At 37.9% G+C, this 115,783-nt stretch overlaps 3 protein-coding genes across 3 annotated transcripts; 1 reads left to right on the top strand and 2 right to left on the bottom strand.

Moving 5' to 3' along the window:
- Window positions 1-6,270: 6,270 nt before the first annotated feature.
- On the bottom strand, window positions 6,271-53,690 carry LOC139721462 (ATP-dependent RNA helicase DDX1-like). The gene is made up of 31 exons (XM_071632779.1): window positions 53,598-53,690; window positions 44,274-44,325; window positions 43,148-43,211; window positions 42,554-42,583; window positions 41,480-41,573; window positions 40,051-40,098; window positions 38,347-38,433; window positions 37,359-37,442; window positions 36,605-36,681; window positions 36,054-36,126; window positions 35,297-35,373; window positions 34,067-34,120; window positions 33,534-33,594; window positions 33,107-33,168; window positions 32,407-32,430; window positions 31,689-31,741; window positions 29,562-29,622; window positions 27,213-27,284; window positions 23,764-23,790; window positions 23,399-23,488; window positions 22,138-22,188; window positions 21,540-21,614; window positions 19,560-19,619; window positions 18,373-18,424; window positions 16,989-17,135; window positions 15,043-15,137; window positions 12,854-12,926; window positions 12,062-12,134; window positions 10,051-10,093; window positions 8,833-9,049; window positions 6,271-6,672 (listed from the first exon to the last, which is right to left on the bottom strand). The coding sequence occupies exons 1-31, from the start codon at window positions 53,611-53,613 to the stop codon at window positions 6,545-6,547; spliced, it is 2,220 nt and encodes a 739-aa protein (XP_071488880.1). The 5' UTR covers window positions 53,614-53,690; the 3' UTR covers window positions 6,271-6,544.
- A 6,817-nt stretch (window positions 53,691-60,507) lies between these two features.
- LOC139721461 (cytochrome b-245 light chain-like) lies at window positions 60,508-69,500 on the top strand. The gene is made up of 5 exons (XM_071632777.1): window positions 60,508-60,833; window positions 63,219-63,285; window positions 66,360-66,434; window positions 67,163-67,246; window positions 68,090-69,500. Exons 1-5 carry the CDS (start codon window positions 60,737-60,739, stop codon window positions 68,334-68,336), a joined length of 570 nt encoding a protein of 189 aa, XP_071488878.1. The 5' UTR covers window positions 60,508-60,736; the 3' UTR covers window positions 68,337-69,500.
- Window positions 69,501-76,519: 7,019 nt separating this feature from the next.
- Window positions 76,520-109,207, bottom strand: LOC139721460 (copine-8-like). Its single transcript, XM_071632776.1, has 18 exons — window positions 109,099-109,207; window positions 106,907-107,152; window positions 103,236-103,276; window positions 95,762-95,808; window positions 94,794-94,897; window positions 93,950-93,989; window positions 92,163-92,236; window positions 91,451-91,517; window positions 90,886-90,989; window positions 90,051-90,197; window positions 87,428-87,503; window positions 86,133-86,286; window positions 84,883-85,064; window positions 83,860-83,987; window positions 81,414-81,516; window positions 80,773-80,830; window positions 78,970-79,043; window positions 76,520-76,843 (listed from the first exon to the last, which is right to left on the bottom strand). The coding sequence occupies exons 2-18, from the start codon at window positions 106,993-106,995 to the stop codon at window positions 76,616-76,618; spliced, it is 1,716 nt and encodes a 571-aa protein (XP_071488877.1). The 5' UTR covers window positions 106,996-107,152; window positions 109,099-109,207; the 3' UTR covers window positions 76,520-76,615.
- Between the last annotated feature and the right edge of the window lie 6,576 nt (window positions 109,208-115,783).

Raw genomic sequence — 115,783 nt, 5'->3', positions numbered from 1 at the left:
AGCGTCATATCTACCTGTAATGGAGTCTCACCATGCCAAGCTGTAATGAGCTACTGCGCTACTTTTTGGAGTAGGGCAATGGTATGGGGCTCACTGATTAATTACAGAAGAAAAAAACAAGTGAAGCCAATGAAGATGTTGCAAGGTTTTGGTACATGTGAATATTATATATTCTTTTTATCGATAATATTTACCTCCCTCCAAGTCTTTAAAGAAGGAAAAAAAGAGAAAGAATTTCCACTTTTGTATGCATATTCGGTGTAAATTCATGAACCTAATTAACTTATTATTCGCAGTCTGTCCTGTAGCTGGATAGACTTGGTCGTTGATGTGAATTGAATGTCTATTTATGTTCTGTGTAGGACAAAAAAAAAACTAATTAAACAGGACAATTTGTACTATATTATGTGTGCTGTGTATATGTGATCAACCCGATGTGAAAAATTGTACAAAAGATGACCAGATGTTAATGATGAAGATGAGCAATTTATCGTTTGAAAACTTGTACCATTCATGTCACTAGCAAGTCATATTGTATTGAGATGCCATATGGAGTAAACGTGACGGCCCAAAAAAGAGAAATAATAATGAATTGAATCATTGAAAAAAAAAAAATTCCTCTTTTGTTCAAGGTGTTTTTGTCTGTTGTGAAAAGAGCGGTCATTGTGCTGCTTTATTTTCGGATAGTTGCTTACATACTCGTTACGCCAAATGTCATAGGATGTGTTTCTAAAGTTGATGTGTGTGTGCGTGTGTGTGTGTGTGTGTGTGTTTCCATAAACGGCTTCAATAGGGAATATTGTAGTGTTTCACTCCAGACAACCAGAGATACATTTCCCACCAGGCATATGCCCATTTGTACATAGTAAATTAAAAAGTGCCCTCCTAAGGCCCAGGGGATATCCTAGGAGTATGTTATGCCCGTTCTGCATATTTAGCACCTGCATGTAGGGGAATACTGTATAAGCTGTTATTTTCGCGTACAGATATTTTCGCGAATGCGGAGGTCACAGCCATTTTTGCTCGATGTTGTTTTCGCGTATTGATACCGATGCTATCATTAATGCATTATTAACCTAGCGCATGGCAACATTTTCGCGTGTTGCTAAATTTGTGATCAAACTGTGATTCGCGAAATTCGCGCAAATTAAACCCTCGCAAAAATACTGTAAAACAAGGAATGTTCGCGTGCACTTTAATTTCGCGAATTTCGCGAGCGCCAAGATTCGCGAAATTAAAATGCGCGCGAAAGTTCTTGTTTACACTGTATGCATTGAATGCCAGTGGCAGTTCGCGAAAATTTCATGCCGCAAAAAAGGCCATCGGCTCCAATTCGCGAAAAATTCATGCCGCGAATGTATCATGTTTTACAGTAACAGCTTATACAGTAGTTTTCACACTATTCAAATGGGGAAATTTGAACATGTTTTACATGTGTCGATTGTTATGTTTGCACCTACACACTACATGAGGCCTGATCATTTTTAATACTCTTTTTTTTTTTTTCAATACTCTTTTTTTTTTTTTCAATTTCAATAATTCAATTTTTCGGAAAGAAGAAAAATCCATTTTTCAGAAACAAAACATGCCCAGTTACCTTCAGCAAATTATCATATCCCCAGTTGAAGCATCTTATGAGAATGTGTGTGTGTGTATATACATACACAGGAGGGTCACTTTGGAGTGATTAAGTGTTCTCAGAATTAAATGCTACTCAAAATGACAATAGTTAATGAAAGTCATAATACTGGAAATTCTGTGGAAAGAATGAAAGTGGAAATAAGAGAAGAGGAGAGATTTTACATTGTACGTTGTGAGTTTTGGATATTCTTAAAGTGAAAAAGTGCTCCGGGAAAATTTCTAGTGCATGACCAAAGGAATGGAAAAATACAACACACTGTGTGGGAAGTGAAATACAAAACTTATATAAGAAGAATTAGGAGAGAACTGTCTTCCAATAGTTCTCAACTTGATGATATGATAGCCAATAAGTTGAAGATAGAAATAGATATGTAAAATATTCCCTTGGAAAGTTTGAAAGCAACATCTTATGCTGCATGGTATGAAGAGAGGGAGCAAAATAGAGAATATTTTGAGCAGTGGCTACAGATTGATTAAAAGAGGATAATAATCAGGAAATGAAGAGATGGAATAGGTTAAATACAGATTAGTATGAAGGAAATACACGTGTATTGCAAATAATTTCATTATGAAAAACTATGTAGGTGTTTCGAGGAGTGGGATAAGTGCACATATTTTCGATTAATGTTGCTATATGATCTATATGGAAATTGTAGGAATTTTGATAATGGGGAAATATTTGTTTCTTTCAACAACAAACCTTACTTGATTTTCAATAAAGAGTTATATAAGCACTATACATATCATGCAAGCAGACCTTCAGATTGAGCTCATTTCCCACTTTTGAGAGATTAATTTTTGTTGTAATGATAGAGAAGATATTTGGGAGATAAGTGAGATGATATCAAAAAGTAGGAAATATAAGAGAATTGGGATATATTGGTCCCCACAAACATATGTCTTTATATACACTCTTAGTCATGACAAGAAGTTGACGATTAAATCAAATATTCACACAACACATGTATCTCACGCTCAATGCCACACCCTGTAAGCTGCTCCTAGAAAGTAATACAGTACAAGTACACTGTACTTCACCAAATCAAGCCACTCTACCTGGGTTATCCATAAACAATACTAAGACTCATAACATGAATTTCTCAGTAAATCAAATAAAAAGGCAAATCTGCCACAAAATGTAGGCCCTACTGCCTAAACTGAATTATAGATTTCTCTGACAGGGAAGAATAAAGGCATTTTATGCTAGGTGTATAGAAGTTAAATGAAGTTGAATTAATATTCTTTGAATGTTTGTTATGCTATTCTGAGAATTTCAAGAAAATATTGTGTCCTGTTGTTTTCAGGAATCCGTTGCAAGTGCTCCCAAGAGTGATCTATATATAACAAGAGATCACTTTCAAAAATGGTAACCCAAGAACATTCAATGTAGGTGTCCCAGTTGTGTTGCTTTTCCACTAAATCATTCTCATTTCTTGTGGGAAAGACAAGATAGAATAAGATTTTTTTTTAAAATCAGGTAAGTTGTACGACTTCACAACTCCCTTGGAACGTAATGGATTTCTATTTCCAAGATGAGAAGAATATGGTTTCATTAATCTTACTGTTTTTGTGCTTAAGGATTTTCAAATATAGAGCTATTATGAAACTGTATAATGCCTATGCTACATTAAAGTTATGTTGTGTACTGTAGTGCATAGTGGTTTGCACCGAAATTGGAATTTATATATGACTTCTAGATCAGAAAGAATGTCTTCTTCTTTTTCTTTCCATTTATTTTGAAGGAATGAAAGATGTTGATCCATTCTGCACAATGCGCTGGTTGGATGTGGAAAGTATTTCATTTGAAAGACTTGCAAGATTTGTAAAATTCTATTTAACTCTATCGACCCCCGATCGGGAGTATGAGTCTCGATAAGAACATATCCTACAATTATGAACAAGTGCATAAATATGAACATATTTCCAAAAATAAATATGTGAATAAAATGAATATATTTACAATAATGAATACAAATGTTTGCATTGTGAATTCATTCTTTTAAAACCATTATAAAATAATATGATGTTGTGTTACATAGTATAATGCACTGGTAGTTCATGCCTTTCATCATTTGAAAGTTAGTGTCAATCTCTAGAATACCAACTGCAGTACTAAAATCAAAGTAGAGACAAGAATGTTATATGGGCATGCTTGTCACCTCTTGCAAGTAAGACGAATGGAAAACCTCCCCCCTCCCCTCACACTCACTATGACACACACACACACACAAACACACACACTGTTTGCACTCAGTTTACAAATGGCAACCATCCATACACTCCTTCTCCATCCTACAGAGAAATGCATCACTCCAACATGATACGAATGACCCAATAAAGGATTGCCCTCCAAGAAAAGCAGAAACAAAAACACACACAAAACTCAACGCAAAACGGAAATGGACGTTCTCTCAGAGCTTCTTGGAAGAATTAATTCCATTTTATTTTACTTCATTTTTTTTTTTTTTTTTTTTTTCAAGCAAAGAGGGCACTAACCCCATGGTAGTCCCACTGGCTTTTTCTTTACACGATATCACTGATTTTGTTTTTGCTTTTCCCCACCAACATATGCAAGAAGGCTACTGGCCAAAGTAAGGTGAAAAAAAAAGAGGCTTTTATGCCTTGTTCAGTACATCAAGCCCAATGGATTCCTGGCAGAGTTGATGACCATTCACCTTCTAGAGCCAGAAAAAAAAAAAGGTCAACAGATGAATGTAAGATTCCGTCTTAAAGACAAAAGAATGATCGTATCACCATGTCATTTTCATTGGGAACGTCAAGACCATATGATCCTCTCTTTTATCATATATATGATCTCATTTAACAATACTGTCTCAAGCATCCTTTGGGACAGAGGCATAAAATAAACAAAAAACAAAACAAAACAAAACAAAGCTGGCAATTTAAATTCATACTGTATAATCACTTCTAAGAATACTAGTTGCAAAGTAGCAAAGTGTTCATTGAGTGTAAAGCCTTCAGATTTGAGACCCATTCTCTTCTCAAATTATGAAAAGATAAGAAAGGGAGGAGGCAACATTTTGTCCTCCTTTAATCAGGACATGACACAAGCATTCACAATGCTCATATCATAATCTATTCCTGTAAAAGTGGACATTTTCATGCATTTCACACAACCAGAAGCTAGTGTGAAAATAAAAGCACACAAATACTTTTGCATGCCATATGTTCCAGTAGGTACTTGTAATGTCTTGATTCCTCGGAATTAAAAACACGCTAACTTCATCTTACCTGGCTGAGCACAAAAAATTACTCGCATGAAATTATCTACTTCTACAGTATGTAGGCAAACACTCTGTGGGCACTGCCATTCAAAAACAGGAAAATGGCTTCCCCTGTGGCTATACATTGTATGTCGGTACTGACCAAAAACTTGGAGGGATAGGTGGAGCAAATGGAGAGAAAAAGAGCAGGAACAATACTTCCCTGCCAATGAATACAGATTATATCTGAGGTTCCATTTGCATGCATGAAACTCCACTCACTCTCTAGTGTTTTGCCTTTACATTGCTTGATCTTTCCTGACCAGTCAGCGTAATCCTCACTGTAAAACTCGACATCTGACATAAAATGAGAGTACCACCTACATCTCACATGTCTTCTAATTATCAACAGAGACTCCAACCCCAAGCACCTCCTGATCGGGAGATTTTCCCGCCTGAAACCTCTAGCAAATGGGAGACTCCATCTTGATGTGCGTGAAGCGCAAAGTTCCTAGTGGCCGGGGTCCAGCTCTAGGGTTCTAGATGTTATATTGTGCTATCTAAGGCTTACTTTTCAACATACGATGATACTAAGTAAGAAATCATTTTAAGCGGGAGAAATTAAATCTCAAGCGGGAGAACAGGAGATTTTGCAAAAACGGGCTTTTGGCGGGAGATCTGCCGTTGAAAGCGGGAGAGTTGTAGTCTCTGTATCAATACAAAAAATACAATGCACAGAGAAGCCATTGGTATCTCAAGTGTGAATCAGACTGGATGGTTGATCAGCTGACTCAAAATTCTACATGGCGGTAATGAAACAAGAAATGGGGACAAATATCAATTCAATATAGGATACGCTAATACACCGTAAATTACTTGTTTAGCACAAGCGTTATGATAATAATAAATATACTATCTGCATTTCAAAAGAAAACATCGGTGACATTATGGCCAATGGCACTACACCATGTGAACAATCGTCTCGCATGATGCAATTTTCACCATACAGATTGTTCATTTGTGGATCAGCCTCAATGGGTACCACCTAGTACATGAACTTCTGTGACACAAGGCAGTAAATAACTATTTGACAAGTGAGTGGGAGAATGGAACATGGAAAATAAACAAAGAATTCATGATTCAACAGGCTAAGACAGCTACATCATGTCTTACGGGTATTTACTTTTTGTTTATTACAAAAGGTGGTGTGGCAAGTTGGTTTTGTTTTATCATTGATATGCTGTCATATTGCTGTCAGTCTTTTAGAACTGGGGTAGAGGTCAAAACAACACTCCAAGAAATTCTGAAGGGAGTGCTGAAAAATTTGTCATGCTTGACAATCTGATGCAGGATAGAATAAGTACTGAAAAGTCATTGTCTAAGTGTGATACACAGTTTAGGTCCCTTTCAGTTATAATTGCAACTGGCTGATAAATGTGTGAAATAAATCATCAAACACTCATGAGTATCCTTCCACCTTGTGAAAAGGTATTGAGTTGGCCTTCCATGAAATGCTCGAACAACTCTCAACAATCCAGTGCTATCTACAACAGTTTTTTCATCACACGCAAAGAACGAAAGTGGAGAGCCATTCGGTAGAACTCTGTCAGCCGACGGTGTTTGTCTGCGGGGAAAGCAAAGGGCGGGTGGACCCCTGTCAAGATTCCATCAATCTATCCTCAGGAGGCGGTGAAGAAGTCTTGTTTGAGGGACAGCTCCAGGAAGGAAAGCTGGGCTCTGCGCTCCAGATTGGTGAGCTCAGAGACAGCTGGGGCTAGGTCATCGGCGTGTCCCTTGTAGCCGGATCCTGCAGAAGAGGGATATAGTATACATTTCATGAGTTTTCATTTTCACAAATTTCATGATTTCAGGACTATTCACAAGCTTGACAACATGATAGAATACAAACTATCATCCCGATAAGGACTTTTTTGGTGGCTGCGTACGGCTGGTGTCTGTGTACGGCTGGTGGCTGCTTTAGACAGGTGGCCGCTATTCAAAGGCAGGTTTGACTGTATACAAGTATAGCATGTAAACATGATCATGCATGTGTCTAAATCCTGTTTGAGTGTGTACCTTGTAACTGATACCTTTCATCAAGATTGGTATAATTATGATAACCAACTGGATCTGAGACTCAACTATCCATTGCATAAAAAAAAAGATCCCCAATATGCCAATACTAAGTACTATAGGATGCCATTCACATTCCCCCTTTTTTTCTGGTATTTTGATGGCATTGGTTGATTTATATATTCTGTGGAGTATTGCACAGAGAAGCTTTAGAGCAAGATTCAATAATGACACCATAAAAAAGTGAAACAAGGAAAAGTAGAAATTACGCGGTGCGTAATATATGTCCCCGCCGGAAGTAGCATTTTGTAGCAAAATGTACAATACAGGTCAAAAATCAAGGTCAAAGGTCAAAGAAGTCAAAGGTCAAAATTCTGTGTACAAGTTTTGAAGCCCTCACCTAGTGCCATCACATAAAGCAAACGGAATCGAAATCGGGTTAGAAATGGCGAAGGAGTAGCATTTTGTAGCCAATGTATAATATAAGTCAAAAATCAAGGTCAAAGGTCAAAGAAGTCAAAGGTCAAAATCCTGTGTAGAAGTTTTGAAGCCCTCACCTAGTGCCATCACATAAAGCAAACGGAATCGAAATCGGGTTAGAAATGGCGAAGGAGTAGCATTTTGTAGCAAAATGTACAATACAGGTCAAATATCAAGGTCAAAGGTCAAAGAAGTCAAAGGTCAAAATCCTGTGTAAAAGTTTTGAAGCCCTCACCTAGTGCCATCACAGAAAGCAAACGGAATCGAAATCGGGTTAGAAATGGCGAAGGAGTAGCATTTTGTCGCCATGCAATGTACAATATAGGTCAAAAATCAAGGTCAAAGGTCAAAGAAGTCAAAGGTCAAAATTCTGTGAAGAACTTTTGAAGCCCTCACCTAGTGCCATCACATAAAGCAAACAGAATGGAAATCGGGTAAGAAATGGCGAAGGAGTAGCATTTTGTAGCTAATGTACAATATCTATAGGTCAAAAATCAAGGTCAAAGGTCAAAGAAGTCAACGGTCAAAATTCTGTGTACAAGTTTTGAAGCCCTCACCTAGTGCCATCACATAAAGCAAACGGAATCGAAATCGGGTTAGAAATGGCGAAGGAGTAGCATTTTGTAGCTAATGTACAATATAGGTCAAAAATCAAGGTCAAAGGTCAAAAAATCAACGGTCAAAATTCTGTGCAGAAGTTTTGAAGCCCTCACCTAGTGCCATCACATAAAGCAAACGGAATCAAAATCGGGCTAGAAATGACGAAGGAGTAGCATTTTGTAGCAAAATGTACAATACAGGTCAAAAAATCAAGGTCAAAGGTCAAAGAAGTCAAAGGTCAAAATTCTGTGAAGAAGTTTTGAAGCCCTCAAATAGTGCCATCACATGAAGCAAACGGAATCGAAATCGGGTTAGAAATGGCGAAGGAGTAGCATTTGGTAGCAAAATGTACAATATAGGTCAAAGGTCAAGGTCAAAGGTCACAACTGAAATTCTGTGTAGAAGTTTCAAAGCTCCCATGTAGTGCTCTCATATAAAGCAAACAGAATCAAAATCGGCTCATAAATGACAGAGAAGTAGCAAATTGAACATTTTGATCACACACGGACGCACACACGGATGGACACACGGACACACACACGTACGGAGCCCGTTTCATAGTCCCCTGCTCGAACTCGTTCGGCGGGGACAACAAAAAATCAACCTCTGTAATCTTAGTAGTTACAGTCTCCTTGTTGTCATTCTGACAGCATCTTTGTGAATTTGCAATACAAGAAATATCTGTTACACCAAAGGGCGCTGTTGGCCGGTTAGGAAGCAATTTTCATATCAAAGCAATTTTCTTATCAAAGTCCCGACAACCTCAAGGCACATACATCGGCTAGAGTACAAAGGCACTCATCTTAATACTGACCCATGTTTTTGCGCTTCTGCCCATAAGTGACCTTCCCGTCGAATTCGTCGGCCTTGACCTTCATGGACTTGTCGACCTGGTCGATGGTGACCCCGAGGTGGTCCTCGATGTCGCCCAGGTATTGCATCTCGTTGTACCAGATGCAGCAGCCGCCGTGCTCCTTCAGGGTAGTGTTGTAGCAGCCCCGGCCGCGGTTGGGGCATGTGTGGTACCACACCTACAGGCACGGCGCGGATGACAGAAGAGATTCTTTTTTTTTTTTTTGCACAAGTTGGCATGGAGGAGAGAGGTGTGCAACATACTAGCAAATGGTGGGCAAGATCAAGTACAACTACAAATATCAGCATCCACAGCAGTGCATAAATTAAAGTAACACTGTAGCAGCCTCAAGTGAAGGATATGCCCTGTAGACATAAATAGAGTAAAACCTGTCTATAGCAGCCACCCTAGGGAGACAGAAAAAATGGCCATTACAGACATGTGGCCACTAGAGACAGGGTCTCTAACACGGCTTTTCTCTTGGGAAGATTTCTTTTAAGTGGTCATATATGGCAGATGGCTGCTATAGACAGGTGGTCAGTAAGGCAGGGCTGACTGTACCTTACTTGCACTGGCAATGGCACTTGGATACCACAACAGCAGCAAACCTCACACTACTGTAAAGTTGAAATTTTCGCAGTGTTGAAATTTTAGCGTATTTCGCACAACCAGAAACTAGCACGAAAATAAAAGAAGTAAATATTTTTGCATGCTTTATGTACCACCATGTAATGTCTTGATTCCGCAGAATTAAAAGCATGCAAAATTCAACTTACTCGCGCAAGCACAAAAAATCACTGACACGAAAACATCCACTTTTACAGTGACTCTTCCAGTCCTGTTTGGCACATTTCTGTGTACAATGTCTGTGGCATTTTAAGATACAGGTTCTGATAGAGGCCCTAAGGGGGAAGTTTCCCCCACCACACAAATATTTGGATCCAGCCAATGCAGAATGACAGACCCAGTACTCACTGGATGTTTGAGGAAAGTGAGACCATAAATTCAAAATTTAATTTTCTGTAGCATGGAAGGAGCCACTTGACCTAATTCCTCCACAAAGTCTGGAGAATGATATCTGCCCTTGAAATATCTCCCAAGCAGGTTAAGGGGGTTCAGCAAAAGATAGACTTTGATCAATTTCCCTCTAGACCTGGAAGTAGAAAGTGTAGAACAAACCTTTTCAGGAATCACTGACACCAGTGAGATGGCTAGACCCATCCTGCGGGGGTGAGGTGGAGCAGAGTGGAGGCGTAGGACGCAGGGGAGTGGGTCGGGTGGAGAGGTGTGTTAGGGTATGGTGGGGGTGGTGCGGTGTGGATTGGAATGGAGTGATGGAAGGGTGTGTTAGGGTGCAGTGGAGTGGAGTGGAGGGGTAGAGTGGAAGGGAGGTGCAATGAAGTGAAGGGAGGTGCAATGAAATGGAGGGAGTAAGGTGTCAGGTTAGAATGGATACATAGAATATGGTAGGATGGAGTGGTAGGGTAGGATGGAGTGGTAGGGTGAAACAGAGGGAGGGTAGAGGGTGGAGTGCAAAGGGTGGGTGTAATGAAGGGGTGGAAAATGTAGATAGAGGCATGTGGTGGATAGAGGTGGAGATGATGAGTGGAATGGGAGGGGTGGGTGGAAGGGATGTGCAATGAAGTAGGGGGAGTAAGGGATCAGGTTAGAATGGGCACATAGGGTAAAGTGGAGGGAATAAGGTAGATGAGTAGTAGGGTGAAATGGAGGGTATAGGGTGGTGTGTAAAGAGTGGGTGCAATGAAGGGGTGGGAAATGTAGACAGAGGCACGTGGTAGAAAGGGGTGGAGATGATGAGTGGAATGGGAGGGGTGGGTGGAAGGGATGTGCAATGGAGTAGGGGGAGTAAGGGATCAGGTTAGAATGGGCACATGGGGTAAAGTGGAGGGAATAAGGTAGATGAGTAGTAGGGTGAAATGGAGGGTATAGGGTGGTGTGTAAAGAGTGGGTGCAATGAAGGGGTGGGAAATGTAGACAGAGGCATGTGGTAGAAAGGGGTGGAGATGATGAGTGGAATGGGAAGGGTGGGTGGTTGCAGTGGAGAAATGGCATGTGGAATTTTGGGATTGGTAGTACAGAGGGGATATTTACAGATGGGATTGGTTGGGGTGATTTCTTAATATGATTTCTTATAATTGATCTATTTACATCATAATCCATTCAGTCATACATTTTCAGTCCATCGTGCCAGCAACTACAACTAGATGCAAAGTAAAACATGAAGAAGCTCCTGCTTACATTTCTTTGGCTATATTTTATTGATTCCCAAAATACAATGATTTGACAAGGAAGTTACACTATACCACAATGACGCCTTGAGCTTCAATGACCAGTTTAAGAAAATTGAAATACATGCTGTATTGTTGTGGCCTTTCACCTACTAAGTTCCATTGAATTCTACTTTTATTATAAATCTCTATTTCTCAACTTTCTTTTCTTTTCAAAGCTGAGATAGCTTTGAAAAGAAGATCCCATTGGTTGAGAAGCTTAAAGCAAGGTTTTAAACTATACGTCAAAATAGATTTCACACTTGCAGAAGAATTCATTTCCAGACATTGTCTGCCTCTTCATACGGTACATGTATTGCGCACCAGTGATGGAACAACACTCTCAAATATCAAATATCAAGAATGCATGCTGTATATCGTCGCTGGGGTGACAAGACCTTGTATCTGCAATTTTGGTGAAAATTACTCTTTTTTTATTAATGGTCAAATAATCGGTTAAGTGATGTCCTGTCCAAATCCTAAGTGTCTTAACCCAAAAATGAAGCCACCCCGGCGTTTCTAAGGAAAGGCTATCCCATTTGCTGTAGTGCTTTGGCCGCCATGTTTTTTGGCTCTCCTGAACATTTGACATTTTGTAGATACGAGGTCTTGTCGCCCCAGCGACGATATACTTTGTACAAGATATGAATGACAGCAGGGTGTCGAAGGCAGAGAAATACTGAAAATATAAAAGAATTAGATATCTAATGAAAATTCACACTGTTCAGGTAACAAAGATATAGAAAAAGAGAAATAAGAGTGAGATGAAGAAAAAGAGAGAGAGAAAGAAAGAGTGACAGAGAAGCTGAATTGAATCTGTCGCACAAATAATGCCCTGAGGACATTCGTAGACTGGGGATGACGTACAAATCAAGAGTAGAAACAAGTTGAGAGCGGCATACCTCTCAGCTCGGCCAACACGTCCGATGCGGTGAACATAATTCTGCTTCTCGTCCGGCATTGTCACATTGATAACTGCATTATGACATCATAACAGATGAGAGAATAGTCATAGACTTTGGAGACATTACGAGACAACAACAGCTGATGGACGTATTAACCTTCATGGACGTAAATAAGCACTGCCTCCCTACAGCTAGTCCTGGTAATTATCCCTCATTGCGGTGGGTACTGCATTCAATAATTTGAATAAGAGACAAGAACAGTTGGAGATATGAATTTCCAGTTTCTCTTACCATCAAAATAACCTTTCTTTACCTTAAAATCTACTGAAACATAATTAGACAATTAAAAATAAAACAAGTGTAGCAAAAAAAAGCTGCTGAAAAATAAAACAACGATACTACTAATTGATTGCTAATATGTCTATCCCATCGAGGATTTCTTTTTTTCAAGTGTGATGTCATCTTTCAAACACTGAAGAAAAAGCCTGGTATATGTATGCCTGGGACTTGAGCTGACATGCAAGAGCATTACACTTGGGGGCAAAGAAAACACTGAACAAACAAAGATCAAAGAAATTCATAGGGCAAACTTTGGTGCCTCACTGCAGGATATGGTGACAATTCGATCTGAACAACGATACAGGCTAGTGCTTTGATAACTAGTCCTTGTTAAAATCTATTTCAACGGCGTCATGTAAGCCGACAGCATAAGTATGCCTCACACACACATGACAGTTAGATTTGTCTGTGGGGTAAGATGGGTGCATGGGGCTACCTTTAGAGACTTACCAAAGGGAATTCCCTTAACGTCGATACCACGAGCCGCAACGTCTGTACAAATCAAGAAACGCACCCGTTTGTCCTAAAGGGAGATAACGTAACAAAATACACAATTTTCTCATTAGGTACTTAACCCTAACTAGGCCGGGCTATTTAGGTAGTTGATAGAGCCGGGGGGGGGGGGGGGGGGGGGGGCTCCCAGGCCCCCCCCCTCTAGATTTATGCTAAATTATGCTAACTTATGCATGATGATGCATAAAATCAGACTATTTGGTATAAATCACAAAATAAAGCTCAAAACAGGCACATTTTTTTTGTAAATATTCTTTTTAGTGTCCTTAGCAAATGTAATGAAAAAAAATTGTGATATCAGAAAAAATTCGTAAGTATTTTATTGTTTTTTTGAATTTCTTATGTATTTCTCTGTTTTTTCGACTTTATGTTTTTCATTGTTTTTTCGATGAACTTTGTCCGCGACATCGCTCCGAACAAGAAAATATGTTATTCATTGATTTTAATCAATAAAACACCAAAATAATCATGCTTTTATGAAATTTGCCAGTAAGCACAGTTTGCATTGAAATTGTACACGAATTAACGTTTTTGAGCAATTTTTGGTCTGACATGCATGTACATATTTATGCGTAACTTTGGAACCCATCAGCATCTGACATGCAGTACATAAAAGTTGTGGAGTCTTGAATAATTTCACATACTTTCAAAGATATGTGATATCATTCAAATCCACTTGTACCAGCCGATAACTAATAAGTCTATCAACTAAAAACTCTCCCAATGGTTTGTACAAAAACAAACTTTCATACCTTGCTTTTACTTGATAAATTTAGTGCTATTATTCTTTCCCATCATTCCTCTTTTCTTTTTATCAGTAAAAAAAGTTGTAACAGCTGTCAAATCATTTTGTGACAAGGATACAATCAATTTGATTTCATTTCAAGAGGGAAAATTCAATGATTGAAGAAACATGGGCAGACTCATAGGAGACTACTATGGGATAGGTTGTTCAGAGGTTCTGAGAATAAGAGGCTTAACAAATGCGTACTGACAAAAGAAAGGGTCTACAAAAGAGCTGGGAATGAAAGGATTATAGAAACTGTTCTCCAAAATGAAAGGGTGTACAGAGGTATTGAGAATAAAAGATTTAACAAATGGGTACTACCAACTGAAAGGGTCTACAAAAGAGCTGGGAATAAAAGGGATATAGAAATTGATATACAAACTGAAAGGGTGTACAGAGGTCCTGAGAATTAAAGGTTTAACAAATGGGTACTGCCAAACGAAAGGGTCTACAAAAGAGCTGGGAATGAAAGGGTTATAGAAATTGATATACAAAATGAAAAGGTGTACAGAGGTCCTGAGAATGAAAAGTTAATGTTTCTTAGGAACATTTGCCAAATTTGTCTGTAGCAAATGAGTGTCTTTCAGTGACAGTTCAGGGTAGAGAAGGGTTGTTGTTGCACACAAACACCTACTTTTCTGATTTCAAGCCAATCATTTTAAATTAGGTTTGGCCAGCTTCAAGATTCTTAAAAAAAAGGGAAATTCTCGAAACACTCCTATCCTCACTGTTGAGCCACATTAAGGGGCCTTATTTGGAACAAATACGGCTAATCTACAATGGTTGACATCACCCAAACATAGGAACGAAAACCAAATAGACTACAGAATATGAACAGCTTTCCTCTTGTTACTGTGAAGAAACACGTCTTCTCTATGACAATCGCACATTAATTTTTTTTTCTCATTTTTAAGTTTTTGATCAGTGGTTGTGCGAATACTTTAAGGCTTTAAATGCCATGCCATGCACAGCATTTTCTAAAACTCCATCCCTTCATTTGGCGGCCCACGGGGGAGTTCTTGATTACGGCTCATCATGACGACAAAAAAATACAGTGCAACTGATTGACAAATTGCTCGACATCAACGTAATGAGTATGTATGCCCATGATTTTTTTTACCATGGTTACTACTAAACACTGATCAATTCAGTGCTTATTTACGTCGATGTAGGGTTATTTGTCAAACAGTTACAATGAAAACATCTCGACGGAAGAATTTCATGAATTGAAAAAAATACAGATAAGCAACAGAGACACATTTTCACTGATCCATCGAGAGAAACTTGGTATCTAACAGTTCATGAAGCTCCTACCATGGACATCCACAGCTTCCCTCACCTTAAATTTTTGCAGGTTTTCCCTGCGCTCCTGTGGCTTCCTGTCACCATGGAGACAGACGCAAGAGAGCTGGTGGTCCGGCTTAGCTCGTGGACCTATCAGACACAGATTGAAATCAGTGTCAACAGGGTCACTTAATGACATTTTCATTCTGGCTGCAATGTGCATACAATAATCACTGTAGAACATGCCGTAATATGGAATCTAGTCTAAACTCACTCGGCTGTGCTGTGTGTGTTTAGCAATGCCACAGCTACCTTATGCATACTATTCTTACTAACGCACACAGACCCGTGTATCATTTGTATACTGTGACACATGTGGCCATTTCAAGTAATCTTTCGAGATTACTTTGTAATCTATAACAACCTTAAAAGTTGCAAATTGCATGTTCTTCAAAATACTGAACATTTTTTATGGAAAGTCTGCAAGACCAATCAAATTACTTTCATGATTATGTTCATACCAGTCTGCTACATTGCAAAACAGGCCTGGGGCATGCACATGACACTGTTGCATTCTTGGACTGCGAGTGGTTTCATCCACATCTCACATATTCTTTGAAGCCAGAGTAGATGCTTTCGGTGTACTGTATAAGCTGTTGTTTTTGCGTACAGATATTTTTGCAGATGAGGAGCTCACAGACAATTTTGTTAGACGTTTTCGCGAATTGACATTGAGGCTATCGTAAATACACTTTTATCATGCCGCATGGGGATATTTTTACATGCTGCTAAATTCGAAGTCAAACTATGATTCGCGAAATTCGTGAAAATTAAACCCTGCAGAAAATAACAGCTTATACAGTACTACTTAAGCCCGCCGCACACTATACGATCTGACTGGTCGTACGACCTTAAGACCGGAAGTGTGACGTCACCAGTCTTGCCAGTTTCCAGTCGTATGACTGGGTCTTAGCACCAGTCGTAGATATTTGACATGTTAAAGTACCACATCCAGTCGTGGGCTTTCAGCCAATCAAGATACAATAAAATGCAGGCCCACGCAGTGCGCACTGCGTGCACTTTAATACTCATTGGTAAAATGTACTGACGACAGGACAGTCATAGGCCTACTCGTAAGGTGAGGTCGTATAGTGTGCATTGGCAGGTCGTACGACTGGGTCTTTAGTCTTAAGGTCGTATAGTTGTGAGTCGTATCGTGTGCGACGGGCTTAAAACTATCATCCCTTCCTGATACAGGTGATCCCCATTGTAATGAAGTCCTCAGGGACTGGCAGTTTTCTTTCGTTACATCAGAATTTCAGTCCAACCTCTCTTATCTGGACATGTTGGGACCAGTGTTTGTCCAGATAAGGGATTTGGCTGAATATGGGAGATTCAATGTTTATTACACGCAGCTGCCTACCCAATGGTAGCCACATGTACCCTATTGCAGGAAGCGTACACTGAAGTTCTTTCTTTGCTATCAGCGCAAAATTATAGGCGGGTTTACTGAAAAGTTTCTGTCTACGTTCTTGCAATGATTTGGTGGTAGTGAATGTCTAATTTAGATGAAAATTTGATGTGAATGTATGTAAATTATGTTGGGAAAAATATGTAAGTCATGTGAGTTTGTGTAGGAATTGTGTTTGAATTTGAAATCCCCCTTTCCCCTGTAATTAACCTGTTGAGGACAAGCTGATTTTGCTACAACACACATTTCCCGTAGACCTTGCCCGAGTACACTCGGTACTAGGCCTCAACGGGTTAATAGATTTTTCTTTAAAAAATCTCGGCAAGATCACGTCCGAATAATAGAGAGATCCAGATAAAGGGAGGCCGCATAAGAGAGGACGGACTGTAGTAAGACAGATAAAGTGTAATAAGATAAATAGATGATAATTTGGGGACCTGACTTCTTACTTCATGGCATCTTGCGTTTTTCTAAAAACCGTGTTTGTTATAACTAGAGTACACTGTACACAAGGTGGAAAAGGTACTCACCACCTCCCATAGTCTGCAGGTACCGCTCGCAGTTGTCGCAGTCGATCTTGGTTCGGCAGAAGATGATGGCTTGGTCCATGCGATGCTCCTTGATGGCTTGGACCATGTAGTCTATCTTCAGGATCTTCACTCCCTCAGACAGTGTCTCTGCATGGACGGGAAGGCAGGGAGAGACGTTCTACAGTTAGTCAGTTGCAGCAGCTTCAGGATAGGGAGTGAGCTAGCTCAGTCAGTGGTGTGTGTATGCAGAGACTCCAACTCTCCCGCCGAAAGCCCATTTTTGCAAAATCTCCCGTTTTCCCGCATGAGATTTCATTTCTCCCGCCCTGGCTTGACGTCTCCTGCTTGAAATGATTTCTTACTCATGGCCATTGTATGTTGAAAAATAAGCCTTAGATAGCACGAGAGAGCATCTAGAACCTTAGAACTTAGGACCCCGGCCGCAAGGAACTTCGCGTTTCGCGTACATCAAGTTGGAGCCTCCTGCTTGCTGGTGTTTTCAGGTGAGAGAATCTCCAGATCAGAAGGTGCTTGGGGTTGGAGTCTCTGTGTATGTGTGTGTGTCTCTCTATCTACATACACAAACACATGTACACATACTCTCTGATTTAAGTTCTAGTAAGATGAGTTGGTACAAATGTCATGTTATACTGGAAGCAGGACACATTTTGCAGTGTTTTTATTAATGTGCAGTGTGAGCAATATTGTGTGTAAGCATTCCGTCCCCTACACTCTGTCCCTTGGATAGGACATTAAACGGAGGTCCCGTGTGTGTGTGAGCCATGACACATGCACATTAAAAGATCCCACTTAATTCATTCATCGCAAAGAGCAGCGTGCCAACCCGGTGAAGTGGTCCCCCTACCCACCCACACAAGGAAAAAGGCGAATGATGTGGATCCCTCGTGGTTTGCCCCCAGGTGACTAGCAATAGTCAGCAAACGATATCAACCAGGCACACTGTGCCATATGCTTGAATGAATGAATGTCAGCCCCTTAGGCAGACATTCTGACATTCAGACATCACACACAAATACAGATCTCAACATGTGGAAGTGTTATCCTCCCAGTGAAAACCCAGTGAGGAGAGGTCTCTAACAAACACACAAATACTCTTGATATTGATTGCTTTACCCCATGTGACAAGAAACTGTGAATGGTATTAAATCAGGCAAACTAGGCCACTTGATCAACTAGAACAAGGACAGCAAATTTATTGTAACTTCACCATCAGTATGCTGTGCAATGCTAGACTGAGCCTCCACAAACTTTTCAACATTACTACATTCATACAAGTTTTGAGCAGACACATGTATCTAGTGGGCAGTTTGGGTAAACAAAGAAGAATTACGGCAACTGAAGTAAGGGAGGATGAATGACTCACCTCTGTCATGGCTTCCCCAGCGGACTGAATCTTGTTCATGAACACGATCAGTCTGCATAGAGAAAACACAAACCATTGTGTCATTTCACAACCTTAAAAAGGCTTGATCTACATAAAGACATTAATATTTGAGCCAAATCTTACTTTTACTTGCAAATTTATCTATCATTTCAAAATGGTATTTTGAATAAACTTGGAACAGCATTTTATTCATGCAACTGTATTGAGAGGAACATCACATTCTGGGTATAAAAGTAACAACTATTATTCTTTTAATGTAATGATTATGGCAAACAGACTACTTTTCACAGAGGGTTTAAAGATGACAGTTTTTCTTGCCCACAAATTATATCAGTCACTAGGTGATTTCAAATTTGGTACTAGTGCTAGTGCTATCTCAACACAAGCACCCACAATAAAACTGAACTTGAAATCAGCCAATGTTAGGACGTTGACCTAAAAATTATGACAAATTTCCTGTACTTTGTGTTGGGCCCAATGTTGAATGTTGTCTGCTGAGCTGAGCTCCACCATTTGTACTGGCAATTGATATGCTTTCTCTCCATTTGCCAATGCTAGCCCCTTGGGATTATCATCTTTGTTGTTTCAAGTTTGGTGTTAATGTTAGCACTGCTGTGCGAGATCCACATCCATGCCCATTGAAGATGCACATTGTACATGCAAAGTCTATGCTGACGCAATGGTCGCCTGCATAACGCAAATTATACAAAAAATTATCCCTTTTGTTTTGGAGAAGGGAAAAAATTGTGGTATTCAATGCATCTTCCCCATTATGTGTCTAAAACTAAGCAGTTATGACTATGTTTCTTCATATTTGACTTGAACCACTCACTATCGTTTTTTTTTCGTCGTGCAACTCTCAGGGACTTTGCAGTGGTTTGATCCCAACACCTACAGTGTAGTGTTGAGATCGGTGATTATGATCGGTATTACTTGTGTTACTCTGACTGTCGGTGTTTGAGCTCAATTTAAGGAAGTTTCTTTTTTTTTTTTCTTTTTTTTTTCCAGATACATGTAGCACTAGCACAAAATTTGCACCCCCCCCCCCCCACTGAATCATCGAATAGATAGAATCATTGCTTGAAAAATCAATAAAGCCTTTATTCTTTTTGCCTGGACATATAAGAGATCCATTCATTTTTTACCTACTGAGGCAATGAACTCACCTGAACCTTACCACCATTCCTCTGCCATGTTGTATCCTCTCTGGGATCCACCCTACACACCTACAATCAACACAGAAAATAATGAAATGAGACACATATATACATGTTTGTACTGGACACCTACAACCAACACAGAAAATAATGAAAATGAAACACATATAGACATGTTTGTACTGGACACCTACAATCAACACAGAAAACACTGAAAATGAGACACATATATTCATGTATATATACAGTAAACTTGCATACAATGTAAGCCTACATTGAGTAAGTTCATGTAACAAAAAATACTGATTATTTGCTGTGATATTTCCTATAGAATTATTCTGTCAGGTGTTATTACAAGTTGACAATATGTCTGTGTTGATATGATTCTTTCGTGTAATGTGTAAGTCAGCAAGTATTTTCCTTTTCTGTTACTCAACACAAATGACAAGACAAGAATGCTCAATGTGGTTTATTTCTCTGCAGTGTTGTCTTATAGCTATGAATCAGCATGTGGCATGCAGATGCTTTAGATGTGTGTGATAGTATCAAAAGCATATAGTCTGTATTTGTGCGTATGTGTGTGCTTGTGTTCATCATGCTCCTCAACATATTCTGCCTGGTCAGCCGTTTCTGACTGTACAAAGCCTGCAGTCAAACTGAATTGTGGAGGACATTTTATAAAATCCCCTGATATTTTTTTTTTTTCATCTCTGCTTATAGCAGTACAAGTGACAATGATAATGTTAATATGACCGTGATTGTGACCGTTAACCCCTGAAGAGCATTTATGGTAAAAGTAATTCAATTTCATTTTTATCAAGATATTACACCTAGATCCCACTAAAATTTTTCTTTACGACATCAGAAGTTTAAAGATAATATAAAGTTTTGGTACCTCAAAGTTTCCCTGAATTTCCTTGTCTTAGTTTGTGTTTCAGGTTAAAGTACCTTTCATATAACTAACACTGTGAGACTTACTCGCCCCAAAGTGCTCTCATGTCTTAGTAATCATGCAATAATGGTTTCGCACCAGAGCCGCCGCCATACGCCGGCGAGGTAGTACACGTATTGTACGAGACCATTCATGATTGCATGATAACTACGACCAGCAGCGTGCAGCCCCATACGCATAGCTAGGTAACTGCGACCAACAGCCCCATATGCATAGCGTATTGGGGCTTCGCATTGTAGCATTCAGGATCATGACAGATTTAGTATCGCGGGTAAATATCAACTTAAAATCCAAAAATTTCTTCAATTTGAAGACTTACCAATTAAGCTGAAGTATTGAAAACAGGCTTCGGGCAACGTTTGGTTCTGCCAATAGTCCCTTTCTGTTCGAATTGATGACTGAATGTGACTCGGTCGAGAGGACCTTGGGAGAGCTACATACACTGAATACTACGGCCAGCGCATGCGCACACAAACATCTTATCCGTTCATGGATTTGAAATTTGTGCGCATGGGGCTGCTGGTCGCAGTTAATTGCATGATTACTAAGACATGAGAGCACTTTGGGGCGAGTAAGTCTCACAGTGTTAGTTATATGAAAGGTACTTGAACCTGAAACACAAACTAAGACAAGGAAATTCAGGGAAACTTTTGAGGTACCAAAACTGTATATTATCTTTAAATGGTAACTTCAGGAGACAGAGATATAACCAGATATGTGCTTGGGTCTTTTCCCTGGCCATGCTTGACTGGCCAAAACTAAGATATCATAATAAATGTGTTGTCCTTGCAGGATGCATATAGCCTGATGTTGATGAAATATTAAAGCCATCTCACGTTATGAAATTGATATAACTGATATCATATTGCCTCACGTGACGATGGCACGATTTAGATGTACACATGTGATGTAGGTGTGGCATGGGTGTGGCATGGGTGTGGCATGGGTGTGGGCAATGGTGTGGTGTGTAATGTTGTAGTGTGGTGGAGAAGTAGCATGGGTGTTGCAAGGTTAAAATGTAAGACTGGAACACTGACCACATGGTGTACAGTTTCAGGAACACTGTCCTGGCCCTTCAAGTCAATCCAAGTTGGGAAGTGCATGATTTTCTCCTGTAAGAAATGAAAGAACAAGATAAATAGAAAGGTGGGAAAAGCTTTTCTTACTGTATAGGAGGTAATGCAGAAGCACACAAGGGTTGAACAGGAGCTGAAGACAACAAATTTAGCTCATATTTACAACTTTTGGGCACTGACAACAAGATACTGCAACAAACTGCTAGACATAACACTGCATATCAACAATAAATTGATTAAGTGACATTTTGGCCTAATATTTGCAAATTAGGCTTGATTACCATTTTTAAAAAGCATGAATAAATTACAGAGAGTCTTACTAATGACAGACAATTATTAGTCGGTCTGACAGGTGCACATCCAGTACTACTTGTCATGGTTACATTGATTACATATCTTCATGTATGACCAGCAAACAGCTCAGGCTCAACCACCATTCTGTTAAAGATGCTCTGACACATATCATCAAATTGGAGCACAATTTAATAGCAGACAGGCAATTTTTGCTGAATTCATATACAGTGTAGGTATAATTGTTAGAAGATTGTTGACCACTTACTGCTAGCTTCTTGACATCAAATGAATGGAGAGTGGCTGAACAGATCACCATCTTTAATGGAAAGCAAAGGGGAAAGGACGTTAAATTTCTTTCAGCCTTCTTTCCATCGCACAAACAAGTATTTTGTTCTCTGACATTAAAGGACAAGTTCACCTTAATAAACATAAGGTTTGAGAGAAAGTAGCAATATTAGTAGAACACATCATTGAAAGTTTGAGGAAAATCAGACAATCCGTTCTAAAGTTATGAATTTTTGAAGTTTTTGTGCAGTAACCGCTGGATGAGAAGACTACTGCAGTGTACGATGTCACCTGCGTACAACAATATAAGGAAAATATAAAGAGAATTTCACAAAATTCCATCTTTTGAAAAAAGTACACATTCCCCTGACTCGTTACCGACAAATGTTATGGGTAATATTATTCCCCCTGCCTTTAGAAAGAGGCAAGTCAAGTGCTCTTTTATTATGCGAAAAAAGTGAAAATATGTTGAATTTTCTTATACATTTTCTTTATACTGTTGTACGCAAATGACTCACAAGCTGTAATAGTCTCCTCATCCAGCAGTTCAAACACAAAAATTTTAAAAATTCATAACTTTTGCATCGATTGTCCAATTTTCCTCAAACGTTCACTGATGTGTTCTACTAATATTGTTGCATTCTCTCAATCCTTATGTTTATGAAGGTGAACTTGTCCTTTAAAACATAATCATCAACTGTTACATTTACAATGTATGATATATTTTATGGCAAAACTTCTGGTTTCAACTATTAATAATGTTCATTTTCTGTCATTGTAATGACATTCTTCACGACATGCTTGAAACAAACATATAGTAAAACTTTAAAAGATATACATAGAAATTTTCGATATAAATATAGGTCCATTACAATATTATACACATCTTTAATAATTCTACTTCTTTTATATTATATTTCATCCCTGTATCTGAGAACACCTAAACATTGCGCATGAGAAAAGAGTATAACAAACAACATACACTTGTGATGCCAGGTCATAGTTGAGGTCAACTACTGTATGAGCTGAAATTTTCGCGGTGGTTTTATTTTCGCGAATTTCGCGAATCGCCTTTGAACCGCGAAAATAACAACACGCGAAAATAACAACGCGCAAATAGTTACGTTCATTTAGACCGTCGCAACCGCGAAATTAACAACACGTGCAAATGGTCTCCAAGTAGCAATTCGCGAAAATATCTGTACGCGAAAATTTCAGCTCGTACAGTAGTTAATTTTTACCTGTAGCCTCTTGCCATCGTTGGTAATCTTAGGAATCTGCTCCCACATGCGATTTATCTGCTGACCATACCCAGCTGATAGCAGACCATCCTGTGAGGTGGATACAAAAAAAAAAAGTGTCATGATAAAATCATAAAAATTAATAAAGAAGAAAACTGGGTGAAAGTTACATCATGCAGGGTTCTGGAACAGTCACTATTCAACAATTTGCCATATACCGAGGTACAGCCTGTATTTGTATTTTTACCATGTCTTGAGAAATATTTCTATAGCCAACAAACATGCAGATGTCAAAAACACATGTCAAAAATGTCTCTCTTTCTCATGCATTTACATGAAGAGTTATAATGACACTCCATACTCACCGCTTCATCCAGGATGAAGAATCGCACCTGCAAAGCAATCATAAATTGTAAAGCTTGAAAACTGAAGTAAGAAAATCTGTAACAATTACATTTGCTCAACTTTTTTTTTTAATGGTCTTGAGCCATGAACACCTGATAATAGCAGAACAGTTTCAAGTAACAAGAGAGAATTTCGAAGGATCAACACAACATGGTGTACAATATTACACTCGGATTGAAAAAATTGAATTAAGATCACAAACTCCAAAGCCATAGAGACCAATATTTGTTCACTTTGTGTTAATTATCATTCCTTCTTTTGTGATGTCTTTTGTGACGTCACTGAAGAGATAATTGACTAACAATGAACTATTGCGTTGTGAAATGTTTACATATAATCTAATCAAAATATGTAAATCACTTCTAAGAGGCATGAGGCAGAAACATTTATTGGATTTATGGGCCATTCTCAGATTAAGTGTTCAATTCTATGTTCAATTCCATGTTCAATTCCAATTGCACAGGAAACAAATATGAATTGCTTTCCTGGGGAAATAACTATTGAAAAACATCGAATCGCCTTTGCTAACGTATCTGGTAAAATATAAGTGATAATTTTAGTTGTGTATGAATTAATGAATATCGCCTGTTTAATTATTAACCTTATGAATTGATGTAAAAATGAATGATGTAAGCCCTAATTAACCATTTTAAACATTGTACGTAATATTTAAACTATGAAATGTAGTGGTAAAGAGCCCTAAATGTGAAAGCCGAGTTCTTCATTCACAGAATATTCTCATCTTACGTCTGAATGTATTTATCCATCTGACTGTAAATATTCATTAAGTTTTGATGGATAATGCAAACAAGGTTTAAAAAATATATTTTTGCTGGCACTTAGAAGGAAGTAGGTACAGTCTCTATGATCTCGATATACTAACAAGTTGTTTGACCTATGGTAACGTATTTGGCTCACCCCTTTTAATGAAAATGAATAAACAATTGTTCAACTTATCAATGAATCTTGAGTAGTTCTTCATATGTTGAAAAATACTAGAATAAATATGCAACAGAACACTGAAACTTTTCTCGGAAGCTTTTCATAAACTACATTTTACTCTTTCAAAGTTAGGTAACGTATCTAGCGTACAGTAAATGAATCTGTCGGTGAAGTTACAGAGCAATTTCTAGTGAATATTCTTCATTTGAACATAACTTTGATTTTTTTTTATGGAAGCGTCATTCTATGCAAAACTGTTTTATAAACAATTCGTTTTACATAACATTATTTGTCACCGTGGGTGCCCTGAATTATACGTAATGTATCTGCTAAATCTGAAAACCAAAAAACTGATATGGGGAATCATAGCTTCGTCTTGTAAAATAAACGTTAAAAGTTGTTGCACAGAATATGAAAGTGGCTGGGTTTTATAGAATAGAACTTTGGAGTTTGTGAGCACACAACGATTTGTTTGTCTAAACATTTACATTTTTTGTCAGCATTTTGATTATGTGGTAACGTATCTGTCGGAAAACTTGGTATTAAGTTGTGAGACACTGACGCAGAAAGAAAAATCATGTGGAAGTGTTGCTCTTTTTCACCTCCCTCTCCTTTTGGTGTTAGAATATAATCCTGAGGTCCAATAAAACGAAGCATGTAATGTGTAGGGATGAATTTTGACCAGATTTGATCCCCTGAAAGCACAAGACCAATGAGTAAAATTCGGTCACGTATCTGTGGTAACGTATCTGTGGTAACGTATATGGTAGATCATGCTATTATGGGAGCGATATCTACCGAATATTTCTCACTTGTACTAAACTTTGATGTTGAATCGATGCGTCATTGCGAGGAGTATTGTATGATATACAATTTGTCTGACATTGCAATATCTGTCGCAGTGGGTGGCGTGAAATGTATGTAACGTATCTGTCCAAATAAAAATGTAGAAAACCGATATTTCAAACATTGTACCGTATTCTCAATAAAAAGCTGTTGCACAAAAAATCTAAGTACTTGCAATGTATGAAGTATATCCTCAGGGTTTTATATACACAGGGTCATTGCATAGTCTTGTTATTTTCGCAATGCTGTAACACTAAAGAAACTGGTTTAACGTATCTGGCGGTGATTTTGGCAACAGGTTTCAAAAGGCTATAAAAAAGAAGTCAATACAAATTTTTGAACTTTTCGTGTATTGTGATTAGCACATATGATGTGCTCATCGTCCATGCAAATGATATTTGGAAAGTGTGTTTGTGGACGGAGAGGAGCAATAAAACATAATTCTAAAATAGCCGGCGACACTGCGTTTTGGGGGTTTTAACGAAGTTTAACGGCAAATTTTATACAAAAAGGCAGACAACCGCATTTGGTCGTGTTTATTTTTAACAAATAAAGTCATCGTGATATATCATAAACATTTAAATAGTATCTAATAGGTTTCAGGGAACCGCAAACTATCATGGAATGTCGGCGACACTAAAGTCCCGTATTTGAACACTTTTACTGAGAATGGGCCATATACGTAAGTACTACGTTATCATATCATACTGTGCAGAGTGGGATTAGAATGGTCTATTTCTAAAGTGCATCCTGATGCATGGGAAGATGTCTCAAATAGTTTTGAGGATCTCAGTAATGCAGTTTTTCCCCCTTTCACTTCCTTTGGTCAGTACAAATCAAACTTCATCCTCGCAAGCTCGTCATTTCCCATTGATCACTGAGTGCACAAACATGCGCGTATGCACTAAAAATTATCACAGAATGCCACTAGACACACATCATGTCCTATTTCCATTCCATCAAATATAAAGGCAACACTGAGTGTTTCCCCTTTATGCTATACTGTATAGATAGTACTTCAATTCAGATTACGACATTCAGAAATGTCAGTACAGAGGGAAGCAAAATCAACAATTGCTTTTTTAAAATCATTTTAGCTACCTGCAATTGAGGTAGAAAGCTGACCTGTAGCAATGAATTATGCATTCATCAGAGAACCGAATCCACTCAATTTAACATACTGTAAAAGTGGAAATTTTCACGGTGTTGAAATTTTTGCACATTTTGCACAACCACAAACTAGCGCGAAATAAAAGCAAGCGAATATTTTTGTTTGCCATATGTTCCAATAGTTTATGTCTTGATTCCGTGGAATTAAAAACATTTGAAACTTGTCTTAACCCGTCGAGTGTGAAAAATTCCTTGCGCAAAAGTATCCACTTTTACGGTATTCTTTTCAATATGTCATCACAGGCACCACAAAGGACAGTAAAAAAAAGTCAGTAAACCTATTATTCCTCATGCTAGATAGAAGGATGTACTGTTCTCTTATAATCAAAAATGCATTATATCTTTTTGATTTCAGTGCAGTCTGCACATGAAAGTTTATGGAAACCAGAGGACTTTACAAAGGCTTTTATCAACTGGAAGAGGAGATAACATATAAACCCAACAGTCATACTTGTGTGAGGAGTAGCTTTCCTGTGCTCATCAGGTCGTCGATACGGCCAGGAGTGGCAACTACGATATCCACCTGGCATGAGAAAAGACAAAATTGGAAATTCAAAACCCACTTCTTATGCAGGCATCACCATAAATAATGTGAGATCATACTTATGTGCTACACAACCATTCTCAGTGATAAAAGTTTTGAGAAGTATTAAAGAGCTCCGCTTTATAGTAGTAAATTACAGTGATGCATGGATACTGGACAAACAAATATCACTTTCTCACTGTTTACATGATAGCCTGACATCATGTCTTATGAGTGGAGATATATGAATCAATTCAAAATTTGAATTACAGCAATCAATACGACTGCAGCAGCAATCAAAATCCTTGCTTGTGGTTGGTCATTGCCAAGCTGCTCTCATGGTGATTGTGAGTGCTGTGATATATGATTGTTGTATATTGCTCTACATGAAAAGTGGGCTGTAAGCCAGTTTGGGGTCCCACTTTGCACCATAAGCAGAAACTAGAAATGTCGCGACGGCGACTGATGCCTCCGCCATAATGCATGATTCTCCCAATAGGTGTATAGTACAATGTCTTCACAATGTGTGACGACAGTTTCACATAACTGGCAAAATATCGAAATAACACTCAGGTTTGTCAGAAATATCTTGAATGTTCACTTTCCACGAATTGGGTTTGCTATTTAATTGACCTAATTGTCTATTAAAGAGTGCAGGTACACATATTTGGGGAATTGAAAATTTTTACTTGACTTCTGACCGACCTTATTCTAAGTTTATGCATTGAGTATAATTTCCAAGGTATGAAGAAAGTGTGTAATTACAGTACAAAATATTTTTTTTTTTCATATAAACCTGACCTTTCACCCTTAACCTTTGACCTTTGACCTTCTGGCTGGAAATTTCCAAGAGAATCTCTATTAAGTAATACATACATATATTAAATTTTAAAACTAATAATGCTATCATTGCATATACTAACTATATAAGGGAAATAGTAACATTTTAAGGAGTTGACCTTGACCTTTGACCCCCCTGACTATTGACCCATGACCCCTAAATTCCCTAGATAATCCCTGCCAGTCAGTATATGCATATGTACCAAGTTCCATGAAGATACATTGAACCATTTGCGAGAAAAGTGATATTGCAACATTTTCACCTAACCTTTGACCTTTTGACCTTTGACCTTATGACATGAAACTCTCTCTGGAGAATCTTTACACAGTAGTACATGTCTACACTAAGTTTCAAGAAAATAACTGCGGGCATTGCATAGATATGGGGGAAATAGCAACATTTTTAGCATTTGACCTTGACCTTTTGACCTTTGACCTCTTGTCAATGTCACTAAAATCTACTCAACTAATTGTCCCATCATACATCATCCTTGGTCCAAGTTTGGTGAAAGCTGCTTCCTCCAGTTTTGAGTTATCACGTAAACAGATAAATTTTAAGATTTGACCTTGATCTTTGACCTTTGACCTCTGTCCGATTTCACTGAAAAACTAATCAAGTAATTGTCTTATCAAACATCATCCTCCAACAAAGTTTGGTGAAATTTGCTCCATCCAATCTTGAGTTATCGCATAAACGGATACAATATCATGATTTGACCTTGACCTTTGACCTTTGACCTTTAGCCGATTTCACCCAAAATCTAATCAAATCATTGCCCCATCATACTTCATACTTGGACCAAGTTTGGTAAAATTCCAGTAAATATTACTCAAGTTATCGCGTAAACGAAAGCGGACGGACGTACGTACGGACGTACGTACGGACGGACGGACAACCCGAAAACATAATGCCTCCGGCACCACTTCGTGGCGGAGGCATAAAAAGGGTCATTAGTACCAACAGGGCATTTGGTTTCAGATTCACTGTGATATGCATTTATTCAAGTAAATCTTACAAATGGTGCTTGCCACATGCCCTGACAGCAAAAGTGGTATTCGGCAATATCAATAGAAAAAGATTGTTTATACATTCAATGCAAAATAATGTAATGGATGCGTAGTGTACCTGTAATTGACAGACCATTCTGGTCACATGGTTTATTCAAGTTTATCCTTTCATTGTGAAAACATGATGTGATGAATTCTATAAATTGTTATGTTGGGCAACCTTGCGCATTGTGTCACTTTGAAAATGAGTGAAGTGTCTATACACCAACTGAGAAAAAAGAAGTCATTTGTACCCATGTGCAAATGAGCTATTAACTGGTTGAGGAGGAGTCCCGAGTATACTTGTTTATACTTGTGTTGTAGCAAAATCAGCCCGTCCTCGATGGCTTAAAACTCAGAACTGGCTTACTGGTGTGACTCATCACTTACCCCTCTGTACAGGGCATCCACCTGGTCCTTGGCTGACTGACCTCCCATTATCAACAGATCCCTGGTATGGAAGAGAAAACAGGAGTATTTGTTACATCAATTAAAGGTATTGTTTACCACAGGGAGCAGCGATTAAAAAATGTTCAAGTTATCACATTTGATGCATATATGCAGGTCAGTTGTATCACAAAATATCCTACCATATAAACATTTTGCAATAAAGCCTGAACTATAAGGAGACATCAGTATTTTTCTCAATAAACCATTACCTGTAGACGTTTTATTCTAGAAACAATTTAATTATAACTGTTTTGTAACATTTTGTACATTCAACAATACTTAATGTTGATTACACTAATTAACATATTTACATTGGTTGCTTCTATCCCTAACTCACATTTTAGAACTATTGCAAAGCACTAAAGCTGGGTTTTTGCTTCATCTGTAAATGGTAAATAATGCCTTTAAAGTGAGAGTGGGAATGAAAAAATCAGAGAGAGAGAGGGGGAAGACAAAGAAAGAGAATATGTGACTGCTGCAACAAAAGGATCCGAAAGTCGGGGAGGACAATTTTCTGAAAATGACATGACATTATTCCATTACTCTTCCACATTAATGTCATATATAACATGACTCATAAGTGTACTCAGTTGCGGAGATAACAATAATTTCATTAGCGCACGTCGAGTGGTTTAGGAAATTAGCATTTCGAGAAAACTGCTTTCAAAGTTTTCCTTCCGATGTTCACTCAAGCTTAGCGCCAGCGGTCTACGCACGACCAAGCAGTAATCAGGATGCCACGCACTGACCAATGAGATCACCCCCTCATTGCTAGGGGCGGAGTCTAGCTGCAGCGCTAAATCCAAATCTTCGGACACACCTCTGTTCCGTTGAAAGTCGGAAAATCACGGCCCAGAAAAATGCTATTTTCTTGCCTTTCCTTTGATCATTTAGCTTCGAGATTTCGGCAAATGATAGAAGATACATAGATTACAAAATTACATCAAAAACAGAAATCCGAACGTTTTGACCGATTTTGATGATCCGACTTCAAACTCAATTTTCTCAGCTCACCCGTCAGCGACTTAAGGATCCTTTTGTTGTAGCAGGTCAAATATGATTAAGCCATCTTATACAAATAGTGAATGGTTTACACAGGTGCAATGGTAGCGTACAAGATTTTGCATGAGGTGAGAGATAAAGGTGCTCTATTCAACTAGGCAAAGCCGAGTTGAATAGTGCGCCTCATCTTTCACCGAGTGCAAAATCTTGTTCCATTGCACGAATAAAGAGCATTCACTATTTGTTTTGGTGACATGTCATTTGCTCCAGCGACGATTGACTTATTTTCTACAAGGACTTTAATAGGGTTAAGGCTAGGATTGTGATATGGTTTTAGATTTAGTGTGATGTGAGGATTAGGGTTTTGTTTGTGGGTAGAATTTATGTTTGGCTTTATAGCAGGCAGGTATTTCTTGGGGGCCGCAGGAGCAAATGTCATGGAGCCATTTGTTTTATACAACAACATAGACATCAACAGATGTGGCCTTGAATTTAGTAGAGAAACATCAACCATTTTTTTTTTTTCATGAAAGGCAAAAGAGTACCATAGCCACAGTCAGTCGTAAAGTTGAAGCTGTTGACAGTAGAATAAGTGACTGAATGGGCACTTGCAAATGATTGAATGTGCTGGGCAAAGGTTTGCTTACTGCGGCAGAACTGTGCATTGGGACAAAAACTATGAGTTGATCATAGTTTAAAACGGGAGTCAATGGGAATTGGTGAAATCAGCTGTGTGCTATCCAGGGCTTGCACACTAACCCATGTTTTTTTTTTTTTTTTTTTTTTCCCCTACTGGTCCGACCCGTCTGTCGGACCAGTACATTGTAGGTGCCCAGGCTTTCCATCTTTTAAGGGTCCATTCCTGAAGAAGCTACTTGTCTGACAGTGATCTTTTACTGGTCAGGGACCGTTGCACCAGTGCCAGGGTGCAGTGTTGCAGCTATCCATTTTTGCTCAGACAAAAATTGAATGGCTCAACAGCAAGATCATGCAATGGTACTTTGAACTGCATGTCATGTGATGAGCCACTGACCAATCAGATGCTATGACCATTGCCTTTCTTACCTTGGACAATGTGTTGTCATGTGTTTCTTGAACAGCTTAATTTGGTTCAGTGTCTATGAAAGAAAACAAGGAAGTGACAATTAATTACAATGTCTACTCAAGTACGTTAACCCGTTGAGGACGGTTTGATTTTGCTACAACACGCATTTCCCATAGACACCTGCCCGAGTATACTCCGGACTCGTCCTCAACGGGCTAAGATAATCTTACATATTGCTACACAGTAGCAACGAAAATAAGAATACACCAAAAACATCCAACCAGTGGTCATACCCAAAAGTAAATCAAAGTGGCTGCTTCCTTCTCTTTTTTTTTTTAATAAGTTTCACAATTTGAAAAAAAAAAAAAGAATGACACAGGCAAATATTATCAGAAATAATTTTTTTTTTTTTGGAAGAAATGACGTCAGTGTCCCTCAATTCAAAACAATGATGTGCTTCAACACTGGGCTTCTCATTCAATAATTTAAACTGTAGCAGTCAATTACAACCATAAGGCAAATAAACAAATAAACGAAGAATGATAGGCGCCCTGGAATGCAACAAACATTGTATAAATCTGCATTCAGCAGGCCCAATGTCATACAGACTGCCATGTATTTGCAGGAAGAATACAGAGCTAGTCAAAATCAAGAAATGAAAGTATAATACACTAAATTGTGTCCTGACACATACAGAACATTCCTCTCAAAAAACAAAAATATCTGCATTTGACATACCTGTTCAGCCAGCTCCCTCGAAGGCTGGAAGAAATGTAGAGAGATAAAAGTTTCAAACACAGAATAAAAGTTCTGATGAATTTCTGTGCAAAGTACATGTAGATACAATAATTTCATTAACAACAATGATACTTCAACCAATACTACCACTATTGCTGCTGCTATCACTATTACTTACTTATATTACTACTACTACTTCTACTACTACTACTACTACTACTACTACTACTACTACTACTACTACTACTACTACTACTTGTACTACTACTACTACTGCTACTACTATTACTACTACTACTGCTACTACTATTACTACTACTACTACTACTACTACTACTACTACTACTACTCCTACTACAACTACATCCATTTCCATCATCTCATTCCTACTGTACAATATTTCGATGCAAAGGTCACAATTTCTTCTCTTTGATAAATCTAAATATTTACTTAAGACATGTGTGTCGGTGCATGGGTGGCTAGTGAAGGAATGATTACCTTGTAATCATCTCATGTCACTTGCATACTGTGACTGTGATCTATGTTAATGTTTCATTCTAATTTGTAAAAAAACCTAATAATTTTCTTCATGTCTGATTTTCATAATATTTTCACACTCTGCTTTATCAACATATTTTGACCTCATTTAGCAAAGTCATCTGGAATACAGTGTGAAGTTACACTTGGATTCCAAGCCTACCTCTATGATGATGGCTTTTGGAGCGTTGGGAGCATCCTTAGCACCTCCTTTCTGGACACTACCTGAATGCAGAACCAGAAATACAAAGTTAATAAATGGCAATGTAAAGTAATGCATAACTGCGTTTCAATGATGCTGCCCTCATTTGACAAACACGGGTAATTCTTCAGGCACCTGCAAAATAACAAATTTCAACAATTTGACAATGGTCACTAAATATGTTTTTTTATACGTACCATCTCGTTCATAGATAATACTTTCATGAGGTTTCCCCGAGTGCAAAACCAGAAACAGAAGGTTGTATTACTTGTTAAATTACACTTCAAGGAGATTCAATTGTTCATTCAAAAAGCACAAAACTTGGAACAAAATGAGGATAACATATTAGAAACATGAGAATGAGAAATATAGTGCCATATTTGATTACCTTTGTTTGGAGAGGTAATTGTGAAGTTGGTAGGAGCTTCACATAAAGAAATGTAGCCACCCTGTAAGAAGAACAGTGACAGAAATAAATCTATTCAATAGCGTCAGCACAATTCTAACCTTTTGTTTTCTTTCTTTGCTCATTTTTTGAGAGCTATTCATGGTACATAATTGGTATATGTACAACCACTCAACATCCCCCTAGCACAAAACTGCCCACACAAAGAAACACACACTAGAAATTAAAAAAAAAAAAAAAAATACAAATTGATTATTGACAAATCATGAAATGACAAGACATCACTCACATCTGGACTGTGAATTTGAACAATGAAATTGAGTTGTAATAACCAGAATCCAGGCTTAACTAAGATATCATCTTGTCTATCTCTTCTCCATCTTCAAATAAAAGAAAACAAAATGGCTATCAGGTCTCTGACATATTGCTAAAAAAAAAGAGTACCAAAGAATAAGATACTGAGTGCAGACTTCAGATAAAGGGACTAGTCCATTCAGCTTGAGATGCCAACTTACGGTGGGTGGATAATCGAATGGGGTTCGTCCAAAGTTGAACTTCATTTCAGCATTCTGTGGATCAAAGGAATTATAAGAAGACATCATGTTAATGTAGCAATATCCAATATGTTCATCCAACTTCTGACACAAATCTATTCAACCTTGACAAGTAGTCAACATGGTGAATTTCCTACAGTAAATTACATACTTCTAGTTCCTACATAAAAGTTTTCAAAACAAACAAAACATAGAAAGAGATCTTAAATTAAAAAAAAAAAATGCAGCATGATTACGACTGAACTGCTTCACTCTCTATACACAAAAGATTTTCTAATGCTTTACAAGTATCTAATGACATTTCATACCAAGTACAATGTAAAAAAATCCTTTGTCTTGTCAGCAAATCACAATTACTTCTTGATAGCTGTGCCACGACATTCAGACAGATAAAGTCTTAGTATCACAAAGATTCACACAAGTTTATGTGTAAGTATGATCAATAAAGCAAACTGTTTCACTCTTTCCTATTAAAGAGCTATTCAGTCATATTCAGGGTAGATAACAAAATAAGATGGACAAGGCCCCCCCCCCCCCCCCAAAAAAAAAAAAGAAGAAGAAGAAAAGATTGTCTTGTCAGTAAGTCCCATTCACTTTCCTTTATTTGTTAGCTGTGTTATGATATTCGGATATGTGAAATCACAATATCAAACAAGACTGACTAAAAAAAAACCACAGCACTATAAATACCCAGATTTGAACCCAAGAGACTGCTCATAAAGAGATTAACAATCACTATAAGTTGCATCATGTGCAGATACCATGCTAACATACAGATGCACATGAAGCTAGCATGACAATTGTGTTGTTGTACATGTACTTGTTGTAAACTGCTCTGTGAGACAGGACACATAGATATATTAAAAACAATAAGAAACAAGTCTCATTATCGTCTTCAGCATAATTGTCCCTCCATGTACTATCACCGTATCATCAGAATCACTGTTGTCATTATCACTGTCATCATCATCATCACCATCACCACCACTAGATCATCTTCATCATCATTATCATCATCACCATCATTATCTTCAGTCATCATCATCCTTATCATCTTTGCTATCATCACCACCATTGTCACCATCGTCATCTTCATCATCAACTTCATCAATCATCTTCATCATCATCATCATCATCTTCATCATCATCAACATAAAGGAATGGAGGAAACTACTCTTGTTACAGACGTACCTTCAATACCACTGCCGGGTAGAATGTGTATTGTAGCATGTGGCCAGGTATAGTGAAAGCATGTCCGAGGTGCCGTCCTATTACACAGTGGAGAGAGAAAAAAAAAGTCTTATTTCCTCTGGTACGGACTAACATAAAAGAGGGTACTTACTCACAAAATACTACCGTAGAACCACAAATTTTCCTTTACTTTTTTTTTTCCAAAGTAATATTCTTCAGATATGTGTCTCAAGCTGGGCTGGCAAATTCATACATCAAGAAAGGTTCCAAAGAGTCTTTACAGAGGTATTCATATGTTGCATGTATCCCAATAAGCATTTAAAATTTCTATATGGCTGTACACACACAACAAGATCATTGTTAACAAGATGATGTGACCAAACTGATATAGAATCCACTATGAAAACAGATATATCAATCTATCCTCTAAGCCCATTGAGAACAGGCTGATTTTGCTACAACACGCATTTCCCATAGACACTTGGCGAGTATACTTAGGACTCGTCTTCAATCGGTTAAAGACAGAAAGGAGAAGAAATCATGAGAGGTAACAGTGCATACTTATTTTGTTGAAGAAAGGTAATGATTCTGAATGGTTTGTGATTACAATGGAAGGCACTCTGATTCAGTTTAAGTTGTAAAAAAAAACAAAATAGGAAAGAAAGAAATATGTTCTGTGGAGTTAGTTCATTGAACCAAGACAATGAATTCATTGGGAGTATTCTAATGTGACCAAAGAAAGATAAAGAGTGTTTACCATTTTTGGAGAAGGATATTTCTGCTTTGTTTAGATCCAAATAACAGCCAATTGTATCGTCCTTGCCAAATGCCTGTAAAATATAAAAGGAGAAAATAAGAAAGAAAATTGCATAACTTTTAGCATTCACTACCATCATTAATCAAATTCAATTGCAGACCATACGTGGCAAAAATCTTCTAGTTGGTATCATACGATATGGAAAAATGACAATGGATTAAATATTATCAGCTTTCACTTCTGTGACCAACTCCAAATTCTGCTAAAAATAAATTCCCTCATCTCAAATCATTGTCCCATTTGTAATACTTTTTAGCAATGACACTTGTATCTCAACAACACAATTCACGTGTTGTAGCACACTTTCAATGAAATTATGAGGAAATGTAACCACAGATAGAAAAATGGCAAAATAGATGTGCAAACAATTGTGTCGATGTGTGAAGCATGATTCGCTGAGCAATGAAATGTGATTCAAATAATTGATAACGAACTACATGACGTGCATGCCATAAATGTCACAATGAAAGAGAATGAGCTGAGGTGCCTACCTCTCCATAATCATCAAACTGACGACCAAATGATTTCTTGCCGGTGCCTCCAAAGCCAAAGCCAAACTTGTCAGTGCCTGCCAATATTAAGACAGTCAAAAGGGACATGATTAGCAAAAACAAAGACAAAAGAAAAAGGCAATACACTGATTAAACACATTCACACACAAGCAGCAAATACACTAAAAGGCATAGTCCAGGGGCTTGAATGAAGTAAAATGCCCCATTGGCAGTTTTGTTCTTGTGAAATAAATGCAACATTTGTTTTGTAGCTGCAAAATGCAACTTGTCTACAAAGGCTACTTAGAGAGATTGCAAAATTGACTGTGCCTGACAGGTGGTCACAGCAGACAGGTTTACAGCCAATTTTGATATGTTACACGTATAATGCTGGCAGGCTCACTCACTCCCCTGCTGTCAATGACTAAGCAATATAGCAGACATACATTGATGTGCGTCAATTACTGCATGTTTCCATGAAAACTACAAGAGAAGAGTATTCCCCACAAGGAAAAAAAAAACATGATAGGTAATTCTATCGTCTTACGTTCTTTAACGTGATATACTGAAAGAACTGGACACACCATTATCGACCAAGATTTCAAGAGGAACAGTCACTGCTTGTTACCACACTGCAAATTTCGCCAGTTAACACAAATAGCCTTCACACATTTCTGCAGACGCATCTCTTGTGTTGTGGACTGTCTTTCAGTGTGAATAAGAAGACGCATTCCAGAGTGGCCCAGTGACTCACCTAAGTTGAGATCAGCTTTTTCCGTGGCCCAGCCGACCCTGCACAGTCCTTCATCTGTCACAGTAGCCTCGTAGTAGTATTTCCCTGGTCAACAGAAAGATGTCATTGTAGTGAGATTCAATCGTTCCTGGACCACCATATCAAAATGCTGCTGAAATCATATAAAAACATGTTCTTTCTGGGATTGAAAGCAATGTAAGCAGAATACATCAGTGAGGCTTGAGGTAAATCTGACAATACCCTTAAAAGTTATGAATTTGTACAGCTTTAGTGCTGCCATCGCTGAACGAGAAGACTGCTACAATTTATGACGTCACTGCAGGAAAGTGAAAATATGAAAAGAATTCCACAAAAATTCGTTTTCTTTGAAAAATACAGTCCTTTGACTGGTTACTGACATACAATAAGGGTAATATAATTCCCACTGCTTTCTGAAAGCGATAAGTCAATTGCTCTTTCATTACGCTATAAAAATGACATTTTGCATGTTTACATTTTGTAGTTCTGACGTGGTGTCACAAATTGTTGTAGTTTTCTCATCAAGTGATGGCACCACAGAAATTTCAAAAACTGGTAACTTTTGTATGGATTGTCAGATTTTCCACAAACTTCGTTGATGTAGTCTCTACTATTGCTGCATTCACTAAATATCATTCAACCACAAAATGGGAAGATTTCAAACACATTATGAAATGTGTAAACACACACACACACACACACACACACATACACAAAGAACAAGGTTTTGCACACACATGCCTATACATTAGGCACACACTCCCTTGTATCTGCTGAGGTTGACAGTGGTGTGACTTCAGGGCCCCATTTCATAAAAGATGTTAGGATGACAACTCTTGCTGGAATGACAACTTCCCACAGCAAACAGCCAATCAGGAAGCTGGATTTTTGTCGTTACCATGACAATTGTCATTCCAGCAAAGAGTTGTCATCAAATAAACTCTTTATGAAATGGGGCCCAGGACCTTACCTTTCCCAGTGACCCCCTTGTTACACCGCGTCCCATGCCATGACTGCATCTCTCGACTTTGGCACAGTAAACCCTCCTTGTCAATTGCTGGACACAGTAGAAATTGAGAAATACAGAATGAAGATGGTGTACAGTCATCAAACCCAATCTCCCTTCCCATCCCCCCAAAATGTCCCCAATCAAAGAAATAAACAAATGACTACATCATACTTGTAAATAGACAATTATCTGCATGTACCTCCATACTGGAATTATATCTAGCTCATTTGGATTGGTAGTATTATACAAGCTTGTAGAACATAGCAAGAATTGACAATGGGCCCTGTTTCATGAAGAGCTATAATTGATTATATAGTTGATTTCTATCATAAGTCTATGGCAGCCTGTGTGTAAGGAAATTTAAAATAACATCTTTTGATAATATTGGGCCCTACTCATTATAATGACATGCTATTGACTTTGAAAGACACACCATGAGCTGCCAATGAAGCACATAAAAGGACACATTGATACTTAAAACTCTCCAACAGTTGAGGATGATATACAATAGGAGGTATAAAAGGCTTTTACCAACTTTTAGTAATTGTGCTAGCGAGATTTCATCCACTCCTTATGATGTGGTCTTCCTCAGGCCAAGTGGACAAAAGCTTGCCAGCACAATTACTAATGGTTTGTCTACAAGCCTTAAAACTCATACTGTAAGGGACACACTGCAGAGACTCCAACCCTCCTGTTTTCGACGGGAGATCTCCCGCCGAAATCCCTTTTTTGCAAAATCTCCCGTTCTCCCGCTTGAGATTGAATTTCTCCCGCCCTGGCTCTGTGTCTCCTGCTTGAAATGATTTCTTACTTAATATCATTGTATGTTGAAAAAAGTAAGCCTTAGATAGCACGAGAGAGCATCTAGAACCCTACAGCAAGGAACTTCGTGCACATCAAATTGGAGTCTCCCGTTTGCTAGGGGTTTCAGGCGGGAGAATCTCCCGATCAGAAGGTGCTTGGGGTTGGAGTCTCTGACACTGTCACCCAATATTGCTCCACTGAAAGGTGCACCAACTAGCCGTGCAGTTCATCCACACACACTAGATAGTATCATGCTCTTCCTTTGACACTGGGAACTCTTTTATATCTATTCAAAGATTGCAGTAGTAATCCCAAAAGGAACCATTGTAAGGGATGATTACAAAATCAATTTCAGCATGATGTGCTGTAATTCTTCCTTCAAGAAATTAAAAAATGACAACAATTTTCCATCATACTGTACAAGTGGAAATTTTTGTGGTGTGGAAATTTGTGGACATATTGCAGGACCAGAAGCCAGCCCAAATATGAAAACATGCAAATACTTTTTCACGTCATATGTCCCACTTATAAATGTCTTGATTCCACGGAATTGAAAACATGCAGAATTCATCTTACCCAGCCAAGGGAGAAAAAGAACTTGTACAAAAATAACCACTTTTACAGTACATTAGAAGCCTGTATAGTGTAGCTGGTGTGACAAGACCTTGTATCTCAAATTTTGGTGAAAATAACTTTTTTTGATTAACGGTCAGATAATCAGTTAAGTGATGTTTGCTCTCCTGAACATTTGTCATTTTGTAGATACGAGGTCTTGTCGCCCCAGCAACGATAGGTAGCGCCCCCTTTAACCCTGAGTTTCATGTCCTGATGGCTCTCGTAATTATGGTAAAAATGTCTTACCCATGGCATCCCCCCTGTCGTAGACATTCATCTTCCAGGTTGGGGAATCTGTGTCCAAGGAAGAAGAAATAAACACATGACACATATATGGCATGACACCAGAGGACCTTGCATCACTGATAGCAGAAACAGGTAGACAGATAGACAGACAAACACACAGACAATTATCCAGAATGATAGAGGAAGAGAGAAAAGATTTGAATCAATTCTGATATCATTTCATACGTACTTCTTTCTATGGAAGATAACTAATGCATTCAGAGCAATTCAATGACTCTACAGACTAAAAACAGTATGATATGATAAAGAGGGACTAAATCAATGCAAAAACTCAATTGTGCAAACCATAAATCAAAAAATTTGTATGTAGCCTGACAGAAACCATTCTGCATGCTAGGTTAACTTTTGTCCACACAGTAACTGTTAGGTCCGAGCTTGCAAGCACCACAACATGCGAACAATCTACTGTACATGGCATACATTTCGCAATATTTCTATTTTCGCAAATTTCCCAAATCCGGTGCTGTTCGCAAAATTAAAAATGACAAAAAATCTGCTCTGATCCTGACAAGAATGTGACGTGCCTGTGTACATTTCTCCATTCATCACTGTATTCATGATTGTGAATTCTTAACCACTCCCAAAATTATCTGGAAGTCCCGATTCAAGAAAAATTAGACTCCATAAATATATGGTGTATACAGTACACAAATGATGCACAAATCTGAGTGCATGAGTTGGAATTGTGTGCATAAGGTAATTATGGAATACTTAACCCACAAGGCAAAGTCGAATGGGCATCAGGCTAAATTCTATAGTTAGCGACACTATTCCGACAGATGCATGAAAAGACATGTGCGCCATCTGTGGGTAATTTTCTTGCCAAAAATCCATTTTTCTGTCATGGTACCCATGGCAAATATACTGGAGGCATCTCCTTTTGGCTTGTCATAGTCTAAAGCCCGAAAATCATGCATCCAGTACTTCAAAACCATGCATGGAAAAAAATACTGGATGCATGATTTTCAGAGAATAAGCCTCTTGTACTGGGTGCGCGAGCGCTTGCTTAGTGTGCGAACCTTTGCTACAAGTCGGTGCACTCTTGCTACGTTTACCACTGTGACTCAGCATGTGGCCAGGAAAAAAATCAACACATAGCTCCCGACAAATGAGATCACAGGATTCTCACTACCAATTCTATAATACTGTATACGCCATATATTTTGCGAGTCTGGTGGAGTCCTGTACTGAACGGAGAAAGGACGTACATGTACATGCGTACGTCACAACCACATAGGGATCAGCGGCAATATTTTCGTGTGTCTTTAATTTCGCGAATAGTAACTGACTCGCGAAATTCACGAAAATAAAATCCTCACAAAATATTTGGTGTATACAGTACATGCTTGGAGCGTGTATTCAATCTCACCAATGCTGACCGCTGCTGCCGACTCCTCCAACTTGCCCTCTGCCTTGTCTCGCAGCGTCTCATGAACAATCTGGATGACAGGAAGGCAGAAGGCCTACAAGCAGGGGGAAAACAGGAAAATCTCAAGAAATAACTTTGCACAATGTTATTGCCTTTACACATGGGGGGGGGGGGGTGGGTCTGAACATTAAGTAGCAAATCTTTTCTTTTCCGATGATAGAAAAAAATGCATCTTCTTCGGGAAAAAAAACACATTTTCTGTGAGCCATGGAAACAAAACAAACACTAGAAAAACACTCATAGGGTGCACACCCCCATCAAGCAGCTCATTTCCACCATTACACAGGCATGCTTTAAATCGCCCAATTTCCTAATACAGGCGCCTTTTGTTTACGTCATCTGCTTCAAGCTAAGCGGTGCCTGGCCCAAGCAGAGCAAACATTCTAGAGCTCAGGAACATGCAAACCTCAGATACCCCCAGTCAGAACTCTGAAGTTCATTGACCCTATCTGCAAAAAGACAAAGAAATCCTTCAAAAATCCATAAAAATTCCAAGATCATTACCAAAATGTAATCATTTGTTACTTGTGTAATTATCAACTTTTCCTGTAAGTTTCATTCAAATCTGTTCCTAACTTTTTGAGTTACTTTGAAAACAGACAAACAAACAAACCAATGCCGATGAAAACATAACCTCCTCCTTCCTTGGCAAAGGTAACAAGGAAAAAGCTAAAAACTGTGGCTGGACACATGGATAAACAGACAGACACTAAAACAGAAAAAAAAGGCAGCTTTACATATTTACCCTAGTGTATCTAAATATTCAAATACCGGTATATCTTATTTTCTTGTATTTTGCCTCCTCTGTCACAAATATTAAAGATCAGAAAAAATAGCTACACAAATTGCTGAATCAAGCAAAGAAGATAACGTTTGCCCTATTCAGTTTTGTTTTCAGGAATATCCTTGTGTCTGTTTGGTGAGAGCCGTTCTTACTCAACAAAAATCTATATTCCAAAACACAATCGACATACGGGGGGGGGGGGGGGGGGGGGGGGGGGGGGGATGACTTACCCCAGTCTTTCCACTTCCTGTTTCAGCAGCCTGCATAGAAAGCAAGCATGGGTAAGGTTTCAAGAAATGCTCACAAAAACTTTAACATTGAGAACCACAACATAGTAGGCAACTGAGGGCTATCTTTCTATCAGAATGTTACAATGTTGGTGCAGTGAGCCCACACAGAGATCTAGTTGTGTTTTACCGGGTACTTGCTGACATCATTGACTACAGGAGACAATAAATTAAGATTTTTTAGTTTCCATTCACAAACAGATATAAAATCTCAGTTCAAGAGTATTAACCCATTGAGGAACGGCTGATTTTGCTACAACACACATTTCCCATAGACGCTTGCTCGAGTATACTCAGGACTCGTCCTCAATGGGTTAACCAGTGCAATGAGTGTGTGGGAATTATTTTAACACTAAATATAGCAATAATCATTCCTTCAGTGACATCACAAAGGGCTAGACAGTATCTAAAATGACCAACATGCGATGCACTCAATTTGTGATTTGTGAATGTTCCAGATCCTAGGGAAACATCTCAATGCCAACACTGAGACGGGTAAATTATTGTCTGTGAATACTTGTAGAGAAATGAACATACCATGAGAACATCACCACCACCAAGAATGAGTGGAATGGCCTCTGCCTGTACATCAGTAGGCAATCTGTCAAATAATGCAATGGGTATGGCCATTAAAGAGATGATATAGTTTTGGTTGAGATGGGGGATTCAGAATTTAACTCTTTGCGAGATAATTAGAAACCAGTTATCAAATGATAAAGAACATACAACTCTGAGAGGAATTCAAAGTTTACTTGATTAAAAATCAGTTTTGAAATGGCTAAGATTTCTAAAAACAAAGTAAAACAACAAAGATCTTAATAAAAAAGGTTGGGGTCCTACCTTTTATCAAGACAGGTCTCTCTGTTTTTGGACATCTCAGCCGGAAAAATACCCTTTGCAATCAAATTTTTCAAAACAGGTTACAGCCAATTTACATAATGTTCATCTAATAATAGGGAGAACTGTAATAAACAAACTCACATACAAAAAGGAAAAAATAAACACACTTCATAAAGCCTCATATATAAATTTTCCTTAAAGGACAAGTTCACTGTCCTGTACATATGTGAATGCAGCAATATTATTAGAACACATCAGTGAAAATTTGGGGAAAATCGGACAATCCGTTCACAAGTTATGAATTCTTAAAATGTCTGCTCAGTCACTGCTGGATGAGAAGACTAATACAGTGTACACTGTATGATGTCACATGCGTACATCAATATAAGGAAAACATAAAAAGAATTTCACATATCTGTCTTTTTTGAAAAAAAAGTGCACATTTCCTTGACTTGTCAATGGCGTATGTTACGGGTAATATTATTCCCCCTGCCTTCTGAAAGAGACATGCCAAGCGTTCTTTTATTATGCGAGAAAAGTGAAAACATGTTGAATTTTCTTTATGTTTTCATTATATCGCTGTACACATGTGACATCACAAGCTGTAGTAGTCTTCTCATCCAGCAGTGACTGAGGAGAAACGTCAAAAATTTATAACTTTTGAACGGGTTGTCCACTTTTCCTCAAACTCTCACTGATGTGTTCTACTAATATTGCTGCATTCACTCAATCCACATGTCTATGAAGGTGGACTTGTCCTTTAATATACTACAGCTATGATCCCTGCTTCACCAAGAGGAATGTTTGGGAACAAAATACTCACAGCCATCCCATCTCATCCACAGCCTGAGTGATCTCAGGTAGGCATCCAAATTCTACAAAGAAAGAAAGAAAAGAAATTGAAATAGAAGACAATCATGGCACAGCCTACATTCTAGTCAAATTTGTGCGAGTACAACGTACATGTACCAACAAAACAAAAAAGTTCAATCCCATAAAATTGATAGTTCCATCCAGAAAAATAAATACCCAAACAAATATATCTATATATGAATTCTATAAAAAACTGTTGAAACAAATAACAAAATGAACAAAAGGAAAACAGAAAGATTTACGAAAAAAAAAATGATTAAATCATATTTTTGGTTGTTGTTGTGCTGTGTTGTGTTGTGTTTCACTCATCTTCCTTTCTTTATACAGATATGGTACTAAAGTAATGGGCCTACTACCGGACAGCATGGTAATTCTGGACACACACATATCTGCGAAATAATGACATTCAATATGCATGGGACTTCATGAATAGACTAGCCTTACTGAGCATAATTGTTACTGCCAGAAATTGCTAAAATGCAACACAAAAATGTAGAAATATTAAGAAATTCACATTTCACCTCAGATCTAGAAGAAGATGTAGATTCATCACAAGATTTTATAGCACAAATACGTCTATCTTTATTAGAAATATTCATGTAAAACCTTTTATTATCATACTAGATTGTCTAGATGTAAAAAAAATTGAGCCTCATTTGCCACTTAACTCTTTGTCGTCTGCTCAGTACAAAAGTGAACAGTGAATCATGGGTTTGAATGACGATAGATTCTGGTGCATGAATATTCAACTAGTGTATTTTTTGCTCAAAATTTCATCCTCTGAGTATGGAATTCAGAGCAGCACAAAATAAGCGTCCGGTAGTACAAAGTGCACTTTCCTAGAGCTCCTAAATACAAATTCTGGCAGCAACTTCAGCATTATGTTAGTCTTCCTTTTTATTTGGCTTCAATTCCATGAAAATATAGTCTTCTGAATCATCCCACGGCCATGGAATTGGATTCTCCTGGAACACTTCATGTGATAAAGCAAAAGCACCAGCTCAGCAGCTGCTACATGTCATTGACATTGTACACAGAGCTGAAATGTTAAGTTTTAGAGCAGTTTAAACATATTCCAAGTCAAATAAAGTAGATAACTTAATTCAAGATCCACTAAAATTATGGTATGCCACTGCACTGGCTTCCCTCGGCATATTCGTGAAATAGGCCCCACCACTGCATGTCCGTACTACAATACTACAGCGGCTCGCCTGTTACAGTATTTGTGAATTCAGCCCCAACGTATGGCGTTCATTGGTAGGTAAGCACAGCGGTGGGGCTTTCTTCCACAGTATAATACTTGTGAATGTGGCCCCATCAGACGGCGTTTACGCGAGATTGATACAGCGGTGGGGCTGATTTCCACAGCATAGTATCTTTCGTCCTCCCTTCCTCCCATTTTTTTTCCCTTTGGTCTTCAATTTTTACTCTCAGAAAGGACTCCCTAATTTCCCTTGACTAACTTAACAGGCAATTTAACCATAAACACAACCATACCTATACCTAACCTTACTTGCTAACGCACGCCAGTGCACGCGCACTGCGGTGGGGTCTTTTTCACGATTTTGTTGTTGTTGTTGTTGTTATTTAATTTAAAGGCGTGTGTCATTCAGTTATGAATATTTTGCCCCTTAAATTTCATTAGCCTAATCACCATCCACTTCAAATTATCATTTAATGTTTGTAGAATATTGAAAAATTCCATCGTTACTTAGGGCCTAAAGCAAGTGGCCCTTGATTCGACAGGATTCCATGAATAGCCACTCTTACAAATAAAAATTCACTGAAATTCATGAATAAAAAATGGCGCATATCAAGTGTGAAATTCAAGCAATGCAACTACCTCTACACATGTTCCGAAGAGCACATCAGTGGGCCACGTCGCCAGACCCCCGAAATCATTGTCGCATTTAAGCAATTCAACTGGTAAGTAAAGTTGCATACAATGTAGCAACACATACAATCATGTATAGACTCGTTTCATTCCAAGTTTCGAAGTTACCAGTCCGTTTATCTGCATTGAATCTGTACAGTGTGTATACCTACAGCCATGATGGCAGCCGTATCTGAGATAACTTGAGCGTTTATGCGATATTTACATTTTGCATGCCATCCGTGCAAAAATTTGCAGTATCACCATGGTTCCATTGCAGCGTGTTGTGTATGCGTTGAATGTCTCGCACAGCGTGGAGTACATGGAGTACCGCACTCTCGTAGTGCGATGTACTATGTATACAGTTCCGCCCGCGAGTGGCACGCGTGCTGATACATTCACATACAATTGTATAAGTTTAGGCAGGGCGAGCGCATGGCGCAGTACGTCACGAATGTCGAACCACGGACACCCGGTGTCGAACAATGAGCACAGGCGGTCGAACGATGGTTGCAGCGCAAGCGTTGGGATCATGCATGCTATTTTGCTTCCGCTGCTTAGGATGTCGAACATGGAGTCACTTGCTTTACTTTTTAGTGATGATAGATGTATGTGTGTGTGTGGTGTATTGTTCGTATTGCTGATGCAATTATACATGAATCCACAGTAACACCTACTCACTAATTAAAGTTGTAGAGGGAGAAATGAGACATCAGGGTTCGCAAGTAGTACATGAGATATTGCAGCTTTTATTCGAAGAGGTATCACATGGACGAGTCGTTGAGCAAGGAACTCTTTTACAATATTCAGCAACCACTATTTATACACAATCTCAGCAGGGAAATGACTCATCTCTCTGGAATGCGGTGAAACAATATCGTTAAAAAAAGCTACAAATCACTTGTCACTTTTGACAGCGATCTACTGTGTTCGGATATTATCAATGGGTGGCCTTATCTTTACCCATTACGGCGGCCGCCTCAGAAGTCGTGTGCTTATCAAGCAGTGTCCGGGGATGGGCCACGAGAGCAAAATATATCACGTCGAGTGGCTTTCAGTACTAGGAATTGTATCCGTCATCAATAACATTGAAGATAAACACACTGGCGAGCAGAGGTTCGCCGATAATCATGAGAGTTTGTCTACTAATTACATGAAAAGGAAACTGGTCGAGGAGAAAACGAAACAGCGGAGAGGGTCAATGACCCACAGAGAGAGGGAGAGCTAGAGAGTGTGTGCATGTGTTGGAGGTCGGAGCGGAGAGAAGGATATTGTGAAGGAGAGGGAAACCGAGAAAAGTTGAGCTGCTACAACTTTATTTAGAATCTAACATTTGTTAGCTTGTAAACTTTACCATCACTGCAGTGGCTGCATGAAAAAAAGTCTCCAAAATGGCAAAATATCCTTTTTTTTTAATCAGAAAGTTGAGCAACATTGAGGGCACACACAGCATACCATAATTTTTAGTCAATCAGAGGACACAGTTCCCGATTTACTATCCCTCACCAGGCCTCGAAATAGGATTTTGGAGGGGCAAGGCCATTTAGAAAAGGGCACTTTTTCCAAGAGGCCAGGGCACTTAGGTCAGTCAGAGGGGCACCAAGGCCACATTGGAAAGGGCATGTTGGGTGTTTATGAAAAAAGAAAGAAGAAAAAAACCGAGAAAAACAAACAAACACACACACACACACACACACACACAAAGTGCAACACACAAGAAAAACCTCTTCCCTACAGCTGTAACACATTCCCGATTTCCGCGTTTCTATCAGGTAAAACGACATTTTTTAAAACATGAAACAACAGTAGGTATTGATTGAAACTCGACACCCTTTCAGGCCAGCCAGGCCAGGCTGCCATGTAAGTTCAAAGCACATTCCGACAGCTGGCTGGCAAACCACAAGGCAAAGGAATTTGCGCGCGCGTGTAAATTGCTCGACTGGAGGGAGAAAAAAGGGCACATTTTTTTTGGCCGTAACTTTGATCAAAAAACAAAAGGCATTGCGGCCAACGAGAGTATCGGTATCTTGGCGAGCGAATGTGCGCGCGAGCGAGGGTGTGGGAGGGGTTTTTCCCCCCTGTGGCCTCCCACGGTAGGGAGCTTTTTCAACTTTTCGCTCTTAATGATGCGACCAGGTGCATACTTAAATGACTATTTTCTACTTATTTTGAAAGACAAAAGGAAAATATACCTACAATTGCAACTATCACCTTAATCTTTTGAGCTATGCTCATTATTATAGGCCCAAGTTGCAGACTTCGCCCGATGCTTGAGAAAAATTGGTGCCATGCGTGAGATTGTGAGACGGCCCCTAAATGCTTGAGTCTCACAAAGAATGCGTGAGACTTGGTAGCTCTGCACCAGTACTACCCTACAGTGTATGCCAGCTCATTCTTCCCACACACCATCCAGTTCGGTATGGGAAAAACCTGCCTGTTGATCCCACTGCATACCCATCCCTCATCGCCTTATAATCTGCGTTGAGGGAACTCTGAAGGATGTAACTCTACATCCAGAGATTTTTACTTGCACCTGTAAATATTTTGCACCTGATTTCAATTTCTGTTGCCCCGGTGCGGCATATGACATGCGTTAACTACACGCAGCGCTGTCGCGAAGCGACAGCGCTGCACCTCTATTCCTTCGCGGACGTTGTTATCGTTCACTGTTTCCTTCATGAATATCTTTATTAATCGTGGAAAACTAAAATATAAGGAATTATCGTAATCTATGACCATCATTCAATAACCGGTATGCGATTTTTTGTTTAATTACGTCTAAAACTTACCGAAATCTATGGCTGAAATCAGGTCTGTAAACGTCCTTACTGCTTCACTCCTCATCTGCGTGTTATATGAATGGCATTCACTCTCGTATACTACAACGTAGGTAGTCGGGGCGGAAGTGATGAGATAGTCGGATGACCCCGACTAAAAAAGTTCAAATCATTGCCGGTGCAGCACGCGCGGATCTACTACAAGCTTTACGTAACACATGAAACGCACGGGCGCACGGGCGTACGTAAAAAGCAACCACTTCTGAATGCGCATGCGTGGTAGTTTGTTGCTTTTGTGAAGCTCTCGAAGGAAAAGATGCCACCGCACGATCTACTCCGAAAAATTCAACAATAAGGTCTGGATACCAACAAAACGCCAAATTCAACTCAACCATCAGGAAAATACGCTGTAGGTAAGTGTTGCAAATTATATTACTCTTAAAATCATACAAAATAAAAGGTATTTTATGTGATTTTGCCGTCAATAGTGACGGTCGTTTACAACGTTGAAACACTAACACATGTCAGACCCTGTGCGCAGCACAGTGTCTGGTCAGGCTACATGCGTATGTTCTCGCACTTCACAGCTGTGGTGCGTTCATCCTCGACCATTTGAGGGCAGCACTCTACCGGAAGAAGAAAAAGATTTTAAGTTCGACTAAAATTCTTTGTGAAACACCCTCCAGAGAGGTGGGCCACTATCCGCACTAACGTTAAATTTACAGATTTGTTTTGTCTCCCTGCCCTGTCCTGTCCCGGCACTGTTGTGTGTGTTCAGGGCTCACACCCGTAAATACAATGGCATGTCCGAGACCCCTTCACAAATTCGTACCAAAGATACCAAAATAAATGAAGAAAAAAATTGATTAAAAATCAATTATGTACTTTGGCAAAAAACTGAATAGCTGTAGATATTGAGTATGAATTCCTCTACAAATTGCATTTTGGTTAGAAGATGAAAGCTTTTCTGGTGGAATTTGAGGGGACTATATTTCATTGGGTACGTGTACGGAAAATGGGTGATTTTTTGAGTGACAAGAACTCGTAGTCTGGCTTTTCGGACCCCTGGACAGAATTGGAACTGAATTATCCACCCTGAGAATTTGATGGATGAAAGGGTACATCTAACTTATCCAGGTTAGTGAAGCTGAAACACCTCATTTCTCCCAGCTATTTTACAGAATTTTTTGAAATTTGATTTTTAACACACATCCCTATGGGGAAATATTTATGGGTGTGAGCCCTATAGAGGATGCATGCAATGCACACAAGTCTATGGGAAGTATTCATCCCATACAAACTCTGCTGTATGTTGATCTATTGTGTCAGATCTCTTCCTCCCTCCCCCCTTCCCCTTCCTACCCCCCCCCCCCCCCCAACTCTGTTTGGCTATAATTTGTTTTCTTATTATGTTGTTGTGGTATAGATAGATCTTTGTACATAGCAGTCATCAGTATCACACAACTTTGAATGACTGTGTTATTTTAATGTATTTCTTTGTTTGGCTACCACTGAAACAGGTCAAAATTCATGAAGTTAGTCTGCTTGACAAAACAAAGTCTTTTCAAGTATTTTGTAGGCAATAATGTGATGATGACACCCCCATAATCAAAGATTACTGCCTGCATCTAGGTATTCATCTTATAAAGAACTGATCAACACTACATTTTTATTTTTTTTAAAAACCTCAAAGGGTGTGAGTTTCAAAAGTGTCCCTTTGAGAAGCTTTATAACAATTGAATGTGTAATTTCCCATATGATGTAGGTGCAAATATCATCAAAAACACATTTATGATGTTTAAAAGTCAAATGAGAAATATGACCTTCACTATAGGGCTCACACCCGTAAATACAATGGCATGTCCGAGACCCCTTCACAAATTCGTACCAAAGATACCAAAATAAATGAAGAAAAAAATTGATTAAAAATCAATTATGTACTTTGGCAAAAAATTGAATAGCTGTAGATATTGAGTATGAATTCCTCTACAAATTGCATTTTGGTTAGAAGATGAAAGCTTTTCTGGTGGAATTTGAGGGGACTATATTTCATTGGGTACGTGTACGGAAAATGGGTGATTTTTTGAGTGACAAAAACTCGTAGTCTGGCTTTTCGGACCCCTGGACAGAATTGGAACTGAATTATCCACCCTGAGAATTTGATGGATGAAAGGGTACATCTAACTTATCCAGGTTAGTGAAGCTGAAACACCTCATTTCTCCCAGCTATTTTACAGAATTTTTTGAAATTTGATTTTTAACACACATCCCTATGGGGAAATATTTATGGGTGTGAGCCCTATAGAGGATGCATGCAATGCACACAAGTCTATGGGAAGTATTCATCCCATACAAACTCTGCTGGTTTATGTTGATCTATTGTGTCAGATCTCTTCCTCCCTCCCCCCTTCCCCTTCCTACCCCCCCCCCCCCCCCCCCAACTCTGTTTGGCTATAATTTGTTTTCTTATTATGTTGTTGTGGTATAGATAAGATAGATCTTTGTACATAGCAGTCATCAGTATCACACAACTTTGAATGACTGTGTTATTTTAATGTATTTCTTTGTTTGGCTACCACTGAAACAGGTCAAAATTCATGAAGTTAGTCTGCTTGACAAAACAAAGTCTTTTCAAGTATTTTGTAGGCAATAATGCGATGATGACACCCCCATAATCAAAGATTACTGCCTGCATCTAGGTATTCATCTTATAAAGAACTGATCAACACTACATTTTTATTTTTTTTAAAAACCTCAAAGGGTGTGAGTTTCAAAAGTGTCCCTTTGAGAAGCTTTATAACAATTGAATGTGTAATTTCCCATATGATGTAGGTGCAAATATCATCAAAAACACATTTATGATGTTTAAAAGTCAAATGAGAAATATGACCTTCACTATAGGGCTCACACCCGTAAATACAATGGCATGTCCGAGACCCCTTCACAAATTCGTACCAAAGATACCAAAATAAATGAAGAAAAAAATTGATTAAAAATCAATTATGTACTTTGGCAAAAAACTGAATAGCTGTAGATATTGAGTATGAATTCCTCTACAAATTGCATTTTGGTTAGAAGATGAAAGCTTTTCTGGTGGAATTTGAGGGGACTATATTTCATTGGGTACGTGTACGGAAAATGGGTGATTTTTTGAGTGACAAGAACTCGTAGTCTGGCTTTTCGGACCCCTGGACAGAATTGGAACTGAATTATCCACCCTGAGAATTTGATGGATGAAAGGGTACATCTAACTTATCCAGGTTAGTGAAGCTGAAACACCTCATTTCTCCCAGCTATTTTACAGAATTTTTTGAAATTTGATTTTTAACACACATCCCTATGGGGAAATATTTATGGGTGTGAGCCCTATAGAGGATGCATGCAATGCACACAAGTCTATGGGAAGTATTCATCCCATACAAACTCTGCTGGTTTATGTTGATCTATTGTGTCAGATCTCTTCCTCCCTCCCCCCTTCCCCTTCCTACCCCCCCCCCCCCCACCTCTCTCCTCTACCCCCCCCCCCCCCCCCCAACTCTGTTTGGCTATAATTTGTTTTCTTATTATGTTGTTGTGGTATAGATAGATCTTTGTACATAGCAGTCATCAGTATCACACAACTTTGAATGACTGTGTTATTTTAATGTATTTCTTTGTTTGGCTACCACTGAAACAGGCCAAAATTCATGAAGTTAGTCTGCTTGACAAAACAAAGTCTTTTCAAGTATTTTGTAGGCAATAATGCGATGATGACACCCCCATAATCAAAGATTACTGCCTGCATCTAGGTATTCATCTTATAAAGAACTGATCAACACTACATTTTTATTTTTTTTAAAAACCTCAAAGGGTGTGAGTTTCAAAAGTGTCCCTTTGAGAAGCTTTATAACAATTGAATGTGTAATTTCCCATATGATGTAGGTGCAAATATCATCAAAAACACATTTATGATGTTTAAAAGTCAAATGAGAAATATGACCTTCACTATAGGGCTCACACCCGTAAATACAATGGCATGTCCGAGACCCCTTCACAAATTCGTACCAAAGATACCAAAATAAATGAAGAAAAAAATTGATTAAAAATCAATTATGTACTTTGGCAAAAAACTGAATAGCTGTAGATATTGAGTATGAATTCCTCTACAAATTGCATTTTGGTTAGAAGATGAAAGCTTTTCTGGTGGAATTTGAGGGGACTATATTTCATTGGGTACGTGTACGGAAAATGGGTGATTTTTTGAGTGACAAGAACTCGTAGTCTGGCTTTTCGGACCCCTGGACAGAATTGGAACTGAATTATCCACCCTGAGAATTTGATGGATGAAAGGGTACATCTAACTTATCCAGGTTAGTGAAGCTGAAACACCTCATTTCTCCCAGCTATTTTACAGAATTTTTTGAAATTTGATTTTTAACACACATCCCTATGGGGAAATATTTATGGGTGTGAGCCCTTCATCTCATCCTACCGTACATACCCACATGCATACCTACGCGTCGGACTACACTACACGCAGTCTCGTAGATCTAGGGCCTACTCGCGGTCCCGCAGAGTACCGGGTTCGTAGAATGTTGCAAATATTGGATAACTTGCAGAAATAGTAGCTTTGAAACACGCTTACCCGCAAATGCAGTCATAATTCCGACCTGTCGGGCAGGTGGCCACTGATGTACTAGTACAGAAAGGTCAGACTGGCCTGGTGGTAGTGGTACCAGTGAAATAATGTCCACGTTTTAGAATAGATGGAGCCGAGTGCGTCGAACGTGCCTACGTCTCGCCCATACAGAACTCGTGTTGTTGTTGTTGGTGGTGGTGCTTAAAGGCGCGTCATTCAATGTTGAATATTCACGCCTTTTATCTCATATATAAAAGAAATTCACACTCATTTTTTTGACAATGGAAAGAATAATAATTTCATTGTAATATGAATAAAATAATAATCATGATTATAATTTAGCGCGGGGAACAATCTGCACGCATAAAGGTTGAGATAGAGAAAAGCACCTCGTAAAAGGCTCGCAAAATCTGGTCAGCCCGGCTCGGTAATGTTGAGCAGGCTTCTCGGCCACAGAACTCTTTGTGTTCTCGGCCGATCGCGCATGACCTAGACTGCTCATTTGCAACGAGGGCGCTCCACCCAACGCATCATTTTGCGATACAGTTTCCCGATTTGTATATATATACACCACGCAATACAAAACATATTACCTAGCTATAATTCTAAACATAAAATACAAACAGACAAGCCCAATAGCGGGTTGGTGCAGTGCTGTGCTGTGCATCAATGATATTACGTCATATACTATCCCTCCTGATTATCTTCTCATTAGGTAGAAATAAGAAAATAAAAGAAAGGAAAACAGAAGAGATGAAGTGAGACTTGACACAGTCCCCGATAAATATGTTTCTTGAAAGAAAAAAAAAATCACATTCTGGCATATATGCCCGTGGATTTCAAAAAGAATAAAACACATTATTGGCGGAGTTCGTCATTTTGGAGCAAATGTTGTAATGTGAGAGCATAAGATGATATCGTTAGACGTTTGCACAAAAACTTTCGTTCTTTGGAGTATTTATTACAATACATCAGAACATAAGAGATAGTCTCTTGTTCTTTACAAATATCACATTGTCCATTACCATGTTTTCCTATCTTACACAAATAATAATTAAGCCTACATTTTCCAAGTCTTAATCGATGTTATACACATTCGTCTTTTCTATTTTTACAGGATGATTTAAATTTCGCATATGGTGTAGGCTGAATGGTATAAAGATGCCTTCCATGTTGTGAATTTTCCCATCTCGTACACCAGATCCCGGTGTAAAAATTCAACATATAACTACGTAATTCTGTCACCGTATAAGAGACTTGCAAATCAACTTCTTGGTGTGCGAGTCCTGATTTGGCAAGAGTATCAGCTCTCTCATTACCTGATATTCCACAATGAGAGGGGACCCACTCAAAAAACAAATTTGTGCCTTTTTGATATAAATGTGTAATTTTGCACAGAATTTCAAAAACAACAGAAGAAGAATCTCGATGTTCTATTGCCTGTAATGCAGATAAAGAATCAGTTAAAATCAACACAGGTATTTGGATTATATGGTTCACTTCTAACCATTCCAGGGCCATTAGGATGGCTATCAGTTCCGATCTGTATACTGAAACGGGAGGGATCCGGAACGCTTTACCTTATTTATATTCTGGTACATAAAAAGCAAAAGAAGATACTTTATTCTCTTGTTTGGAAGAACCATCTGTATAAATCATTAAAAAAATTTTCCTTTCATTATTAATATACTCTAACATCATCTCTCGCAATTCATACTCATTAACATCTTTCTTATTGGCTATTCTTTTCTTAATATAATAAGAAATATGTGGTGCAACCAAGTGCCAAAAAGGAATACCTCTAATACAACTGTTAAAATGTTCAATGCTTTCATCTAAAGTAGTGAATCTCATTGCAACTGGTTCTCTGCCAGCTTTCAAGTGACATGTTTCATATTGCCAGCAAGATAACAGGAGTGATTTCAAAGGATAATTTGCATTTTGCGCTTGAATGTGGAATTTAAATGAATCAGTAGAATATTGCCTTCGTAAATCCAGGGGCATCTCCCCACACTCTATTTGGAGTGCATCAGTTGAGGTAGTTACAGCGGCTCCTGTGATAATCTTCAAACATTGATATTGAATTGATTGTAATCTATCCTTTTGATATTTAGAGGCGTGTTCTGTGGTCTCGCCTCGATCTGTCGCTCAAAGTCGAGTTTCTTCGTCGGGGCAAGTTACCTGTTCTCGATTCTATCGTAGATGGCGACAAATCGTTATCCAGACTGCTGCATGCTGAACGCAGCCTGGACATCCGAAAAATGAAATGCAACCAAAAGGTTTCAAACCACCAAAAGGTTTACTTTTTTCGGATTCCGCTACGATCATCAAAAAATCGACAAAGCGCGGCTTGATCGCTATAGCTTTAAACTTTTTCCATCGTATCTTGAGCGGTTCAGAAGCGCGAAAGGTCGCCACCATCGCCATGGTCGACACCAAGTTTTGAACATGTCCAAAACTTCCGTAGAGAGATCGCCGTGGTTTTAGAGCGTATCACAATCGCCCCACCAGCGTAATAAAAGCGTCACATTCTTAGCTCTGAGGGGTAGCAAAAGCGTAACTGAAGCGCATCGAAAGGCCCCCATCGCCCATGAAAATTGCCACTTTTACAGTATTATGTAGCAGGAACCAACCATGAATGAAAGACAGTGATGCACCAGGGGGCATTTCATCAACGAGTTCGTCGGAGTTTTCACCGACGAATTTGCCATCAGCCAATCAGACGCAAGAATTTCATTAGCTTTTAACAGTTGTCAGAGGTGGACATGTCGGTGAAAAAAACGTATAAAAGGTTCCTTTGTCCACATACACTCAGTACAAATTTTTACTCTGTTTATCGTTGTTTGTTTGTCATAATCATTGTAAGTCAATGAAAGTGAATTAAGTTGTAATCTTTTCAAATATATCTTCATAAAATTGGCTCACATAAGGATACGATTTGTAGTTTGCTCGTAAGCCGGTTCTTTAATATTTATTTTACCCTTTGATTGAATGGATGACTTAATATATCTCTCTAAATTCCGTGGATTGAAAGTCAATCCATAATAGATTGTAGTCAGGAACCAGTCCAACATTGGATTGAAAGTTTCAATCGAATAAGATTGAATTCTAACTCTATTAGATTGAAAACTTCAATCCAACGTTTGGATTGGTCCCGGACTACAATCTCTTTCAATCTAAGGAATCAGAACAACAGCAGCAACATCAGCAACAACAACTACATTATCATAAGTAAAATGATTAACAAGGGATCTCTGAAAGTCTATCTTTGAATGGTAAATGCCATGGCGAAAAGATACATTTCTTCAAACCACAGCAGCGTGGTTTTGATGGGGACTTCAAGGGAACCAAAGTCCAAATATAAATGGGGATTGAGAAATAATATGTATATAAGCGTGTTGAGAATTCACATTGGCTCCATTGAAGTAAAATGAAGAAATAAACTGGTAATGCATGTTTGCCAATATAGTATGAGTTCATTCGACTTATTTGAGTCAAATAAACTCATTCTATATTGGCAAAAATGCATTACCAGTTAATTTCTTCACACACACACATACACACACACACACACACACACACACTTACATATACATACATACATATATATATATATATATATAATTACATTATATTATATTATATCATATTATATTATATTATATTATATTATATTATATTATATCATATTATTATATTCACGAACTTATGGGAAATATCGTCCAAACATTCCACCAGAAGTGTAAGAAATGTACCATATCGTTGAATTGCAGTCATAAAAATGCAAAACCTCCCTCAACCTTTTCCATATAAGCTTTGTACACTTTGAGGCTGACAAATTTCTGAATATGCCATTAACAAGTGAGCAACGGATCTTTTACTGACAAATGCAAAAGTTCCCTACTTTTGGAGCATGATACCCCCTTCTCTAACGACCCTTCCGCCGCTCGGTTACCCTATATATAGTCATATTTAGTGCAGCTTTGATTATCAATTTCCCAAATATTCCATGAAAATATTTATAGATTATAATCATTTTCATTTCAATTCTAAAAATGCAAAAGCTCTCTAGTGTTTGGAGGGATGGTTGGATGTTTTTCTTTAACAACATTTTTGATAGAAACAAAAATAAAATGAAAAAAAAAACTTTTACAAAAAGTGTGCACTAGATATCTGAATTTCAAGTCTGAAAAAGAAAAAAAAAAATCCCTCGTGTGGGAAAGGGGAAGAAAATTTTCCCTCCCACACTCTACATCCACCCCGCATATTTCCTTGAATGTATAATTATGTTTCTCCCTTTTTTGATAGAGAGAAAAATCGAGTATTTCACAAAAAGGGTGCACCACATCTCTGAATTTTAAGTCTGAAAATGCAAAAATCTTACTCATGTCAGAAGGGACACCCCCTCACACACCATCCCCTCGCACACTTACCTGAATATATACATAAAACTATTTTGGTGTAGAAGCAGAAATCGACTATTTCACCAATACATCATTCCATCAGATCTCTGAATTTATAAAGTCTGCAATGCAAAAATCTCCCTCGTGTGGGAGGTGAGAGATAGGGAATCCCCTCCAACACCCTCCCCTGCCCACTTCCCTGAATACTACTTTATTCTTTTCTTATACTCTGTTTAAACAACAATAAATATCTTACCAAGAGTGTGTACTATATCTGTGAGTTTCAGGTCTAAATAAGCAAAATCTCCCTCGTGTATACCCTATCCCCCTTCCACACCTTCTCCCGGCACATCTGCCTGAATATGAATGTTTTTTACTCTTTTGATAGCAACAAAAATCGAACATTAATTTTCACCATAAGTGTGCACTATGATATCTTTGAATGTCAAGCCTGTAAATGCAAAAATCTATACCTCTTGTGGGAGAGGATATACCCCTCTCCGCGCTTAGCGGTCGCTTTGCTCAATCGTACCTACACAAGTCTTTCCCCCATCTCTACCCCCACAATGAAAACGGTTCAACGCCTCTGGGATTGATTGTTGATTTAATTGAACGACTAAAATTGAATGACTTAATTCAAAGAAATAAAATGGTTATAATTTTATAATATTCATTTCTATTCAAAAAGTATGTAGTAGATGGTTCCTAGTTATTTCTATGGCATTTAGTGATTATTCGTAAATGTCATACAAATAAGTAACCATCTCCTTATTTATGTAGTGAACTAAATATCATGTATGCCGTATTATTCATTTCAGTTCACTTTATTTCTATACTTCCACATCGCGCGCGTGTGCGTATCATTATTGGATTGTACTCGTGCTGTAAGTGTGGATGATGACTATCGCCGATCGCCCCCACTCTCAGACTCTTCAATTCGTAGAAAATAAATGTAGTTTGTAGAAATATGGGCCACTCAATAAAATCGAACTTAGAAAAAAGGAACTGAAACACTCACACACACACACACACACACACACACACACACACACACATGCACACACAGAGGCACAAGACGCTCACGTTAAACAAGCTGATACACACATAATGCTAATTATTAATGTGAACATTCAAGACACCTTCATCGTCTGAAAGTAGCTACAAACTAGGATTAGGGCCTACAATATTTGGATTCCTGGTCATGGAATACCCTTGAAAAGTCATATTCTGGTTTTCGGGCTTCCTTCGATTAAATTAACCACATACAAGTATTATACATTGGCTGAATAATTAGCTATAATTTGCTGAATATGCCAATTGGGCTAATCAATATGATTGCTTTTAAGGTTGCTGAGGTATGGCAACCAATCTTATTCCACTTCAATATCTATCTGAAATATCAATCAACAAACAATTAATCCTGGTCATATGCAGGTTACACATGGTAGGGTGCCCAGTGTACCATATAGGCCTACTGGCATCGACTGGACCACTCGTACTGTACAGATGCTAATATGCTAATTATGATATTCTAGACACTTGCAATTTGGAAACTGTGTTGTCATGATGAATTCCTAATTGAGAAAACCCTAAAAGTTGTATTTTCTATGTTTACAGTATTGTATTGAAATGAGCAATAAATGAAGAGTTTGTTCGCAAAAACCGATAAGTCCATTTTTGAAGATTTTGAAGTACGGTCTCTGTCATAAAGTACAAAATAATACCTTTTAAATGATATATTGTTCACTATTATAAAGGTACATTTTTGAAGTCATGGTCAAAAGAAGCAAAAAATTTCTTGTTATTCTCTTTATTTTTCTTGACCTTTAATCGCACATATCTCCATTTGGCAAATATGGACTTATCGGTTTTTGCGAACAAACTCTGCAAATGTACATGTGTGTATTACATATCGCCTATGCTAATTAGGTTAAATGTGGAAACCAAGCTAATATTATTTTAACTAATACTAGTAGTCTGCAAGAATCTTCAGCTTATTGAGGTGTAAAACTTAACCAGAAGAAGAAGGAGGAGGAGGAGGAGAGGAAGAAAAATACTCTTTTAGATCACAAATCAACAACAGCAACAACAACAATAACAAACCTTGTACTTTAAATAAACAACTTTTCTTTGGTCATGTACATGGTTTATGGCGTAGTCTTGTACTATCGTACTCGCGACCATGCACTAGTCAGTTCACTAATGGTGATTATGATTTTCTTCGCGTACGGGTACGGGTCCGCTGGATCACAGATAGTTCTGTGGTCTGGATCCGATTTGAAGTGCGCCATCTTGTGATGATAAACTGGATAGGAAATGCGGAAATAGAGTGCCATCCGCTGCACACCCTCTGCCACTTGGTCACATTCATTTGTAAACAATGCTGGCAGACATCTAATCCGGAAGCAAAGGCAGTGGTTGTGCAACTACACTGCATGCATGCAGGCAAAACAATGTGTGGTGTGAATATGTAGCCTAGTAGAGTAGTGCATAGCTTCATTGCATTCACACTGCTACAGCTCAGTAGCTTACGGGTGTCCGACGTGACGGTACCAGCAGCAGTAAGCGGCAAGTAGTGTGCGTTTGGCTTCGTGTCGTGTTGCGTTCCACTTCAAGGGTACACTGTTCGTAGGACATTCAGTAAAAATCAGATTCTTTGAGACTCAGTACTAGCCGATATCCAGCTTATACCGTTTATTGCCTTCAAAGCCAAAGGGAGATCAAAGACTAGAAAGAGAAACCATGGCAGAAACGCAAGCTGCTCCCAAACCGAAAGATAACCCGTATAAAAACGAGTGGGCTATGTGGGCCAATGAACACTCGTTTGTCAGTGCAGTTGGTGAGTAAAAATGTTCCAAATCCTCCAATTTTGATTTCGTGTTTTTACTTATCGATCTAGAATTCTAACGTTACTTCATATCCCCATATGTAAAACTTACTCAGTGGTTGTTTGCTGAGCTACAACTTTGTAAGGATACTAACGTGGCTAGTTCAGTGATGTGGCTGATACTTAGTGATGGATTATAGATCTAGATCTACAGTAGTTAAAATTTACGGTACATTTGAATGTACAATATTATTGTAAGACAACCTTTCCCTTTCTTCATGATTAGTCTGATATGATGTGTAAAAACAACCAAACCAAACCAAAACAACAACAACAACAACAACAACAACAACAACAACAACAACAAAACAACAGCAACAACAAACAAAACAATTTTAGAAAATGAGGTCACAACCATGCAGAAGGAAAATAAAATTTTCAAAACCGGAAAATAAAATTTTCAAAACCGGACAAAAAAAATCTGTTTGCAGAAGTTTTTTATTATTGATATTTTTCATAACTTTCATGGCTCTAGTCTCCTCTGCTCTTGTATTATAGATAAATTACAGGAGGGGATTCCGTGAAGCCAGATCTTGTCTGCGCGGTACATATCCCCTACCACAAGATACAGTCACTGATACAGACCGATTCTGATCTGTTGATCTTTTGATCAAACGTGCTTTTTTTGAGGACCCTCTCCTTCTCATCCTTTTTCCTGAAAGTCCAACCTTGACGCAACCTCCAGTTCAAACTCCACAGGAGATGACTGGGAGGTCTACTCATCCAAGATCCAAGAAATCAAAACACAAACAACAAATCTTGAATATATTTTTCCTCATGATTTTTTTTTCTCTAGTATAGGCAGATGGTAAATAATGAAAATGATATGATGTCATTACCTTACAAGTCTGTGGTAGACCTTCACACAATCTTCATTTACTATTAAATACCGGTATCCTTTTAGAAGAAAATTTGATGACATCATCATCCCTTCTCGAGGAGAGAAGGGGGGCGGGATGATGAGGATGGGGGCTGCAGCCTCCTCTCTCCCACATTTTTGGCTCTTCAAAAGAGGAACAAAGAAATCATTAGAATTGAAAATCAACTTTAAAGAATTATAAGATTCAGGACTCTCCAATTTGCAGGAGATCCACCTAGAGAGTGTACAGTGTACATTGGCCCTTGATCCCCACTTCCTCCCCCCCCCCCCCCCCCCCAAAAAAAAAAGAAAAATAATGTTCAGTGAGCCTCGTGTGTGCAACTCATATTGGGGAGGAGGGATCACTGGATGCTGTACAAACCTACTTGGTAGAATCTGTCCATGCAAAATGAATATAATGAGCATGAAATCTGTTTTGTGAGTACATATGTTTACCTTGTGTTGTATTACAGGATGTTTGATATGAATACCTTATGTTGTATTCGATGTCATGATGACTTGCAAAGTTTGCGCAACTTCCTGGATACATGGAATGCCATCCAACTTTGATCTTAATTGAACAGATGCTGTAAATTTGAGACCTTTCATTACCACTGGTACCTCCTTCCTAAAATTTCAGTCAAGAGAAAATGGTTGCACTTGTTTATAACAGGTTGTATTTCACCTTAAACTAGTAAGAATGCATCAAAAGCTTAATCATGATCTTTGACCTTTCAACTATGTAACTTGAACTGAAGTATTGTCTAAGACTTCATGCTCTGCAGAGGTCAGCAGCTTTGAGTGTAGGAAGATTCACAGAGTGGCCAACTGACTGTGATGCATAATTTGATGCATTAATTCTCCCTATCGCATAGCTCTCCAGATCAGAACGCGTTTGGCACTCTAATTTTTTTACCTTTAATTCTTGGGATATAAACTTCCGGTTATGAACGCGCGATGTGTAAATGTACGCTTTTATGCACATTGAACGCCGAAGTACTAGTATTCACAGTTCGTATTAAATTCTGTCTTATAATCTGTCGAATAATAGAGTTATTTTCTAATCTGTAACTTTTTGATGAATAGGATTCTTCTGCAAAGTGGCCCATGAATGCTGGGCCAATGATGCAAAACAACAAAATTATAGAAAATATCGATAGATGACGTGATGTGGGTACACCACAAAACTGGAAGTGTATGTCCCAAGAGCGATCGATCAGATATCGGTATTGCAAGGTGATATCGCTTGATATCGGCTATGCGATAGGGAGAATTGGGGACAAGCTGATTTTACCAATTATAACACACATTCCCACAGATACCAGCTCAAGGTCACTGGTGTTTTTTTTTTGTGTGTGTGTGTGTGTTTTTTTAAAGACATTTAGGTCTCATGTACATGTACATGTAGATTGCCATACAAAATATATGAGTGTAGCTTTCTCATCATATAGAGTTATTTGATTTGTTTCCCTGTACAGTGATGCTGATGGGAGGTATTACCGGGGCCTTCGGCTTTGATGGAGCGTTCTTCGCCTACTACACAATGTATCCTTTTATTGCTTTCTGAAGTTTGTACCATAAAGCCTCTGAACATAGCAAAATTTATTCAATTTGAATGTATTCTTGACATCAGCTTACAATGTAGATGTCTACATTGTAAGTTACAGTTATGGATGCATTTAGAATCTGTACCACTGGAACCACATACTAGGTAGTATATAATTGTACTCTATAAATAACATTGGGTAAGCTTTGCAATGCACAATAAGTATGTGCAAATCAGTTACTGTCAATGCCTTTCAGTGCTAAAATTATCTTGACACTCTGTATTCTGCATTTGTTTTTGACAATTTTCTCATCATTGAATCTTTCTTTAAAATCCAGTGTATGTAGCCATAATGTCACTTTCCTGTGTGTTTGATTCTGGGATAAATTCCTCATACACATTTTCCATATCAAAAGGTTTAAGTTTGATGTACCGGTACTGATGTGAATTTCAGGACAAAAAAATATACATGAAAATATGCTTTTTTGAAACGCATCTGAGAGGCAATGTGCAACAGACTTGGTGGACATAGTATGACCAAAATTAGACTGATCTACAGACAGATAGTTCAGCAATATATTTCAGGGGTGGCATTCCCTTTTAACATTTGGTTCTGTGTTTGGGAGCACACCATGATAGTTGGTTGCATGATTTCTGGTTGTAAGATTCAGTTCATTCAGTTGGTATAGTGAAAAACATTAAAACAAACAACAACCCCAAACTCTCTTTCTTGTTGTGATGACCCTGCTTCTGTTTAATACCATAAGTTTTGTACTTTTTTATTGTGCAATCAGCCGAAAGACAATTCCCTTCACTGGTATTCAAATTTGTACTTACAAACAGTAACTAATTCAAGCACATCAGAATAACATCTCTGTTCTGTAATGTAATGCTAGAACAGAGAGCAATAAGTTTGGGGGAAAAAAAAACAGAAACAGGATTTAACAAAGAGCAACTCAAAACCCACAGAAGGATGTTTATTCATGGAGCCAGTCTGGTGTTTACTCATCAATGATGGGGAAAAATGCCATAGTTCTGTGTGTGGACACACATTACCTGTTCCTGCTATTCAGCAGATAGTACTGAGTTAAGTCATGTTGAGATATATTTTCTACTCTATCAACAAATAGTACAATCTTTTCTTGAAGGATGGAACCAAACCCTGATAGTTTACCATGATTTAACATCACACACTGGTATGCTGTGGTTATCTACTTTAGACCTGGTTTACTCATCCAGGATTGTTAGTATTGTATGCATGGAATTGGTGTGTAATGGAGGGCAGGCTTTGACAATAGATGGCTTTGGAGAGTGCAGTGGAGCGGGCAGCACTTCCTTGTTCAGGTGTCTGTAATTTGGTTGGTTGTGTATCATTCAATGCAATAACTGTGTGGTTTCTTCTCGAGGCTAATGTGTTGGTATCGGGGAAATGATTTGACAAATTTGTCACGTTTACAGGAAGCAGGATGCTTGGTTTAGACTCAGATGACATGAAATGTGATAACCGTGCAGGTCGTAAAATGACCAGGAAGAAGTAATGCTCATTTTGATGATTTTTGTTTCGTTTTTAAGTACCCAATAATAGAATAGAAATACAACTTAGATGAAACTGTTATAACATGTTGTATGATGCATTTCAAACCTTGAAAAAGTATAGTATTGTAATAAATTGACTCTTTGTTTTCATAATAGAAAAAAAAAAGACAAAGATATTATGATGAATGGTAAATAGTTCATGTGGAATTAGCAATAAAATCGACATTAAGGTAAAGGTTAGGGAATCACCTGTAAGAAATACTACCAATTTAACTTAATGACTGAATGGTTATTGCTGATTGCAGTATGATAAAATGAAATCTGTTTTGGTAGAGGAAACATTTTTTAAGGCTTAATGTAGCACATCTTTCCAAGTGCTGATTGCAGGATGAATTTAATGTCAGCTTGTCATAGATACATGTACAGTTGAACCTCTTGTATCCGGACAAGTAGGGACCGGGGCTCATCCGGATAAGGGATTTGGCCGGATACGGGAGACTCAATGCTTTATACATGTACATATATACATACACATGTACTGATGTAGCCCATTGTAGTACCACGTGTAGTAATGTGTTTACTGCAACCTTTTCATTGTTACACTCAGTAACAGACCCCAAAATAGAGGTTCGTGTTTGCAAGAATGAAATCATTTTCTTTTATAAATTGTTCAATATAATTCGTTGCTCAGCCAATGACTCGAAACAATGCATGTCTATCTAGTCATATCGACGGCTGTGTATGGACCTATATGTGGCAATGCAATATGAGAGGACTCGAGCGCATAATCTGTCCATGTTCTTGCGATGATTTGGGGATGTTTGGGGATGTTAAAATGTCTGAAGGTAAGCAATTTGGAAGGAAATTCGATGTAATGTATGTTAATCATATTGGAAGTAATATGTAATTCATGTGTGTTTGTGTAGGAGTTCTCAAGGAGTTGAAAATCCCCCTTTCCTCCCGTAATTATTTAAAAAAAATCACGGGGAGATTGCGTCCGTATAATAGAGAGATCCGGATAAGAGAGGTTCAACTGTATATGCAAAATTGGAGAATTAGGGTTCTATGTAGCTTCTGTAGATGTTTCACAGGAATGTTTGTGCTCCCAGAAAGAGGCACTCTGCATTGATCAAAGATCCAGGTTTAAGAACTTATGTTGTCCTATTCTATATCAAACAAAGGGCCCTATCTCATTTAAATAGGATTTATGGATATTGCCCTGTCTGAGCTTTCCATAGATTCACACTGCAACAATTTTAAAGTTAGAAATACAGATACTGTACAACAAATTGTGTCATAGCACAATTGTCACAACATGCCTCACAGGAAGTGATAAGAAAAGAATATGAAAAAAGAACTAGATACTCTAGTCTGCGATTTTCTTGTAATGATTCAGATTGGTATTTGCATGATTGCTGAGCAACTTTCTGTGAAAGAAATGTTATGATAAACTGTGTTTCTAAGTGATTCGTCACTTACATTGTGAGAGGCTCTAAGAGCGTGAGCTCCTTAACCTATAACCACCCCACCCCTACAGTGCAGCCAGTGTGTTGATCCTCATCATTGAGTATCCCAGAGGGATGAGGAAGAAAGGGAGTACTGTGGAGAGAAGGTGAGGAATCTTAAAGTGATATTACAGAAATAATGAAAATACCATTTATATAAAAAATAGTAATATGATATTCACAAAATTTCATTTATCCTAGCAAAGAGCACTTGACTTACATGTTCCTCTTCCAGAAAGCAGGGAAAATGATATTAACCTTCATATATAGTGTTTGTCGGTAGAAAGTCAAAAGAATGTCCACTGTTCATGAAATATGAAATTTTGTGGAATTCTCTGTATTTCCTTGTTGTTGTTGTTCTGCAATGACATCACAATCTGTAGTAGTCTACTCATCCAGTGATAGCAGCACCAAAACTTCACAATTTCTTATCTTTTGAACTCGATCTTCATATTTGGGAGGAAAAAAAATTCCTGTGAAAGTTAATGTACAGTATGCTGCATATAATGGCATACTGTAAAAGTGGTTTCTTTCGCGTACAGAAACTTTCGCGGTTTCCATCGGTGCCGACTTTTTCGCGTGTGTTTGAATTTGCGGTCGGTAATGATAGCGTTGTAACAAGCCACGAGTTCAAAACATTTTCGCGTGATGTTAAATTCGCGGTTCAACCTCAAAGGGCGAAAAGCGCAAAAATAAAACCACCGCGAAAGAAACCACTTATACAGTAGCTCAATGACCAGTTTCATTCCGGATGATGACTGTTGAATCAATGTACTGTAGCCTGTAGTTGACAAAAACCTTCAAGCTCATGATTTCTCTCTGATTTGTTCACCAGGTGGCAGAGTGTCCTTCACCCGTTCCTCCTCAAACTGTCGCCCCTCACCACAAACTACTTTGTCCGATTCATCCTCTATCTCCTGTAAGTTGTTTGTCTTCTCAGTTTGCCCCCTTTTCTCTCTCTCTCTCTCTCTCTCTCTCTTTGTCTCTGTATGACCTGACAGTGTACTTGTGCGATTGGAGACAATATTTTTGCCAGTTGCTTTTAATTCATAAATGTCTGTTAGCTTGCAAAATTAGCATAACAAAACACTGTGAAATATATCACATATTCTGTAGATTTGATAACTGTATAGTGTGCAAGGTTTATAGATATGTGTAGTTTATACGTGCTTGTGTACCCTTGTACCCTGTAATGCGTTTGTCATTAGCGATAATTGCAAACATCTGCATAAAAAAACAGCAACTACAAAAACACTGGAACCCTGTCTGCAATCATCTAATCCACCAAGTACCCCCCCCCCCAAAAAAAAAAAAAGAAAACAGAAAAAACAAACACATTTCTGTGGTTTTCATGTTGTATCTGTTTTATAATTTCTGATTTTTCTGATTTTCTGATGTTGTTTCACAATGTGGGCCAAAAATATTTCTCATTTTTACCCTTTCATTGTTTCAATTATCAAAAGCCTCTAAAATTTTGCATCTCTAGCTGATTCTCAAATTGGCAGCACTGTTTGGAAGAATGATGGTTTTTACTTCATATCTCTCTCTCAAATGGGCATAAGCATTCATTTTTCATTTTGTGCAGAATGGCTAAACTCAACCAGAACTCTCTAGTCTTTCTCCAATGTGGGATTCCCATGCAGTCAAAGTTAGAGTTGCCAATTTGATGGTGAAAAATGATATTTTTTGCAGTTAATTCTCCCAAAAGGACTTGATGTGCTATGGTTTGACATGTGTGCTCTACCACTCTCTACCATTCTAGGATGAGCATCCCTTGCATCTTCCAGTTCCCCACACTCCTGGGAGGCATCTGCCTCTTCATCGCCGCCATCATCTACTTCATTGCTGCCCTCGGTGGCGAGAGCTGGAAAGTCTCCAAGCGCACTGTCAGGCGGGACAAGACCCTCACCAACAGGCCCCCAGCCAACCCCCCTCCCCGTCCCCCCACTCAGGGCGCGGCCAACGAGGGCTTTACCGAGATCCCGCTGGAGCAGACCAATGGACAATAGTGGACAAGGCTTGAGACCAGATGGGTGGGGGTGGTTATTGGTAGGGATGGAGTGTTGGGCGGGGCATGTGGTAGGAGGATATTGGGGTCATTTGCCAACAATCTGGTATCTCTGTGGATGATTTTTGATCAGGTCAGACCCTCAGAGAAAAGAGCTGACGTGATATTTCTCTGTGAGCTAAATTGGGAGCATTTCTTTTCAATATCTGAAGCTGTACAAGAACAATACAGACTTTGTTATTTTCGTAGGGGGTATGTATTTATTAATTTGTAGTGGCAGTAATAGCTGAAAATGTCAGCAGTCGTTAACTCTTTTGTTATTTATATCTTTGTGCTGGAAGGGAAATGCAGTATAACTGCAAAGGAAGAGACAAGCAGAGAGGTTGACTAGGCAGTATAACTGTATGAAGATTAAGGAATGGTGTCATAGTCAAAATATGAACTGTACACAATGCAGAATTATGATATAAGCAAAAATCATATTATTACATCCAAGATTAGGTAGGGATGTATGCATGGCTGTAGAGCTGAGTTGTACTTCTCCATTGGATAAGCTTTAACAGACAGTTCTCTTGTATCCAAGAATTCATGTTTATGAGTGGCAAGAAACATAAGCTTTTATTCTCTGCATAGTTGTTGTGATTTTGTTGTCAGTAACACATCTTATCAAGCTACCCAACAAGCCTGGTTTGTTTCTGCACTGATTTAAGACCCTCACATTATTTGGTTTATTCATGAACTGCTAGGACTCTAGAATGTGGAAGTCAAGGTGGAATATCAATGTGGCCGGTCCATGGAGTAAGCACTTGATTTCAATAGCCCACAGTGTGCATATTGTCCTAGTTACAAGTTTGTGATGTTTTAGTTTAATACTCAAATAGAATGAGGTGGGAGATTTGAATGAATTGAGTAAAGACCTCCCTCACACTGAGCATTGTCTCTTTTTCTGTGATGCTAGAAACAAAAACCAATCACAGCTGCAGAGAAAGCAATAGCATTTAGAATGAAGCTACAAACTCTGGCCAAATACCGTTGATTCAGTTAGCGGTTCGCCTTCTCTCGATATATCCAAAGAACTATGGTTGTGGAAAAGTTTAATCAGGAGTTCATGTGACATTCATGTCATGTAAGTTTATAGTGTCTAGATTTATACCTCTTGCTATATGATATACAAGTGTAAATACTGGTATATTGTTACGTGGGTCATGTTATAAGATTATGTTTGCAAGACTATTTGTTGCATATTTTTCTTTTGTATTTTCAACTAAATGTATGTAAAATGCATAAAATATTATGGTGGATTATTGCATGGAATAGTTATCTCTTTGATTTATCACAGCTCAAATATTCAGAACACATGATGACAATTTTTTTTCTTCTTTTGATAGTCTTTTCGTGTTTGGCCATTCAATCATTTTGTTGCATTATGAAATATGCATATGCAAGAATTTATGGTGAATTGTTTTTAATTTTTTCACTTTTCATATTAATATTCATGATGAGATGTCACCATTTTCGTAATAGCTATCATGAATTTCAGTCTTTGTCACTGAACAAAGTTGGTAACTCTCCACCATTTTCCAGTGCCTTTTCAGTAGACCAGCGTCCTGAAAACAAGAAAAACACCCCACCTATTATGGGTTAGGTCTTCATTGACAGCACTAGTAAATGAGAAAGTTTTCTGAATGTCAGTTTGTCTTTCACTCATTACATGTAAAATATAGATTCTAACTTTTGATACACCCATATGACGTCTGAGTAATGAGTTTGTTTGTGTTTGATTAAATCAAGAGGTGTTTGTAATAACATAATGCCATGTATGATGAAGACAGAGGTAGAAAAAGATTTAAACAAAATGAGAGAGCTAGAGAGAGATGGAAATAGATATTAGATATAGCTGTTATTTTTATGTACAGATATTTTCGCAAATGAAGAAGTCACATATATTTTCATGAGATGACGCTTTCGTGATTTTGACACCGAGGCTATCATAAAGTGCACTAATGCCTGTCGATAATATTATCTTAAAATCATGCCACACTACAATATCTATCTATCTATCTATCTATCTATCTATCTATCTGTCTATCTATCTATCTATCTATCTATCTATCTATCTATCTATCTCTATATCTATCTATATCTATGAATCTATCTACACATACACACACACACACACACGCACACACACACGATTTTAATCACTGTAAATCACTTGACAACCGGAAAGTTGCTCAAAAATTTGTGTATTGAAAATAAACTGATGGTGTCCAGCAAGAAAACTTTCCATAGGAATTTTCTCTTGCTATTGTTATTGTTTGGCTAACATATCAACTATGAATTACCAACCATATACATAAATAATATGTACAGAATTTATGTGTATATATATATATATATATATATATTATATATATATATCCATATCTATATCTATCTCTCTATATATTTACATACACACACACATCTCTCTCTCTCTCTCTCTCTCTCTCTCTCTCTCTCTCTCTCTATATATATATATATATATATATATATATATATATATATCATATATAGACACGCATACACACACACACACACAAACACACAAATGTATATTTCGTCGGCCTCATGCCAGAAGGACCCTAACAGTGTACAAAGTCTATGGTGTTAAGGCCCTTCTGGCATGAGGCCGACGATTTTATCCAATGAAGAGCGGAATGAAAGCCAGCTTGTCAAAACCATAGTCTTTCAAAATGGCAGCCATCCAATCAATCACTTTCACATGAAACAAAAACACTTCTCAGTCTTACAATCCTCGGAAAATTGAAATCTGTCTCCTTGTTGGAAGTGCACATTGCAGGTGCAAACTGAAAAGAATATGTATCGTCAGATCTCCCCTATTCACAAACATGCTATTAATGTTCCTATATACATGAGATAAAAACAAAAACAATAATATATTCACAACTTCATGTAAAAAAGACCAAGTGATGAAGAGAAGATGAATGAGACACAAATTTGTGTTTTTATAAAATATATTTTACATCATTCATCCCCATTGTGAAATAAGTACATACAGAAATGCTGACAGTTTTGCATCCTTGAAATTTAATTTCATTTTTTTTGCAGTTTGCTTTAAGTTCCATTCATTACAAGATGCCGCAGAATGAAGAAGCAAGTGGATTGTGATTTCTTTTTTCTTTTCTTATTGCGAGTCGTCACAGAGTAGGACAAAAATAAAAATTTCCTCTTTGTTCCACCTCAAGAAAAAAAAAAAAGTTGACAAGTTTAGAACACAACAAACAGACACATTATAATATGCCGAAGAGATTATAATGTATCCATTCTAAACAGGATATTACTGTTGTCATCAAATCAATATATGAATTGAAAATAATGTTGAAAAACATGCCACCATATGGGAAAGGATTATACTTCTAACTCTGTCATTTTCAAAATTAACTTTCAATTGTAAAACAGCTGCAATAATTCCGAATGGTGAAACAATATCAAATAAATCTTGACTTTTTTTATACAAAGTGATGCATAAGAGCATATGAAGTCACTGTATATTTGTTTCCTGCAAGGAATTTTTACATGCCTTGGAAAGAAAGCTTCTTCCTCGTAATTGGCACATTTGGTGGCAAAACTTCCCTGAAAGGGAATGAAATCAGTTCAAAAAGTTTTTGCAAAAACCAAGTTAAACAGTACAGTTAGAATATACCTAAAAATATCTGCTGTAAGTATACACATTCCTCACTTTTGAAAAGAAAAACAAACCAATATCGGTATATCATTGAAAAATTAACAACAGTCTTGGTAGTGAGAAAAATGTGCATTACCAAATGACACCAAATCACACATTTACAATATCAAGAGTCTAATTCCAAACATGCTTATAGAAAGTATGCATGTGAATGATATGATAAAAAAAGTACTACATGAATACATGACTTTATCAACAAATGATTAAGGAAATACAAAAATAGACAAAATAACATCAAATCTGAGAATAGAAAGATTTTTTTCTGTACCAAAATTAAGGAATGATACATCTACTTAAAGCAGGTACACACTTGGAGGATTACTGCATCACAGCATGCCTGAATATATCCCTAAATTTGCAAAATTTTGATTGTATGCCAAACTCATCAATCATCACTATCACCACTGGAATGAAAGATGTGGAACTAAATGCCATAAGGTCAGTGAAAACTTTTCAGAAAAAAGAAATAACCAAAAGTATGTCAATTGTCAGTTATCACTGAAATTAAAGATGTGGAACTAATGGCAATTACATAGGTCGGTGAAAACTTTTCAGAAAAAAAAAAGAGGTAATAACTAAAAGTATGTCAGAGTATGATCTATCATGTCATGGACGTAGTACAATGTCTATTTTGGTGGAATAAAAAATTGCACTACTGAGTACTTGGACCAAACGACCCCTCACTTTTTTCCTAATTTCAGTTGGGTTATCCATTCTACAATAAATGCCTGGAATAATCATGTGTGCATGTTGACCCTCACTGTCAAGGATTAAAAGGAAAATAATTTAAAAATACATGCTTGTGGTCAACATCAACAGCAACTGCAACAAATAACTCAGTAATGGCCAAATGATATGAACTTGAACTCAAGTGTTATGAATATGAGTGTTTTTGAATAATCATTGGTATGAAGAATGAAGACAAAAGTGTGATATACGGATAGAAAGGACTTACTTACCATCATCTACCATCCCTCACCCACTCCCCATACCGTTAAGTTGCATGGATCATTTTGTATTGACACCTGCATCGAAGAATGCGAACGAGTAACATGTCATATATGTGATGTGCAAATAACCAGGCAGTACTTCAATGGTAGCTACTGCACAAAACATCCGCTCATTCCGCCTACTTGTACGAGCTCTCCTACGTTAAAGCTACATGTTGCCAAATTGGATAATTTTTGGAATACAGTTTAAAAATTTAAAAATCGCAGTCAACTAGTATATCATATCTAAACATCTGCACAAGAATGCTATATTTGAATAGCAAAGATATAATAAAAACAACTAATTCTTTTGCACACTTTTTATTCAACACATACATATATATCAAAGTAAATTTCCGTCATGATAATTGTGACTTAACTGGCATTCATTTACAATAAGAAAATATGAACTGCTAGTGCATCATATTCACATATTCACGTGCTTCTAGTGGGAATGTGCCACCTAATGTGCTACAGCTTCAAAACTCTTATGCATTGTACTAACGATGATGTTCAACATTGGACTTCATCCTGCTACTACATTACGAATAATCACATCTCTCTCTCTCTCAATAGTTACTAGGATTATAAATCTGATCCTTGGATAGTATTCATGTCCACTTCACTTCAAGTCATCACACAAAAAAGATAAAATGAAATAGAAAGACATCCATGAAAAGTCACTACACTTAGCAAAGGCTGAGAATAACATACTCTTATATTTGCTATACATACTCTCTATATACATAAAACCAATCAATTCTTACAGAACAAGGTAGAAAAAAATTGATGTGGAGCAAAATCTCAGACTGGTAATCCAATTATACACACATGAAAATCAACAACAAATGAACAGACTTGAAGAGAATATTAGAATGGAGATGTTTCTTCACCGAGGATTATGGGTTACATGAATTGAGTGCTTATTCTATTAAAGGCACTACTGGAGCTCTAAAACGAGTTGAACCAGGGACTTAAATGTTGGGAGTCAGTGATATCATCCCTTGAGCCATGACATATATGTTTCTTTTAAGTATAAAGGCTAGTATGATTTCTGTTGGAAAACACTTTAGACAGGGTTGCCAACCTCTGCAGATTAAAGGGATGATATAGTTGAGATGGGGGATTCAGATTTGAACTTTTTTAGAGATAAATAGAAACCACTTCTGAACTACGAAAGAGCATACAATTCCTAAAGAGGAATTCAATGTTTATTTTATGAAAAGTGCTTTTGAATGGCCGAGATATTAAAAAAAACAAAGAGATCATAAAAGGGAAGGTAGGACCATTTTGTTTTTACTTTGTTTTTGGATATCCCGGCCATTTCCAAATCGATTTTCATCCAACACACTTTGTATTCTCCTTAGAATAGTATGCTCTTTAGTTTAATATTTCGTTAGTGGTTTCTAATTATCTCGCAAAAGGTTAAAATCTGAATCCCCCATCTCATACCAAATTACACCATCCCTTTAAGAAGAATGAAAACATTGTGATACACAGTAAAAACATTTGCAAATTAAGATCTTATTCTGGTTAAAAAAACCGATGTGAAAACTGTACATATCAGGCATGCTCATTCAATTAAGAAAAATATAATTTTCATTTCAAAACCATCTTTTTCCATTTCATATGAAAAAAAAAAGCAACAACAACATACCAAATATTCTAAAAATACTCCAATTGGCAGCTTTGATTTAACCCTTTCAGTGTCAGGCACATTGGACAGTGTGTGCAATGCTATGAGGTTTTCTGTGCCATTTGGCTTTCAAAGCACACAAAGATTTAATGAACATCACTCAGAGAGGAAATACGCACAATACACGTTGTTTGGATATTTCAGAATAAGTAGGGAGTGTATTTCATTGTTATTGTGTGAAACATGATGTGACAAATCGGCAAGAAATATAAATGATGAATGATGGTAAATAAATCATGGTATGTGTGTATGGTTTAAATCAATGTGATACAAGTAATATTCTTCACTTCCTCTTGTGTGTATGTGTGTGACATGTAATTAGTTATACATTTTCCCTCCTATTTTCTGTTTTTCTTTCTGTTTGATGGGACAATTCAAACAAACACTGTTTCTTGGAACAGACTATGAATGTCACTGCACTTACAATACGTGGAAAATTTGATAAATACCGCCAAAGTGAAATCTGGAAAAGTAATCTGGAAAATTATACAAGGAATCCTAGTAAAATAACACAGTAGATGGCGATCCAAAAATAGAATAATAATATGTAGCCTAGTATATTCAATGGCTACATTTTCATAGAACAGTGCCACTGCTCTTTCAGCCCTCATACTTGCATATCATCTTATTCTTATGATTAAAGGACTGGTTCAAGGGCAAAACTTTGGTTTGGGTTTGTTTGTTTGTTCGATTTTGTCTTCTTCTTTTTTTGCCATGTACTGTTTGAAAATTTGCAAAACTTATCTCAACGATGATAATAATAATGATGATAATAACAATAACAACAATAGATATCATTTATATAGTGCTTGATATGGGCATTTCTAAACACATTTATAAAGAAATGAAAATGTTGAATTAAGATACAGAATATGATAACAAACATGGTGGTATGTATATGTCAGAGAATGAAAAAAAAAAGTGATGCATTGACTAAGTGAGGTACGAGCAGTGATTTAAAATTGCATACACTTTCAATGTTTTGAATAGACAGCTTATGCTCAGCAAAATCATTAGATTTCATCACTCATCACACTTCTACAGTTCAAGCAGCTGAAATGATTTTGGAAGGCACAAAGAGAAGAAGAAATAGGGAAGTGGCAGGTTTGCCTCATACGCATGATTTCGCTCAACTTCGTCCATTTCCGTCATCTTTCAGACCACGAAGTAGCCACTACTTTTCAACCATTAGGTCTTCACCAGCTGATACATGTGACACAAGACATTTCAATAACTGAGCATTTGTACACGGTTAGAAATACACATCTACGCAGACCTACTTTCTAGTTCACACACACAAATACTATGCATCTCTTCTACAGCGACTTTCAACTTTCATCATCAGAAAAAAAAGTAGCTTCAGATATTTTTCCACGCTAGATTTAAAGCAGTCATGATTTCTTTGCGAAATCTAATATCATCTACTCAACAATGACTTAATTCGAAGGGAACATCAGAGAAGTATGCCTGACCTTCACGCTGGACTCAAGACAGTCACATCTTCTTGCATAAATCTCTGATTGTCTACCATGACATCTGTTCCATTAACTTGTAGCATATGAACTACATGTGACTCCACATCCCTCTACTCATCTAATGAAATAAATGTAGAGAGATAGATATTTAGGTTGATACATTGACAGAGAGAGAGAGAAAGTAACTAATCAAAGTGTTCAATGCATCAGACACTCACATTGCTTGAAAGCAAACATGTCTCCAATGTTATACATCAAGAGTGGAGTGCACAAACACACACTCACAGACCTCTCACATGTCTACGTGCCAAAGGGTATCTTTGTTCTCTTTGCATCACCCAGGCCCAGCAGGGCGGAGCTGCGTGGGTACCATCAGATGGGGGTGCTGTAGCCCGGCTGCGGGGGCGCTGAGGCCACCGACATGGCCGACATGGTGGAGATGGTGGAGGTGATGGACGCTCGCCTGGGTCTCGGGTGGATCTTGGCAGACTTCATGTAGGACACCAGCTGGTCTGGGATCTCAGCTAGAACCTCCTTGGCTAGCCGGGCCTGACTCACCACAACGTTGTCTGAGTTCTCAAAGTCCCGGAATGGAACAAACTGGTGAGATAGACAGAGACGGAAAGAGAGAAACATATGACTTTGGCATATTCTACTCTTCTTAAAAAGCCACCCCAAAATTTTATCCATTTTGTAAGAAAGAGAGGAAATAATCCCTAAAGGACAGTGTAAAAATGATCAAAATCAGATAAGAAATAAGGATGTTATGACATTCTGAAATTTCACAATTTTTCAAAAGACACTTCTCCACCAGTCGTTATGAATATTCAAATTAGCAAGTTGACAATGTCACACTCTCACAATTTTGTTATTCATTCAGTATACAGAAGTGAAAAAAATCTCACATTTCAGCTATATAAATATAAAACTTGCCTTAAAACCACCCCCCCAAAAAGAAGATATGTTGACTCTGATACATCTTTGTATTGAAACATGTTTTTACTTGTATTAGCTAAAAATAACAATTTTTCTAATAAGCCAGTTCGTAGTTCCACTTTGTGCATGAGCAGAAACAAGGTCATTCGGACCAACAGGCATAATGGTTTTTGAATTCACTGGGATAAGCATCTGTAATGTAATGATTATTCATGAGATACTTATAAATGCTGCTTGCCAGCACATCCACCTGACAGCAAAAGTGGAATTTGGCAATATCAATAGAATTGTCAATACATTCAATGCAAAATAATGAAATGGATGCCTTCCCAAGTGTAAATTGACGGATCGTTCTGCTCATCTGGTCTACGCAACTCTATTCTTTGTTTGAACAGGATTGTGAATCCCATAAATTGTTATGTAAAGCTTATGCATTATGTCGCTCTAAAACAAGTTAAGTGCCCCTAACCGACTGAGAAAAGAGAAAGGTCATTCGTACCAATGCGCCCATGAGCTAACTCCGAACTAGCTTATTCATACATAACATACATGAAAAATTGTGTGGGTATGACATCATCACCTCGCTCATTTGAACATTCATAAGGACTGGTCAAGAAATATTTTTGCGAAAAAGTGTGAAATTTCAAAATGTAAGATATTCCTAATTTCTTTGCCTATTTCTTCTCCCCCCCCCCCCCCCCCCCCATTTTGTATCAGTCTGTAGGCAATATTTTTTTGTTCTCTTTGAAGTTTAATTATTTTGCGGGTGGATTTCCTCTTGAAGGCATCATCTGGGCCATCCAAAGGGAGTATATGGTATGGTGCACAAACAGGAGAGAAAGATATATAACAAGACAGAGAGAAAAATTCAAGGGAGTGCAAGAAGAAAGATGACAAGTGTGTACATAAAGTACGGCAAAATCTTTCAAATACTAGCAAGTAGACAAGGACAATTGACACTGGAATAACTCATAATAAATTGAAACCATTCCTTCATATCCACACTGATCTGCACTTTAAAAAATAACATCGCAAACACAGTCTCGCAACTGATTTTGTACAGCACTCATAATACGTAGTAACTGCCTACATACCTATGGGGATACACGGAAAACCTATCAGTACAACTTCAGGCAGATTTCTTTTGACATCAAACTGTGGACCACAGCAATTTTGGGAGATCCGATTACTTCCCCTCAAAATATTTTGTGCATGCATTATTATTAAATACAAGTACAACAATCTTTTCATCAGTCTACCAATAAGTATACTTGGTAGATGGTTCATATTACGCATGATTGAACCTATCATGGCAAACATTATCAGCCATATTACTACTCATATTAGCACTACTGCTAGTGCTAATACTAGTGGTAGCAGATGGACTACCACTATCATTACTACTACTAGTGCTACCACTACTACTACCACTACTACTAGTACTACAGTGCACTCCCATTATAAGGAACATGGTTATAACATCATTCTGCTTACAACAAAGTAATAATTCAGACTGCAAGATTATTAACTCTGTGTTTTTTATTGTTTATTTGTTCAGTTCTAACAACATTTCGATATAACGAAAGAAAACTACCGGTAACAAGGACTTCGTTAAAATGGGAGTCCACTATACTTATACATGTATTACAACTACTGCTACTACAAAAATAGCATTAGTATTACTAGTATATTACTGTTACAAATATCACAATTATCAAAATCCTTATCATCCTTGTGATTGGAAAAGTGACTGCAGCAACCCTTGATAAGAGAGAGAAGCTCCCACTGACCTGGACGATGTCCCGAGCCGCTGTTCGTCCCTGATACGAGAGTCTGACCTCATCTCCGTCCAGTTCCTCCATGTCTGCCGATGGGAAAAGATGACCACAGTATTGGTAACACTGACCAATGGAATGCTTGTATCAGAGAATTCTTGTTGGGACATGAAACAGTAAAGCCCCGTTTCAACAGAGCCTTTCAAACTAGAGTTACCAAGAAAACATGCGGTTAACTTTTGGGTAATCTTTTTTTTTTACCCTGCCTGTTAAAACAGTTCCCACAAAATGTTGCTTGGACGTTGTTGCCGTAACTTTTGCCAAATTCTACCCTAGTCAGCTAGGGTAATTACCATGCCATGACTCTCTCTGACATTACTGTGACATTACCCCAACAACCTTTCCATTAGACTGCAACCATGCCACCATTCCTTTGATACACTCAACACACATGTGAAAAAGTGCAGACAGAGAATGATTGACACATCACACACAGATCAAGTGCTTGGATTGTAACCATCGATGTCTATGTACAGTCAAACCTGTCTATAGCCGCCACCCAAGGGAAACAACAAAAATGGCCATTATAGACAGGTGGCCGCTATAGACAGGTTGGTAGCCATTCTGAATTTCAATACATGCATTTTGTAACAGCAGAACATACCGCATGTAATTCCTTAAAAACAACAACCAGCAAATAAGTTTGCATGTGCAGCAATACATTGGGGATTTTTGTTGTGCAATTTACTTCATTTTATTTTATATCTTTTTTGTTGTTGTTGCATAGTTCTGTTCTTTTGATTTTAAAAGATAGCTTTTCGGGCCTGAGGAACTACTCTGATTCGTACCAGTTTGCATGAATGGGGTTCACAAGTGAGTTTGAGGGGGTTGATAATTGTGTGAAGCTGATGTAAACAACAAACAATACCCAGACAAGTACCCTATTGTCCTTATTCAAAGGGATTTTAACACTAATTAGTTGGCATTTGGTAAAATGCTAAGATGTTATTAGGAGTTGTTTTTGCCTGTGTAGCATCTATCCAGGGCAGCATTACTGAAGCTTAGATCTAATCTAATCAAGTTAGTGGTAAGACGGCTTTTCATGGCAAAAAGCTGCATTAATTTTGCCAATGTCTGTGTGAATGTGACTGAGCTAGGACTCAATAGAATTCACGCAATGAATGTAAAAGCTTTGTTATTCATGGCCGATTCTTAATAACGGTTCAGCTAAAGTTTTGTGGCTGCTATAAGCAGGTAGATATTCACCACGGGATACAAAATGAGTGGCCGCTGGCGGCGTTAGGCAGGTGGCCGCTATATAAAGGGTCTGTAATACAGCAATTTCGTGCAGGGGATTTTTCAGTGGCTGCTATAAGCAGGTGGCCGCTATAGACAGGTGGCCGCTAAGACAGGTTTGACTGTAGTTGAGATCAGTGATTGCACCATGATTTCTATGAGCACAATCTAGAGCAACAGGTGGCCCTGGCCGATGGGCGGGGTAGTCACATCAGTGGACTACCCCCTTCGTGCAAACTTACTCGGAGAAAGTTTTCGGTGTGTGTCTGTTAAAATGGTACCCCTTGCTCTCTCCTGCAATTTGATTGCCCGAGGTAAGGGATTTCTCCTGTTATTCAAGTCCAGAAGCTATTATCTTACCAATTCACAACACTGATCTAACACTATCAATTTATGTGAGATATCAACAACTTAAGAAATAGATAAATTAATTAACAAAATGAACGATGAATCATAGATTTTACATTGTAGAGATCTGTGCTCTGAGATAAGAATGAAAAGAATCCAAGAGAAGCTACTCACTTGCAAAATTCTCCTTGCCTACGCCCACAATGATGATGGACAGTGGTAGTACAGCAGCCTGAAACCAGTATGGAGGGGAAAAGGTTAGTGTCAGAATCTTATCTACAAGGTAGGCAATAGCTCACTCCTTCAGCTCCAGTTCCAAAAGCATCAGAGTTATTTCTTTAACTCGTTGAGGACAAGTCCCAAGTATACTTGGGCGGGTGTCTATGGGAAATGCGTGTTGTAGCAAAATCAGTCTGCCCTAAGTGGGTAAAAATCCTTACACAGAACCAATTTGTAATTTGCCGTGGTGATCCATTTTCAAAAACTGAAATTTTCAAAATGAGACAGTTTTTCCAGTTTTCCTATTTCCAGCTTCTACTCAGAGAGTATGAAGAAAGACAGATGATAAAAACAGGCACATTGTGGCACTATGAATAAAATTACATCATGAGATATAATGTAACACCAGAAATCTTCATGCGCATTGCAGATTTGCAAAAGTAAAATGGATTCAAAAGTTTTTGTCAACACAATGCACTAAATGCCAGTCACAAATTCATTAAGGTTTTATGCCGTGAGAAAGGCCATTTGCAAAAGTTTATTTGCAAATGTTTATAGTTTTACAGGGGCAACTCTTTGAGTCTGGTTGTTCTTACATTGACGATAGCTTCCTTGGTCCGTGCCATGTCTGTGATAATGCCGTCAGTGATGATGAGGAGGACGAAGTACTCAGATCCATCACGCTTGGCCGATGCAAACCTGAGAGAAGAAGTGATTGGATCATGAAATGAATTCCTCACACCATATGATGACAAACGGTAGGACTTGACACTAACCATTTTGTATGGTGGCCTGTTCGGGCCACTAAAATCGTGATATCTGAAATTTTGGTGGCCCCCAAAAGTTATGTAGTGGCCTGAAAAAAAAAAAGAGAGCAAAAGTAGCAAGCCATTATGAATCATAGTTGCCTGATCAGGCCATTAAAATATGAATTTAGTGGCCTGACACCAATTCTTAGTGGTCCCAGGCCACCAGACTGCTGTTAATGTCGAGTCCTGCAAACATGGAATGGGGCTGGGGGTGGGGGAGACCTATCTCTAGATAGAAAGAGAGCATGAAAGACAAGATGATAGATGATGCCATCGTGGACTTAAAACAAGAGACAAGAGTATGAACAATTCAAAGACAATCCTATCACAATGAACTAGGAAGCATTTTGAAGCAATAAATGCTACTAAATGGGAGATCACTACAGAAACATTCCATGGTGCCCACTAACTGACGATGGTATTCTACACATGTACCATGAGGTAGTAAGACCTTGAAAGGATTGTTCGAGGAATCGGAAAGGTATGGATGGGAGGATTCATGATGGAGAGGGTTTTAATTTGGTAGAATTATTTTACAATAGAACTAATGTGAAGTGACTATAAAGAGAATGAGGGAACAAAAACAATGAAGAGAGTTGTAAAAGGTACAACAATGTGGCATCGTAAGGGGTTTCATGTTTACGGTATAAATGAGGGAAGCCAAAGATGAAATTGTGGAAACTAAAATATGATGATATAAACCAAGGTAGGAAAAATGAAAGTTTGCAAACCACTGTGCACAAAAGGAAGAAAATGGAAATGAGAGGAGATACAAAGATATTTTAATAAGTAGGGCACATCACAAGACATTTCTGTTTATGGGAGAATGTCTGAAAGACAAGGCTTTCGAAAGAGGAAGGCTAATAAACCATTGTTTGATTACTGTAATGATTAGAATGACAGCATAATAATGTATAATATATACTATCATATACTACAATACTGCATAATATATACATGTATCATGATATACAGCGTTATATGAAATGGAATTACAGCCGTCTTCGAACTTATTTTTTCAAATTAGTGAACAAGTTATAATTTGATGCATAGATTAAAAAATAGAAATAATGGGAAAATTGACTGAAAATGATAGAACATTCTGCAAGAGAAATTTTCTTATTTTTAATCATTATGTCTTTACTACTGCTAATTCGCTTGCACCAACACTTGTAAAAGTACTTTACCAGATTGATTTAGTAAAAAAAGCAGAATTAGATATACAGAACTGTGAAAGTTCTAATGAAATACTGAAATTGGTTGTAAAATAAGAAAATTTTAGATCTCAGGTGGTACATGTGTTACAAGAACAGTGGCGTAGGTCATGACCACATTCACTGCCACTTTGGATGAGGTGATGAATTCATGATCTCACTGTTTTGTAAAACAAGTGGAATCTTAGATCATCAATTACTTGTATACCATTCCTACTATCTCACATACAAATTGTATCTGCTGTTCTGTTTAAAGGATAAGTTCACCTTTATAGACATGTGGGTTGAGTGACTGCAGCAATATTAGTAGAACACATCAGTGAGAGTTTGAGCAAAATCGGACAATCCGTTCAAAAGTTATGAATTTTTGAAGTTTCTGCTCAGTCACGGCTGGATGAAAAGACTACTATAGCTTGTGATGTCACATGAGTACAACGATATAAAGAAAGAATAAAGAAAATTCAACATATTTCCATTTTTCTTGCATAACAAGAGAACACTCGACTTCTCTCTTTCACAAGGCAGGGGGAATAATATTACCCTTATACACACATCAGTAGCAAATCGAAGAACTGTGCACTTTATTCAAAAAATAAAGTTTTGTGAAATTCTCTTTTTATTTTCCTTATATAGTTGTACGCATGTGACATCATACACTGTAGTAGCCTTCTCTTCCAGCAGTGACTGCGCAGATACTTGAAATATTCGTAACTTTTGAACGGATTGTCCGATTTTCCTCAAACTTTCACTGATGTGTTCTACTAATATGGCTGCATTCTCTCAATCCTTATGTATATGAAGGTGGACTTGTCCTTTAAGTGACTCCACTCTTTAATGCCTAATTCTGTTTCAGAGCTTCTACAGTCTAATAAAATTAAAACCCGAGTTCAACTTCTGCAAATGTCCACACACATCTCTCATGTCCCCCACTGACATAAGAAACTTGATGAAGTTTGAGAAGGGCTACTTTGTGTCTTTTTTTCCCCATTTTTCATGTGTCTTTATACATCCTGCCTCACCTCGCCACATGGTTGATGATGGGAGCAAAGTTGGTAGGGCCGTAGAGTTGTACCGTGTGAAGTGCCCTCTGGTAGGCGTCCACGACGCCATCGATGCCGTTGCAGTATGGGTTATCATTCCTTCCATTCTACCAGGGACGAACAAGAGATCATACTGTGTAATATAGTGATGATGATGATGATGATGATGATGGTGGTAGTGGTGATGATGATGATTCACGACATTTGTATGGTGCCATATATTTGTTGTTACGAAGCATTCAAAGGTGCAGACTCCTCCAAGAGAGTTGGTAATCTGATTTGAGAGATACTACAAAATGCAAGTCTCATCCTATTGTACTGTTTTATTAGAAGTTGCTGTTTCATATTTGATGCTATGTTAATAAATCATTTTAAAGTGAAAGTAATCAAATGCAAATGTAGACTTGAAAGGTCAATGTTCTTTGTTTTTCTATGTGATATCCATAGTGCTGTTTCCACTCTTTCTCATTAATGGATACATCAGTGTCAGTATGTATCATTTTTCTTATTATGTACATCTTTGTATCCATTGTTTGGTATGTCATCTTTTCAAGCACTTGTTTCTAATTGAGAGATGATATCAAAATTTAATTTGAATCTGAAATACAAGTTTCATAACCATGCTTTTGATATACAATTTTCATTACGAACACTGAATATTCCATATGCTTTTACAAAATATCATGGGCAATTTGTTTTGTTTGTACAAGTTTAACTAGACAGGGTTTTCGTTTTGTCCAACATCAAAAGTTCATTTACAAGCAAAGAGTTTTAAGTGGCAAAAAAAAAGTTAATTACTTGTAGTGGAGAAAATATTCCCCTACTGCAACACACTGAAGGGAGTGATTTTGTGTAGGAAGAAACTTGCCTCAGTCCATATACACATATCTAAACAAGTAGAGAAGTTCTAAGCATTCTTAGATAACCCCTTCAATGTTGTTTCTTAGATAAAGCCAACCCCCCTTGAAGAATAGAAAACTGGTTGCCGATCTCGGCCCTCACCAGGTAGAATTCATGAGAGACGACCCCAGTCGGGGGCAGCCTGGCACCGAAGCCAAAGGCAGGGAAAAGCTTGTCTGAGTCGTAGTCCTGAATGACCTGGCCCACTGCCCTGAGGGCCCGGAGGTAGTGGTTGGGCTGGTAGGGATTCATGTAGTGCAGCGAGGTGGGTTGGCGTGGGTCACCTGTTCAGTGGTGAGGTAGGTAGAGAGCAGTACATCATAAAATTATCACTACCACTACCTCAACAATTGCTACTACAGTAGGGGAGAGGGAAGTGGGTTGATAAAGGTCATATGTTTAATGGGAGTGGCAGCCAGGAATCAGTGCATCATACAAACATCGCTGTTAAGTGTTTCCACTACCAAGTCTCCTACATTGTACCACCAAGACTATTGATACTATCCTTACACCATAAAAATACTAACACTAATGCCTGCACTAATATCAATGCTGCTGCAACTGCCAATACTGATACTATCAATAACACTAACACTAATTCTAATACTAGTACTAATATCTTTACCACCACTACAACTGTCACTTTTGCTAGTACTACTTCTACCTCTGCTACTGTCACTGCTATTACTGCGGTAATCATATTACTTCCACTACCACTACATCTATTGCCTACATTATACACAAATGTGCAAATATATCATCACTTTACATCTCAAGATCTTTATATGAAAATTGGCACTGGCTTTGGATTTTCAGTTCTACCTCCTTTTCTGCATGTATTTGATTGCTTCCATTTTTAATAATGTTATATTTGCATGTGAGTTTCCATTAAATACTGCTGAGTGGGCACATCATCAATCAGTAAAGCCTATTATTCTTTTAAAAATAAAAGATGAATTGCAAAAAATCTGAAGACAAATTGTAAAAGCAAGACAAAAAAGTAAAGAGGGTCGTACAAAAGTGACAACTCTGCAAAATTTGGGACTAACTACAACAAATTATTGGAGAAATTTCAAAGGCAAGTGTTAAGAAATAACTACACCTGTCACACTGTTGTCACATACACCTAGAAGTTTGCTTTTTTTGTTTTGTTTTGTTTTTGTTTTTTACACTTTCAATACTGACAAGAGCAAATGAATCTCTCTCAACAACCCAGTGGAAGTTCTGTCCAATTTTACTGGAAAAAAAATCATCATAATTTTGCATTTTTTTTTCTCTTTCACTTCAAGATGACCCTCTCTCTAGGATATAGCAATCTCTCTTCCATAGGACCAAAATATTCCACTGCTCACCATTGGATGCGGTGAAGTCGATGGCAACGGTGAAATTGAGTTGGCATCCTCCCTGGATGTAATCCAAGAAGGTGTGCTGAGGTTCAATGGATGCCGCTGTCAGGAAGATCAGCCCAGAGTTCTTCTTCTTTGCCTTCTTCTTTGGATGAATCAGCTGATTCACAGCAGATAAAAAGGGCAGCATAGATTGATTAAATTCAGCAACATCAGTTAAGTGCTGGCGAAATATCAATATCATTTAATACCAGGTGAATCAAGTGTGTATGTAATGAATCAATAGGATATGAAGACAGAGTTTAAAGGGATGACATAGTTTTAGTTGAGATAAGTATTCAGATTTTAACTTTTCGTGATATAATTACAAACCTCTTACATGAAATATCAAAGATAATACAATTCTTAGAGGAACTAAAAGCTTATTTGATTAAAATCTGTTCTGAAACGACTAAGACATCGAAAAATAAAGTAAAACAAAGTGGTCTTATAAAAGGTAGGTCCCACCTTTAATTCAGACTACATGTACTTTGTTTTTGGATATTTTAGCCATTTCAAAATCAATTTTAATCAAATGTACTTTTAATTCCTCTTAGAATTTTATGCTTTTTGATATTTTGATATAGTGATTTATAATTATCCTGCAAAAAGTTAAAACCTTAATTCCTATCTCAAGTAAAACTATACCATCCCTTTGAATGTTCAACAAAATTCTTTGATCAGACAATGACGAAGCAGCAACAGAAACAACTCACATGTATTCATGTATACAATTTCCTCCCTTTCCATATAGTATTTTGCCATAAAAGGAGTGTAAAAAAAAATTCCCCCTCCAAGTTGAGAAATATTGAATCACCATTGAGACTTCTGTGTCAATGCTGAATTTAGGTGTGATTGCATGTAGGTTAATTGTATTAAATCCTCAAAATAACAGACAAAACTTGAGCGCTAGGTGCATTGACAAAGCTCCTTTTCATTATTTGTCTGCTATACTACTTGCATTTGATAGTGCTACTATTACTCCTTTCATACTTACTAATACTGTTACTACTACTGCATATTATTTTTGACAATATCTTACTGATTCATTTATTCATATTCATCTGAGCACTGCCAGGTAACATAATACCCATTATACACTAAGGTGAAGAAAAAAGGTGTCATCCAAAGACGGATGCACCAGGTGAGGATTTGAAGACACGACCTTATGCTCAAAACCACTAGTCCATTACACCATTTACTGACACACACCAATACTGTACATTGTGATGGTACAGATGTTTGGATTGGACGACACTCACATGATAGACGTTTGAATGGCCAGGCCCTCGTGACAGCTCCCTCACTGTTGTCTCAAAGACTCCAATCATACTGTGACTGCAAAATACAAAAATCAGGAATACATGACTGCTGGGAAAGACCATCACAGATAAGGATGATATTATGTATTATATACCTCATATATAGATTCCTCTCATCTGATTGGTTAAAAATGGAGTCATGAAAATAGCTGTGCCCCATTTTTGATCAAAATGACGTCATGATTTACTGTGCCCGGGGCATAGAATCAGCTGTGCCCTGTAACTAGGTTTGGAGACAGTCGCAACCCCGTACACATAGATCACTCATATGTACGCACCAATGATACGACTGCCGCACTGTCGATCAGCGTTGATTACGTGTGCTGTAAAAGAGACTAGCGGTCACAGGTCACGATGAATTTGACCTTTCATTCACGTTCGCAGACGATCGACCTTCGCCAGTTCACGGTAGTAGCACATTTGTTTACAGCTGTCAAAATAGCGAGAACATGGCTGAAATTCAGAGATTTCACCTAGTGGATGATGAGGAACTCAAGGCAATGGATGCCGCTGCTAGCAAGAGTACTAAGCAACAAGTGAAGTTCGCAGTGAAGGTGTTTGAAGATTACTTGAAGCTTACTGGTATGGATTTGGCAACGGTAGTTGCACTGCTGAGCTCTGACCTGGATGATATCATTGGGAAGTTCTATTGTAGCGCACGTCAACAGAATGGTGAATTGTACCGCAAAAAGACCATGCAGGCAATCCGTTTTGGGCTCCAACGTTTTTTCATCAGTGAACGTAAATCTGACATCATCCTGCATGCTGATTTTGCTGGATCATCAAGAATCTTCAAGAGCTTCTCAGCAACATTGAAACAGAAGGGAAAATGATATGTAAAACATGAGATGGCAATAGCCGAGGAAGATATGAGCATCATTCAAGATTCTCTGGATGTATCTGATCCATTTGGCCTTCAGAACAAGATATTTTTGGATTTCATGTTGTACTTTTGTAACAGAGGACGAGAGAATCTGCGAGAAATGACATGTGATAGTTTTGAGGTAAATGTGGAGTCGCGTACTGGAAAGCGATACATAACTTTTAACGATACACTCACAAAAAACAACCGTGAGGATGATCTTGAAAAGAGCCAAGGTGGTGTGATGATTGAAACAAATGATGCGAGATGTCCAGTGGCTTCTTTCTTGTCATATGTGGAAAAGCTAAACCCAGAGTGTGAATGGTTCTGGCAGAAACCCAAGCCAAAAGTGCCAACGTCAGGTCCATGGTACTGCAACTCTCCCCTTGGGAAAAATAAGCTTGGTGATAAGATGAAGGAAATTTCCCTGATAGCTGGAACCCGCGTGTATACAAATCACTGTCTGCATGCCACTGGCATCACGTTTCTTAAGGATGCAGGTTTTAAAGACAGGGACATAATGTCAGTGTCTGGTCACCGTTCCGAATCCAGTTTGAAGCACTACGCAAGAACCGCTGAGAAGAAAAAGGAAGAAATGGTCCGTGCCATAAGTTCAACAATTAATCCAAACCAGCAACTCCACATCGCACCATCTGCGGGACCATCAGCTATTGACATCCCTTCAACTTCCTCGGTTGCTGATAACATTCCAGGCCATGTAAATCAGGATCTTGATCTGGAGGCAATCTTGTGTGACATTGCTAATTCACCAAGGGGCACAATGAAAATCCCTGTCAATATAACCAACACCAGTAGCCAGGAGAACAAACCCACCAGTTTCAATTTTCACAACTGTGTGATGCATTTTCATCAGAAGTAACTTCAGAAGTATGAAATCAGCCACCTGTAAATATGTTTAACTGTTCTTGACTGTGTTAAATTATTTGTGTTGGAACAGTTGGATTGATGGATTTCAAATGTTATTCATGTTGGATCTTAACTGTTAATGACTTTTTTGTGGAACTTGAACTTTCTGATTTGGGTGGATCGACACAGTAGAAGAGGTCATAATTTTGGTAAGTTCTAACAATTTTATTACATTTCAAAATCAAAGCTGATGCTCTAATTTTAAATAGCTTTTAGTCCTTGTTTAATTCAGGTAACCTTTTAACCAATCAGATAAGAAGAATCTATATTTTCGGTATATAAAACAAATAATGACAGCTTGATATTCGGGGCACAGTTAAAATTATGTAGGCCCTCGGTGATGTGAAAACCATAACTATGCCCTCAGCTTCGCTTTGGGCATAGTTATGGTTTTGACATCACCTTGGGCCCATAATTTTAACTGTGCCCCTCATAGCAGTTATCATTTGTATACTGAACAACCAGATTACAAATATCTGTAGACAATTATGCTCTGGATACTAATGGGGGAAAAACAAACCTTGCCAAAATATTGGCAACACTTTTTTGTCCTTGAACTTGTTTTGGATGCTGTCTGTTTTCTGGTTTATGACTTTAGTATCACCCCCCCCCCCCCCCCCCCCCTTCTGGCAATTGCCAACGACACTTGGAGATGTACGATAGGCAGCCAGAACTAAAGATTCTTGTTTTTTGTACGTTAGATCACAATTCAAGTTAAAGCAAATTGGCAATGTCAGCAGCTGGCTGGGATGTGGTGGATGTGCCCGTGCCTACCTTCCGTCTCTGTTCCAGTCATAGCATTCCACTTGTATCTTCCTGTCATAGTCACCGTTGCAGAATGACCGCAGCATAATGCTGAAACACTTCCAGTTTGGGTTTAGCGTGTTTTTGATGACCTCCGTCTTGTGGCAAATTGTGAATCTGTCACACAAGTGCATTAAAAATTCTGTACATAAAAGTTCGACTTACAAGGCATATAATCCATTTTGCAAACATCACAAAAGTTTGCATGACGGAACAATAACGTCTCCCAACATTGTGAATGAAATCTTATGATAAGACACCTGAGTTTTTTTTTTAAAGATATGAAAAACTAATCCCACGTCACTGAAAAATATGCTCCCCTTTTGTAGAAGAATAACAGTTGGAATTATTTTGAGGTCCAAAGAAATTCACTGGAAATCTATAGTATTGTTTTCCCTCTGTCATAAAGAAGTTTCCAGTTTTATCATTCAAAAGGAAACGTCTGAATTACCTACCTCAAAAATATACCAGCTTAATGAAAGGAATCTAATTTCAGGGTTGTGAAAGGGACACACAAATTTAAAAAGTAAAATAAAATATACAAATATTTCCGATATGTCAAATGCCCAATTAAGCCATAGCTCAGTTCTCACCACATTAAGTAGAATTGTTTTAAATGCCAAAGAATCTTTTTAAAACAGGAACGGGTTTCTCCAACCTTTTTGTGAACAAGAAGAGACTATGTAATAGTTGTGTAAAGAAACAAAGAAAGTTTATCCATTTACACTGAAATGATGTGCCCATTACCAAGTTTAAGCTATATGTTTTATCTACATGGACAGAATGCTTTGATTTTGATTCTTACGTGCCATCCTCGTTCTGCCTGGAGAAGACAAGGAAAGGGTCTGATTTTCCAAAGAAGTCTTTCTTGTCTAGATTTTCCCCCTTAAACTGCAGTGTCATCAAGTCCTGTGTTGAGAAGAAAGGGGAAAAAAATATACATGACACAATACGACAACTGCGTATGGGTGTCTATGTCAGTTCATCTAAAATTCATCTAATCAAAATGGTAAAAACAGTATCAACTTGGAAGCATGCAGATGTGTCCACTCAATGTATGAGGAAAAGTGGTGGTCCCTTGTGAAGCAGAACTTTCAATTCAGGGCCATAGACATAGCAGAAAAATTCAATTTTGTCATCTTTTTTTTTTTTTTTTTTTTTTTTTTGCACATGAAAAGCAGTCAACTTGGCACAAAGATTAAAACAGGCAAATTACAGTGTATACTGTACAAAAGAGATGCTGGGTACAGAGAGAGAAAGATCTCTTCCTTAACCCGTTGAGGATGAGCTGATTTTGCTAAAACACACATTTCCCATAGACACTTGCCCAAGTATACTGGAAACACATCCTCAAAGGGTTAAATACTCACTTTGCATTGACTCATCTCTTCTCCTCTGATGATGATCTTGCCACAGTCTTTCTTTTTACCTTTATAACTGAGACAAATAAATAGAGTGCAACAATAATGATGGGGAAAATGAAATTGAATTCAAAGTCTAAAAATCCTCTGAAGGCTTTCTTATCAAGGTAAAGGTCTTGCTTAAATGGTTCATTTTTTTTTTTTTCACCATTACGACCACACTTTATTATCTCTGATGTTCCTTCAGCTGTCTGACACAGTCAGCAATATTTCTGAGTTTATATTATCATATTTCATTAGTGAAAACGGGTATAGATTAATCATGTTGAAATCAGCACTGCAATATAATAATCTGTGCTTGTCAACATATTTCAGCTATGCTTTTCACACACGAATATTGAAATTCCATGCAAGATGTTACAACAAATCGAGTGGAAAACGCTTTTGCAACATGGAACTGGAATCAAAATCAAAATGCATAGTGTATCATTTGATCACATGAAATTACTTTTACTTGGTCAGATATGAAATAGAAAACATATACATGTGCACATCATTCGATCATATGAAATTAATCTAGCTTAGCCACACATGAAATGAAAAACAGACATAAAGTATGTACACATCATTTGATTATATGAAATTAAAATTACATGGCCACATTTGAACAAAACAAACAAAAACACACAAACATGATCATGAATAATTTCATACAACTTACTTCAGAGGTTGAACATATCTCCCTCCTGCTCCCATAATATTACCCATGGTACATTCCAGACTGCCAAGGAAATCCTGGTAGAAGAAAAGAGAAATGAGACTGTTTAAATCTTGGTCTAAAAGCAAATATCCTTTCGTAAGTCCTAATTGCACATTAAAATGACATTATCTTTCCAAAGGTCATATTAGGAATAGGAATTCTACCAATGTCTATTATTGTCCTTTCCGAAATATATTGTCCTTGACTGATAAACTTAGAAATTGGGATGATCTGTACAGAATGGGAGGTATGTTGGACATCCTTTGAAGTACTATCAACAAATCAAATGACGGCATGTAGGAATGAAACAAAGGGATGATACATGTAGTAAACATGGAGTATTTAATGGTGTTGGATATTTTCACAAATGTCATGCGCTCCACAAAACTAAAAACATTCAAATATATATTTGAGACATCAGAAAATGAATGCACACTTGATCATAAAATCATACAGGGTAAAGGTCACTGAAATTGGCCCAGCACTGCAAACCAACTGAGCATAAGTTTTCACTCTCCCAGTAAATACCTACCTCATGATATCACTATTTGACAATATTGTATAAGGATAATTTGCTGCATTTCTATGGCATTCAAACACACTATTTCAATGAGTTCTATACATCTCCCTCTGTTGTCCTGTGTCACTGGATTTACTTTCAAGGCAGCGCTAAGGCAGCATATTGTGCTTTCCATGAAAGTGAGGCAAATACTGTTTACAAATGACCTTGCATCACACAATCGACAAAAAGCCACCAGAAAAACAAACAAACAAACAAACAAACAAACAGATTTTGTAGATAAGGTTTAGTATCAAAGGGTGATATACTAAACTTTAAAGTGATATCTGACTCGGGCAAATTGGGAATTCCCAGCACACATCCTTAAACACTTTAATACACAATCTGGATTCCACCCATTCCAAATTTTACTCTGAAAAGAGGGACTTAGAGGTAAGGGTCTATCGAACTGTGCCGATTCACTACTTGCTGTGCACAAAGAATGAATTTAAATCTCTGGCAACCCCTGCAACAGGATTATCAGATTATCCTTAAAATTGGCATACTCAGTCAGCACAATTCATTCATGAGCCATAGCAAAGTATCAGTGCTACAGCTTTACCTCGCTTCTGGAAGGTTTTGTGCACACAATATCCTATATCACATGGGTAGAAAATGGGCCAAAAAAGAAGAAGGTAAAAACAATACAATATTCTTGTAAGATAAGTAGAAAAAAAGACAACTTCAGAAAAATCCCTTTTTGTACTTACATTTACAATTCAAATCTACAGAGAGAAAAAAAAATGAAAAAAAAAAGTTCACTTTTTCTGAACACACAACAAAGTTAAGATGGTAATCAGGCGGTCATATGTTCGAATCCTACGCGAGTACGTTTGCCCATTTCATCATGGCTTCTACAGAACATTGATCAACTCAGCGCTTTAATATTTCAATACGTCAATGAAGGGCAATTTTTGTCCGTCAGTTGAAATAAAAACAATTTCATGCCGATTTCATTAATTTGAAAAGGCTAATAATGGGCCTGCTTGACCCAAACCTCATATTTTTAGGCCATTTAGAAATCAACCCACGTGACTTTTTATGCAGGATTTGTGATGCATGGTCATATACATTCTCATCAACAGTCTGTAAACAGCAAAGTCTTTGTTCATAGTGCCTGTTTCATCCATCCATTGACATAGATCTTTAAATAAGGAGCATCCTAAATGAACAAACCCATATGACTTACATGTTTACTGAGGTCTGGGCTTTTTGAGTCAACATCATACCTGGATGACAAAACAAGGGTCAGACAAGCGCAAATGTTAGAGGGGAACCAGAGTGAAATGGAAAATAAAGAAAATGTTTTACTGCCAGCATTGGGTACTCTAGTGAGTAAACATACAATTGTATGACTATGAGAGATCTGTCAGGAAGAAAATGGGTGTGAACAGAAGGAATTTCTTCCCAGCCTCTGCACATAAAAAAGGCAACAATACAAATAAAAAAAATAAAATACTGACATTAATGAATACATATTGAATGACATATACTTTTTATGATGATATCAACAATAAAAATACAAACAACAAAATTCACAATATCAATGATGATGATGATATAGTAATAATGACTAAAGGACCACCTCTGTTGCTGTTAAACTAGCATGATAATAACAACAATATCATCACCACTCTTATCACCATCAAAACTCCAAAACTAATATACCATGTGGATGATGTTGGTGTGATATACAATGTACGAATATACTACCCCTTATTTGGCAAAAACATTGCTCACATCTAAAGACAGTATCGAAAATCTTCAATGTTCAGCAATGGTAATTGATCCGTACTCTTTGAAATATTAGTTATCAAACATTGGTCCCTTCTTTTTTTTCACCAGAATGCTGGTAAATAACTGAGTTAAAGATGAATTACAAAATCACTGATTTGGAGAAAATGATGAGGACAAATTAAAATGACAAATCTGAGACCATCTGAAGTTAAAAAAGAAACACCTTCATAGGTCAACTCTTAATCCATTAAGTTGCTGTTTGATGCTTCTGGAAAAACAATGACCCATGGACTTACAACTCAAATTTCAGGTGCTGGACCTCCTCAAAGAAGTAGTCGAGTACAAACTTCTTGACAAAGTTTGGATTCAGAGTGTTCATGATAACCTCAGTCCGGCCATACTGAAAACAAAAAAGAGGTAAAAGGTACAGCAAGAAATATTAATAGATGCGTATTTAAAAGCTGGTAAATCATAAATCATTACTGTTAATTGTTCTGGGATGTCATGTGACACATGTAAAATGTTGTGACCTGAGAATATGTACAATCAAGAAAAGTTGGGGAACTAGTAGGACAGCAATGAAATCTCCTTTTCAATAAAATGATGAGATCTATCCTTTGGTAGCAAATATGACTGAAGGTTGATTTATCAAAAAAATTTAGTATCCTATCAATCTCCCAGGTTCAATTCTTTTTCATATGATTATTTGAACAGAATTATGGACACCTAGAACAAAGATCAGCTATCCTAAGATTGCTTTTGTTTTAAAATTACATATATGACTTCTTGGTTTTCACCTAAATATTGATAATCTGAAAATGGCAACTAGATTTTCAATCCAAGAAACTGAAAGGTATTCTTGGCACCGAAATATGAGAACAAAATTTCTTTTTCTGAAGACTTCATCCAAAATCAAGGTTCTTTGAAAAATTGAGTAAATAGTCAGACCTGCTCTGTCTTGCAATTAGAAACTTCTTTTTGTTTACTGGACAAAAGCTTCAAAATTTATTAAATGAAGATTTCATTTCTATATTATGAAGACAAAGACTTTGAGAGACAAAGAAAGCAGATCTTAAGACAAGGACAACTCTCAGAAAGCTAAACATTCAAAACGAAATATGCTGAAGTCATTTAAATGATCATGCACTCAAATCAAGACATTTCAAAACACCATCAGCTTGAGCTATGCATGTACTCTGACCACTGAAAACAGCACACAGAATTCAAAAAGCTTATTGGATGAAAAAAAAACAACAACACCAACCTCGACATACTTGTCCGATCCGAGTGACTTCATAAAGAGAACACACACTGTGCAGGGGGAAATGATAGAGAAAACCAAAACAGTCATTCTCACGCCAATCTAGGAGCATTCACCATATTTTTCCCCTTGATTTCAAAATATCCCCCCTCCCCCCAAAAAAGGAATGATTCTTCAGCAATGATAATGGTGCATCTCTCAAGCTAAGGGGCAAAAAGACATTCAGCTTTAATACTGATTTGTGCATGAAGTCAATACTCTGTACATTGCTCTTGGGTGAAAATGGGGCATGTGGATAATAATGCCATGATGTATGTAATGCACATTCCCTCATTTATCCAACACGATGTCTCACGAAGCATGCTTTGCATGAGTCATTAGTTACATTCAGATGCTGATCCTTCAATTCAAGTTGAGCTAACTTTGAGGATAAGCTAGTAGTTAAGTACCATGTAGTATGTACTTGAAGTTAATCTAGAACTCGAAGTTAACTTGATGACAAGAACCATGTGGGCATGATAATCAACGAATTCAAAAGTATGAATGACCTCTTTGTGAACTCCCCATTCCGTTTAGCTTCCAGATCAACCTTCCAAATATATGAATACAGTGCCCTTCATGCTGGGGTCATCGCATCATCGAGTGGAACTTACTCGTCGATGATAAGTTTCGTCATGTGGACACGTGTCAAAGTTAAGGGGGCAAGACCTTATTCTCAAAGTAAGCTTAACTGAAGTTAAGGATCACCGTCTGAATGTAACTTATAGTGATGACAGCACATTCAACCAACATAAAATGAAGGGTCATGAGTGAAGCGATGAAGCTAACTTGCATCATTCCTGTGACTTCCACAGAATTGTTAGCATGGTACAATGAATTTTTAGACTGCAGTAGACATCACATTTGGCAGGTTTATTTCTGGGTATATCAAAATTTCTTCACACCAAACATTAAATCAGGCATTGGGGAAGGTTAACTAATATGTATTAATGCCCAAAATACAAAAGAAATTGAGAAAATATCAGTTGATATATCAATAAAAAAGCAAGATTCAAAAGTAAGCACATACACGTAACATTGATGTAGATGCTCATTAAATATTAAAATAACAATAAATAAGATTAGGATACTCTTACAGAATGAAGGCAAAATTCAAGGATTAAAGGTTCAATGTGTTAGTACCGCATTTATGAGTCTAATACCACATTTATGAGGTTAAGGTGTTAGCACCAAGATATCAGTAATTCATATTCAGCAGGCACATTCCATGCAAACCAATGGTTAGACTTCACATAAAAAAGTTTACTGATGCTATGATTACTCAGAGTTTATACATTTTGTCTCCCTTAATGAATATTTGATATAATATATATTCCAACAAAAATTACATCTTTTCTTTTTTCTTCATGAAACATTCATTTTCTGGTTGTTTTTGTTTAATGTTATGATTTTGAATGATATGTTTTCTGAATCCTGTCTTTTTTAATCCTGCACATATGGGCCTTAAATTGATTGATGCATTGTTGGATGAATTTCTGTTTTTAACAGGGCAGGAGGAAGTTCAGCTGAAGCCATGGTTCGAAAGAAATGTTCACATTCATGGTGAAAGGAATATAGGACAGGATCATTATCGAAGAAAATCTACAGGTCTGGGCTAATGAATACACAAACAAAGGCCAAAACAGCAACAACAACAACAACAAAACCAGCAGGAATGTCAAGTCAGTCTTTACACCAGGAATCACATATTAGCTTTGATGAGTGGTGTAGGCTACTTTATTTTAAATAGACAGAGACTCTTCCCGATGTGACTTAGAAATCCCCATTTCAAGCACACGCCACTCAGGCCCTGTCGGCATTAAATTCCGTTATTCCCAAACTTATCCTTTTGAAATGGCTTCTTCCAGTCTTCTTTTCTTCTCTCTCTCTCTCTCTCTCTCTCCTTTTATTTGATTTTTGCTAGCTTTTGTTGACATTGTATGAACTATGACCTATGTGAGTGCGTGTATGTGTGTGCCACCTATCCCACAGAACCCCTTTGTATAGAATCCCTGTAGGTATATTAATGACGGAAATCCTACACTGCAGAAGATTTCTGGAAGTACGCCTTTCCTGCCAGCAGTTACGCCACACACCACAGGCACAATGAATAGGAGGATTAGCGTTTTAGTGCAAAACCCTGAGAACTTATCTTCCATTGTCAAATGCCCAATTGTGTTTGGCTAAAAAAAAACCCAATGTGACCTTGGCAAGCAATGAAACTGAGTCAAGCTCCATGAACATGGCATTTCAGGCATTAGCCCTTATTCGTGACCACTGACTTTGTCCCACTGTAAAAAAACTTCCACTATTTCAAATTTGTCATCACATCTGAGTTTCAGAACTTTGAACATCGAATGAAGATTTTTCTTTGTTTTTAAAGTTTTACACAACCAAAATCCTTCATACCTTAATCCACATTTGGACACATCCTAATGTAATCACTATTTGTTGGCTTGAATTAAAGAGGGTTTCTCACTTCTAACTTACTGGTAGAAAAAAATAAAAGAGTCATTTTTTTTAACCATGGCTACTGCTAAAACACTGATCAATTCAGTGCTTATTTATGTCAATGTAGGGCAATTTGTCAATCAGTTGCAAAAATAAAGACAGCCTAAAAAAAAACAAAAAAAAAAAAACAACAACAACGAAACGACCCGACAAAATTTTTGACCCAAACTGTTCTTATATAAAGAATGTGGTTCAGAGCAACCTTGTCCAAAAATGATAATAATGGTACTACACAAGAAAAATGAGGGGAAATAGAGGATTAAGACTTAAGCATAACTATTGCACATTGTTGTTTTCTTTTCACAGGTAGTATAATTGAAATTCAGAAACCAAATTTAGACATTTTAACACATGTGCTGAATATCACTGACATTCCCACAATGTGCAACTCCAACCCACACAATGCTTATGGTGCAAATGCCGTAATGTTTTGTTTTCATGAGGATTTTTTCCTTAATTCCAACTTAATCTATGAGATGACGCAAGTTAGATGTTTATCCCTGGATATGGTTGGGTGGTGGTGGTGGTGGTGGTGGGAAGGGGGGAGGGGTAGGAGAGGACAAGCAACATGAATGATCATGGTGTTTGATCCCAATTCTAGAGATTTAGTTGTGGTATGGTTTAGTGTTCTCATTGCATGCACATATGATGTGAGCTGGGTAAGAGATTGAAGCTGAGTTTTCATGTGCCATGTACGGTGCTTCGTAAAATTCCAAACAGTACGAAAAGAAACAGTTCAACCATTGAAAAAAAATAACAAGATATCAGTTCAAACGCATCAAAACATTGATAGGGGATTTAAAGTAAAAACTCCATGCATTCTCAAGCATCTGCTCCAAAAAAACAAAAAGGATGCTTTTCCCCTCAAGTGGCAACGTTCTTTCCTTTGTTCGTCATGCAAACAATTGAAGCAAGCGATACACACCACATGTAAACCCAGACTCTGAATAGGTTGAAAACAGGTGAGAACGGACAGAAACTGTTAGTAGAGGGCACACTACGGCAACTAGCACAAGGGGAACACTCCAAACGACTTGTGCTTGATACTTAGGATTGTGTCAGCATGATCACTATTGCTTTGTTTACACACTGCATCTCCTTTTATCTTTATTGCTCATTCACGACATGAAGTTAGGCTGTCGTCGTATGCAAAAATTCCCTCAACTCCATCCTTACATGTCATCTCACAAAAGACACAAAATATTAACCTTGGTCTGCTTTGTTTCGAAGTTATGCTTATACCGGTACATAAAATGCTGCCGAGCTTGCATTTCTCTGTCACAGGTTATTTGAAACATACAGCAATATCATAATTTACTCCCCAATACATATTTCCTCAAATTAAGTCATGGCTTGAATCTCATGCCTCAATCCAAACAACCTTGGAAATTTTCCCTATGATGTCAAATGGGCATTCAAATGTATCAATGCAGATCACAGACTCTTTTCAACTCACAGAACTGCACAGCCTGGCACGTTTTGTACTTTGCTGTGTTGGCTAACAGTGATTTGCCCAAATATGGATTTCTACATATCATCTGGGACACAAGTGCCAATGCTACAGATCAACTTTTCTTTCTCCATCCCCTTCCTCAACAGGAAAACAAAACAGATAAAGTACAGTCAAATAATCACAGATCTTTGTAAAACAATAACAAGTCTATGAATGCTTCCCCTGCATTACATGCTTGTACTGGCTTGGGACTTTCTATGTTATGCTTTCTTCGATCCCCCCCCCCCCCCCCCCACAATTTTCGGTACAATATTTCTGCAAATGGAGGACAAGAAATGATTGACATTTTAATATCATCACAGACTCCACAAAACTCACTTGGGAACAAATTATGAAAGAGAAAACATGAGAAATCATAGCATGAATCTGCAGGGAAATGAAATGAGAATTGTAAATGAACATATTGCATGTGACTTCCTTGCCCTCTGACTGGAACATAAATGTAGCTAAGAATGCGAACTTCTGAGGCATCTACCATGACACACATTCTGAAAGAAACAACCATGTTAAAGCCAAAACATAGTTCATATATGCCAGCAGAACTGTCCATTATCGCTCTGAAATATATGTGTATATCATGCATAAGAAATGCATGAAATAATGCGGTAATAACACAATTTCAGTTGGGTAACGACAAAGATGTGAAATGTTAGGCAAAATGGTTTTCTGGAAGCCAATAATCTCGGAGCTTACCCAATTGTGGTTGCTATAACTTTTCATAATTGATTATCGGTAATCAACAAATTGAGCCACAATGATAATTTCCATCGATCTTCCGTGCTAGCATGCAGCTTGTTGGAAAAAACGATCGCAAGGGCACAATCGATCATCATGTTACGTTCCATCATCCCACAATGCTGAACACCGGAGGGCTCTTCTGGAATTAAAGTTGTGTACTACCATCGAAATTATTCCACACTTTTTTATATCAAAACACTCTAAAGCAACTTCTCATCCTGGCAAGTCGCGTCAGCCAGGTAAGTTTCTCGGTACTCCCTTTTTGATGTATCAAGAGCAAATTCCATATCATGGCAGATGAATTTGGAGCCCTTCTGAGAGCTATGTTTTGGCTTTAAACAAACTTTTACACACACAGAAGCAAATAGCCCACACTCAACAAATGAACAACAAAAACCAGAATAGATTTTCAAGATGAAAATATCAAAGTTTGCATGTGTACATGGAGATCATAAGATATCATGCAGGTGTTGAAATGCTTTAAAAAAAAAAAAAGGCAGGGTAGGATTAAAAAATTGTGGTGATTTAGCCACAAGTGATGCAAACATTGTATGCTTTTTACTCGAGGATAAAACTGGTAAGTCATACAATGAACTTTGTAATATAAGCACCACAACCCAACATTGCAAGTTCATAGGCCACCAAGGGAGGGGGGGGGGGGGGGGGGAGCATTATAAACTGCATCATTTTGAGAAGAAACTTGTTGCAGGTATACTCTTTTATTTTTACTTTTACTGTCTCAGCAAGAGCAACAAGAACTGAACATTTGACAAATTTGACACATTTGAACTTGAGACGCGACATATGACATATTCTACCGAACATATAACCAGTGATCACTGGATATGCTGTGCAGATAAGCTGGAATGTAGGATACAGCTAAGTTCACAAAAATAGCCAGTTGAAGCCAAACTACAAACATTGGCATATGAAAAGTGCACAGACCTAGAGGGCCATTACTACCAGCAAAAAAAAAAGAATAATAATAATAATGATAATAAAATAAAACAAAATAACAATATAATAATAATCAAATGAAAAAAAGTAATAAGAATACTAAAAAAAAGTCATACAAAATTTAAGACTGGCAAATGATAAAAGTTTGGTTTCAAATTTCCTCTTTTATGTTGCCTTTTTTTTACTTTAGTGAGGTGATTAGAGTGTGCCAGAAGATTTATGACAACGGATGATAGAGCTTACCATTCCAGTAGCATTTCTGCTTTGATTAAAACTACGGCTGACAATCACACACTTTGTTTGGAAACAAGATGACTGAGAAAAGACAGACAGGGTAGGTTAGGGGGTCATGGATCAGGAAGGATGGGTGGCTGGTTGGGGGCAGAGAAGTTACATGTGTAGATTGGGGACCAGTCTTGCAACACTCCATTTTAGTCATGTATTAATTTCATTGTTTTTTAAACTCTTCAAATCACTCCTCAAACGCATGCATGCATACTATTAGAAGTGTCATGCTTTCATTGCTCATGTGTACGGCTACTGGGTCACTGTTATTTTTTTTTTCTTCTTTTTCTTCAGACGGAGGCAGACAACCATATTGGCTGTTTGTTCCATTTTTTTTTTTTTTTTTTTTTGGGGGGGGGGTGTCTTTAAAATAGCAAAGAGGATTTAGGGAGACATGCAATGAAGCAGTAATCTGCCTGCATATATGTAAACTCTGATCAAACACTGGGAATCCTGCATAGAATTGCCATTATTTGGTCACATCTTTAAGAACGACAATAAAAAAAAAAAATGACAGCAATTAAAAGACATTTCTTGCAAGATTTCATATAAATGCACATCTGAAGCCGGCATTATATGATGAACATCAGGGTCAACACGTGCCAACTTTGCAAGGAACTCTGCACTGCGTTTACTGACGAAAGAGGAAACTGATCACACATCATATTTGTTCTGCTGATTCAAATCACATTTTCAATAACGCTAGGATAACCACAGGTCAGGTACATGTAGAAATTAATACTGTAAACGCAGACTTTTTTGCGCTACATTAATCTTATGCATATTTCACGCTACTTTTGGCGAGTGGGCATTCTATACCCTGCAACAATGTCTTCACAATTTTCACTGCACATTTTGAATGGGTGGAATCATGGGGCTTTGTGAGTGGTGTCTCCCTGGTACGAGTGTGTGTCTGTCCATGTGCCATAGCAGTATTCATTGGAGCACGTTTGTGCAGTAGTTTGAAGTTCTGTGCATGACATATGATAGCACAGCACATCAATTCTCCTGCAGGGAAATATTGATTAAAATTCTGTCTTTTCTGTGAATTGCATGAAAACCTAGGAGCATAAAGCAATTGTGCTGCTGGAATTCAAGAACATGGGAATGTGTTTTTGCACCACTCAGCTTGTAAAATTGACCGTTCAAAAATACCTAAGTTCACAGTACTGTACTGAGGATGTGCAGGGAAACCCATGTTATATTGTAATCATATCATGCTTGTTTAGTCAACCCGCAGTTTCCAGAACCCTGGGCATGTCATGTACTGAATAAGTGAGAATAAGAATATTTTGGAAGTGAAGGGGTTAAGCGTATTTATATTCTGATTTCCTGCTGTGTATGTTCTATGTTGTATGTGGTTGGGAGTAAGGTATGGCTCTTCTAGCTACTACATTCATCAGGAAAGCACTGCATTAACTCGGTTCAGCTTACGTGGATCACTTTTTGAAAATGTGTCCATGTCCAGAAGCTTTCTGAAAGAGAATTAAGATAACCAAGATGATATTACAGGATAAGTTTATCATTTACATCAGGATAAAGCGTTAACAAAGAACATTTTCAACAACCCTCCTGACCTTGTCACTACCCCTCTCTCTCCCTTTCTCTCTCACTTTCAAGTTTCTCCCAATGATGTCCCACTGAACTTGCAATGTTTCCATGGTCGTGGATAAATTTGCTGTCATCTCCTTTCTCTGCTTTTTGATTACATTTCTGCCTTTTCTTTTTCTTAGATAGTGGCAGACGATACCTCACTACCTTTGCTGTGAGAAAACAAACACAATCACACACATAAAAAGGGCCAATGTGACTGTTATCAGTGGCTGAACACATTAAGAGGGTGGTCCACATGAAGCTTCTAGCGTGTCGCGGCAACATGCTGCAGTTTTTGTGCCACATTTAAGCGCCATGCCGAGAATTCATAACATTCTAGATTGAGATACTTGCCAGAACATGCAAGTCTGTGGTGTTCTAAAACTTGTTCTAAAATTTGGCTACACACATTTTTTATTTATTTTTTTATTTCATTTTTATTTTAGCAATGGACTAGAGCTCTTTCACTGCATGGTCAAATGATTAAAAAGTTGGATTTAGAAAGCACCTACAGCATATCTACCACCCAAGAACTCAACCCCACGGCAAGCAATATCTTTTAAAGCGACATGCTGAAATTTCAAATTGTGAACTACCCTGATAGCAACATTGTTTCAAGCCACCAACGAATGAGCAGAAAGTGCAGTGACATCAACATTAACATGAGAGGAGTGAAAGGAGATGGGTGTTATGTCCACTAATGTGTGGTTTAGAAGAGGGGATAGGCAGTGCTTCATTTAGCAGTCTTACCGGGATCTGACTGGGAGACTACATCCGTATCAATGAGCTTTCTGTTTGGGAGAGAGATACAGTGACATGTATTGGGACAGAGACAACGCATCTTCGTTACTAACGAAGACTAATCCACACAAATACTGTCAAACCTGTTTTGAGTGGTCAGTTTTGTACTGCAGCCACTACAAACCCACCTCTCGAAGGATGATCATGCACTATACATCTTGGGTGTTGCATCCAACTGACTTTAGTGGCTAGTGGTTTTCTTTTCAATCTTCCTTTCAATTTACGGTCATTATCTAAATTTTTGTAGCAGCCATAGAATCCTACATTAATAGACCATGTCTGTTAGCATAATAGTTATTATCTTTGTTTCTGCTTTGAGAAATCTGCATCTCACAAACTAAAATGTAACCATTCTTTTTAAGGGTGAACCAGATTGATATCTCAAAAATATAAGAAAATGTAGACTTGTTATATCTGACATAAGTAAATAAAAAAAAACCTGATGACCTTTGCATTGTTTATGTAAATGTTTGTGAGACATGAATGTGAAATCTGTCATGGCTGATATCATTAGATACTATCACAACAATCATAATAATCAGAGTACTGAATTGAGCTGTCTAGATAACAGCCATCTTTGATGTTTTTCCCCCAAGCACCCACTTATATGCAGGTCTGGTCTGACTGTATTTCAATGTGCACCTTGTCTGTTTGACCATAGAGTGAAGGTCTGCTTGGTGTTAGGTTAGACTGGCTGGCTAATATTGTAGAGGCAGACTACCATCGTTGCTGCTCAAACAAACGCTCAGCAATTGTCATGATCATTGAGGCAATATTTGCATTCTGTATGTCACGCAGTGTATTGAACAGTAACCCAAGTTTCGCTTTCCCTGCCTTCTATTGCAGGACAGAATCAGTTGTGAAAAGGAAAAGTGACCTATTCTGTGCATTTGTGTGCATTCGTCAAATCACCATCTACAAAATGGAGAAAATTGCCATTGGGCACAATGAATCCAGTAACTTCACGAAGGATGTTCTTATTTAATATTTCATTGTCTCTTTTACAAGAAATCCAAAGTATGTTCTTATATGTATAAAAAGGTGCAGCTTGCTAGACAAGTCTGCTTTCTTTGCGTGACAAATATTACATCTCTTCTTTTTCATCATTTGAACTTTTGTATTGCTTTGATGCAAAATTTACATCTAGGAAATTGAAAGAGAGAATGAACATAACACCCCAGCAAAGTAGTATGCAGCTGACATCTACTGTAAGAGTAACACTAAAACATTACACAAGAAACACTATGGTCATACTAGCTAAAGAACAACTGAGGCAACTAAGCTCTCGTGGCTCTGTGGATAAGGCCATTGACTCTACATCATGAGGTTCTAGGTTCAAGGCCCCTAGGGGCACCTGTGCCTTTAGGCAGAGTCCTTTAACATTATGTAGGTCCCTATGTACTGTTGGGTCCTTCAGAAGGGATTTCAGGCTGTTGATCAAGTGGTAGCTCACTAAGTCTTTAAAGGCTTCGTTAGTAATTGCATAAAATATATGCCAACACAAAAACTTTTCTAAGGAGCGTATCACACTCTAAATGAGGTGATTTCACTGATGCTCACAGAAATGGGTACTACAGTCTTCAAAATCTGCCAATTTTGCTTACACTTTCAGCAAAGTGTTGTATTTTTGCTGCATATCATTTAAACTTGGGGACTTGGAAATTGACAGAGACGGGAATAGATCATGCAATAGTAAAATTAGTATAACAACCTTCGTGACAATGAGTGTGATCTTGCAGCCACTTTCCACGTTATGTGACACCAGCACACTCTTTAAAAGAGGAAAAGCTATACTTTTCACGCATGACAGAAGACATAAGATTTAGAGCAGATCATGCAATAAAAAACAATCAGACGAACAAACCCACATTTTTTTTTCTTCCCAACATTGACATGGAGAAGGACAGAAGATTGAATACATACATGGTGTGTGCTTACTGTGGCAGAAATATGGATATTGAAAGGTTTGGTGGACAAAAGTTTGCTTTTATTTACAGCCTGAACAATCAAGGGAGGGTGCCATTCTCATGGAGGGAATTTCCCTTCTGCCTTTACACTGCAACTCAAAGTTTGTCTTACTGTGCATTCGCACCCATCTATGCCAGACATCACGCTTAAATACAAGTAATGAGACATGTAATGGTACGCATCTCCTGTCTTGTTCAGCTGTGTGGCTTACAGGTTTCAATCTTTACATTGAACAAGCTTTACTGACCAACTTGTGCACAACAGCATCTTGAGGCAAACAAACAAGCAAACAAACAAACAATAAAACTAGCCTGCAGAAGAAATGATACTGAATTCGGATATCCAACTTTAGCTTTATCAAATTTGGCATCATCATGCACCATGAACAGTCACTTTCCTGCACGATAAAGGTTATCTTGTTCCCTCACTAACCTTTAAAACAATGTTAATCTCTGTTTTGTATTTGTTTAAACAGATGAAACTGCAAATACATTATGATTCTACAAGGTTACAGGGTATAATTTGCTTTTCTTAATTTTTATGGATCTGGTTATCCTGTGACATGCTGAATGGTACCGTAACATTTGATGTTCATCACTCTTCTTAAATTTGTGTATTTTAATTTTTGCTCGATCTGATGAAGATGCAAGTGTTTGCTTGTTTGTTTTTAATGATTCTACATGAGATAAATACAATGAAAATGGACATGAAAGGAAAACTAATTTGGTGGTAAGTGCAATTACCTGGCTGATACTGTGAGCTCCACTTTTGTTGCTGGGATGCTTTGTTCTGGATCCATCATGAAGTTGACGTCCCCTGGACCTGCCATCATTGTGGCTTGTTCCTGGTCCCCTCTGTTGGCCCAAACCCTCAGTGGGAACAACTTCCTCAGCTGCCTGTGAGTGATGTCAGACGCTCCGGCAGACAGACTCACCCGCGTCAAACGGTACTTCTATTTGTACAGACAGGAGCCCGCCCCCTAATCAGGTCTGGAGAGGAAGGATTAAATGATTTCAGGTCGAATTACTGGTGAATGAAAGTTATGTTTGTCTTTTCTTCTTCTTTACCTCCCTTAACCTGTCGAGGACGAGTCCCGAAAATACTCAGGCAAGTGTATGTGGGAAATGTGTGTTGTACATAGCAAAATCAGTATATCCTCAACGGATTAAAGACCTCAAGAGAAGCTGCTCTTTTAAACTATTCAACTGAATACATTTCAAAATAAACATGAAATTCAATTACAAACATCGGTAGATGGAAAAACTTGTCTGTCCGAAGGAGTATTTTATCATTTTTTTTTTTACTTTTATGGCTCTCCTCCCATCAGTTGCTCCTTTGTAATGCAAGCCTCATTCATTCTTTTATTGTTCCGTGTCCCTAGCCCCACCAAGTCAGTGCTTGTTGAGGCTAAAGTTACTCGTCAGTAACTGATTGTTTAATAGTGAATTACTTTTTTTTTCAACTTTGGTATATATATATATATATATATATATATATTTGAAAATGTTATTCAAAATCTTATATGTCAAACAGGTAGACATAGTAGACATACATTTGCTTATTGCACTACAGTACAAAGCATCCTTTCGCAGTCAGATGCAAATCCTGGTTGGTATCAAATGTAGGAAAAAGTACACTTATTGCCAGTCCAAGGAAGATTTAAACTGTTTAAATCCAAATATAAATCCAAATCCAAATTCAAATATAAATCTTAATCCAAATCCAGAGCACAGGGTCTACCACAAAATGTTGATGTGTCGGATGGTCTCAAGGCTGTCAATCTCTGTAGTGTGGATTACACAAATAAGTAAGCACTGAAAACCTATCTTGATAGAATGTCAGCAGTACTACTTTAAATTCTGATGAATGCCCGTTCTCCCAAGCAAATAGTGATTGAAAAGGACGACTGATGGCTGGATACACACTGCTGGTGCTAGTAAATGTATGCTCACAGACAGCAGGTCCAGGCTAAAAAAGTAAAATCCATGATTTGTTGCTAAGAAAAGGCTGGCAACACACCCTGAATCTTGGTCCTGTTCTGTGTGAGTTCTTAAATATGTGAGAAGGATAAGATATACCAAAGAAAACCACAATGTATATTCCAACTGTAGAGTAGTAATAGTAGTACAGTGTTGTGGGTGGAACCTTTCTCGACAGTAAATAGAGTAGTGCAGACTACACAACTCGGTGCAACTGCCTCATGATCACGACTGGTAGTACAGGTACAGTACAGGCTGCTGTGCTGGTGTTTACAGCAGACAGGGACTACTTCAGTATCTGGTTTCTCGTGTTGGTCTGCTGATCTTTAAATACAATGACAGACATTTCCCTGAGCTTGGAATTTCCCCTCATCATAATAATACTAGTAGTTTGACATGTTCGATGTTCGGTACATTTCCACCACTGACGTTCCGTTTGCTGCGGTCAACGTTAGCAGCGACGCGATGACTCATATTTCCCACAGCCGCAATTAATGTATTCGTGGTGTTGCCCAATACCTTAGTACTAGTAGATTGCTTGTACAACGTACAGCATGCATTTGCAAATAACATTTTTTTGATAACCAGCGATAACAATTGGGCAGAACAGAACAATCACTCGACCGAGGCAGGTTGCGAATTCGCGTCATGCAAAGATTCTGTATCGTCTTTACTGTTTGAAATTCGCTATGAATAACGATGTTACACACTGCGTCTATTAAGATGCAACAAATCAAACGTCTAAAATCACAATCTGTGCAATACAATGACACTTGCCACACCTATCTGGCACTTGCAGCAACGTCACCCTAGTCCCATACAGCATATTTCATGTTGCGCGCAAACTTTCGCGTAATTTTTCTGTTATTTCTCAGGTGGGAGGAAACATGTTTCAATTATTAATAGTGAATACTAAATCAAAAAAATAATAGTACAGCGTATTCATCAGGCCTCACCTCAACTGATTTCTTTTTATGCAGCAAGCTTCGAGTTGTACGGAATCTTTCGGCAGTTCTTACCCTCGCTTCGCTTCGCTCGGAGCTCCACAGTCGATCTCGCCGCTCCACAGTCGATCTCGCCGATCCGAGTGACGCGGCGAGTTAGCTTTAGAGACCGCAGCACTAGCACTGATGGTCAGTGGCTAAACCACCGAGCGCAGCAGAAATCGGGTACAAGCGTACTACAGCACAACAATGCCACCGCGTATTGCCACCGCAAATCGGAGTCATGATCAGGGAAGTGAAATGGCGAGGAGTTTCTTCGGTAACAAGGGTGTGGACAGTTCTGGTCGAAGTGAGGATTTAGCATTTAACTTTTTGTGAGATATTCAGAAACCACTCTGAGCTGTCAAAGAGCATGCAATATCATTTCAAGGGGTATCAAAGTTAACTTGATGAAAATCGGTTTTGGAATGGCTGAGATATCAAAAAAAAAAAAAAAAAAAAAAAAAAGGTGAAACAAAGAGACCCAAATAAAAGGCGTGGCATGTCGAATCTTATCATTATCACTTTTTTTTTTCTTTTTGGTTGGATATCTCAGCCATTTGACAACCTATTTTCATCAAATAAACATTGAATCCATCTTAAGATTGCATGCTCTTTCATACGAGGTTTCTCATTATCTCACTTGGGAATGTTCAAAACATGAATCCATGTATACCTAAACCAGTACTGTACAGTCCCTTTAAGTTTCCGTCGTGAATACATGTACTTCGCCAAGAATACTTTCAAACCAAGAAGTAAACAGAAAATTCAATCTGTTCTAATATTTATCGTTGGGGAAATGTTACGCGGAGGTGTCGTGCATCGGGGAGACTACGTCTGGGCTTCACGGAATCTTACGTCTCGTGGGAAGAAATGTCGAAGTAAGAAAAAAAAACTGAAACAAAAACACCCCCCCCCCCCCAAGGAAAAAAAAATAGAACAAAATGAAATGAAACAATACTCCTCCGAACAGACAGATTTTTCCGTCTCACCACGAAGTTGACTAACTGATTATGTGAGATTCGCACACGTCAAAGCTTGGTGAACAATCCAAGATATATATAAAAAAGAACTCTATACACATTCTTATATATTTCACTTTCTAAATCCAGTTGATGAAGAAAAGATTCAGGCAGAGTCATATATTCAATCAATATAGATTGTAATCTCGAACACGGTGCCCCCCCCCCCCCCCCCCCCGTCTGAAAAAAGGGAGAAAATTTAACAATAGTAAACACGCGGAAATTCCCTTGCGCGTAGGGCCTCAAACCTCCTCCTCCTCCTCTCCCTCTCCCTCTATCACTCTGTCCATTGGCATCTCCCTGGTCTATAGTAGGCTAGACTTTCCTTATCTTATTTGATTGGCATATTGCAATTATTATCATTATAAAACATCACTATTATACTCGCGTGGGAGGCTGGCTGTTGCAATGAAAAATGGCGTCACTTTCAAAACTAAATTATCTTCAGACTATACATTGTAGGCCTTATACTCAACGTTTGTGAAACAATTTCGCGCAACATTGGTATTATTAGCAAATTCAAGCGGCGTATTCCTTCATCGGTTCTCCGTCCGTCCGTCCGTCCGTCCGTAATGAATTTTGTGGACAGGGTAACTACCAAAACCTTTTGAGGTATCCTAATGAAACTTGGCATGTATGTGTATTAGGGGGTGAAGTTGTGCCTATCAACTTTTGGGTGCACATGCTCAAGGTCAAAGGTCAAAAAGGTCAAGGTCAAATGCTTAAAATTTCACTATTTCCCCCATATCTATGCAATGCCAGAAGATATTTTCTTGAAACTTAGTGTATACATGTATTACCCAATTAAGATTCTCTGGTGAAAGTTTGGGGTGATGAGGTCAAAGGTCAAAGGTCAAAAGGTCAAGTAAAATGTTAAAATTTCACTTTTTTCTCTGTATCTTGGAAATTGTTCAAGTTATCTTCATGGAACATAGTATATATGCATGTACTGACTGGCAGTGGTTATCTAGGGAATTTAGGGTTCATGGGGTCAAAGGTCAGGGTCAAGGGTCAAGGGTCAAGGGCAATACTTCAAAATTTCAAAGGTCAAAAGGTCAAAGATCAAGCGAAAGTGCTGAACTTACTTCTTTCTCCATATCTCGGAAGTGGCTCAAGTTATCTTGAAACTTAGTACATATTTATGTATGTTCTGCCTGACAGTGATTCTCTTATAAATCAAAGGCCAGATGAAAATGATAACAATTTACCGTTCAATACAGAAATTGCACTTTTTATACATACCTTGAAAATTACTCAGTGCATAAACTTATGAAAGGGTCAAAGTCAAGTTAAATTTCTTAAATCCCCAAATGCATGCTCTCCTATTCATCCAATTAAACATAGGTCAAGGAAGGTAAACATTCAATACATTTGTGACAAACATGTCATTTTAATATTTTGCCAATTTTGTGAAAATGTAATCACACATTGTCCACATGTACTATAGACCTATTAGGAGAATCATGCATTATGGCGGAGGCATACCAGTGGCCATAGGGACATTTCTAGTTTCTCTTTTCATTGCATTTTCCACCTTTGTTTTATATCATTTGAATTTGTCTGATTATATTGCTCAGTTGAAATATAATGATTGCTTATAGGGGATCATTTCAAACAAGCCTCTTGTGTACTTTTTATGATCCCTCCATTCAATGTGTACAAATTGTAGCAAGGCAGTTGTATTTTTATTTTTGCAAATGTTATGTTTTGAAATGGAAATAAATGAATAAAGGAATCCTTGGATTTGAGAAGACAAGAAGACGAGATTGCAATAGATATAGCGCCTTCTCAACATCTCGGCCCCGAGATATCGGACCTAAGATATCTAGAAGACTACTAGTATACGACTCCGAGTCTTCTCCCCTCTGCGGATCGAAGAGAAGTTGAGAGGACGACATTTCAAATCTCGCCTTCTATAGGAGGCTCATGTAGCTTCCGTATAGTTTATGATCCTACAATCTAGAAGCGTCCCAAGCCCGATTACAGTTAATCACATTGTCTCCGATACTGGAAGTCCACTCTCTCCCTTTGCTATTTGTCTTTCACTTCTTTCAAACCAAAAAGGAGAGGTGAACTGTTCTGAGTCTTGGCATTGTTACATTTTTTTAGATCAGTTTTGGTCCAAGGGCGTTGTACATTCAACCAGAAGAAGAATGAGCCAATGGCGGAAACTTTTCTGCTTGTGGTAGTGTTGCTTCAAAAGATTCCCACCTTGGTCTAGACTGCTGTGACTGACAATGTAGGACTTTTCCTCAATCTCCTTGCTACTTGCTTGTTGTCGTTGGTTTCTTGTCGTTGTCGTCGTTGTCGTCGTTGTTGTTGTTGTTCTTTTTCTTTCTATCGTCCTTTCTTTCTTCTTCTCCACGATCCTTCTTCTTCTTTTTAGACAGTACAGTCCACCAACGGGGTATACTCGTACTATTTGGCAGGTCTGGTGTGGTTATGTAGAGTTCGGTGACTTTTACAAACATTTCTACATCATGCTACGAGCAGCTAAAAGCAATATTCCTCTATTAACGAAGCATAATGCTCTGCACCTCCTGCTTGAAGAGGTTTGCATAGGTTTTTCTGAAATTGTCTGACAAACATGCACCTTATGTATATCAGTGCGTATAAGAAACTTAAAGGTTCCCCATGGATAAATTCAGCTTATAAAGAAGTAGCAAGGAATAGGGATTATTATAAACGTCAATATGATAAGATGAAACATGAGAATATTTGTGATGAAAGAAAAATTGTTGTTTTGTGGGAGAAATGTATTTCATTGAGAAACAAAGCTAATATTTTGAACAAGAAGTTGAAAAGGGCTTATTTCCGCAGTAGGATCGAGGAAAGTAATGATATGAAAACAACTTGGAATATAGTAAAAGGGCGTTTGCCTGATAGTAAATGTAACGCATCTTCACATGTTGTCATCGATGGGAAAATTGTATCTGATCCTTTAAAAATAGCAACGGAGTTCAATGATATGTTTAGTAAAGTCGCTGAGTTAATTCATGGAAAAGAAGACTCCGGTGAAGTGAGACACAACCACAACAGCATGGATGCTACTAAACGACTTAATAAAGCACAATCATGCTTTGTATTTGACAAGATCACCTTTGAATTTGTTAAAAAAGAATTAGCTAACCTAGATTGTTCGAAATCTGCAGGGCTTGATGACCTCCACCCTCGACTGCTGAAGCTTAGTGCTGAATTGGTTGCAACTCCTATTGTGCGCATTCTCAATCAATCACTAGAATCTGGGCGTCTCCCTGATGATTTTAAAATGGCTAAAGTAGTCCCTGTTCCCAAAGCAAAAGCAAGTCAAGAACTAAATAACTTTCGTCTTATTTCCCTTTTGTCAATTGTTTCCAAAGTGTTAGAAAGAGCAGTTCATTCTCAACTGATGGGACACCTACATAAAGAAGAATTGTTGAGTGATCGGCAGTCTGGTTTCAGGAGTAAACACTCCACCTCAACGTGTTTAATGGAAATTTGTGAAATGTTATACGATAACCTTGACAAAGGTCGATTTACTGGTGCTGTCTTCTTAGACCTGAGGAAAGCGTTTGATATCATTCCACATGATCTTCTTATTAAGAAACTGAGTTTTTTTTTTTTGTATTGACGGTATTGAATTATCATGGTTTGAATCATATTTATTGGGAAGAAAGCTATTGGTGTCATACAAAGGTGTAAGAAGTGATTTTCTTCCAGTATCTTCCGGTGTACCACAGGGCTCAATACTGGGCCCGCTTTTATTTTGTATGTACATTAATGACATAAGCAATTTACCTTTTCATATGAGTACGAATATTTCATTGTACGCAGACGACACAACCGTTTTTTCTTCAGGATATGGAGTACAGGCTGTTCAAACACAGTTACAGAATGATATTAATGTTTTATGTAAATGGTTGAATGAGAATGGATTAATTGTTAATACCGATAAAACTAAAGTTATGTTAATTTTTGGTAGAAGGAAGAAAAATCCAATTAAATTACAAATTAGAATGGAAGACAAATTGTTAGAAAATGTAACCAAATTTAAGTATCTAGGTGTTATTGTAAATCAGAATCTATATAGATTGGTCTTTTCAGATCAATGATATTGTTAAGAAAATTATGAACTCTCTTACATGTATGCGAAGAATTAAGCACTGCCTGACGAAACCAGTACTCCTTCATTTATATTTCACTTTGATACTTCCTTATATTGATTATTGTTCAACTGTGTGGGGCTCACTGTCGAAGAAAAACTTAATGAGGCTACAGAGGTGTCAAAACAAATATTGTCGTTTAGTTTTAAATGCACCTTATTATACCCCTGTTCAAATTATGTTAGATTCATTGAAATTACAATCCGTTAAACATAGACTGGAATATAATTATAATGTATTTATGTACAAAATTCTGAATGGCCTTGCTCCTGAATATCTAAGACGAGTTTTACCACAACGAGCTAATCCATACTCTACAAGATCAGTCTCCATGCACTAACTGTATCTAGCTAAACCTAAGACCGAGTATAAAAAACAGTCTTTTTCATACACAGCAACGAAGCTATTTAACTCACTACCTGTGTTTATCAAATCCTCCACCTCACTGCCCCTATTTAAACGCAATGTCCGCAACATCCAGGTGGTTACCAGCAGTAGCTAATTTCTCGTTTCTTTGAAAGTTGTACACATGTATTCTTTCTGTCACCTTTCTTTCTCTCTCTCTCCCCCTCTTTCTTTCTCTCTCTCTCTCTCTCTCTCTCTCTCGCTTTATCTATCTACAGAGGATCTCCACTTTTATGAAATGTATTATTGTGTATGTTTGCATATGATTGTTATGTATACATTTTATTGTATCATAAATGTGATTTGTTACAGCAGGGCTCCCTTGGAAAGCAGGCCTTTCGGCTTGAATGGGACTACCCTGCTTTTATAAAGAAGACAATAAATAAAAAAAAAAAAATAGGTGGTGGTGACTAGTTCTTCTGGCAGGGTGTTTCATAACCAGAAGGAATTTTTGACATATAGGAGTCCGTACAAAAGGTCTCTGTAGTTTTTGTTGTCGTCGTCGTTGCTGTTGTTTTTTATGAGGAGTCCCAAGTTGCTCACCACTGTAAAAGATTTCCTCCTATCAATATTCCATCTCCTTCGAAGTTTGTTGTCTTTTGATATATTACTGTAGAATCTCTCAGTATCAGTCACCTTCTTACATTTGAGCTGTCGTTTGGTTGTTATAGTTGCTTCTTACAATCTTACAATTGTTGCGGTTTGTTGCTTTGTGAAGAGCCCCACCTCGCTCTACACCGTGATGAATAACCTTCCTCTTAAAGTTGTAACGTTGCGGTTTGTTGCTGTGTGAAGAGCCCCACCTCGCTCTACACTGTGATGGACAACCTCATTGTATTCCATCTCCTTACAGCTTACCTGTTGCTTAGTTTGTATTTCGTTTTGTCGAGTGCAAACTCCAGTTGGATCGTTCTTCACCGATTGACAACCTGCTAATAATGCTATCTCCTTCAAAGTTTTCTGGGTTTTACTGTTGGACAACCGATAAAACTTCTGAACTGTCCATCTTCCATGCAACTTACCTGAAGTTTTAGTTGTTGCAATTTGTTGTTCTTTGTGAAGAGCCCCACCTCGCTCTACACTGTGATG

Source organism: Diadema antillarum, unplaced genomic scaffold, assembly GCF_040938485.1.
Source record: "Diadema antillarum isolate AM-2024a unplaced genomic scaffold, OU_Dant_1.0 scf00000143, whole genome shotgun sequence".
Classification (NCBI taxonomy): domain Eukaryota; kingdom Metazoa; phylum Echinodermata; class Echinoidea; order Diadematoida; family Diadematidae; genus Diadema; species Diadema antillarum.
The sequence above is the reverse complement of the archived record's forward strand: the minus strand, read 5'-3'. Positions and strand labels throughout refer to the sequence as shown.

Coding starts and splice junctions, on each gene's coding strand:
- LOC139721462 (XM_071632779.1), bottom strand. Junction 17,136..18,372: donor CTGGGGAAGCCATGACAGAG/GTGAGTCATTCA, acceptor CCGTCCATGCAG/AGACACTGTCTGAGGGAGTG. Junction 6,673..8,832: donor GCAGAAGCGCAAAAACATGG/GTCAGTATTAAG, acceptor CCTCTTCTGCAG/GATCCGGCTACAAGGGACAC.
- LOC139721461 (XM_071632777.1), top strand. CDS start 60,737: ATGGCAGAAACGCAAGCTGCTCCCAAACCGAAAGATAACCCGTATAAA. Junction 60,834..63,218: donor CTCGTTTGTCAGTGCAGTTG/GTGAGTAAAAAT, acceptor TTCCCTGTACAG/TGATGCTGATGGGAGGTATT. Junction 67,247..68,089: donor CGATTCATCCTCTATCTCCT/GTAAGTTGTTTG, acceptor CTACCATTCTAG/GATGAGCATCCCTTGCATCT.
- LOC139721460 (XM_071632776.1), bottom strand. CDS start 106,995: ATGATGGCAGGTCCAGGGGACGTCAACTTCATGATGGATCCAGAACAA. Junction 91,518..92,162: donor AGATATGTTCAACCTCTGAA/GTAAGTTGTATG, acceptor TATTTGTCTCAG/TTATAAAGGTAAAAAGAAAG. Junction 81,517..83,859: donor ATCATCAACCATGTGGCGAG/GTGAGGCAGGAT, acceptor TTCTTCTCTCAG/GTTTGCATCGGCCAAGCGTG.